This window comes from Plecotus auritus (genome assembly GCF_963455305.1).
Source record: "Plecotus auritus genome assembly, chromosome: 4".
Classification (NCBI taxonomy): domain Eukaryota; kingdom Metazoa; phylum Chordata; class Mammalia; order Chiroptera; family Vespertilionidae; genus Plecotus; species Plecotus auritus.
The window spans coordinates 21,216,262-21,360,440 of NC_137775.1; the positions used below are offsets into that span (position 1 = coordinate 21,216,262).

Genomic DNA, 144,179 nt, shown 5'->3' on the forward strand with positions numbered 1-144,179 from the left:
ATTCAGCTACTATAGAAGAAATAGTATGATTTTATTCTACTTATTTTGTGTAGAATCACTGGTTTTGATTGGTGCCATGAGGAGAAAAAAACAAGTATCTTAGCCAGGAACTTGGACATTATCCCATGCTCTTACCAATCAGCAAATATTATTTCTCAGTATGTATCTCTTAAATTCATCCCTTTTCCTGCCCTAGCCAGTTTTGCTCAGTGGTTAGAGCGTTGGCCTGGGGACTGAAGGGTCCCGAGTTCGATTCCGGTCAAGGGCATGTACCTTGGTTGCAGGCACATCTCCAGTAGGAGGTGTGCAGGAGGCATCTGATCTATGTTTCTCTCTCATCGATGATTCTGTCTCTCTATCTTTCTCCCTTCCTCTCTGTAAAAAAAATCAATAAAATATATATTTTTTAAAAAATTCATCCCTCTTCCCAATGTCCTAGTTCAGTCTGGTGTAGTTCCTTACCATGGCTATTACAAAAATCTAATATTTTTGCCTGCCTGCTTCTGAGTCCCCCTTCCTCCTCCATATAACCTCTACTACAGCTGCCAGAAGGACATTTCAATGGTTCCCTAATATCTCCAGGATAAAACCTAAAACTCTTAACTTGAAATGCAAGACTGTATGTGAGTTGGCCCCTGCCTATCTCTCTAATCTCCTTTTTAAAGCTCCTGTCTTGATGTCATACTCTTGTCATATTGGCTTTATCCACACTCCTCTGAATGTACCACTGTTCTCTTCTCTGAAAATCACACACACACACTTCTCATCTTTGAATTCTAATCTCCATTTGCTCACGTTTTTGAAGGCTTCTTGTTTTTTAAAGCCAGAATCTTGTATCTGCATATTTTTAAAATTTCCTTTGAACTATAGGTCCCCCCAAATTTTCTGATGATACCTACTTAATATCACCATTTTGTTCCCCTGTTAGGAGACTTTTCATACTCCAATTATATGCTTATAAAAGTACCAAACTCACCAGAATAAATATGAGGAAAAGGGATCTGAATCTGTCATTTTTATATGGCTCCAACTGAATATAATATCCACTACATTATGTGAATGCTTTCTGAATTAATGAACAAACATTCTAAAACTGAAGTTCTCATCTTATTTTTACCATAGGCTGTTTCCTTGGGTGTGGAGGTGTAGTAAGGATGGGAAAATGCAAATACTTCCAGGGATATGTAAAAATCTCTCAATAACCTGGGGTCTTTAAATCAGCCTAATATGAGTCATGTTTTATGAGTGTTGAATGAGCACTGAACTAGGAATATGAAGACCTGGATTCTACTCATGGCTTTATCACTCTCTTGTTATATGATCCTGAGACAGGTACTTGACTTGTGTTCATAAACTACAAAATGAGGAAGCTAGAAGAAACGATATCTAATACATTATAAAAATTATTTTCCAGGAACTTTAAAAAGTGAAGATAGAACTTAGAAGAAAAGTTGACTTTCTCAAGTTCATAAGAGCTCAATCTCTTAGAGAAACAGGTGTTTCCAGCTCAGCAGTGCCACGAGCAATGCTCCTAGTGTCAAACGCATTAAATGACCATTGTAATGGAACAGATGATCATATTTGACATTTCTTTTGAAAAAATGACTGTCAATATTTCCTCATGTTCTAAAATACATGCTTGAAACAGTATTCCTGGGGCTCCCAAATAACATAATTTAAATTGCATTATATTATAATCAACATTATGGCTTAATTAGGATCTATACATCAGTGTAAATAATTATTGTTTACAAAGTCCACTATACATGTGTACAGATTTCTGTTGGTAGTAGAATTAAGGCATTCAGACATTTATACACATTTTACTATTCAAAATACCAAATCACCTTGTTCTCATTGAATAAAAACAGATCTAACATAATTGTCAAGAAAGACCTTCTCTTTCTTTACTCCAGGTTATAATTACAGGTGTGGAGGAACACCAAACTGAAAGATTTGGTGGGTTTTAAGTTTTTAACTAATTTAATGTAAATGTATTGTTGACTTCATCGAGCAGAAATTGAAGATTAAATTCTTTTACAATGCCTGACAGTATTATGGTGAGAGGGCACCCCTCCTCTGTAGAGGATGTAGTATTCACACAGTGTTTAAGAGATTTATTGAACATTTGCTATGTGTCAGGTTAAGTGCTTCACACAAACTATTTTATTATTATTGAATCCTTAAAACAGCATTATAAGGATCTACACTAATAAAAGAGAAATATGCAAATTGACCATACCTCTGCTACTCCCACAAGCCATGCCCACAAGCCAATCAGGAGCGAGTATGCAAATTAACCCATCAAAGATGGCAGGTAAATTTGCATATGCAGGTGGTCCGTGTCCATCGGGGGTGGGGGGGGGGGCGCGGTAGGGCAGCGCCAGACTCCCCCCGCAAGGTACCAGTCCATCGGGCCTGGGGAGGCAGGGTTGGCAGCACCAGACGCCACCTGCGGGGTCAGGGTCCATCGCAGGCCCCTCGAGGGGCAGCGGCCAGCCTAGCCACACATGCGGGGCCCTGGGAACATCGCTGCCCAGGGGAGGCACGGCTGGGCCTGCTTAGCCACTCCCATGGGGCCCATGAACATGACTGCGGGGCTGCCTGAGGAGCGACTCCAGGGCGAGTGCCACAGCTTTGGCAAAGCAGCTGGCCAGGAGGCGGGCGTTCCAAGGGGCCCCGAGCAGCGCCTCACCATTCCTCTATGAGGACACCCACACAGGCACTGCCTTAGCCAGCAGGCTCTGGGCGACATCTGCAACCTCTAACATTCTGGGCAAAGAACTGACCTGCAACGTTCTATGCCCCTCTGGGTACCAGGCTTGCTAGGAGTGTGCTGTCACCAATGCCATAGATCAAAGGCAAAAACCTGGCGAGGCGGGGTGCACCAGAGAGGGCTGGGGCTGGGCCAGGGGACCGGCGGGCAGGGATCTGCCTCGCCTGCAGAGAGAAAGGTTCTGCAATGGCCCCAAGATGCGGGTGGGCCCCGCCAGGGATCAAGGGGCATGGAAGAACGTCCGGGGGAGGGGCGCAGACCCGCAGCCCTGAGGCAAGGGTTGAGGGGCGGTGCCACCTCAGTGGAGGGGTGCCGCACTGCAGGGTACAGGACTGACTGATGTGATTCAGAGAAGCTCCCAGTGCTAATGGGCCTCGCCCAGGCGGTCTTCGCACTTCAGAGGCAGCGACTCCTGCTCCCGCCTTGACCCAAAAGCAAGCCCACGCCGCCCTGCCCCTCGGCAGAGCAGCCTAAGCAGTGAGTGCGAAGCCTTCCACCTGCTCTGGAGAAGGGGGGGCGTGCAGTAATGAATGGGGGCAGGGGGCCAGGGAGAGGAAAGAATGTGGAGCGTCCGCGATGAAGAGGTGCTTGAGAACGAGGCTCGGAAGCCTGACAGAAGGTTTGTTCTGTTTGTCCGGCGGCTGCCCCTTAGGAAGGGCGGAGAGCTTCACTCTGAGGGCTCCCTGTGCGCTGAGTCAAGTTCCACAGCCAACTGGGATTGGCCTCAGTTTCCTGGTCTGTAAAATGGACTAAGCCTGTCCCAGTGCCTTCACTGAGCTTTGATGGCCAATTGAGATACTATATAAGGAAAATGAGGGAAGAAGTGAGAAGGAAAAGGAAAGGCGAACAACACAAAAGAAAGACTGGAAGGAACCTGTAAACCCATTGTCACTTAATAGGGAATATAGTCAATAGTGTTGTAATGATGGTATGATGCCAGGTGGGTGCTGGAAATATCGGGGAACACTTGGTAAAGTATATGATTGTCTAACCACTATTCTGTAACTAATATAAAACCTGAAACCATTACAAAATAATATTGAATGTAAAGAAATGAAAATGGGAGTGAAATTTTTATAAAGTTCAAAGTTTAAATAAAGGCTTTAAAGGAAGGAAGGGGGAGAATAAAAATAGTGTTTTTCACTTTACCACTTTATTGTCTTTTCAGTACATAAAAAAGACAGTTGTCTTTATATGGTACTTTTATACTTTTCTAAGTCATTATCTCATTTTAATTTCAGGGCAACTTAAAGACAAGATTATTATTCACTCAACTATTCAAAGAAAGGAAATCTTGGTGTCTGGTTCCAATGATTCAATCATCAAGCCCTTATTGTAAAGCAGGGTTAGTAAAATTTTCTGTGAAGGGTCATATCTATACTAATAAAAGCCTTGGGGGTTATCAGGCCAGCAGGGGAGGGTAGTTGGGGGCAATCAGGCTGGCAGAGGAGCAGTTAGGGGGCAATCAGGCCGGCAAGGGAGCAGTTAGGGGGCAATCAGGCAGGCAGGTGAGCCGTTTGGAGCCAGCAGTCCTGGATTGTGAGAGGGATCCCGGATTGGAGAGGGTGCAGGCTGGGCTGAGGGACACTCTCCCCGGTGCACGAATTTCGTGCACCAGGCCTCTAGTATATAATAATATTGACATTTATGAATGAGGACAATGAAGCTCAGAATGGTCAGTACAAGCTGAGGTTTTTTGTTTTTTTTTTAAATAAATCTTTATTCAGATTATTACAATTGTTTCTCCTTTTTCCCCCCATAGCTCCCCTCTACCCGGTTCCCACCCCACCTTCTGCCCTTACCTCCCCCCCACTCTCCTCATCCATAGGTGTATGATTTTTGTCCCGTCTCTTCCTGAACCCCCCCACACCCCTTTCCCCCTGAGAATTATCAGTCCACTCCCTTTCTATGCCCCTGATTCTATTATATTCACCAGATTATTCTGTTCCTCAGGTTTTTAATTCCTTGATTTTTAGGTTCACTTGTTGATAGATATGTATTTGTTGTTCATAATTTTTCTCTTTACTTTTTTCTTCTTCCTCTTCTTTAAGAATACCTTTCAGCATTTCATATAATACTGGTTTGGTGGTGATGAACTCCTTTAGCTTTTTCTTATCTGTGAAGCTCTTTATCTTCCCTTCAATTCTGAATGATAGCTTTGCTGGGTAGAGTAATCTTGGTTGTAGGTTCTTGCTATTCATCACATTGAAAATTTCTTGCCACTCCCGTCTGGCCTGCATAGTTTCTGTTGAGAAATCAGCTGACAGTCGTATGGGTGCTCCCTTGTAGGTAATTAACTGTTTTTCTCTTGCTGCTTTTAATATTCTCTCTTTGTCTTTTGCTCTTGGAATTTTAATTATGATGTGTCTTGGTGTGGTCCTCTTTGGATTCCTTTTGTTTGGGGTTCTGTGTGCTTCCTGGACTTGTAAGTCTATTTCTTTCACCAGGTGGGGGAAGTTTTCAGTCATTATTTCTTCAGTATCTTGCTCTCTCTCTTCTTCTGGCACCCCCATAATTCTGATGTTGGTACGCTTGTAGTTGTTCCAGTCTTCTTACACTGTCTTCAACTTTTTAAATTTTTTTTTTCTTTTTGCTTTTTTGGTTGAGTGTTTTTTGCTTCTTTGTATTTCAATTCTTTGACTTGATTCTTGTGTTCCTCTAGTCTGTTTTTGGGTCTCTGTATAATATTTTTTATTTCAGTCAGTGTATGTTTAATTTCTAGTTGGTCCTTTCTCATATCTTCGAGGGTCTTGTTATATTTATCAGCCTTTTCTAGGATATTCTTGAAAAGCCTTATAACCATGGTTTTGAATTCTATATCCAGTCGTTTGTTTTCCTCCATTTCTTTTGTTTGTGATCTGTTTCTTTCTTTTTTTTTTTTTAATATATTTTATTGATTTTTTACAGAGAGGAAGAGAGAGGGATAGAGAGTTAGAAACATCGATGAGAGAGAGACATCGATTAGCTGCCTCCTGCACGCCCCGTACTGGGGATGTGCCCGCAACCCAGGTACATGCCCTTGACCGGAATCGAACCTGGGACCCTTCAGTCCGCAGGCCGACGCTCTATCCACTGAGCCAAACCGGTTAGGGCTGTGATCTGTTTCTTTGACGCCGCATTTTCACTGCTTCCCTGAGTTGGTAGGGTAGATTTGTGTGCTAGGTTTCCTATATGGCCCAGTGGGTCGGCCTCCCCAGTTAACCTGAGGTGGACACTCTTGGTGCACTCCTTTGTGGACTGTGTGTACAGCCTTGTTGTAATTAAGTCTTGATTGTTGTTGGTATCACTGGGAGGAATTGACCTCCATGCCAGTTGGCTGTAAGGATCAGCTGTGTCTATGCTGGGAGAAGTTCGGTGCTGGAGTCAGCCTTATAGGATTAGACTTGCCAAATTGCAATAGCCTCTGTGCTCAGCTTAGATGGGGTGGAGTCTCAGGGCGGAGCAGACAGTCTTGGCTTCCCGTCAGCCTTGCCCTTGCGTGCACGCGCGCGCCTTCAGACCTCTGCCTTCCCCGCCTCCAGAGTCTCCGCCCGAGAGTCCAGACTCCCCCCACAAGAGCATGGGTCCCCAGGGGCTCGCCTGGAACCAGGGTTCAGTGCAGTCAGAACTGGGGACCAGTGCAGTCAGGAGCCTCCGACTCCCTTCCACTAGGGAAAGCCTGTGGCAATCTCCGCAGCCTTTGTGCGCACTGGCACACGCGCGCCTTCAGACCTCCGCCTTCCCTGGCTCCCGAGTCTCCGCCCGAGAGTCCAGATTCCCCCCACAAGAGCGTGGGTCCCCAGAGGCTCGCCTGGAACTGGGGTCCAGTGCAGTCAGAACTGGGGCTCAGTGCAGTCAGGAGCCTCTGACTCCCTTCCACTAGGGAAAGCCTGTGGCAACCTCTGCAGCCTTTGTGCGCACTGGCACGTGCGCGCCTTCAGACCTCTGCCTTTCCCAGCTCCCGAGTCTCCGCCCGAGAGTCCAGACTCCCCCCGTAAGAGCGTGGGTCCCCAGGGGCTGGCCCAGAACTGGGGTTCAGTGCAGTCAGAACTGGGGTTCAGTGCGGTCGGGGGCTTCCTTCCCCCTTCCGCCAGAGAAAGTCAGCCAGGCTCTCAGCCGCCCTTCCCTCTGCACGCACAATGACCCTTTGCCATACCTCCAATTCTCCGTGAGCTTTCCTCTTTCCTTCTAGTTGTAGAATTTTCACTCAGCCAGCTTTCCTGTGGTTCTGGATGGTGTCCGTTCTGTCTTTTAGTTGAGTTTTGAAATTGTTGTGCGAGGCAGCAGTTTAGGTGCTTACCTATGCCGCCATCTTGGTTTCTCCAAGCTGAGGTTTTAACCTAGCTGTTTGACTCAAAGGCTATGCTCTCTCTCTTAAAAAAAAAAAACAAAAAAACCTTTATTGATTTCCTGGAGGGAGAGGGAGGGAGAGAGATAGAAACATCAATGAGAGAGAATCATTAGTTGGCTGCCTCCTGCATGCCCCCCATTGGGGATCAAGCCCACAACCCTGGCATGTGCCCTGACTGAGAACCAAACCGTGACCTCCTGGTTCATAGGTCAATGCTCAACCACTGAGCCACACCATCTGGGCAGGGCTATGCTCTCTTAACAGCACACTGCCATCCAAAATTAAATGCAGCTGAAAAAGGCAGCATTGTGGCTGCACCTCCAGAGGGGATGATATGAGGGGTGATATAAGCAAAGCATCAGGAAAGTCACAAGACAACATGAACTGCATCCTAGTGCAGCATTTCTCAAATTTTTAACAAACAAGATGAATCATATGATGATGTTGTTAGTTGCAGAGCGTGATACAGTAGGTTTGGGTGGGGCCTGGGATCCTACTATTCTAACAACTCCCTAGCAAAGGCAATGTTGCTGAGCCAGAGACCACACTTCTAGGCGTCAAGAGCTAATGCCCAATGACTGGTTCAGCACCATGGACAGCAGAACAGGTGTTCTACCACCATCACCTTCTCTGCCATTTCATTTAAATCTGTTAATATCTTCTGTGATAAGATTATAGTAACAAAACACAGAGTTAGAATTTTTTAAAATTACTTTTTGGATTGCTATCAGCTATGTAGTGATCCTTTCGTTTATGCAACTACAAGTCTGTCTAGAGAAGAGAACTGGAGCTTTAGAGAGGGTGGAGGGTGCCCCTCTGGCATTTTTAACAGGTATGCTTCCAGGGATCCTTGGGTAAAAATTTAATCAAGTTTTTTATTGAATAAGGAAGTTGATACAGAACTCATAAAATATTTAAGTTATATTACCATCCTCAATTTTATAAAATATCTACTTGAGAAGGGTAGCACTCTAACTTGCACATTTGATGAACAGAAATTAGCAACATCTTTCCTTAAAAAAAATCGTTATTGTTGAAAGTATTACATATCTGCTGCTAAATCTACTAAACTATTAGTCAACTGCACATGAGAGAGAAATAATTAAAAATATGTCAAAGTGCTAGTCAAAATCAGAGTGAAATGAAAATGTCCTTAAAATTTTACTTTAAAATGTGTTTCTGCTCCCTTTTTCTTTCTCCTGTATTCCTTTCACCAAATTCTATATTTTAAGGACAAAACCAGACAGATCACTTTCTTTGAGTGACATTGTTTTTATTTACTCCCTAGTTTGAAACAGCAACTATGGCTGCCAGCTGAGATACCTCCGGGTTTTAAGACTATCAATCAATTTCACAGCTGGAACAAAAGAATTCCGATAAGTCTGGCAAACAATTTAACTTGTTTTCCTTTGAAGACATTTTTTATTTTCTGGTTGAGTACCCTCTTCTCAAGTCTGGAGAAGCTATGAGCTACACTTATGGCAAAAGGAAATAGGTATAATCCCAGGTAAATTTTCTAATAGGCCTTCTCTTAGCCACATTGCATCATCTACTTAAGAATACATACTGTTTTTCAATACAATGGATATTTTCAAACTTAATTCATTAACATTTTTTACATTTGTAGTGTACCAAGAGTAAAAATGTTGATCATATTTCAACATTTTTCTCAAATTTATTCTTGAGTCCAAAGGAAGAGTCTTCTTTTTCACTATGTTAATAGGATTCAAACAAGTTTTGTGCATGTGTAACTACATGTTGAGAATCTATGTCACAAGTAAACAGTCTTATATGTATTACTATAGGCCCGGTGCACGAAATTCATGCTTTGGGGGATGGGTCCCTCAGCCCAGCCTGCACCCTCTCCAATCTGGGACCCCTCGAGGGATGTCCAACTGCCAATCTCATCGGGCCTAAACAGGCAGTCGGAAATCCCTCTCACAATCCAGGACTGCTGGCTCCCAACTGCTCGCCTGCCTGCCTTCCTGATTGCCCCTAACCGCTTTTGCCTGCCAGCCTGATCACCCCCTAACCACTCCCCTGCCAGCCTGATTGATGCCTAACTGCTCCCCTGCCAGCCTGTTTGCCCCTAACTGCCCTCCCCTGCTGGCCATCTTGTGGTGGCCATCTTGTGTCACATGGGGTCAGGATCTTTGACCACATGGGGGCAGCCATCTTGTGTGTTGGAGTGATGGTCAACCTGCATATTACTCTTTTATTAGATAGGATAGAGGCCTGGTGCATGGGTGGGGGCCAGCTGGTTTGCCCTGAAGGGTGTCCCGGATTAGGGTGGGGGTTCCCTTGGGGCGTGGGGCGGCCTGGGTGAGGGGCCTGTGGTGGTTTGCAGGCCGGCCATGCCCCCCAGTGACCCACGCGGAGGCCCTGGTATCTGGTATTTATTTATCTTCTACAATTGAAACTTTGTAGCCTGGAGCGGAGCCAAGCCTTCTGCTCGCTCCCGTGGCGGCAGCCATTTCTGTTGGGATTTATGTATCTTCTATCATTGAAACTTTGTAGCATTGAGTGGAGGCCTGGGCCGGCAAGGGCAGGTGGAAAGCTTGGCTTCCTCCATTGCCGGGGAAACCCAAGCCTCCCTCCTGCTCTCTCTGTGGCCGCAGCCATCTTGGTTGGGCTAATTTGCATACTCGCTCCTGATTGGCTGGTGGGTGTGGCTTGTGGGTGTAACTGAGTGATGGTTAAATTTGCATATTACTATTTTATTAGATAGGATTTCATTCAATTTGCACAAAGCCCTTTGGAATGGGTCCTTGTTTCTACTTAAGGGATGGGAAAAACAAGGATGGAAGTCCCTCAGTTAGTAGGTAGTTGAGCCTGAATCACAGGGAGGAGTGCTCTCTTTTCTCTGCGCACTCTTATGGATGTGCTTGTTCCAGTGGAAATTTACACATCTCAGAAGGATACACCAAAAAATATTATGTGTGAAGTGCAATGCAGCTGGATGGTGAGAGGTCTCATCCATTACTTTAAAAATGGATATGGAGCTAAATTCAGAATCTATTAGACATGGTATATTCACTGGGATTATTTTCAGATGGAGAGATGCTGGCCTATAGCAGATATTAAATATATAATTTACCTGAGCTTGCCTTGAGCACTTCACAGCAGGGAAGAATTTATAACTAATATCTCAAGAGCTGCTTGGTCTTCTGAATTGTAGATAGTCCTGGATCTACAATGTTACCCTAGTCCAGTGGTCGGCAAACTGCGGCTCACGAGCCACATGCAGCTCGTGAGCCGCGGTTTGCCGCTCTGTTGACTAATGAGTTTGCTGACCACTGCAGTCTTTTCTGAGACGCATAGTAATTATTTTTAAAAGAAATGTAAATAATTCCCTTTTGGTGGTCTGATGTAGTTCATCTTTCTGCTGCTTCTTTTATGCCCGAATCACTGAAATCTAAGTTTAGAAATGAGGAATCATCAATATCTGTGGCCATAGAATGTGCATATTCTTCCTTTCATCAGTCACTCTTTGAGGAAGGCTCAGTCATTCAATGTCTAAATGGTTAGATACCTATCTTAAATATTTCACTGCTTCTCTTAGATAAGATGCCTTGTCTGATGATCTCTAAGGACACTATGAGCCTGTTCATCGTTCTGGGAAGGTAGTGATCCTAACCAGGAGGTGCCCACTGTCAGGAGCTTTATAGGAAAAGGTGACTTCAGGGTATTTCTTTATAAGATGTACAGACTACAACTGGAAGCAAGGCCAGGTGGAATCACAATCCTTTGATTGGGTGCCTGGACAAATGTGTAAGAAAACCTGAGAGTTCAGCAGGTGGCTGTGGGCTAAGATGTACTAGATGCAGGTGAGGTAACAAACTACAGATGGTTTATAGCTGTGACTCATTTCTCCACCTCCCTCCCTTTAGTTTTTTTCTTTTTAACATTTGGATTGTGAAATTTTTACTAAAAGTGCCAATTTTCCAAATTTTTCTAGTCAAGGCAGGAAGATTGTACCACAAGCAATCCATTTCTACAGTCTCTTATCTGATTTCCAAGATTTTTTTTAAAAAAACTGTGGAAAGTTTTGCATGGAATTCTGCCGCACCTCTCAATCTCACTCCCATCCTCCCTTCCTCCCTCCTTCTCTCATACATTTCCCATCGCCAGAAACAAACTCCTCTTAAAAATATTTTTAACACCTCTAGATTTACTTCTATTGTTTAAATTTTAATTTCTAATAATAAAATAACTATATAGAAAAAAAGAGCTTAACAGATCATACACTGAAATACACAAACACACTGCACCAGAATGTTAGACTTGCCTTCTGACCCATCACCTAAAATACATTGAGGAGACACACAAGGAAGGGCTCGCCCTACCCGCAAGCGCTGGGAGCTGGGAGCTGGTGTGCTCTGACATGCTCTGTGGCGGGGTTGGAAGAGCCCTTATTCCAGTTTTACATGAAACTTTATTTGCTGAATTGACCTGCATATATACAATCATCATTTCTGTCTCTGTCTAATCGAAGGTAACCATCATAATGGTTTACTCTGTGAATAGGGCACAGTCTCCACTCAGTGGATGTTTGGGGGTAAGGAGGAGTAACTTGTATCCCTCACTGGCTTTAATGTTTGGAATTGAACCTCACCACTGTCCATCGAAGCCCTCAGCGATCCCGTTCATCCTCTTGGTCCCAGCCGCCTGTTCGGAGTCCCTTTCCGGGCCAGACCGCGATTTATCTTTGCGCGCTTCAAGGCGGGAGGGAGGTCCACAGTGTCGCTAGGGGCCCGTTTGGCTCCGCTCGCGCAGCGCCCGCTCAGCCCGCCAGGGGGACCCCGCCCCGCCCAGGCGGCGTCTGATAAGAAAGACTGAGGGGCGTGGAGCGGAGGCGCCTGCTCCGGGAAAACCGAGTCAGCCGGGGCTCCGCTACTGCTCCGGGAGACCCGCGGGGCCGGGTCCAAGGCTCTCTGGGACCCGGGGTTCCACGGCAGAAAGGGCGCGCCCCGCGGTGGGTGTGTCCGTTTCCACCCTCTGGCCTTCCAGCCCGGAGAAGAGCTCCCGTAAGCGGGTATTTTGTTCCCAAAGATAGGTTTTTGTCTGCGGTGATCCGGCTCTAGAAGTGCAACTTTGCGGCTGGGGGTTGGGGGTCCTGGAACAAGAGGAGCAGACCTTGTCTGCATCCGCCAGGAGGAGGCGGGCCGCGAGAGTGGAGGAGGCAGGGCTGGGGAGTTCCCAAGGGTCGCGGGTGGCGGCGAGATTGGCTCCCACCCGGGCGGCGGTCCTGTGGCCACGCTCCTGGAAGCCCGCCCGGCGCCCTGCCCCCCACCCGCCCTTTAGGCGCTTCGGGCTTAAGGTTTCGCTGGATCCATCAGGAACCAAGCAGAAAACTTTTCCCTTCCCAACCCCCGGGTCCCTTTTGTCTTTCTTGGCGGCGGCGACGCCTGAGCTGGGAGCCCCGGTCCCCGGCCCAGCGCGCCGCGCCTGGTGACCACCGAGGGCAGGAACGCTCGGATTCCATGTGCCCTATGGCGGCGGCTGCGACTCTTGGGGGGCACTGGCAGGAGCGTGCCCTCCCTCCCGAGGCCGCCGCCGCCGCGCTGGTGCGGGAGTAAAGCCGTCCCCGCCCCTCTCCACGGTCCCGCACCCCTCGCCGCCCGCCCCCTCGCCTGACTCATCCGCCCGCGGTAGCCGCGCGCGCCCGCTGCCCGAGCCCGGAGCCCCGAGCCCCCGCCGGGATGGAGAAGGAGACCGAGGCTGCCGGCGGCTGCGGAGCTTCCTGCTGATGACCCCGACCCTGCCGCCGCCTCCTTCGCTGGTCTCGGGAGGCGCCAGACGTCCCAACAGCTCCCGAAGGGAGAGCCCGGAGAGGCGGCTGGACCTTTGAGTCCCCGCGCTCAGGACAGGTGAGGGGGAAGGAAGGGTGCTATCAGCGTGGGGAGGTGGGTGGGCAATCGCTGCAGCCAAAACAGGGAGCTTCTTCATCGCTCCCCCCTTCTCCTGCTTCAGCCTCCAGAGTTAGGTTAAACACTGTCTTCTGAAGTTTGGGAAATAAACCAAGTCCGCCATCAGTTCGGGACTCCCCAGTCCCTGGAGCGCAAGACAAGCCGTGCGGAGCTGCCTCTGAGGGCGCGGAGCCTCGGCGCGCCCGGCTGGGTTTCTGCAAGCTACACCCTCCTTTGTTTCCGTTCCAGAGTCAGCATTCTCCGTAAAGGTGTTCTCAGCGTTAATTGATAGCAGTCCTTGGCAGGAGCAAAGTGTGTTCAGGGGTTCCTAAAGCAGTATCTGTATGTGGTAGTATCTACAGGCAAAATGGAGAGGCGAAGCAATTATTGCCAAATTCAGCACTACTCTTCTTCCTACAGAGTCTGTCCTTAAGAGAAAGGGCTGAGGGTTTGCAAGATTTGCTTCATTAATCTTTTTTTAACTATAATTAATTGTCCAGGCCAGTATTTCATACTGTGCGGTTGTAAGCTCTCTCTGTGTATTTTCTGCCCTTAGATTTAGATTGAGGTGTGTGTGTGTGTGTGATATGTGTAATAAAAACAATTCATTGTTCAGTACCAGGCATTGGTAATGCCAGAAAGTCACATGCTTCACATCAGTGTAATTTACTAATTGTAGTCAACCCAGGTGCGCCTTAAGAACTAAGTAAAGTATGTTGACCTCTTTCCTTGGGGTGGTTGTGTTTTTCTGAAGTCGTTGTGGACAACTGAATGCATTGAAAACATTTCATTTGCTTTGGTGGTTTGTCATGTCTTGTATTATGGTAACACTTACTATATAAAATGACATTCAGGTTGTTATTTGGCTACTCATACTAGACTATATTACCATTTTGTGAAAAGTAGGCTAAATTTTGAAACTTCGTAAACCTTAGTTTTCTGCTACTGTCTACCCATACAAAAGCATCTGCTCGTAGTTTCATGCTTTTCAAACAGCTTAAGAGTAAGCGTCCTTCTGAACAGAAATTATTTCCATGAAGTGGAAACTATGGTTAAATGCTTTAGCAATTTAATGTTATGGGAATTTTTTTTTATTTTTTTTTACTCTTTAAAATATATTCTGAGGTGTTAGGAATGATTTTCTCGAAGGAAGTCCTATTAGATTGCCCATAACTGTGAGATGATTTGGGCTCTAATTTGTAACCTAGTTTTGTATAGCTTTGTATGCTAGGCTGGGGAAGTCTTCAGTGAACGAGAGTTGTTTCGTGGGAAGTCTGCATGCAATTTCCAAGCAGCTGGCACAGGAAGGTTTTACCTGTTGCTTCTGTGTCAGGTCCAGGTAAATCCATGTAGTATCCCAAAGACATCTGTAATCGGAAGGGTTCTGCAGGCAAAATCGTTGTAAAGAAGGCTGCTGTGCTTGTTATTGTAACTCGGAGAAATTTTTAGTGAAGCTTTTATATGCTCCAAGAGTTAGCTTGTGGTAGTTGGACTTGCGTAGTTTCAGAATTTTGACAACAGCTCATTGGGCAGAGGAAGGTAACTAGTGATTTACAGTTACCTTCCTGAAGGGGAAGTGGATCTGAATTGTTTGTTTATATTCTCTCATTCTCACGTTGACTCTCAGCTTAAAGGGAAATACATTCATGTTTAGCTTAGGAAAATAGAGAAGAACAAAGATAAAAGCAGATGTCACTTTTTATAGTTCTCAAGAAAAATGAGTAGAAGATAAAATAATAAGCCCTCATGGCAATGCACATTACTTACCAAATAGAATGTAGAGTTTAAAAGCAGTTTAAATATAAATTTCATTTCATGTTACTGTCCTTAAATAGGAGAGCGCACGGGGAGTCTGCATCAAGCAAAACGCATTTGGAATAAGAACTTGTGTAGAGATGGAACAAACGAGTCCACAGTGAGATGGACCCTGTATTTTATTAAGGAATATATGAACTGCAGTTTTACCAAGTGTACCCACTTCAGGACTTAAGACCTGTTTTGTCTGCTGAGGTGTGATATGTGCCCAAGCCCCCAGAGAGCACAGATGAACACTTGCTGTGTCATGCTAGCTGCTGGACGGTAAGGGAGCTCCTGCTATGGGAGCTTAGAGGCCGATGGAGAAGGGACTGGAAAATGTGCTATGGACCACTGAGGACCTGGGCCTGGGGTGGTCCTTGAGATTCAGGGGTTGCCAAAGGCACCATAAGGGGAATTGGAAAGACCAAGTCATCCTGACCAAGAAACTGGTTATGTGGCCCTGAATACATTTCTTGGCCTTCTCAGGTCTCTCTGCCGATATCAACAGAGCAAAGCCTTTGGATTGTGATCTTTCTGTCCTTTTTAAAAAACTGCAGGATGAGTCCTAGAGGAATTAAGGAGAGGAAGAAATCAGAATATGGTGGGGAGGTGTTGGTGCCGTCAGTGGAGTTTGGGTTGGAGGGCGACAGGGAAAGGGTAATACGATGATAATAGGAGGTAAGGAGATCTGACCTGGGGCATCTGGCCCATCATGGATGGTCTGTGTTCACAATACATAATAAAATAAGTACCGATGCTCACTTAGGACTTGATGGTTTTCAGTGAATTTTCAGAAATAATGGCCATTGGTTTTCACAACCCAAGAAGTAATTAGAGCGGAAAGGTGAGGTAACCAGGACTAACACTGCAAAGTGCCCTTGCACCGGTAAGCTCCACTGGCTTTCTGCGGGATTTGTAGCGATAAGAGAAGCTAGATGGGACACGCTTTGGAAACCCTGTGGAAATGGGGAAGAGAGATAAAGTTGGTGTCAGATTTTTGTGGGTGTTCAAATTTCTGAGTAAAAATTTAGTTTACATTCTGGAAGAGAAGAGTCTCTCCAATCATGAGATAAAGACTTCCTGAAAAGTCTTGAGTTCTGATTGTTGACGTTTAGTCTGATGACTCCTGTCTGTGCTTCCTCTCACCTCGCCTCCCTCTCATTCTCCAGCAGTAATCCTGGGGATTTGATTATTACAGTCATTGATAAGACTCTTCTGAGAGCTTTCAGTGCAGCTGGAGAAAGTGAATTCTCTCGTGAAGGTGTGGATTCTGGGACCATTGTGCTGGGAACTCATGGGATATGTTCCAGCAGCAGGTTGTGCTTTTGAAACTGTCCCCAAAGGTGAAATTACACAGAAATCACAGGAATTACACAGGGATGTGAGCAAGGTGAGAAGGTGTGGATCTCTGCATTCCTTCCTGTAGTGTCCTTGTCATCGGCTCAAAGCATTAAGTGTACCAAGGGGGACAAGTCTCTCCCCCTCCCCCCATGTTCCTGTGGAAGGGAGTTGGTCAGAATTCATCTGGTTATACACAAGAGGAACTTATCTTTACCCAGGTTATGCAAAGAGGAAGATTTATTGGCTCATGTGACTGGAAAGTCCAAAGGTGGACTTAGCTTCAGTCATAATTGTATGCCAGAGACACTACATCTTTGTCAGGGTTCTTTCTTTCTCCCCCTGCTTCTCAGCTCCTCTTCTCTCTCAGTGAACTTCATTCTGAGGCCCTCTTCCATGTGCTGAGAAAGATGACAGTCCATAGTAACACACGTGCATCTCTAGGCCTTTGATCCATAAGAAATAGAGGTCTCGTCTCTTCTGGGTCTCATTTCTAGGAATCTGGAAGGGCTTGGATTGGCCCTGCTTTGGTGGTCATTGAATCAGTCTCTGTGTACAGCAGAGAGGAGTACCATGATAGTCTTAGACTGGATCACGTGCCCAACACTGTGTGTGTGAGGTGCCAGTGGTGGGGTGGAGTGGAGGAAGCTGGAGGGGCACCATCATGGACAGGTGTGGTTCTCCCAAGCTAACGATGCTCTCTGCTGTTAAGGAGAATTGTCCCCTCTCTTTGGGGGACAGTCCCCTGCACCATGATGTCAAGTTTGCACAAGGAGACATCTCAGATGTCATGCAAATTCCAGAAGTGGACTTTGCTACCAGGACTGTGGTTCACAGAATATTATTGTACACGGAGCCGACCACCTACCTATATCTGTGTACTTTTATCAAATACCCCTGTGCCTTATTTCCAGCCTAAGGATTTTATTTACAGAAGCCCCTGTCATCTAGGGATCATGGGATTGGAGACCCCTGCTTTGGGCATTTTCAGTGAAAGTTTGAACAGGGAAGTGAAGTGATAAACACAGAACTATTGTTTATACAAATTCATTGGGTTTGTGGGAGATGGCTGGGCAAAGGGGAGGCAGCGGGCTCAGGTTAGTGTTATCACTTAGGAGGTATAAGGTGATAGGTCCCAAATGAGAATACTGGCATATGTGGACAAGATAAGGAAAGTCTGGTGAGGTTGCATGTCAGGATGAGGGAGCATCTTTGTTGACCAAGCATTTGTGTGATGAAACAGATCAGGAGAGACGAGACCAAGTAAACAGGCTGGGCCAGTAGGTGAAATGGCAACTGGATTGTATAGAAAGGAAACCTGTGGCCACCAGGAGTCCTAGGGACAAAGCCTTTATATGTATAGCATTGACACTGGTTGAACACCTACCTAATATGCCAGGTCCTTATTGTTTTAAGTTCATTATATTAAATCTCATAATAGTCCTCTGAGGGAAGAAAACTGAAAGTTAAGGAGGTAAATAATTTGCTCAAGGTTATGTGGTCCTTACGTTGTAGAGCTGGGATTCAAACCCCTGCAGTCCGAAACAAAAGCCTCTGCTTTAAGACACTATGCCACACGACATCTCAAGCCCAAGGTGAGAATCCAGGATAGCAGGCCACATGGAGGGACAGGTGCAGTGTTGTGCCTTCTAATAGGCAAGCAGAGTGCCAGAAGTTCAGGTCAGACAGAGAGGATGAAATAGAGGTTGGCAGGGTGAGGGTGCAGAGCATCCATGCTGAGAGGCAAACGGGACAGCAATGCCAGGGGAGAATAGATTCTTGGTTTGGGGTTTGGGATGTAGCAAAGAAAGTGGATGGAAGTGGTATCAGGAACAGGTGGGCAGTCAGTAGAACAACTAGGGCTTGATTGCTGATCTGAGAACAGGAACTCTACCATCTACGCTAGCTTCAAATATTCTTCCTGGTATAAGTCACTGAAAATATGGAATGGGCGACTGACTCCCGAGTGGAAGACTGGGTTCTATTAGTTGTCAGGTACTATTAAGGAAAAAATAGATGATATTTGTAGAATGTTTGCCATGCGTCTTACATACATAATCTCACCAAATCTTCAGTAGAGGCCTGGGAGGGTAAATATTAGGGTTTTTTTAAAGCCAGAAAATGGAGGCTTAGATAGGTCAAGTTACTTGCCTGAGCTTCTGGAACTTGACCGGAAGATGAAGGATAGGTCATAGAAACCCAGATCCATCTAAGTCTGGACCTTATCCTGGGTCTTCAGGGAGTCATCCTGGTCCTGGCAGGGCAAGGTCAGTTTCAAATCTGGGCCATAGAAATGGGGAAGTCAGCAGGGGCATATGTTTTGTGAAGGGGGACGGTGAGTTAACTTCTGGACATGTGATTATGAGCTGATACCAGGTCATCTGAAGACAGTTGTCTGGCGGGATTATATCCGGCTTTGGCACAAAACCTAGTAATCTAGTAGGTTTTCCCCCTCAGTACAGGATCTCTGTCATTATGCAGGATACGAACGTCAGCAAGTCAGATGTTTGGAAGGCTTAATTTTAGTCACTGATTTCAGTTGAAGAGCAGGGACCTCTGCCAGCTACCATGGCCTGGATTTACCTTTATACATACAGGTACTTTGCCCTAAATATGATAAATAAGAAACAGATACATATTGAGAGAGTAAGCAAAAGCACTAACACATACCGAATGCAGTAGGTATGCGGAACACACTCCAGCTGTGAAAACATGTACTTGAAGCTGCTCTAAATCAAACTATTTACTACTGGAACATCACAGCTTCCCCAACAAATGCAAGGTCAAATTTGTGTCTGCTTAGATGTATGACCAGATGTAGGTCTTCATTATGCGCAGTGGACTGCGTTTCTGTCCAAGAGGAAGGGGAATGTGAAGATATGGGAGAAAACATAGTTGAGACATATTTGTGAGAACTCATAGCCCATTTGGGGAGGTAAACAACCATCCATAAAACTTTTAAAACAATGCAGTGGAATAATACGATCTTTAGAGTTGGATGGATCTTTTAGAGAGTAAAGATTACTGCTCTCCCTAGTGTTATGAAATCTAAACTTAATAGTAGCAGCTGAATATAAGTGCTATGGAGACTAAAAGAAACAGAGCTGTCTGAAACCTGGAAGCCGGCAGTGGGGCTTCCAGAGGAGGTGAGGTTTGTTGAATAAAATGGAAAGAGAGACAGGGAAGGTATTCCAGGTAGGGCTAGGAAATTATCAATGCCCGCCAGCCAGAAACCACCAGGAAATTCCATGTAGTCAAACAGGGTTTACTACTCATTGAGGTGAGTGAGAATGTACATCATAGGGAAAAGACGGGTGTCTCAGTAAGAGCGTGTTAGGAGTTAGTTATTGTGGGATTTGGGCTTGTGTTAAATGCTTTGGGAGAGAGTTTAATGAAGCAGGGCTTCGTTCCAGGTTGGAGCAGGGATAATCCTATGAGTTTGTATCTTAAATCTTATTTAGAAGGAGGCAAGACTAGAGAAGCTAACACTATAATTGGCAAAGAAGCTGCAAGCTCCCATTAGCTAGGTTAGAGGGTGTTGGTCATTACGGGGTTGGACGGTGTTCGTGGTTTTGTTTGTGTTCAGATATGAGTACATAGTGGTCTTGTTTCTGTCCTGATTCCTCATGGTCACAAGGTGTCCTTGTCCAGTGTTGATATTCTGTGACATCGTCTCCATCTAACAGGAGAACACCAAGGCATAGCTCTATTGGGCAGGCCAGCTCCTGGGTATTAGGGGCTGCCCTGCTCTTCCGTAAACTGCAAGTGATACTCCGGAGTATATCTTACTCCATGCGCCAAGCAAGATTCCCAGTACCATAGGATTCTGTGAATGTTTCTCTTGTGGGTTAGTGAGATGATTTTTTTTCTCTGCTCTAGTAAGTTATTTAACAACCTTCATTAAATGGCCACTGTTTACCAGGTGCTGTGTTAGATTCTGAGGATGTTAGGATGACAAGAATCTCAAGAATCTCAATCTAATGGAAGAGCCAGATATAAACCCATGACCACAACACACTGAAACAAAGCTGGCAGAGCTATTAGAATAGGGAAAGGAGGTTAGAGTCTCTTGGGGTAAGTCATGCTGAGAAGGGGCAGGCTTTTTTGCAAAGAGTGAGTTCATCACAGAGGTGCTGATAGGTTGGCAGCTGCTAAGGAATATTCTCCTTTTTGAGAATCAGCATCTTTCGGCTGGAATGCAGGGTGAATTCAAGGAATCTCAGTACCGATTTTAGCATAAAGAGAGGCACAAATTTTCACTCACTTGGTGAACCACGTATCAGATCAGCTTAGTGAACGTACAGTGCAAGTATTTGTAATACAGTAGAGTTAGTGTTTCTGAAGAGACACTATTATTTCTTATCATGACAGCAATACGTGCTCCCAATAAAAACTTTGGAAAATATATTAAGTATAAAAAAATCAGGAAGAATATTTGCCTATAATCCCATGACCCAAAGGCACTATAACATTTTGACATTTTCTTCCTCCTTATTTTTAACGAATTTTCCATAGTTAATAACATAGTACAACCTGCTTTGTTTGCTTAACCTTGTGTCCTAAATATTTCCAACTTCCCGGCAAGATTTACTAATGTCTGTATAATAACTGATTGTATGGACACACCATAATTTATTAGCCATTCCTTTAAAATTAGACCTTTAGGCTGTTAACAAATATCTGGTATTATAAATGGCACTTTGATGAAATCTTTGTACAAATTTCAAATTACTTCTTTAAGCAAGTTCCACGGAAGGGGTAATTCCTGGGTCCAAGGTAATGCATGTCTTAAGATAATTGATGCTTAACGCAAAACTGGTTTTAAATGAACTTGTGATTGACAGTACACAGAAATACCCCCTCACTGTGCCTGCACTAGGGGGTTATTTTTTAAATAAAAATGCTACCATTTCAAAACAAGTAACAGTTTATGCTCACTGCTGATTTTGTCTTTTTGTTACCAAAAACTCTCTTTTAGAATGTGGGCTGGTTAAATACTGTGGTGAACCACTCAATTTTAAAAATGTATTCACAGATGTTTCTGAGTATGCAGATGGGGGCCTGTGACAGAGAGAAGATGAGAATGTGTTTTAGAGCCAATAGTATGTGTAACCTGTGAGGGCACCCTGCAGGCCGCAGTGCAGAGAGCCTGCGGGAGGCTTGTATGGAACTTCCGGATTTGAACTAAATATTGTTAAAAAGGAAAAGGTGATACAAGACAAGAGCCCCACTTTGTGGAGTGAACCCTCTGCCAGCCTCGCCTTTGTAGCTCGGCGGTCAGGTCCTTGCGGTCATGGCACATTGTAACTGTTGTGTCATGGTCCTACCCTCTCGGACAGGCTGAGACCTGTCTGTTTTATTCCCAGTTGTATTCCCAGCACGTCACCCAGGACTGGGTTGTGCTGGTGGGTAGAATGTGAGGTAAGATGTGCTCTAATGTAGGATCTAAAAACCCTTGAGATTGCCCATCCAAGGACCTCTCATTTCTGTTAGTCACCGATTCCCTCAAAACACACGGGGGATCTGCAACTTTGAACATTCTGATTATACTCCATTTCCCAAAGAAAAGCTGCCTCATTGCAGTATCTAGTTTCTGTAGTGGTGAACTTAGACTCACTCCGTAAGAAGCAGGAACTTGGATCGCATTTAAACTTGAAAGAGTTTTTTTGTTGTCTAAAAACATTGCTTGAGACTACAGGGGAACTATTAAACTTACTGTATAGTCAATTTGAGGTGGATTTGGAGTGCCAATTTTAATTTCTCCACAATTTCTATTTTCTACAAAAATAATTCACAACTAAAGTAATTTTGGTTTCCTTTTAAAAGTTGAAGGAGAGTATTTGTAGCATTATAATTCCATTTTCTTTTATGGATCTCAGTCAGTAATTTTGAACAAAGTTGTTTTCATTCATTTGTTCACTAAATCAGTATTTAGTGAGAGTCCTTCAGTAGTTGCTATTAAATTGCCCTCGTTATCTGTTTTGTCAAATGTGAGGCACATCTTACATAATGATAATGTAGAAAAACAAGTAGGGAAGCATGACCTGTACATCTATTATTTGCTTTCTGATGAGACATGTAAAAGTTCCCATAACATGCATAAAATGAAAACTCAAGCTCTGTAGGAAGTTCACTTATTAATAATCGACTTAATAAATAATATGTGCTGGCACCTGGAAATAGGGTAGGGAACCAGACAAAGGTTTTGGTGGAGCGTACATTCTCGCTGGGGAGGACAAAGAGTAGATGAGCGCGTCAGTTTCAGATGGCGGCAAGGGCTGCGCTGAACAAGGGAGTCTGATGGAATAGACCAGTGCCTGGGCGTCTGTAGTCAGAAGGTTGGGGAAGGCCTCTGTGTGTTTGAGGGGTTTGAGCTGAGACCTTTAAAATAATGAGGAGCCAGCCTTGCCTATTTGGGGTGGGAGAGCCAGGTAGGCTTTACTCTCAGTATAGTGGGAAGCCATTAGAAGGTTTTTATTAAAAACTAGAGGCCCAATGCATGAAATTTGTGCAGGAGTAGGCCTTCCTCCCCCCCCCCCCCCACACCCCCCACTGCCTTCACCAGCTTCCCTCTGGCACCCGGGACCTGGGCTTCCCTCACAGCCCCGGCTTCGTCCAGAAAGACGTCTGGTCTAATTAGCATATTATGCTTTTATTATTATAGATAGAATAATAATGCAAAGTAGTGCATTTTTCACTGTGATGCTGGTATTGGATTTGGAAGTAACTCAGTGCTCACATTAGAAACTCCCTGTGTATTTATGCTCACACTGTGTCATACATCATTATGTGGTGAAGACATTCCATATACAGCATACCCACCTCCAAAGGTTTTTTTAATACAAATATAAATATTAATATAAATATTGTCCTCTCAGTAGAATGTAAACCGCTAAATCATTCCACTGCAGAGTTTTTGTTGTGTGAAGCTTATATTTTTTAACTTGTATATTGTATGCATTCAGTAAATGGTTGCTGAATTAATCATATCGACTCTTCTATAATGTCAGGAAAAAAAATCACTCTAGCACACAAAATCACATTTAAGACATAGTATTTTAATGAAAAGACCAAATAATTTCTTTGAAAAAATTTAGATAAAATGTTATATATTTAAATTATATTCAGTGTTAAAATGGAAACATTGAAAATTAAAATATAAAATTCAGCTATAATTACCTTTACATATTCCCCCAGCCCCTACCCCCTCAGTATAGGTAGAACCCTCTGGAAAATCCACAATTTAGATAAATGTTTCATTACCATCAGTTAGTCTTAGCATGCCTTACTTGACACATGTAGAAATTCCTTACTTATTTTGTGAGTCTCCTAATCCTTGAACTAACCTCTGTGCAGAACTTTTCTGCTAACACCTGCATGGTTATCGAGGCTGAGAGTTTTGGGGAATGGTAGTGAGTGAAATCGTGAGTAAATTCACAGGAGCCTTACATTCGGAATTTGGTTAAGTGATTTTTAAGGAAGACAAAGATGAAAAAGGCAGCACATGGCATCCATCTCCAGGTAACAAGGCCACCTGTGTCTCAATTCCTCATTTCTACAGATTTTACCTGGAGAGTTCCTGTTCTCCTGGTCCAGCTGCTAAAGGCTCATTGCTCATTTATGAAACAGGAGACAAGCTGACTGGCAGGCTCTGGGGGACCCAACCCCACCTGCCACGCCATAAACCCAACCCTCCCGTCTTCAGGCTCCTGGAAGTGGTGGGAGATCTGGGGGCTGCCTCTTGAGTCCCCTGCCTTGTGTGGTCCCAGGACCTAAGCTCCTTCTCCCAGCCTTCATCAGCACCATTTCTCCCCAGCCTCCATGTACTCCTGCAGCTTTAGATTGGAAGATTCTCAATCCTGCTTCCTTTTTTATTTCTTGTAGAACATCACTCATTCAGTCCTTCATTCATTTATTCAATAAATATTTTTTGAGTACCTACTGTGTACTCTTTTAGGTATTAGCTATATAACAGTAAACAAAACCAAGTTCCTCTCCTTATCTCTACATCCCAGTTGGAGGAGACAGAAAAGTACATGTATAATTTGCTCTGACAAATAATAAGAAAAAAGAAGCAGGGCTCAGGGACAGAGAACAACTGGGATGGGAGCTAGTGGGGCATAGTCATAGAAGTCCCTCTGGTAATGCCTGACATTGAGCAGAGACCTGAATGGAGGGAGGAAGGAAGCATTAGAATGTCTGGGGAGGAGAGTGCCAGGCAGTGAGAACAGGAAGTGCAAAGGCCCGGAGGAGGAGGCAGGAGGAGGAGGCAGCAGGTGCCGGAGGAGTTGGCTTGGAATGCTTGAATAGCAAAAAGCCAGTGTGATTAAACCAAAGCCAGGGTTCAGAGAGAGCCTTAGGGCCACAGGGCACTTTGGACTTCATTCTGAATAACGTGGGAAGCATCAGCTGGGATCCTAACCTACAGTGAGAGCTTTACTGGGCCCCATTCTCAAGGTCATTACGATTCTCAGAAGGAAGTATGCAGTGAGCAGAGGCCCATATGTCTGCATTCATCACCTGTCGGTCCTGCCTGATGGGTCAGAACTCTAATTCAAGGTTCTCGAAAGCCATGAAATCAAACAAAGGTGACATTGATAAATGCTTTGAAGCAAGAATAGCCCAGAGAATTCCAAAGCCAATGGGAGTCATTTTACTTTGGATGTGAACAAAATTTTGTTGCAATTTTGAAAACATGTGCATTCACAGATCCAGAGTATGAGAGCTAAAAGGAGACTTTTTCATACAACAGTGAGAAATAGGAGGTCCAGAGAGGCACTTCACTTTTTCTAAATCTGAATGCTAGATGCATTTATAGGATTAAACTCAGACTTTTCACCTCCTGACCTTGGCCCTTGAATAATGGACGTGACACACATCTGTTAAGGAAAAGAAAAGCTGTGAAATTTGGACTGAAATTAGTCACCTAATAAGAACCAGGCCTGCCAGGGTCAATGACTTGGAGCATTTCCAGAAAACCTCCTTAAGTATCAGCATTCTTTTGGTCAGCAGATATTCATGGGGCACCTACTATGCTGTAGGCACCGACTGTGGGTGATGCTAGGGAAAAGCTGTGAATGGGGTGGAGAGGGAGCTAATACTCTGTTAGTGGGGACAAAAGCAATTACACCATAAGTAACAAGTGTAATTAGTGCCATAAAGACATCAGGTTGCTAAGAGAGAGGGTTGTGAGTCAGAGGGTTAGTGAATGCTTCCCCAGGAAATGTCTTATATGATGAGACTAGAACCCAGAGGAGCTTGTCTGGAGAAAATGCATGCCAGAAAGAAAAATCCATGTAGGAAGGTTGAAGAAGGAAGGAGTTTGGTTTTTTTTGAGGAACAGAAAGAAAGTTATTGGATCATAGTGAACAGGGGAGAGAAGGTAGAAGGAAAGGTTATAAGCTGGGCAGGGCCCACCATGTAGTGCCATGAAGGAAATAGTAAGGATTCGATACTCGATCCAAAGAGCAGGCTTTGAAAAAACAGGAATGACATGAACTGATCTACATTTACACACCACTCTGGCAGTTTGGTGGTGAAAGGGTTGGAGGAGGCAAGAATGCATGAAGGAAAACAGGGCTTTAGCTTGGGTGGCAACAATGACGATGGCGAGAAGGGACAGAGTTGAGAGGTTTCTAAGGCAGCATCAGCAGACATTGGTAACTGATAGCACATGGGAATTGTGGTTCAGGACACACCAAGATTTTAGCATGAGCAAGTGGATGGATTGTGGTAACATTTGCATAGATGAGGAAGCCTTTACATACGTTTGCTTCATGGGTTCAGTTTTGCACACATTACGTTTGAGATGCCTGTGAGACATCCCAGGGGAAAGAGCAAATAGACATTTGGACAGACAGGTCTGGAGCTCAGATGGGAAATTTGGAATGGCGACATCCATTTGAGTCATATTAGCACGTAGTTGGGAATAGAGCTGGGGAGAGAACAGAGACTGAGCAAGAAGGGGACTTGGGAGCATGCTTGGGGATTTCCACATTTCTGAGTGGCTAGAGGAGCATATGGAGATGTAGCAGCCCTGCAGGCGGGAGAGGAGCCAGGGGTGTGATGCCACTCATGAAAGGTGTGCGTGGCATTAGCAATAAAGCTTGGCACATGCTCCTCAGTGAGCCCTTCCTGAAGAGTTGGTTTCAATTTCTTTCCCCAATTTAATTGACCAGTGAAACTCACATGTAGTATAGCCTTCAAACTTTGGGGTGAAATGAGATTAGAAACTACTGAAAACATTTTTTGAATTTTATGTCGCAGTTGATACTGCATAAGAACAGAATAGATACACGAGCCATACCTTCACAGTAATACAATGGTAGAATAGCACATTTGAAGGTCAATTTCATCATGCTGATTACTAATGTATTCTTACTATCAACTCCTTTGCTGCCCTCCAATTTAGTAGGTTGTTATATCTTTTAAAGTATTTGTATATACTTTAAAAAACTTGAGACATAATTGACATAACATTATATTAGTTTCAGTTGTACAACATTATGATTTGACATACTATGTATATATATATTGCAAAATGATCACCATAATAAGTCCAATTAACATCCATCATCACAGAGTTAAAAAACTGTTTTAATAACAAGAAATCTTAAGATCTACCCTCTTAGTGGTTTTCAAATATGCAGTACAGTATTGTTAATTCTAGTCACCATGCTGTATAGTACATTCCCAGGACTTATTTGTCTTATAAATTTATTTTATTTTATTTTTTTTTATTATTATTTTTTAATATATTTTATTGATTGTCCACAGAGAGGAAGGGAGAGGGATAGAGAGCTAGAAACATCGATGAGAGAGAAACATCGATCAGCTGCCTCCTGCACACCCCCCACTGGGGATGTGCCCGCAACCAAGGTACATGCCCTTGACCAGAATCGAACCTGGGACCCTTCAGTCCACAGGCCGACGCTCTATCCACTGAGCCAAACTGGTCAGGGCTATAAATTTATTTTAAAGAATTACTAGGTCATATATCATCTTTGTGACAGATGTTTTTAAAACCACAAATAGAGGTTTAAGCTAGCTTCTTTTCCAGGACACTACAAGGAAAGTATGTAATTTAAAAGGGAAGTGCTTGAACAGCTATCAGAAGACTCAGAGGATTATCCTTGCTCTTATTATAAATGCATTTTAGATCATTAAATCGAAGAGAAAAAATACTTGCTATTGAAGGTCTTGTGTGATGGTGGACCTGGGGGAGAATGAAATCCTTGTTCTTATTTTCTTACAGAGGAAGATACACTGGAGAGTTGCCGTTAGTACATGAGACTAATGTGCAAAAATCGACAACCACCCTTATGTGAATCATTGTCAAATGAGAGCGGATACACTTTATTTACTTCACATTTTCTTTAATCGTATGGTGTGGCCTTTTCATTTTTGTAGTTTTCATTATATTAAAACATTAAGATTCAGAAATAACCTTATTTATCAAATGAAGTTACCAGAGCACCCAATAGTGTCCATGGTACTTTCTTAGGTTATGATTGAAAAGTTTACATAAAATCTCTCCTGGACTTTGAGTCCTTTGGGAGTTAGCACCATGCTCACCAGAACCCACTGCCATCTGGCTGTCTAGCTGAAGTGTCTCTCCTTCCAAGATATTTTAGAAAATATATTGTCAACTTTTGATTCTCTGGGCTATTTATGATTTAAGTGAAGTTTTGCTTGACAGAGAGTCCCCTTACCAGGGATAATTTGAAAAGTCACAGGAGAATTTGAGCTTTATCACCTAAGAGCTACGTGACCTTGGTCACATGACTTAACCTTGCTGGGCTCTGCGTTGCTCATCCTTAGCGTGGGACAAGGTGACACCTTAAAGGGTTGCTGAGGATTAGGAAAGGTCATGTAAGCAAAGGATCTGGCACAGAGCGTGGCACATAGTGGACAGTTCCACGTCTCATTCGCTCCCACCAGGATGCCCTTGGCACATGTGCTCTGTGTGAAATAGCTGTTATCTCTGCCTTTTTACCTAAGCTGACCTCCTTGCTAGGGGAAGCACTTTTCATTTTTCTAGAGCCACCTTGATTGCACCTCTTCTGTCTTATCTCCCCTGCCTCCCCTGGGAGAGTTGGCTGTCAAGGTGCTTTGCTCATGCCAGCAGTTAAGCCTGATGCACTGAGAGTGACTTGTCCAGCATCTGTCTCTATCTGACACCCAAGGGTATAAGCAGTGAAAATGGACCTGAAGAACAACCCTCAGAACAACCAAAAGAGGGGAATGAAGCCTGGCCAGTGTGGCTCAGTGGATGTGCATCAGCCTATGAACCAGGAGGTCATGGTTTGGTTCTTGGTCAGGGCACTTGCCAAGGTTTCAGTCTCGATCCCCAGTAGGGGGCGTGCAGGAGGCAGCCGATTAATGATTCTCTCTCATCATTGATGTTTCTATCTCTCCCTCTCCTTTCCTCTCTGAAATCAATAAAAATATATGTAAAGAAAAAAAGAGTGGCATGGCGATCGGAAGGGAGAGTTTCTGTTGTTTTCTGCTAGTGGTGTTACCACCGGCAGTGTTACAAAAATAGAGCCCACTGCCGCTCTGTGGAAGCGGACTTGAGCAGCTGCCTTTTGGAGACCAGTGGACGGGGTTCTGAAGAAAGGCTGCAGCCCTCCAAGAGTAACCCTTTCCACCCCCAGAAGGATTTTCTCCATCCTTCTGGGGAAGGGGCAGGGCAGCTGCACTAAGCAGGAACCTCTCTGCCTGCCCAGTTTCTATTACTCAGTTTCTTCTGTTGAGTCATTCTTCTGTAGCCAGGCTCCTCAAGGCACCTGCTCTGGGCTCGTAGTGACTCCAAACCAGAAGCAAACCCTCTCACCTGAGTAATTGTGTGAGCTCCTTACGGTTAGGTGTGGCGTTCTGTTGTGTTTATGACTCCTCTTGGTGGTTATTGAATCGTTGAATTACATTGAAGTGGGACAGCAGCTCTGAAGGGTTATTAGGTGCCTGTAGCATTGGGTCTGATAGTGTCACCTTGATTGAGGTATTGGTCTTATCCAGCAAGGACACTAGTATTAACTAGTTCAGAGGATGAGCCATCCTGAACAGAAAGAAGCAGCCAAGTCAGGGCATGCTGGCATTCCAAAACATAGCCAGAGGGAGAGTTTTAAATGACAATAGAAAATCCAGTTCTTTGCTGGGCCTTATTCATTTGGATGTTTTGAAACATCCTCGAAGCCATTCTAATAAAATTTAAAGTTGAGCATTTGAATGCCTGGTGGCGGCAAATACTCTGGTTCCCATAACTCATAACTCAGCCGTGTCTCTAGATATTGCTTTCTGGGTCTCTCTGAAAATACTGATCAATAAATTATGAGCTGTCATGCTAAAAATCCAATGTCTTTGGTTTTCTTTTAATTTTTAGTGTTTTATTAAATCACATTTGGTTGGTATAGAGATAAAACGAATATCAAAAAGTGGTGAATATTGTCTTCAGAATGAGTACAAAGGGATACTTTCCTCTTTTAAAACTTTTCTGATTAATTCTGGCAATTATTAAAACTTTGAGGACCAATGAACCCAAAGAAATCTCTAGGAATAATTTATTTAAATCATGTGGAAAAAAAGAAACCACTTCTTAAGTACTTTCTCAACATTATAAGTTGTTTTTATCACTATTTCATTTAAAATAAATTTCCCCTTTACACATCTATTTTGTAGTTTATTATAAACATTTGTCATGCTACTGAAGTTTTTGTAAGCATACCTTTCTAGAGGATGTATATATTCTGTTACCTATGTTTTTAAATTACAGTTTTTAATAAAAAAGGAAATACTAATTTTTGTGACATTTAGAACTCTCCTTCACAATTTCCTTGATTCAGGAAAGAAAATAATGTTTCCCAAATGTATCATTGGATATTTTTGTATTTTCTATCAATTTGAGGTAATGATCAAATCACACAGAAGTTAAGTTGTGAATGATAACTCTCCTGTGAAGTTTCTGAACAGATCTTTTTTTCCCTTCTTTTTAGAAGCTTCTCAGTGTCAGACAGTTTGGGGTTATTTTTCTTTTTCTTTGAATATTACAAAAGTTTACACCTGGAGTACATTTATTTATTATATCTTTGCAAAAGTATTAATCTTTAGCACTGTGGTAGAAACACAAGACCGTTCAGTCATTTTTTAATACAATTATACACACGCGCGCACACACACACACACACACACACACACACACACACACACACTAGTAGCCCATCGCGCGATATTGATATTGCGCGCAGTAGGCCACCCACCACTTCCGCACAGTGTGCCGTCAGGAGCTGCACTGCTTCCATGGGAGGCAGGCCCACCGTCTCCTCTCTGGGCCTGTGCTTAGCTGCGGGGGCTGCGAGCCAGTCCCCCTGTCCCCCAGAGGTCCTCTGCGGCCAGGGTGTTGCTGTGGCAAGGAAGCAAGCGTCCGGCCCCAGCCACTCCACGCCCACTGCCCAGAGGCCCTCTGTTGTCGTGGTGACGAAGCAAGTATTCCACCAGGCCACTCACGCTGCCCGCTCTCAGCAGCAGCCCGCCCCCCCCCCCCCCCCAGGACTGGGGGACTCTGGTGAGGCTGAGGGGACTGGGTGCCACCATCTTGTGGCTATGGGCACTGCCATCTTTGTGATAGAGCGATGGTTAATTTGCATATTACCCTTTTATTAGATAGGCTATACGCCTAATATGCAAAGTGTCCCCTTGGGAGTTCGACCAGGAATTTGCTCGCTCGCTATGATATGCACGGACCACCAGGGGGCAGCACAGAATGAAGGAAGGCCCCGGCTGGCAGCCAGGGAAGGGAGGCTCCAGCCAGCAGCAGGCAGCCGCTAGGGACCCTACCCGTGCATGAATTTCATGCACTGGCCCTCTAGTCTTTTGTATAAAAATGTGGAAGAAAGTAATCAGAAAAAAACCTACAAAGGGGATTCCCTTGGTTAACATTCTGCTGCCTGCATGCACTTTTGGGGCATTACTAATTATGGAGATTACATAATAAAACTTTAAATTTCTTATTGCCTGGAGCCCCTGCAAGGCCTGAGGTGGACGGGGCTCCGGGCTGGGATCCTGTGCCTGGAGGTGAGTGAGTGACTACAAGGAGGGATGATGTCAGGGCTTTGAAGGACTGATCGTCACCTGAAAGGTAGCTTTTTACAATCATTTTTATAATCTATTTGTTCTTCCAGAGAGCTAACAGAGTTCCTTTAAATTCTAATGAGTTTATTGCCTGGGATTTGTTTTGTTAACCTTATTACATAAGGCAGTTGTCTTATTTTGCCAAATCAAAGTTCTTCCAATAAACACTTTAAGTACACAATAAAGATAAGTCACTGCTCTGGCAAAACACTCACTAAAAGTAAGTTTATAGATCATTTTCTAGAGGAGGCTGTTGAACAAGATCTTTCCTCCTTCCTCCAGTTCTTTCAACTCTACTCAAGTCCCACAAAGAAAATGCCTTTATTGAGAAGCCATTGTCCAAAGAAAAAATCAATTTCTTTGCAGTTCTGTAATTTTATAATTGCATCATGTTCTGCTTGGAATAAAAGGAGGCTTATAATGTTGTAACCAGCCATCTCTCAGACCATTTTCCATTTTGCAGACTTTTTTAAGAGTCTGAACATCAACCAACTCATAATGCTGTGTAACCTCACCTTCTTATAAGTAAACCACAGGGAGAATTTTCAGATGAGTTTTTAGGGATGATCTTTTTGCCCTTTGGCCATGCTTTGAAATGCAAATGAACAATTATCCTTAGGAGGACAGGAAACTCCCATTTTCCTGAAATCATATTGATATTCTAGGAAAATTTGTTTATTAGGGGAGAGCTCTTAAACTTGAATTATCTAGACCAGTGGTCGGCAAACTGCGGCTCATGAGCCGTGGTTTGCCGCTCTGTTGACTGAGTTTGCCAACCACTGATCTAGACTTTTCCTATATTCTTTATTTCACTTGTGTGTATGTATCTGGGTTTATACAACAACTGACATAATGTCTTTGCTAAAAATATCTAAAGTATTAAAAGAGCTTTTTGGTTTCCATTTTCTGAGGTAATCTCAACCCATTCCTGAAAGGTAAATGACCTCTAATAAAGTGAAGCAGGAGCTCAAACTGGGACCAGTCCTGTTCTCTGAAGAGGAAGGGTCAGGATATTGGTGTGGCAGCATTTGAGTGATGGGAAATCTCTGCTGAAAGGGAACAGCTGCGTTTGCTTGAGGCCGAGCTGGAAGCTGCTCTGGGCTGGGATTCTGCCTGTCATAGCAAGTGAGGGTTGCCCTAATAGGTTCTCTCACTGCCTGCTTTTAGAGTTACTAAAAGAAACCGTGTTTTTGTCAGCCATAAAGACTGGCACATGGGAATCGATGATCTTTTCAGATGAGTAGGGAGAAGGCTTCTAAGCTCTACATCTTAGATGTCATTCCTCCCACCCCCCAAGGAATGCAGCATTGCCCAATCTCTGTCCCTTTCAAACTTTAAGGAAACCATTGGCATTTAAAAGCTACTCTTGGAGGTTAACACGGAAATACTTTTACACACACACACACACACACACACACACACACACGAAAACAAAGAAACTAATAAAAATATAATCTCAACAGATATGATTTTGAAACATTTTCTAATATAACAGGTTTGCTTTGTGTTACAATACTGTTAATTTTAAAACTGTTAAAAGGCTGTATTCCTTTCTCTTCATCAGCAGCATTTGAAAGCCAGGTCCTTTTTACAAGACTCTGCAGGACTCCCAGCCCCTCCCTGACAGAGAACCTATTTCCAAACGTTTCCGTTGTGGTGGAGGCAGGGATGTAGCTCATTCATCAATAATCCTTTACTGCTGTTAAAGTGAGTGGGTAGAAGAGTGCTCTTTCTTTAATTATCAATTGTAGTAAGAATCGACCTTTAAGACTCTAGCTCTATTATTTTGTGACAGTATGTCTTTATAAGGGTGGTAGTGCAAGGCACTGAAATGCTTGAAAAGAAAGAGTGAGGGATCCCCTGTCTGTAACTGAACCCAAGCTCTCTTCTGTTTATAATAAAAACTAGAGGCCTGGTGCATGAATTTTGTGCACAGGGGGTGGGTCCCTCATCCCAACCTGCACCCTCTCCAATCTGGGAGCCCTCAGGGGAGCCCTCTCCAGTCCGGGAGCCCTGATGGCTTAGGCCCATTCCCTGTGGTTCTCTGCTCTCTGCAGGGTCTGTCCGCTCTGCGCCCGCTGCCCAGAGGTTCTCCACAGCCTAGATGCCCTCATTGCCATGGCAACGATGCAAGCATTCCGCCAGGCCGCTCACACTGCCCACTCTCAGCGGCTGCCCCTGCAGGACTGGGGGACTCTGGCAGGGCTGAAGGGACTGGGTGCTGCCATCTTGTGGCTATGGGTGCCGCCATCTTTGTGACGGAATGATGGTTAATTTGCATATTACCCTTTTATTAGATAGGATAATGTTAACAGCATTAAAGACCTTTGTAAAAACTCCCATAATTCCTTTGTAGCAGAACAAATGTTTTTATTTAGATAGGGTTGTTTAAAAAATGTTTGTGTTGATTTTAGAGAGAGAGGGAGAGGGAGAGGGAGAGGGATAGAGAGATAGAAACTTCCATCAGCATGGATCAGCTGCCTCCTGTATGCACTCTATTGGGGATCAAGCCCAGTAATCAAACCAGTGAGTGCCCTCTTGGTCCATGGGTGATGCTCAACCAGTTGAGCCACACTGGCCCAGCTGGATAAGATTTTTAACAGGCTGGGCAACCCTGAATCATGTGGATGTGATCACCTCACTTCTCAAGTTTGTTTACAGTTTGAGCCCAGGGGACTCAAATCTGTGGAGGGAATTGTAGACCAAATTCACGACAGCTTCCTTACCCTTAAATATGATTCCCTGTAATAGTCAGTCATACACGAGGCTTTTTGGCAACTGGACTTGGGGATAGATAGGTTTAAATCTTCTGTCTAAAATGGTTTAGATCCCTGTCCAGTTTCTGTGTGTGTGTGTGTGTGTGTGTGTGTGTGTGTGTGTGTGTGTGTGTTTCTCTTTGGAAACTTTTAAAGTTCTGTTTGCTTTATGTGAAAAGAGGAAAGAGCATGAAAATGTGAGGGTAGATATTCCAGTGTTTTAGAGAATTGAAAATTTACAGTGAGTTTCTGGTTCTCAAAATAATTTTCTTTTCACAGGTGGAAGTTTTCATAATGAGTATTGTGAGAGTAGAAGGGAGAATGACAAGTACCACTCAGGAATGAAGAGAGCAAAATTTTAAAATTCATTAACTTCATCACACTCTACTCTAGTGGAGGTCCTTTGGAGATTATCATGTCCACTTCAGGAATCTGCACGTCAAGAGGGAAGTGAAGGAGTTGACCTTTTAGGTGAACAGTAAGGTTTGATTAAGAAGTTGGAAAATGTGGGAGGACCTAGGGTGATCTTGGAAACAAGAAGGCTTGTATTAATGGTTTTCAAATGTAAGAATCATTTCTCCCTTTTTAGGGAAATACAAGTTTAAGAAGAAATGTACTTAAACTACAATATTAGGAAATTAGCTCTTTGTAGATGCTTTTTAACTAAGTTGATAACTCCCAGAATGAATTCTCAAGAGAGGTATTAGATCTGTGCTTAGAGAAAATGGGGTCCATCTCCTTGGAGTGACAATTCATGGCTTAGGTGAGTTCTGTTTCTATTGATGTTATATGTGTGTTCTTGCTTATGTATGTTTTCACACATGTGTATCATTCTATGGTATAAATTTACATACCCCTATTTTTTCTATTTCTAATAAGGTGATTGATTATTTTAGTGAGTGACATAATTAGATTATCATGCTTTCTCAATCTTGACACCAGAAACAATGACTATCTATTGTAAGTATATATTTAATTTTCAAAATAATTATGATATTTAAAAAATTACATGTATCACTCAATTATAAACACTAAAATTATCAAGACTGGAAAAAGAAAGCATTTGAATATCCTTCCTTAAAGCATACTTATTGCAGTGCATGTGAATTACATCAACTACTGCAGGTATGGTTGCTGATAAAACCATTTAACTCATGGCATTAGGCACTAAGTGGCAATAATTTTAACACTAATCGTTAAGTTCAAGGGGAAGGCAAGCAGACTTATTATTTAAAAAAAGACTTCATCATTCATCTGATAAAGTTGTACTGAATATAAATATAAAATACATTTTATGTAAAATAAAATAATTATATATACAATGCTATATATTCTAGCTCCATTATCTTTTAATAATTACTAGTAGATAGGTCAATGATATTTTCATTGCCTGTCAACTAATTAGAACCTTAGAATATAATTTTAGATTAGAACAATGGGTTCTTGGGTTGAGGTAGACTATAGAAGATCTAAGATAATCCTCTGATTTTATATATGAGGAAATAAAGGTTTAGAATTGGATTTAATCATACAGCAAGATATTAGTGGAAGAAGGAACCAGATTGGGGTGAGGGATTGTCTCCTGATTCCTAGCCCTGGGCACATTCCACTGTAGTGCACTGTCCTGAATACCAAGTGTAGCTTTTGAGAAGTACAGGGAAGGTACATGCTGGGAATAATGACAGGGAGGAGAGCTATTTCAGTGTGTGTACTGTTAGGGGAAGAGTGAGGCATGAGCCCGCAGGAAAGTACTAAGAGGCCAGGACCTGTAAGTTCACCAAGTCAGCTCTGAACACGTGGGAGCCCTGTACATGTATGACCCCTGTAAATGTGTGACTATTGAAAGGTGCCTTCTCAAATATAAAGGGTAGGCTGTGTGAGGTAACTATTACTTAAGAACTCAAATTTCATCTTTCTGTGAAGGAAAATGCCTCACATTTGCTAGTGTGAACTCTGTGTACTTTGCGCATGTCTTCTCATTTGATTCTCACTGCACTCTATGAGGTAACCATTCTCCATCTAAGAATATTCTAGAAAAGTAAAGGAACTTACTCTTGGTTGCTTACCAAGTAAAGAGTTTGTCTCCGGGGCTCTTGCTCTTTTGACACTATGTTGCCTCCCTCAACAAACAACTCTATCATCATCTAAGAAAAAAATTTGAGAAAACAGATGTTATCAACTTGGAAGTTATGTGGCTCCCAGGGCCCTCCACCAAATAAAAAATTCATGTGATAGGAGGCAAGCAATGATGCAGCTTTTCAGAATTTTGAAAACCATTCATTTTAGATACTGGAGATCAGAAGCCAGATTTTTAAGACCATCAGCTGATTCTGATGATTCACTGAATTTCAAATTGTCTCAGAATTTTCAAAATTTCTCAGTAAAATTTCCAGGTCATTTGTGCTAAGAAAGGGACATACGTGCAAGGCTCCATGGTCTCATCTCCTGACATGAGCTCCCATTGTTATAATAAAGCCATGGGCCCTCCACCCACTTCTTTGTTAATATGCTTTATTTAAGAAGGCTTAGCCATGTGAAAATTGCTAGTAAAAGTTATTCTGCTTTCAAGAGCATTAAGCACTTGTTAAAAATGGCCAGAAATAAATGCTTTGGTTTCCTGGATATTCTGGTTAACTAAGAATTACTATAAATGCTTTATCGATTTTTAAAAAGGTACGAAAAATAAAATGTGCAACAGCCTCCTAACTGTTTCCAACTATAATTCAGTCTTTCTTTGGTTACAAAATCTCACGGCCTGATAGACATAATTATAAATCATACAGTTTTGTTTATTTTATCTCAGTTGTTTGAATCCTGGAGAACTGGATCTTATTCTACTTCTCCGTCTTCTAGTTTTAACAAAAACGTGTTCTGAAGTTGTTAACTGCAGCAGCCATAGAGAAAATTTGAACTAAATGACCAAAGGCTTCTATCGTATTGTGTGACTGGCACACGCCTTAACATAGGTGCTGTTTTGCAGAGGGCAGGAGCAGCAGGAGAGTGACTTGTGTTCAGAGTAGCTCCACTACTTCCTTTGTGGCCCGTCAGTTCACCTCAGTCAGCGGTTTCTGAATTTACAAAGTGAGACTCATACTACCTACTTCCTAGGATTGCTCTGAGGTTTAAATGATGTGAAAAACCTCGACAAGAGTTGATATTCTTTATGTACTTAAAGGTGAGAATCCTGCCTTTTTCATGAATATTTCTCCCCCATGGCATGGGAGGAATGCATTGCATATAGTAGGTGCTTAATAAATGCTGGTAATGGATTGGGACTGTGGAGAAAAAATAGTGTCCAGCAAGGAGCAGATGTCCACTAAGATCAGATGTCGGTTCATTGCCTGGCAAATTCCTTCTGGAGTCAGCGCCCAGGTTTGAGAGGTTGGGCTGACCCTCCAAGGCCACCTTGAGTGTGTGATTCCTTCTCCTGGTCTTTCTCGGCTCCCCTTCATTCTAGCAGGAGTTCTCAACCTTCTCACTATTTTCAATCTGGGCCATATAATTCTTCGCTGTGGGAGCTCCTCCTGTGCATTGCAGGATGTTTAGTCACAGCTGTAGCTCTACTTACTAGATGTCCGTAACACCCCCAACTCAAGTTGTAACAATAAAAAATGTCAACAAGACCTGACCTCTTGCCTCCCCACCGCCCCCCCCCGCCCAGGAAAGTTGCCCTCAGTGTAAACCCCTGTTCACAGCGGTCTTCCAGCTTTGCTATGTAATCATCGGTTTGCCTGCGCCCTCTCCCCACCAGACAGCTAGTCCCTGGAGGGGAGTGCTGTGTCTTTCTTTGGGCCAGAGCTACCTACACATGGTAGAAGTGCAATAAATATGGAAAGAGGAAAAGATAATTATTCAGTTAAAATAATTGTGTTGGCCCATTATATGTAGTGGACTTTTGTTTTCTTCTGGACCAAAAGGGCAAGCAGGTGCCATAACCTCAAGTCTCTTTCCTGAGGCCATTAATGTCACCACATTCTCAGACTTTTCTCCCCCCTATGCCCTGATCATTATGCAATGTGTTCACGCTGCGCAGAGGGTACTCTGAGATTGGATTCCTGAGACTTTAGACTTCAAGGTCCAGGCAGATTTTACAATCCCCTCTCGCTCTCCCTCTCTCAAACTCTGTAACACCTCCTGCACCCAGGCTCCAACTACCCCATACCCTGAAGATCCCTAAATGTGTGTGTCTAGCATACAGCCTCCCTATTCATTCAAGAATCAGGTTTTCTAGCCCTACAAGAGACCTCCTCTTGTATATTTTACAAGCTCTAGACACAGAAGCCTGGTGTGTATAAACCTGAACTCATTCTCTTCCTTCTTTTGCTCCTTGTGAACTTCCTTCGGGATTCTTTGTCCCAGGAATGGTGAGGGCTCGGGAGTGAGTCTTCCTTCGCCACTTGATAACTCAGTGCAGGTTATTTCCTCCTATTGCTTCACTTTCCCCATCTGTGAAATGGATACTGGTCTCCCAGGATTGTTGTGAAGATTAAATTAGGTAATGTATGTAAATTAATTAAACAATGCAAGTAAATCACTTAGAAAATAATGTCTGGCCTGCTTAATAAATGGTGGATGCTGTTATTGTCTAAAACAGCCTTGGGCAAACTACGGCCCGCGGGCCGGATCCGGCTGTTCTGTCCGGTTTTCTTGCTCTCCCCTCCGCTCCTTTACTTTGAATTTATATTAGTTCACACAAACACTCCATCCATGCTTTTGTTCCGGCCCTCCAGTCCAGTTTAAGAACCCATTGTGGCCCTCGAGTCAAAAAGTTTGCCCACCCCTGGTCTAAAACTTGCTTTAGCCAGATACTTGAGAGCCATCTCCTACTCCATCCTCACCATTTCCCTGTTCCCACCCACAAAACCCTGCATTTTGTTAACCCTACCTCCCATTTCAATTCCATGTGGCCCATCTTTATCCATTTCAAGTTCAATGGCCTCAGGGCAGGCTTTGCCCAGATGTGTACAGTAGCCTTTTACCCAGCCTCTGGTTTCACATTCACCTGTCTGTCCCTTGTCTTGCTGCTGGGGCGGAGCTATTTCTTAGTGTCTCCTTTTGCCTTTATAATGATGGTCAGCCTCTCAAGCATGACGTAGATGGCCTCTGTGACCTGCCTCCTGCTTACCTTCCAGTCTCACCATCGATGTTTCCCGACCTACTTTAGCCATCAAATCCTGTGCTTCCATGCTTTTGTACCTGCTGCTACCTCTTCCTTGTTTTTCTTCTCTTGTCTTTGTTGGATGAGCATCTATTCATCTTTAAGACAAAGCTCCATCGTCTCTTTACTAGTATTTTAGAAGCAGTACTTGGCCACCCTTCACTGAGATCTTTCCTCACTTTGTGCTTGTCCTCTTACCACATAACACTGTGTATATGTATCTGATAGCACTTACCATGCTAAACTTTTGTTTCTTGATTGCATCCCCCACTAAAGTGTGATTTTTTTTTTATGTTGAATTCATTTTGGTTTCTATAGGAGTGGCTCATTTCTTAGCACATAGTAGGTGTTTGATAACTATTTATTGCTGAATAAAGCTAGGGTTTCATAAGGTTGAGTTAGGCAGCATAGACTGACAAAACTGAATCAGAATAAGTGGACAGAATACCAAGGGTCTGGGTGTTAAGGCCTCCTTTTATTGGCCCCGACTTTAAGGAACTTGGACATCACAAGGGAAAAACACCAGAGGAAAAATAAATCAATCCTTACAATAGAGGGCTATTTAAAAAGGTGTGGACCTCGTGTCATGGCATTAGAGACAAAGTAGTTTTTCAAGTGGAGGTACATCATTACCTGGGGGTCAGAAATGATCAGGTCAAACCTCAGAGGCAGGCCAAAACCGGTTTGGCTCAGTGGATAGAGCGTCGGCCTGAGGACTAAAGGGAACCGGGTTCGATTCCGGTCAAGGGCATGTACCTTGGTTGCGGGCACATCCCCAGTGGGAGTTGTGCAGGAGGCAGCTGATCGATGTTTCTCTCTCATCGATGTTTCTAGCTCTCTATCCCTCTCCCTTCCTCTCTGTAAAAAATCAGTAAAATATATTAAAAAAACAACAACAACAACAAAAACACCTCAGAGGCAGATGTGCAGTGGGCACATGTTTTACATCACTTTCAAGCCTTCAGTGTCTATAACAGTATCATGTGAGGGCTTGACCAAAGATCACTTTCAATAGCCCAGACAGTTTGGGGCTCACATGGCCTCAACCACAAAAGGTGCCAGTGGTCTGTCATTTTCTGCCTTAGCGTTATTAGATTAGTTTGCTGCTAAAAGCCACAGTGTCAAGAGGTTTTTTTTTTCAGTAAGATTATTTTCAGGCATTTCATGTAAAGCAGGGAAACATGGTGTCCACTTTCTCAGCACTGAGGAGATGACCCAAACATCACTTAGTGACATCACTAACCATTTTGACCTATGACTTTTTGAAAGGAACCGTATTGGTCTCCTTGGTCCAGGGAGCATGTTTCTTCATTGCCTGGATATGTGCTTTTACAGATTCCGTTTGAAAACTCTCAAACTGCATTTTATTTTGTGGAATATCTTCTCTTCTGAGAAAGCACTCCCATCCTTGATCTTACAAATTGAGTAGCGCACATGGCTCTTCAATTAGAGTCATAAGTTAGTTTTGTTCCCATTATTTGTACACTGCTTTGTGGTTGAGGTGAAATAGCAATGCATCACATCCCTGGTTGTAGTTAGTGATTCAATAAACTGTCCTTGTGAGTCAGTTGTTAGGGTTTGAAGTCAGTATTTGTCCATTTCTCACAAACCTTTCACCAGCCCCGGAAGATTTGGCTCTTGTATCCAAGGAGCCACCACTGTTGTGCTAAACTCAAGCTGGAGTCTGTAAGCCTGGTCCTGCGTAAAAGAAAATGCGGGACTGATATGCAAGAACGAATTTTGATCAAGGCGTGATATGGTTCTGCTGTGTGACACCTGTCATATTGAGATTCCCTTCCATTCCCACAGAAGGGAATACTTCTGCCTGTAGGTTCCTGCCAGGAACTGGAATGAATCCCTGTAAGTATGCAGAGTAGCAGGGGTGGCAGAGTTTTCTCCCCTCCCCAGGCTGCCCCTGCTTCTGGCAACCGTTTGGGGATCTGCAGGGACGCCCCGCCTCTGCACAGTCTGCTCTGGGAGGTGGGGGATTCCTCTGACTTCCAATTACCCGTTTCTTTACACGTGGGAGGACATTTTTTGGCACAGTTTATCCTCTTCTCTTCATGTCTGGCTGACAGCGCCCTTGCTAATTTACTTTTTGACATCCTTTCTGCATTTGTTAAGATGTCAGCCGTAGGTACAAAGCATCGGAGTGAAGGTTGCATTTACATTCTGGAGCTTGGAGTAGGTCTGAGATATTAGAAGCCTTCTCTTTGCAATAGAGGTTACAGCACTGGGTCAATAGAGGAGCGTGGGTGTGATTTACTTTCCTCCTTGCAGAAGTCTCAATACCTTTCACTGAACAGTGAATTACAGAATCTCAAACTTGTAAGTGAGTAGGGATTGGAAAGTTTGTGTGATCTATTGCCTTCATTCCCAGCTGAGGAAATTGAGGCTGGGAGCACTGAAGTGACTCAAAGGCCACCCAGCTGGCCGGTGCTGGAGCCTATGCCAGAATTCTGCTCTCTCTTTGTCCTGTGTTCCTTTCATTATATCGCAATGCTTTGAAAATAGTAGGCATTCAGTCAATTCTATTAGGGATAGTGAATATCTATATTCATAGTTCTTTCTGCCCCTAGGATGGAAAAAAAGAACCTCTCTCCTTTCCCCTTCAAAAAAAGTCTGATAGCTACAAGCCACACTGGATGGATTGGCCCAAATTCTTGCAGCTTGATTGAATTGCCTGGAAAGGGGTCACTCCAGTCGTTTTCCCTCTCTCACGTGCTTGGAACCATGGTTGAGAAGCCAGCCAGCTGAAAAGTGTCAAAGTCCATCTGTACTGTCGGAGGCTGTGGAGAGGCAGCTCCCATCGCCTGCCCTGGCTGGTCTGTTCTGTTACACCCGTGGTCGGCAAACTGCGGCTTGCGAGCCACATGCGGCTCTTTGGGCCCCTTGAGTGTGGCTCTTCCACAAAATACCACAGCCTGGGCGAGTCTATTTTGAAGAAGTGGCATTAGAAGAAGTTTAAGTTTAAAAAATTTGTCTCTCAAAAGAAATTTCAATCGTCGTACTGTTGATATTTGACTCTCTTGACTAATGAGTTTGCCAACCACTGTCATCTGAAACATGAATAACAGACCTGTGAAGGCATTCTCAGGAAGAGCAGGTCTCACTTGTCATGTCCTCGGAGGGGATGATTACATAAACAACGAATTTGAGGGAAAGGACAGGAGCTCAGAAAAAAACATCAGGTTCTGGTTGAGAATGATAAGTGCTCAATTAATTTTTAAAAAGCTCTTATTAAATCTGGTATTAGGAAGTGATTTGTTTTTAAAATAGAAGGTTAATGATTTGGGTTTCTGTTCATAACAGTAGCTTTTATTTTTTAATTTTTCAATTGCAGTTGACATTCAATATTACATTAGTTTTCGGGTGTGCAGCGTAGTGGTTAGACATTTTTATAACTTACGAAATGATCCCCCCGATGAGTCTAGTACCCACCTGGTACCACGGTTACCGCACTATTATTGACTATATTTATGCTGTATTTTACATCCCCGGGACTATTTTGTAACTGCCAATTTGTACTTCTTAATCTCTTCCCTTTTTTAATCTAGCTCCTAACCCCCTCCCATCTGGCAACCATCAGTTGGTTCTCTGTGTTTATGAGGTTGTTTCTGTTTTGTCCTAACAATTGCTTTTATTTTAATTTTAATATATTTTTATTGCAGGAAAGGAGGGAAGGAGAGATAGAAACATCAGTGATGAGAGAGAATCATTGATCAGCTGCCTCCTGCATGCCCCCTACTGGGGATCGAGTCTGCAACCCTGGCATGTACCCTTGACCGGAATTGAACCCAGGACCCTTCAGTCCACAGGCTGATGCTCTATCCACTGAGCCAAACCAGCTAGGGCATAACAGTTGCTTTAAATTCACTGGCCAACATCCTGCAGGTGCCACGACTTCTGATCCGTTGCAGCATTCCCACAGGGCCACGCTCTCTCTGGGCCACTCCCAGGCGAGGTACCACTGAGGGGCCAGTTCTGCCCAATACAGAAGTCATCTCGTGGGCAGTCTTTGCTTGAGTTCGGGCTGGCATAGACGTCATCAGAGTCTCATGCATCCCTACTCGATTTTTCTTTCTCCCCTTTCCTCTCTCAGGTGCCAAGAGTTTATGGTGGTCTGAGGCTTCCTCTGCCTATTTCTGTACCCTACCCCCTTTATCCACCACAGGTGTTTCCCCCAATCATCTCTTATATTTCTAATTCTGTCTGGACATCTGCTTCCCATAGGACATGAACTGACACATGGTGCCTTAAAGTCTATTTTTAAATTTTAGTGTATATTTTTAAGTGGTTATTTATGTCTTACCCTATGAACTAACATGCTTTTCCTTTATATAAAATAAACTGTTTTTATGAAGTCAGTGGTAATCTTAATTAAATTAACCCAGGACAAGATTGGACCTCTGGGCATACCAAGCCTTTTTACATAAGTTTATCATTACATCTACCTGGATCTGGCAGGCTTCTGGAGGACTAGTGCAGAACCGCCAGCCTTGCTTGGTTCTACTTAAGAAATACATCTCACTGTGGCAGGCTTGGCTCAAGTTCAAAGAGTTGATGGATAGGAAATGCTTCAGACAGATAGGATTTTTCCTGTCATTCTTATAAAGTATTTTGATATCTCATGACTAGCAGGTGGTTAGATAAAAAAGGAAGATAATTCGAATCTTAAAAGCCTGTGGCCTAGCATTTGAAAAGACAGGATTAATTATAGCCAACCATGGTGTGATTTTTAAGGCAGTTTTTCTCTATGGAGTATTGTGCCTTATGTATGAAAAGGCACTTCTCTCTCTCTTTTTAATAAAAATTCGCTGTTTAAGTAAACACAGTGAATCATGGTGCTAAAGTAGGTTGTAATCTTCAGACATCCGATAAGTATGAAAGTTAATTTTTAGTTTTTAGGTCGGTCATACTTATTGCAGTTTACCTAATCTGGCTAACAGCAAAATTGTACACTGCACTTATTTAAAATAAAATGCTAGGGGGTGAGAATTACGTTTTTTGAAACTAAGATGAACGTGTTTGAGTTAAGTTGTGGAATTGAGCCTTATCTAATCTCCTGGGCAGACTTCCCCGTGATCAGAGCTCCTTCGTGGGTTCTCTATTAGTGGGAATTCTCTGTGTGGCCCAGGATTTAAGGAGAGATTGAGGACCAACCTCATGGTTTGGGATGTACTGCTTTGCTTTCATCTTACACATTAGAATCTGTCCAGTAAGAGACAACTTAAAGGCTGACAAAAATTCAGATGGATTCAAAATCTGTGGAATGGTAAACTGTTAGATGCCTTTAATATTAACATTTCCATGAAAAATATTTTAAATGCAAATGACATAATTGTGACTGGGGACATTTTCTAGTAAGTTTTCATTTAAAGAGAACACACAGTAGTTGCTTAAATGTGAAAAAAAACATGTAAAGAAAAATCTCTTATTTCTGTGGAAGTGTCTAATAGTGCTAGGAAGTCTGTTTAGTAAAAGATTTCACGTGGTATCCTAATTTTATAGTATTTAGAACCCCTGTTTAAATAAAGCTAAATGATAATCAGTGAACATGTAAAAAATGATTACTTCAAAAGCCCAAGTGAAAGAAAGGTTAAAGAACTTGTGTCTTAATTCTGATTAAGATTGAATTTGGGGGGCATGGCTTCTTATTTAATTAAGAATAAGTTGTCAGTGTTACCATAGCGCTAGGGAAACCTCAGTGGATGTATGCTTGGCTACAATGGGAGGCTGCCCACGTCAATGGAAGTTTGGAAAACCAATATGGCATATCAGTTGACACTGGAGATTTATTTCAAACCAGTAGTTGACTATTCTGGGGTGAGTGGATGGGACACTAAAGCAAATCAATGTCATTTTTCCAAGTGTTTATTTTTTAAAACTCATGCTTACAGTAATTTTGCAAGTATAATACAAAAAACTTTTTTTCCCTAAGCCACTTGAAAATAACTTGTCGGCACGATACCCTCACCTTCAAGTACTTCAGCGTGCATTTCTTACACACAAGGTCATTACATAACTACAATCCAACCATCAAGTTCAAGACATTAATATTGGTACATTACTGCCCTCTAATCCTTAGACCTCATTCAAGTTTTTCCAGTTGTCTCAATAATGGCTTCGGTAATAAAAGGATCTAGTTCAGAATCGTGTGTTGGATTCAGTGGTCATATCTCATCAGTTTCCTTCGGGCTGGAATGTTTCCTCCATCTTTCCTAGACTTTCCTGACCTTGAAAGGCCAGTTATTGTAGGATGTCTCCCAATGCGGTTTTAATGAATGCTTTTTTGTTGTTAGATTCAGGTTTGGCAGGAGTTTCACAAAAGTAGTTTGTTGGGGAGGAAAATAACTTTTCCTCTACCTTCTTTGGTTTAGTGTTTGGAGGCCTGCAAAGTAAACTGACAAAAGACAGATTAGCAAGAGGAAAGAAAAACACTTAATTATGTATGCACATGAGTTCACAAAGAAACGTGATTTGAAGAGGCACCTAGGGTTTGGGGTTTATATATCAGCTTAATAGGGAATGGGGAAGGACCAGCCAGAGGAGCACTTCTGGGAGAACCAATGACTTCTTAGAAGCAAAGGGGGCAGAGGGAGGGGGGGAGGGGGAGAGAAGGGCACTTACGGAAAAACAAATGATTTTTTGGAAAGATGAATGGGCCCTTAGGAGGATAGACGGGAGATAGGATAGTTTTGTGACAATATTTAGGTGTGGTACCAACTTCTGAGTTGTTCCCAGGGATGGGATTTATGACAGTTGCATTTTTTTTTTTTTTTTTTTTTTTTTTTTTAGTTCTTTTGGGAGGTTCTGCTTTTAGGCAAATAAGAGATTTCAGGAACTCAGATGCCTTTGGCTTAAAACAGTTTTTATGCGACAGTAGCTTATTCTGGATCCCTCCGTGGTGCTGTATCCTCATTGCATCATTTAGTGCTTGAGGTCAGCGCATCTCGTGATGATGATGATGATGATGATGATCACTTTGATCACTGATTAGGGGTGTTCTGCCACTATCAAGTTTCAGATAGATTTCCATTTTTCATTAATAAGTATTTTTGTGAGGGGTACTTTGAATTTATACAAGTAGCTTGTCCCTTCTTAAACTTTCAACTTATTCATTTGTTGATTTATATTATTATGGTCTCATTTTAATGGGTCATAATCTGTTACTGTCATTTATTTTGATGCTCAATTGTCCCATATTTGGCCAGTGGCAGATTCAAGCTGGCTTCTATGTCCTTTTGATAACCCCCATTATTCTTTGAGCATTTCCTTGCTTTTTTGTGTGTGTGGGGGGGGAGGTTCTGAAATCATTTTATACTTTCCCTGCCCTAACTCTGAAATTAGCCATTTCTCCCAGATGCCCTGATCCCTTTTAGTGGAGAGTGGTATTTAGAAACCAAGATCTGGAAGGTAGATGTGCTCATTGCTGTCCAGGTACCCTACAGAGACCATCTCAGTAAGTAAGCAGCCTCTTACCACTGCTGCCCTCATCCCACCCCATGGGGACTCCCTGTTCAGCGTGAGTGCCCTGATTCCCTGCTCTGGCCTACTGTGCAATACCATTCCTTTCTCATGCTACTGAGGTGTCAACACCCATGTCAGGCCTCCTCACATCTCCTACGGGAGTCCTATCACACCTGGCTCAGGCTCTGACACCCTGTACCGGACCACGGCCCCATCTGGAAATATCTCTTGCTCTAGTTGGGCTCTGAGACTCTGTGAATGGGCATCCCCACCCTCTCCTTGTGGGGATGCCTTCTTTGCTTTGCGATATTTAACATCCTGATTGGGGCTGCCATCCTTCTAAGTGAACATCTTCCTCATGCTAACCAAGTTCTGACATCCCATTCTCCGGACCATGGCTCCCCAACTCCTGCGTGGATTTCTATCTTGCTTACATGGCTTTAGGAATGGATTATTCATGAAGGGGAATGGGGCTTGATGCCATTTTAAAATGTTGATTTAGAAGTTATCTAATCACTTCTTAAACTCAAAAGGTCTGTGGTCATATTTTTCCACCAAGATTCTGGAACATATAATTGAAGAAAAGTGATTACTTAAGTCTCCTCATGCCAGTTTGTTTTTAATGTGAAGATACATATTTTAATAAGGCAAAGCTTTGATGTTTAATTGATTCTGCATTCAATGAGAAACAAACACATATTTATAGCATGTCTTCTCCAAAATAGACATGTGCTCTGATGACTTAGGAATAGGTTGTCTGCAGAGGATTTTGTGTCTAAAGAAATCCATGATGAAAACTTTTAAATGAATTACCAGCAGGTCCCCATTTACATTCCATCAGATCTGTGGTCTTCTAAATCAAACAAAGGGTCAAAGGCACTTCTCATTCTACACATGAGGATGTATACTGATGACCCCAGATCTTGGCCCTGGAATTGCCTTCAGAGTCCTCTACTTTGGACTACACGTTTGTCTCAGTTGTGCCGTAACATTGTCATGGAGATGCCTGTGAAATATCAAAATGGACATGTCAAGTAGGCATCCCCCGGGCTATGCTCCTGTAGCCAGTGCCTCTGTGACATCTTTTGACATCATTTTGATGTCTCACAGGCTTCCCAAACTGAGCATGCCCACACCTGAGCTCTTGATTTCCCAACACAGATTTTCTTCCCAGTCTTCCCTATGCCAGTGAATGACACAGCCATTCTCATAGCTAGGGATCTGGAAATGTCCTTGGTTCCTCTCTTCTATCCCTTATGTAGAATAGATCAGTGCATCTGTGGTCTCTTCTGTTCTTTTCAGCACCTCCTGTCCCGACCCTAATCCAATCCACCAACATCTCTTACCTGGTCTCCTCCTTACTCCATCCCTGTTACCTGGGGATTCATTATCCTCACAACTGCCAGAGTGATGTCTGCACATCAGATCATGTCACTAACCTGCTTAAAAGCACTTCATCAAGCCTACAGTTCTTTGTGCAGCTGCATGAGCAGCCCATCCATTTCTGCAGTCTCATCTTGTGCTGGTCACTCCTCACTGTGCCCCAAGCACTTGGCCTTGTCTCTGTTCCTGAAATATATCAGTTTTGCTGCCTGAGAGCTTTTGAACATCATTCGCCTAAAATATCATAAACTTTCCTATTCCATATAGAACCTTTAATCTTCACACGAGAGCCTAATGCTTACTAATGAGTGTGATTTGGGGGCTAATTTCTGTCCTCTTACAATATTATTTATTTTGTACTTGAAGGGGAATTTCAATGGCAATTAGTGTGCAATAGCTGTTAAACTTAATTTACTATTAAGAAAACAACAGTCTGCTTCCGACTGCTTCTAAAATAAACGTCTTAATAAAAATCAATGTAATTATAACATTTAAAATATAAATTGGAAAACACCCCACAGTGTTTATAAAATATTCAGTATTTGAAACCTGAAATATTTTATCAATTTATTACTAGTTTAATTTTCACAAGACTCATTTCAGTAAAGATGATAAGTTTTTATTAATGGTGTTTGTAAATACTTTAATAATGCATTATATGTACATAACAGTTCAGTGTACAAGCATGTATGCATGCATTGTCTCTCTTGAATTTCCAATCTCATGAGCACACAGAAATGACTTGTGTAGGAGCGTCTCTTGGCCAAGACTCCACCTTCATTCAGTAAATTTTGTTTGCACCATACTATACATTTGTGAACAAAAATGTTCTCTTAGAGCTCATGATCTAATGGAGGAGACACATAACAAACAAATAAGCCAGCAAATACAAATAAGGGTTGGAGGGATATATTTTGTTGTTCATACACACTGTTTTTGTTTTTGTTTTTGTTTTTTGAGCCAGAAACATACCGAACTTCCAAACCAACCTTTGGAAGTGAAATACAAAGAAAAGGGAGAGTCAGAGACTCTTGGCATATTAACTCATAGGAGATAAATTATTTGAGGAAGTATAAAAGATTTTATTGTTTTGTAGATCATCTATCCACTATCACCCCATCCAAAAGAGAATTCATTGGCATGGAAGGACTTGGAAATTTAGCCTTTAAGAAAGCAGGAAGTGGGGTGGGGTGGGGAGAATCAGGAGTTACAGACCAGGATTGATGGAAAGAACTGAGTTTGGCCCAAAGGGGAAGGATTTTTCTTCTCCTACAGAGTGCATGGTAAGGTGCCAAGGTGAGAGGATGAGCAGAAGAGAGTAAGGGAACCTCTCCTACCCGCAATTCTCCATGCACCCTGTAGACACTAGCAGAGAAAATTGGAACCTGAAGAGACAATTTGTTTAGTATGCTCTCTTCATTGCTATGGGCTTGACTTGCTGACAGCAGGCTTCATTATTGATGAAGTGTATCGTTCCTTGGTGAAGAAATCAGCTCTTTATAATTTAAAGAGAACTACATGTCAGTAGTTAGAAAAAAGAGAAAGTCTCCATAACATGATACATCCTTAAATTTTGAGAGGACATTCATAGTTTACTAAATTATGATAATCTCCCTATCCTTTCCCTGTTTATGAGATCTCCTTTTCTCTATTTAAGTGTCATTCATTCGATGCCTCCTTCCCTGCCCCGAACAAGACAATTCTTGGAGGGTGTCTGAAGTTGTGCCATTATATAAAAACAATAAAACAAAACAAACAAACAAAAACCCAATTGCCATCTGATGTGTAAAGATTCAAGGAGGTGAAGATCAAATCTGAATTGTTCATCATTTTATCCCTGGCTGCCAGCAAGGTGCTTTAGGCATAGCAAATGCTCAGTAAATATTTATTGGATAGATAAAAATGCATACATAAATTGATTGAGTCAATGAAAGCTTGATGTGAGTATTATTTAAATACTTACTTTTGGTGTTGAGTTATTAAGACAATTGGAGTTCAAAGAAACCAAATGAAAATTTGAGCACAGATGGATGGCACTTCTTAAGAGTTTGAAAGTATCATTAACAGTCTTGTCTACTCCGGTTCAGTGGAGTTGGCAGTGTATGGGTACATATAGAAAGCGTCTTTCAGGTGACGAAATTTAAACATATTGGTAAACCCTGAACCTAGCGGAAAGGATTCTTTATGAAAATGTATATGGAGTGTAAAATATAGAAGATATGTTTTTCTTGAATTCATGCTACAACATATCTAAAAAGCTCTCTATCATAAGGCTGGTCTAACATATAATGTTACACTCACTGGAAATGGACAGACCTATTAAGAATTCAGCAAAACCAGGAAGTAGACACACATTGAAAAAGTAAAAAAAAAAAAAAAAAAGTTAAATAGATGTCATAAAAACAAAAGAATATGTATACCCAAAGTCTTCACTCCACTCCAACTTTTCTTGCTCTTAATTTGCACATAGTATCAATAAACCTATTCACTTGGCTCTCTCATTTCTAAGGCCAAAGCCCCACACAAGAGTTGGGCAGGGGAAGTTGCTGTAGTAACCCACTGTTCCCAATGGCAGCATGGGTCTTCATTGAAGTCTTCTTGCTCTCCTCCAGACCTTTGCGGACCTTTACTTGTGTGACAGCACTAATCACGATTATGCTTTTAAAAAGTCATTTCCCATTCTTGACCTTGAGTTTCTTAAGAAAAGAGCCTGGCTTTTCACAAGGTGTCCAGAGTATCACACAAGACCATGTCCTAGTTGATATCCCAATCAAAACAAGGCAAAATCACTCTGAGTCATCAGGACAAAATTAAATTGTGCTTAATATTGTTTGAGGAGCCTGCAATAAAGTATTACATTTTAAAAATATTTTCATCCCTAATAATGAAAGTAAAAAGCTTTTTTTCTAAAAGAGGTAGATACAAAGTATTACTTCCCCCCTTTTTAGAGCCATTTTAAACCAGGGAGTGTCCCAGAGCTGAAATTTTACTATTTATTAGTTGTAATTCTTTTAATGTGTAGTTTGCAAGCCCTTTAAACTGAACCTAGTTCATAGCAACCTATGAGGAAAGGAGGACAAGTATTCTCACTTTATAAATAAAAACCTGAAGCCATAACTTAAATTATGACCTCAAGATGATAGCTATTAAGGACCAGAATTTTTAGTCTTTTTCGGTGTGCTTAGCCGTGAAAGTAATGTAGTTTTGTGATAAAAATCCTAAGCTTTAGTATCAGAAAGATCTAGGTTTGGATCCTTCCCTTGGTCACATACCAGCTGAGTTACAGTGGGCAACATGTTAATCTCTTTAGATGAAGGCAGTCTCTGAGAAATTTTTGGTCATGTGATATTATCACATTTCAGTTTGGCCAAGTATGAACTGGAATCCCAAGAGGAACTCTTTGAGGAATCAGCTAATGAATGTCCTTTAGCTTGGGAAGCCAAAGGATCAGGCATTAAACAAAAATTTACTTACTCAGTGACACCACCCTTCTATGTGTTACTAAGGTATTTTTCAGACTCTACAACTCTTAGTTTCTTTATATAGAATATTGGAATAATAATAGCACCTACCTGTATCAGTCAGAATAGGTTATGTGCTGTAACAAACAAGCCCCAAATCTCAATGATTTGAAATAATGAAATATATTTCATTCACTCATGTCCATTGTGGATTGACCAATAGCTCTTCCACCTCATCCTTGTACGAGAACATGGTATGATTGGCTTTTTACTATCTAGAAGGTTATTGGTCATCATGGCAAGGGGAAGGGATGATAGCAAATTGCACACTGCCCGTTACAGATTTTCGCCTAGAAGGGACACACATCTCTTGACTCACATTTCACTGACCGAAGCAATCCACTTCTCTTGCCTTACTTCAGAGGGTCAGGAAAATACAGCACAACAATGGGCCTGTGGCCTGGAAGGAGAACTGGAATGTTGGTGAACAGCCCTAATGGCCAACACGTGGTCCTATTAGGATTGCCAGGAGGACTAAGTTAGTGAATGAAAACATTACAAGAACTAGGTAAATATTAGGGATTGTTCTGACTGACTTTGCTTACAAACTTTATTGATAACTAGAGGCCCGGTGCATGAAATTCATGCACGGGTGTGTGTGTCCCTCAGCCCAGCCTGCACCCTCTCCAATCTGGGACCCCTCCAGGGATGTCCGACTGCCCGTTTAGGCCCAATCCTGGTAGGATCGGGCCTAAACAGGCAGTTGGACATCTCTCTCACAATCCAAAACTGCTGGCTCCCAACTGCTCACCTTCCTGCCTTCCTGATTGCCCCAACCGCTTCTGCCTGCCAGCCTGAACACCCCCTAACCACTCCCCTGCCAGCCTTATTGATTCCTAACTGCTCTCCTGCCAGCCTGTTTGCCCCTAACTTCCCTCTCCTGCAGGCCTGCTCACCCCTAACTGCCCTCCCCTGCAGGCCTGGTCACCCCTAAATGCCCTCCCTTGCAGGCCTGGTCCCTCCCAACTGCCCTCCCCTGCTGGCCATCTTGTGGTGGCCATCTTGTGTCCACATGGGGGCAGGATCTTTGACCACATGGGGGCAGCCATCTTCTGTGTTGGAGTGATGGTCAATTTGCATATTACTCTTTTATTAGATAGGATAGAGGCCTGGTGCATGGGTGGGGGCCAGCTGGTTTGCCCTGAAGGGTGTCCTGGATCAGGGTGGGGGTTCCCTTGGGGTGTAGGGTGGCCTAGGCAAGGGGCCTGTGGTGGTTTGCAGGCCAGCCACACTCCCCAGCAACCCAAGCAGAGGCCCTGGTATCTGGGATTTATTTATCTTCTATAATTGAAACTTTGTAGCCTTGAGTGGAGGCCTAGGCTGGCCAGGGTGTGCAAAAAGCTTGGCTTCCTCCATCGCCAGGGGCAACTCAAGCCTCCTGCTCTCACCAGCTCCATCGCTGCTGCTATTTTTGTTGGGATTTATTTATCTTCTATAATTGAACCTTGGTAGCCTTGAGTGGAGTCCACGGCCAGCCAGGGTGTGCAGAAAACTTGGCTTCCTCCATTACTGGGGAAACCCAAGACTCCTGCTTGTCAGTGGCCACAGCCATCTTGGTTGGGTTAATTTGCATACTCGCTCCTGATTGGCTGGTGGGCATGGCCTGTGGGTGTAGCAGAGGTATGGTCAATTTGCATATTACTCTTTTATTATATAGGACTAGGGGCCTGGTGCGTGAAATTCGTGCACTGGGGGTGGGGGGTCCCTCATACCAACCTGCCCCCTCTCACATACTGGGAGCCCTCAGGGGATGTCCTACTGACGGTTTAGGCCTGCTCCCCACGGGAAGCGGGCCTAAGCTGCAGTCTGGCCTCCCTTTGTGGGAGGCGACCGGGCTGATCAGGGGAAGGCACCAGCCCCATTACCACGCTGCTGCAGCCACTGCCAGTCACCACAGCCACCAAGGTGTTTTCATCAACACGGACTCCAGTCCCTTCACCGTGAAAAAATGACAACTTTCTTTAGGCATTTTCAAGATGTGTCTTTCATAGGATATGACATTCTTTCTTTTTTTCTTTCTTTTTTTTTTATCCTCACCTGAGGATATGTTTCCACTGACTTTTAGAGAATGTGGAAGAGAAAGGGAAAGACAGAGACAAACATCAAAGTGAGAGGGACACTTTGATTGGTTGCCTCCTGCATGAGCCCTGACCTGGGCCCCAGCCAGGGAGGAGCCTGAACCTAGGTTCATGCCCTTGATCAGAATTGAACCCAGACCCTGCGATGGGCAGGCTGAGGCATTATCCACTGAGCCAAACTGGTTAGGGCAGGATATGACATTTCTTAGCCCTCCAGCAGCGGACCTTCGTTTTTTTCTCCAGAAGTGTGGTGGAAAAACCCTAGATCACCTTTTTGGATTCTTATTACCCAAGTTACTAAGAATATTACCAGTGGCATACAGGAAGCTTAGCCAATGAGCAGTCAGAAAAGGTGTTTCCTCTGTAGTTCACACCAATCGCTGGCTGGGTTCTGCCCAGGCCTAAAGACTCTAGCCGAAGCTTTAGGCCTGGGCAGGGGACCCCCAGCTCCCTCCCATCGCTGGTTCCGCCCCTGCCCAGGCCAAAAGCCTCTGGCAGGGGACCCCCAGCTCCCTCCAATTGCCGGCTCCGCCCCTGCCCCCCAGCTCCCTCCTATTGCCAGCTCTGCCCCTGCCCCCCAGCTCCCTCCGATCACCGGCTCCGCCCCTGCCCCCTTGGCTCTGATCGCAGGCTTGGCCCTGCCCAGGAGCCCCCTGGCTCAGGCTCTTCCCAGGCTGCTCAGGGCCCACAGGGGACTTACCTCAGAGTGACCTGGGTGCCAGGATGTTCCTGGGACCCAGGCGCTGGGCGCCTATGTATGCAAATTAACCGCCATCTTTGTTGGGTTAATTTGCATACTCAGTCTGATTGGCTATGGGCGTAGCGGAGGTACAGTCAATTTACATGTTTGTCTATTATTAGGTAAGATGATACCTTGAAGCTTATTTCACCTTGTTGCATGTAGAGCCCCTTAAGAAAATGAAACATCTAAAATGAAGCCTGTCTAGAAAAAAGTAGGGCTGCATAACTTCATAACCTTGTGCAGTGGAAATGTCTCAGTGTGCTACACAGACAGCATACTGACTTGGATGACTTATGTGTAACAGTGGTCAGTTATTCTTTTCCATCCAGATGGGAAATTTGTGATTAATAAACTGCTAAAGAACAAAGAGAGTTGTAATTCTACCTTTCATTTTCTGGAGCCATGTTCATTATTTTTGAGCGTGCAGCCTTGTTTCTGTGCATTCCTTTGGTTTATGTTAAGCTGCAAAACACACAGTCCTGCTTATGGTTCACAGATTCTTCCAGGTTGATAGGAACCAGGTCAGATTGTAGTCAAAGCAATTTAGGCAAAAATAGGTCCTAACGGTTTTTAGAGTCCTCTAGGTGTGACCCCAGGGGAAGCAAGGAGGAGTATCCCTAATCCTATTGGCACTGCTGGGCACTGTTGTCTCCAGCCATATTTCTCTAATAATAGCATTCCCTCCCCCACCTTCTTCCATCCCTGAAAAAGAGTCCTGTTTTAGAAGAAATGTGGTCAGCAATTCAATCTCCTCCCCCCTCCCCCACCCCGCCCGTTTCATCTGAGCAGAGGCTGGGCCTGTTGAGGAAATTCCTCCATCTCAGTGGCCTGCAAACATCAGCAGGCCTCAGAATCTCCTGGAGGGCTTGTTCAAACAGAAGGCTGGGCCATCCTCTGATTTTTTAAAAAAAAAACGTTCTACATTCTTTTTATTTTTTAATTTTTTTAAATTTTTTATCAATTTCAGAGAGGAAGGGAGAGGGAGAGAGAGAGAAACATCAATGATGAAAGAGAATCCTTGATCGGCTGCCTCCTGCACACCCCACACTGGGGATCGAGCCACAACCCAGGCATATGCCCTGATTGGGAATCGAACTGTGACCTCCTGGTTTATAGATCGACACTCAACCACTGAGCCACACCGGCCAGGCCATCCTCTGATTTCGGATTTAGTAGGTGGCATTTGGCCCATGAATTTGCATTTCTGACAACTCCACAGGTTATACCAGTGTTGCCACATTTGAGTGGCACTACTCTATCTGAATGAACTCTTCTTGGAGCCCCTACCTCCCCTGGCCCCAAGACTTCCTGGGCCATTTCAGGTACTGGTTTTGCTTCTTTTCTCATGTTGCTTTTGAACTGTTGGGTTGACCCTATTTCTCTCCCTTTATGATATTGCAATACTAGTGTTTCCTGTTATCTATCTGCCAAAATGTTTTGATTGTTACTGATTATGAATTCCTATGCATTGGAACTATCTCATCCCAGAGGACCTTATGGAGAGAAAGCCCAGGGAGTTGCCTGCCTAGTACTTGTGAAGGCTGTATTTGGTCTTAGTGAATGTAAAACAATAAACACAATGCCAGCTACCTTACAAGGGCAAAGGGATGGTTTCCTTGTAGCAGAGACACTTGGACCTTATAACCAACTATTTAAGAAATTTATGAGTGTTTTTATGATACTCCTAGTAGCTAGCTAGTTATTCAGTTAGCCTTTTTTGAAATCATTAAAAAAGAGTTATTTCAGCTTTATTGGTGGGAGATAAAATTAGTGTGCCTGCAATTTTTCACAAGGAATTTTATCATGTTGACTTATTCGAGCTATAAATTCATAGCTGTAGCTCTTAAATTGCTCTTAAGGTGACAACAAAATCATTTGACTTTTGAAAATAAAGGCACATTAGCCCTAATGAAATGAAATTCCAGATTTTTAAGTGATCTTCTATTTGAGATGTTTATTAATAAATAGATGAGCAAAGAAAAATTATATTTAGATGGACCATAGAGTGAGCTCTTTTCCAAATGGCTTATGAGGATTTTTTTATGTAAGTTTTTTTCTCTGAGCCTTTAATTACAACAGGGCTATTTGTGTAGCTCAGTCAGTAGTAGACTTTGGACAGCTGTGTACATTTTTGTATTTGTTCTCCAGCTCTGTTTGTGTATGTACAATTTTTTAAAATGATAATTGCTTGCCCTATTTTTTTTATATTCAATTAACTTACTTATTGAACATTTAATTCCTGTCAGACATTTTGTCTACATTTTAAAATGACCACACAGTATTCCTTTATTTGAATGTACCATAATTAATTGGTCAAATCATTTTGTTAATATAAATGAAAAGAAAATATACATGTTGCCAAATTACCCATTAGAAAGACATAGAAAACTTTCATGTAAACATTGCTTACAAATATAAAAGCTTTTGCTGATATCTCCTCAGCTTATACTTCTCATATGATACTTTAGGTAGGGGAGGGAATGAAATGGTTAAACTGACTGGACTCTTGGTTTTAAATTTATCTTTATTGAAAGTATTACAGATGTGCTTCCCCCCGCCACCTGCACCCGCCCCTCCCAGGCCTTCACCACACTATTTGTCTGTGTCCATGGCCTATACATATATGCACATGAGTTCCCTGGTTAATCTCTCCCCATCCCCCACCCCAGCCTCCCCTCTGAGACTCATCAGTCTGCTGACTGGGTTTTAAATATCAACCAGTTTTTAGAGTGATAGGAGACATGTTTTAATATCCTTCTCTTAGTTTTTGAGACAGATGGTCAAATCTGTAGCAATGAAGAAATAAAATACCAAAAATTGTGCCTCAAAGTAATAAGATACTTAGAAAACTAAATAGATTTAGACTGTTGCCAATGTTACCTGCTTTTGGGAATATTTGATCTTTATTTTACCTATGCATTGGGTGATATAGTTTTGATGTATATATTGGGGGGGGGATTTGATTATTTCCCACATACAGACTTGATAATTTTTATAGAAGTGGGTTCTTATAAAGGTTAGAAGTTGAACTCATTTGGTCCTAACCAATGAAGTTACTGAGGGCATGGCACTATGCTATGCAATTCAGAGATGCATTTGATTTCTTTCTTTAAATAACATACTTTGTTCTTACTTAAATAACATTTTTTCTTACTGCATTCTAAATTCATAACATTAACTCTTCACTCTCCCCCTCATCTGCTTGTTTTCTATCCACATTTCCAATTATGTCTCCTGCCCCCAATCCTATTTCAGTTAGCATGCAATATGATTGAAGGAGAAATCACGTGCTTTTGAAACATTGTTCTTCTACTTCTTGGCTGCATGGCATTGAACAAATTACCCTCTCTGAATCGCAATGAAATGGTAGTTTTTTTTCTCTCCTTTACACAATTTTACTGAAGATTAAACATGATAATATATATTTAGTTCCTTAAAAATATCAGAAATCAGCAAATGCTAGTTCCTTTCTCATTCAGATTGTGCATTCTTTCTTCTCAATTTTTTATACCTCTCCCCAAAGTCTCCAGATAAATAATTTGAACCTCTTGACAGCTCTCTTGGAAAAGATTCAAGATAAAACTTTTTTCTTTCTTTCTGGAATTCATCATTATTAAAAAGTCACCATTTAACGAATGTTTACTTTGATCTATGTAAGCCTCTAGACTTTAGTTTAGTCAACTTTATTTTACTGAAGTCTGAACAAATCCTAAAATGACCTTTTAAGCAGAACATAGCCCTCAACTATTTTATGAGAAGGAATTACTATCCGAGATCATGGGTTGAGCAGGCAGGGCTGGGTGGGAGAGGCTATGATAGTGACCAGTGTCTCCATCAATTAAGACTTAGAGATTTCCTCAAAAAATTAAATATGGAACTGCCATTTGACCCAGTGATCCCACTTCTGGAATATATCCTAAGAAACCCGAAACACCAATCAGAAAGAATGTATATACCCTTATGTGCATAGCAGCGCAATTGCAATAGCTAAGAGTTGGAAACAGCCTAAGTGCCCATCAGTAGATGAATGGATAAAAAAGCGTGGTACATTTACAACATGGATTACTATACAGCAGTAAAAAAAGAAGGATCTCTTACCCTTTGAGACAGCCTGGAGGGACCTGGGTAGTATTATGTTAAGTGAAATAAGCCAGTCAGAAAAAGACAAGTATCATTTGATTTCACTCAGTGTGGAATGTAATGAACAAAATAAACTGATTAACAAAATAGATCCAGAGATATAGAAGCACAGAACACTGTCGAATCTCAGAGGGAAGGCAAGGGTGGGTGTGAAGAGATCAACCAAAGGACTTGTATGCATATTTGCATAACCCATAGACATAGACAATAGGGCGGTGAAGGCCTGGGGTGGGCCGTGAGGCAGGGCTAGAAGGGGTCAATGGGGAAAATCAGGGGACATATGTAATACTTTCAACAATAAAGATTGAAAAATAAAAGACTTAGAAATTTCACCACTTAATTCAGTTTCTGCCTTGGGATTGTGGAAAGTTATGCTTCTTAGGTCTAAACCCCCAACCAGTCTGAATTCATGAGTGTATTTATGCTATACTGGTGGCTTATCTTCCCTGGAGCTGATGATCTCTGTCCAGCCTCTATGGCTGCAATTTTATAAGAATAATTCTGAAGCTACAGGGCATTCTCAAAAAGAAGCTCGTTTCCATAAGTGAATCAGAGTTGTAAAGTGAGAGTAACGAGGTCTTCAGTGAGGTTGAGCTTTGGGGAAAGAAAGCCATCCCCCCGCTGAAGGACAGAGGGAGCTGTCTGAATAAGTCAGGGTCACTCAGGACAGATGAAGCATATCAATCCTGATAAAGGATTTGATTTACAACGCATAGCATTATCCTTGAGCAAAGCCTAGAAATTTCTTAAAGGCAGATACCAATTCTTTTTTTTAAAAAAAAATAATAACATAAACTGATGAACAAAAACAGATCCAGAGACAAAGAAGCATGGATCAGACCGTCAAACTTCAGAGGGAAGGGAGAGAGATCAACCAAAGGACTTTGTATGCATAAATATAAGCATAACCAATGGACACAGACACTAGGGGGGTGAGGGCATGAGTGGTGGGGGTATTGGAGGGAAATGGGGGGATAAGGACACATATGTAATACCTTAATAAAGAAAATAAAAAAATACATTTTTATTGATTTCAGAGAGGAAGGGAAAGGGAGAGAAAGAGAGAAACTTCAATGAGAAGAGAGAATCATTGATCGGTGCCTCCTGCACACCCCACACTGGGGATCAAGCCCACAACCCGGGCATGTGCCCTGACCTGGAATCGAACCGTGACCTCCTGGTTCATAGGTTGATGCTCAACCATTGAGCAACACTGGCCAGTCTTTTTTGTTTGTTTCAGATAGCAATTCTTAATCCATCCTCTATGTTACCTTGCACCCAATAGATGGCAGGTGTTGCTCAGGTAGGCAGAATTGTTTCCTGTGCTTTAAGATTATGATCTAAGTAAGTCTCTTTCCTGAATTTCTGACATAGTCTAGTTAGCGATTTTAGCCATTTGCTATTTTCTTGTGTTTTTTTTTAAATGAGCCAGCCCATCTAATTACCCAAATGTGTATCAAGTTGGTCTGCCTTTTACTCTAATTTTCCAAAATTTAACATTCTTTTCTCTGCCCTGTATTTAATTAGAGTTCCAGAGTGGAAATAAAATAAAAGCAGTGCATGCTCCTTGCAAAAAGGTGAATAGTGAGGTTACATATAAAGTGAGTATTGTTACCTGTCACCCACCATGTCACTCTTTAAGTGTAAGCTCTGTTAATAAGGATGTTGCCTCCCATATCCCTCCAGTATGTATTCAAACACATGTTCTGTATGTTTGCCATAAACAGGACCTTACTCTTTATTTCTCTTCTAAAAGCTTCAAAATATGATGTGAAAACTTATCCTTATTGTCATATATTAATCCTTTTAAATATCTATGTTTATTCCATTGTATAGATGCAGCATAACTGATTTAACCAACCTTCCATTGATGTACATTTAAGCTAGTTCCAACTTGTTGCTATGACTGCAGCATGAAATGTGTACTTTTATGTATGCGTAGCTACATATACAAGTCTTTTGAAAGGCTGGTTCACAGAAATGAGATAGAGGGGGATGGGCATTTAAACTTGCAAAAGTCATTCCCAAATTAACATTTAAAAAGTACCATTTCATCCTCTCATTGACAGCTTATTAGAGTTTATTTCCTTATACCTCTCTAGTAATGGGCATAATCAATCCCATTTTTTTTTTATCAATTAGTAAGTGAAGTTATATTTTCACTTTTGAAATTGCTTTAGTTTGCATTTCTTTGCATACTATCGAGTATTACTCTTTTCATTTGTTAACTGGACAGTTGTATTTTTCTTCTATAAATTGGCTATTAACGTCTTTGGTCCATTTTTCTTTTGGGTTGCGATCTCTCACAGGAAATAACCAGTGAAGCAAACCATAATAAAGCATAACAGGTATTTGAAGCTAAAAATATCTCAGGCATGACCCCAAAATTCCCTCCCCTAGTGAAAAGTGGTCACCTGCATATGGTGTTTCGGAGACATGGTGTTTTCCTCTGTTAGGTTAGGCCTCCCTTGAAACCATTTTTACTGCTAAGCATTCTTCCCTGTCTTTTTTATACTTCTGATAACTTACGCAGTTTACTATTCTCAAATCTTCCTTTTCAGGTAACATATTTAGAGTCAGGATTTGGTAGATGATTCAGTGGTCCCAGCAATCCCAGGAGATAATTCCTGTCCTTACATAAATGCTTCTTAAAAGAAGAGATGGAAAGAAGTAAGGACCTTATAGAAAATATGTAGGAGTAAGTCGTCATTTCAGATAGTTAGCGTTTGCAATAGTAATCCATTATATTCTCCCCCAGTACGTGTTTCTCCTTTTCTTCCTCCACTTTATCCCCCACCTTTTCCTCTTCCTTCTTTTCTGCTCTTTGCCCTTCACCTGCTCCTTCCTTTCCTTTCCTGGTCTTCCTCTCCAGGAGCAGCTCTGAATCAATTAATTTTGTCTCCTGGAATTCTAGGTAAAAACCCTAAGTACAGCAGCACTGATTGGTTCTTCTTCAGTGGTGAAACCACAGGCACGCCAGTTATATTAGGAGAGAGGCAGGGATGTCTGGGTTGCTTACTTGTTCACCTTTGCTCTCCAGGTGATAGGTGACAATGATTGGAAAATAGCAATTGCAGGTTTAAAATTGGGGAAGGGAATATTATTATATCTGGATGATATAATTGTATTTCTATAACACCTAAGAGAATGAACTGAAACCATTTTTTAAAAACATTGATCAAGTTCAGTAAAGTAACTTAGTACAAAATTAATGCACAACAATCAGTAGCCCTCCTACATCCAAACAACAACCACTTAAAGGTAGAAATGATAGTGAAAGAAAACACAGTAGAAACCCAGTAAGAAAATACCCAGGAAACAAAAAGTAACAATAAATGAGAAAGATCTTGTTTTTAAAAACTGACATAAAATAAAATTTTTAGCTAAACTGTTGGCAGTGGTGTAACAATGTCAGTTCGCTTTTGTTTATGTACAGATTTGACATGATCCCAATAAAATTACTAACAAGATTTTAAAATATCAAATTCTAGAGTTCATAGGCAACATAAAATGTTCATAGGCATAGAGGAGGATAAATGGTGATGGGAAAAATAAAATTAATTTTTAAAAATGTGTACTTCTCAGATTTTACTTATAGGAAAAAATAAAAGCAAAATGCTCCAGTGGAAATGATGTAGTTTGAACTATTTTCTAATGTTTTAAAAGATGCTAATGGTAGCTTTGAGCTACCATCTTTGGAAAACTTTAAGATAAATTTGATGTATGTTACTGTGGATTAAGACATAACCCAGCTCATTACTAATTTAAATGGTGTTTTTGCTCTGCTGAGAGATGATTCCTTACTTGCAGTAGAGAAGAAATATCCTTTGCATCCTTAACAGTGTTGGCCCAGCTGGGTAACATGCAAAACTGATAGACTGATACAAGATGTTTGATAGAAAGTAGAACAGCAGGAATTGAAACTTACTACTGCCCTCTGTCTTTCCCCCTTCTCCTACATGACTGTCAACAGTATGTTTCTATTTTCTGGGCATTTAAAATCACTGGAAAGAATGTTAGAACCTATTCGAGTCTCAATTTCTCTTTTTTTTAAATATTTTTTATTGATTTCAGAGAGGAAGGGAGAGGGAGAGAGAGATAGAAACATCAACGATGAGAGAGAATCAATGATAGGCTGCCTCCTGCACGCCCCACACTAGGGATTGAGCCTGCAACCCAGGCATGTGCCCTGACCGGGAATCGAACTGTGACCTCCTGGTTCATAGGTCAACGCTCAACCATTGAGCTATGCAGAGTCTCACTTTCGAATGCTGTCTCCACAAACATGGTCATCATATCTCTAAGTCAGTGGTTCTCAACCTTTCTAATGCCGCGACCCTTTAATACAGTTCCTCATGTTGTGGTGACCCCAACCATAAAATTATTTTCGTTGCTACTTCATAACTGTAATTTTGCTACTGTTATGAATCGTAATGTAAATATCTGTGTTTTCCGATGGTCGCGACCCACAGGTTGAGAACCGCTGCTGTAGAGCCTAAGACCATCGGAAAACACAGATATTTACATTACGATTCATAACAGTAGCAAAATTATACTTATGAAGTAGCAACGAAAATAATTTTATGGTTGGGGTCACCACAACATGAGGAACTGTATTAAAGGGTCACGGCATTAGAAAGGTTGAGAACCACTGCTCTAAGTGAAGTTCCTGTGTATGTTCAGCAGAGGAGGGATCTGTATGAAAAGTCCAATTTGTGATTTTAAATATTTCAGCTCTCTACCCAGGGATAGCTCAGCTAATTTCCTGCATTTAGTAAATATGTGACTTCTTTAGGGGTAGCTTCCTTACACCAATTTCAAGTTGACTTCCTGTCAGGAAATGCAGTATAAAGGGAGTGTGACAGTCATTGTAAAAGCTTGTCCAAATTTCAAGAGTTGGGCGAGAGGGCAGGAAGCATATTTCTATGTTGGGGGAAATAGGCTTCTAATTTCTTATGTTCCTGTTGAAAATGGCTCCCACTGGGTCTCAGCAGGGTTTTCTCTAATAGCTCATTATGGATCCGTTATTTGGCCTCCTGGAGACTTTTGTGCTCTGTGGATTTTATAGATTTTAGTCACTGGAGAGCAATTGTTCCATGCCATTGTTACGCAGCTCATAATTGGGTTGGGCCCATATTTTATGGTTTGTCAGGGTTACAGGTGGAAGGCGTAGGTAACCAAGAGCACATACAAGTGCAGTCTCTACTCCTGGCATTTTCTGCATGTTCAGGATGCACTTGACCATAAGTGATATTTTATATTTAATGACTTCACTATATTCTGCTAATTAACAAAAATTCTATACTTCCCTTTAATTCCAGCATTCATGTGAATGTAGTACTATACTGAATATTAAGCAACCATTCTCTCCAAGACAGACCAGCAAAGGCCTTCAGAGTGCACCTAAAATCACAGCTTAATCTTTTTGTCACAAAATTACCATTCTGTTCATTTCACTTTATTTCACCCCTATGGCATCTTCTCTAGTCTTCATATCCCCAACCCTCATATTCCTCTTTGTCTTCAGTCTGTTTTATGCCCAGATGCCCCTATGGAAACAGAAAGGTGCTTGCAGAATCGATCAGATTATTCATGCATTTGGTTCAATGGCATCATTAAGATGAGTAAAAACATCAGATGGACTGGTTTGGGTTTTCTGACCCTGCTTTTATTATTGCTATTATTTTTTGTTACAAGTCTTCAAATCTGAAGAAATAGAATGAATTAAAAAGAAAGACAGGCTTTATTCTTTCTAAATTATATTCTCCACCTGTTTCTCTCTTATGTAAACTCTTCTTTGCAACCATCAAATTATTCATGCTCTGCCACTAAAATGCACAGACTCCACTCAGATAGTTTTTTTTCAAATAAATCTTTATTGTTCAGATTATTACAGTTGTTACTCTTTTTTCCCCACATAGCTCCCCTCCACCCAGTTCCCACCCCACCCCATGCCCTTATTGTCCTCATCCATAGGTGTATGATTTTTGTCCAGTCTCTTCCCGCACCCCGCACAACCCTTTCCCCCCGAGAATTGTCAGTCCACTCCTTTTCTAAGCCCCTGATTCTATTATATTCACCAGTTTATTCTGTTCATCAGATTTTTTATTCACTTGATTTTTAGATTCACTTGTTGATAGATATGTATTTGTTGTGCATAGTTTTTATCTTTACCTTTTTCTTCTTCTTCCTCTTCTTAAAGAATACCTTTCAGCATTTCATATAATACTAATTTGGCGGTGATGAACTCCTTTAACTTTTTCTTACCTGTGAAGCTCTTTATCTGCCCTTCAATTCTGAATGATAGCTTTGCTGGGTAGAGTAATCTTGGTTGTAGGTTCTTGCTATTCATCACTTTGAATATCTCTTGCCACTCCCTTCTGGCCTGTATAGTTTCTGTTTAGAAATCAGCTGACAATCATATGGGTGATCCCTTGTAGGTAACTGTTTTTCTCTTGCTGCTTTTAATATTCTCTCTTTGTCTTTTGCTCTTGGCATTTTAATTATGATGTGTCTTCGTGTGGTCCTCTTTGGATTCCTTTTGTTTGGGGTTCTGTGCACTTCCTGGAATTGTAAGTCTGTTTCTTTCACCAGGTAGGGGAAGTTTTCTGTCATTATTTCTTCAAATAGGTTTTCAGTATCTTTCTCTCTCTCTTCTTCTGGCACCCCCATAATTCGGATTTTGGTATGCTTGAAGTTGTCCCAGAGGCTCCTTACACTATCTTCATATTTTTGGATTCTTTTTTTCTTTTTGCTTTCCCAGTTGGGTGTTTTTTGCTTCTTTGTATTTAAAATCTTTGACTTGATTCTTGCGATCCTCTTGTCTGCTGTTGGATCTCTGTATATTATTCTTTATTTCAGTCAGTGTATGCTTAATTTCTAGTTGGTCCTTTTTCATATCCTCGAGGGTCTCACTAAATTTATCGGCCTTTTCTAGAAGATTCTTGAAAAACCTTATAACCGTGGTTTTGAACTCTATATCCAGTCATTTGCTTTCCTCCATTTCTGTCATTTGTGACCTGTTTCTTTGTCTCCACATTTTGGTTGCTTCCCTGAGTTGATAAAGTGGCTTTGTGTGCTAGGTGTCCTATAGGGCCCAGTGGCTCAGCCTCCCCAGTTACCTGAGGTGGACACTCTTGGTGCACCCTTCTTTGGGCTTTGTGCACAGTCTTGTTGTAGTTAAGCCTTGATTGTTGTTGGTATCACTGGGAGGAATTGACCTCCAGGCCAACTGGCTGTGAGGATCAGCTGTGTCTATGATGGGAGAACTGTGCTGGAGACACCCTTATGGGGCAAGACTTGCTTCAGTGGGGCTTTGGTGCTCACTGAGTCTGCCCCTTGAGTGTGGCCCTATGCATCTGAGGAGTTGTAATCTGGATGGTCCCACTCTGACCACTGGGTACACTGGCTCTTGGATCTCCAAGGAGGTGCAAATTTAGCCTCTGCCTGAGGCCACCCAGCAGGAGCTACGGAGAGATCTGCAGATTCCTCTTCTTTGTTTGGGGTTTAGAGGTGCCCAAATGCGGCCCAGCTGTGAAGCAATGCAAGTTGCTGTGGGGCCTTGGGCCTTCTTTTGGAAGTTCTGGTGCTCTCTGACCCAGCTGCAGTTTGTTAGGTAATTTGAAATTGCAAAGGGCCAGGCCATTCATATGCAAAAGCCTCTGTGCACAGCTTGGGTGGGGCAGGGTCTCAGGAATCAACAGGGCGGACCAAACAGCTATGGCTGATCCTCAGCCCTGCCCTAAGAGGCTCCCAGGTCTCAGTGTCCCTTGGTATTCGCTGCAAGCACCTCTGAGAGAAAGCCACCCTCGAGTACACCCAAAGCCAGACAGTCCAGTTTTTCCCCATATGAGTCTGGGTCCCCAGAGTCTTGCCCGGAACTGGAGTTCAGAGCAGTCGGGAGCTTGTGTCTCCCTCCTGATTGAAAAAGACAACCGTGTCCTCAGTTGCCAGCCCTTTCTGTGCGTGCGCCTCTGTACCTCTGCACTTTACTTCCGCACCTCCGCTCTTCCTTCGAGTCTCAGTGTGCTTTTCTCTTTCCTTCTAGTTGTAGAATTTCCACTGAGCCAGCCTTCCTGTGGTTCTGGATGATGTCTGTTTTGTCTTTTAGTTGTAGTTTTGAAGTGGTTGTGTGAGGCAGCAATTTCAGGTGTTTACCTATGCCGCCATCTTGGTTTCTCCCTCAGATAGTTTTTGACTCTAAATCCCAGGACAAATTTTCAATCATAATTTCCTTTCCATATGCAGTGAGCCATCATTAAAATTTAATGTAATATATTAAAATATAGTTTTGGTTTGCCTAGCTGAACAATGAAAGGGTTAATAGTGAGCAATGAAGAGTTTAATATTAGCTAAGTTATTGAAACCTTAGTATAATCAACACTGTCAACATTTTATTATATATATTACTTAATTTTGAATTTTGTCCATAAAAAGACCTTAATATCAGACTGATGTCACTAATGTGCACTGAGTGGCCAGATTATTATGATCTCTGGATGCATAATAATCTGGCCACTGAGTGTATATCCTATATAATAAAAGGCTAATATGCAAATTGTCCCCTCAACCAGGAGTTCGACCCGCAGGCAGGCCGGCCAACCGCCCATGTCCCCTCCTCCTGGCCAGGCTGGCCAGACCCCACCCGTGCACGAATTCATGCACTGGGCCTCTAATACATATATATGTATATGTATATGTATATGTATATGTATATGTATATGTATATGTATATTGAGTGGCCAGATTATTATGCATTCAGAGATCCTAATAATCTGGCCACTCAGTATAGACCTTAGTTCCCAAACGTTAAACTGTGATGTGCATTCATTATTTCCTTTGCTTTACAACAACCCTGTAGGTACTGTTACTGTCCTAATTTTACAAATGAAGAAACTGAGGCTCCAAGAAGTTGGGATGCACTGTGCATTAAAGAGTGTTTTGCCATCCTACAGATGGAAGAACTTAGCTAAGGAGTTTAAGACAACTTGGCTAAGGTTGCATGGTTATCAAATGATGAAGCAAGGATGTGACCCTTGTTTCTCTGATTCCAATATCCATGTGCAAAACCATTATGCTACACATTAAAAAGTGATTTCTAGTCTATCTTATCTTTTAAACTTCAATATGATTGAACTATTAGTCACCATAGGGATTTTTTCTTTGAACTTTGGTAAAGAGATAAACTAGAAATCCTATTCTAAAAGTTTAAAATGTCTCTATTGGGAAGAAAGTCCTAAAACTGTTCTGGCTTGAACAGAAAATTTCCATCTGTCACATTTGTGAATTCCACATGGGAGTTTTATATAATGTTTTTGTTTGGTCCTAAAGGCATAGATTAATTTCTACTTCCATTTGGTATATAGCCTCACATTCTGGAGAATTTTTAAGCTTTGAGATAAGAATAAAAATTCAAACATGTAAGACACTGTTAAGTATATTTAAAATAATTGGCACACTTCAGATGAAAAGATAAAGAGAAGCCATGGGGCAAGGAGCCCAGTGGAAGAATTAGGGACAAGGATGAATTAGAATCTGTCGGCATGGCAAACTCCTACTGATGTACCAAGCCTTTGATAACTACTGCTGCTTCTTAGAAGCCTCCAGATAGTGTGGAAGAACATTCTTCAGTGTTCCCATGACTCCATCATACAATCAGTTCATTTCATTATGAATGTGCACTTTGCTTTCCCATTGGACTCTAGACTTCTTGAAATCAGTATCCCTAGTGTCTAGCACATTTCAATGATATTTAAGCCACTGCACAGTCAACAAACTTGTTGAGCATTTATTACATTCCAGGCATTCTGCAAGGCATTGGGATAGCATACAAAAAAAATAGAAAGATTTCACCAAAAATGAACATTGCACTGGGAGCCTGAAATTATGAATACCAATCCTGTTCTTCCTGCTAATTCATTGTTGGAACTTAGACAACATCCTGGTCCTTAGTTGGCTAAAAGGAATGTCTCCTTCAAAAATTTGAAGTCCCTCAATTATGTAGGCCTATTTACTTATCATCAACTCAGATATTAGTGTGTGAGTGCATCTGGAACCATGTCTGATGTATAGTAGGCTCGCAGTGTGATCAGAAGATCTACATGTTCAGGAATCAACTGCCGTGAGTGTGTGAATACTAAAAACCGGTATAAGTTAGCGCCATGAAAAGCAAATTCCAGAATGTCCTTAAGCTTGTAAGAAGGGTAAAGGACAACAACAATAAGGCTTTAAAAATTGTTATCAGAGCAAGAATAGGAGAGACTAAGCCTAATGATTAGACGGGATGGAGTAGTGTTAACACGTGACACACAGGGCAGAAATCTTCTGTCAAGGACAGAGCTTTTGGCCGAAAGGGGTAGAATAAACATGGTCCAGAGGGAAGATGAGCCCAGGGTAGGCAAGTCGACTGTAATAGAGTGCTTGAATGAGTGCAGGAGTTCACATCTGCACTGAGAAAGGTAAGAAGAAGATTGAAACCCTGCTGATAAGTTCTGAGATCTGTGATGAATGGGTAAAATGGTAAAGGCCTGGAGATAGCCCTGCAGGACCCTAGTTTGAACAGTGAAGAAGTTGTGCAAATTTTTTAAAACATATTTTTATTGATTTGTGAGACAAAGATAGAAACATTAATGATGAGAGAGAATCACTGATCAGCTGCCTCCTGCACATCCCCTTCTGGGCACCAAGCCTGCAACCCCAGGCATGTGCCCTGATCAGGAATTGAACAGTGACCTCCTGGTTCATAGGTTGGGCTCAACTACTGAGCACACTGGCTGGGCTATTGTTGTGCAAATTTTAAACTGATAATCTTGGTAGCAAAATTGTGGCTGTTTTGTGAACACTGGGAATGGAAAATAGGATAATTAATAAGTAGCCAAGAGTTAATTCAAACTAATTTTTTTTGGTTGTCGACAGAAGACTATATGCCTATCTATTCATTTGGCCTTTGATAAAATCCTAAGAATATTGAAAATATGGAAACCAAATGCGGCTGATCATCTAGTTAGGTTTATTTATAACTAGTCAAATGATCTCCTCGAAAAGATAGTTGCTGATCATTATATTCTTTGGGCCAGGAAACATTTTGAGCCCTATATCTATTGCATTTGCAGACACCAGTTTTTACTAATTACATGAATGAATATCTACATGAGTTAACAATGTCCACCTAGGTCTCTAGTGGAATGCCACAGGGCTTCAAGTTGCACAAGTTTGGATGAAGCTTTGAATCCAAAGACTAATAAGCAAAACCTCTGCCCAAGTTAACACAATGAAATTCACTGTAGTCAGATTTTTTGTTTGGATCTTAGAGGAAGTTAAGTCTTGATCCAGCCCTATAAGGGATGGAGGAGAGCAAAGAGGGGGAGTATGCAGGTGGGGGTGGGGGGTCAATTCTGAGCCTGCACCTTCATGTGCCGAAGGGCATCTAAACAGGTGTGAGAGGCCCACTGCTTGCCCAAGGACAGTCCTTGAACCTCATCTCCACCCCATGGCTTTTCCCATGTGGTCAGTGTGATTTGAGAAATGGCAGTTGTTTGGCCCATAGTCACAGTTTTAAAGACAAAGAGCATTCTTTAAGATCTGGTGTTCTGATGGAAACGGGAATCAAAATAAAACTGACAGGGAAAGAAAACCTCAGTGAAAGCAAATTTGGAGGCCCATCCCCATTTCAAATTCTGCAAGAGCACAGGCGTTGGAGCCAACCCTGAGCTGTGTGACCCTGGGTATGTTACCTAAACTCACTTAGCTTCAGTTTTCCCCTCTGCAAAATAGAGATCATAACAATTATATCCACTTCCAGAATTGTGAGAATAAACAGGTGCTTATACCTGAAGCACTTAGAACAGTGCCTGGCCATAAGGTGTTACATGTTTGTATGTTAGCTAGCATTACTATTATTGTTATTATCAAAACTGAGGAGAATGCTGACTTGTTACAATAATGAGACTGTAGTTAACCTGGTCCCTGTGCTCCCCTCTACCCCCCGCCTCAAAGTGATAAATGTATGGGATGTGGCTTTGTAGCATAAACCAAAAGATAGATTTAGGCTCTTTTATGTTTATACCGAACAGTGTGGACCAAGTGGATTTGCAGTTTGAAGAAGCAGTGGCCTGTGCCTCTCCTCCCTCTAGGCTGCATGGTTTCACTAGGCTTCTTATTGCAAAACTGCCCTTCGCGTCCTCAGGCTACTTCCCCAAACCAGTCCTGCATGATTGCTTTCATCCACAAATTGAGATTAATTTTCCTCAGATAAGGGCAACAGTACTTGTGTCTTATTCCAACCCCATTGCATATGAGTGTAAAATTGAAGCATTTAGGTGTGCCATGCTGGAAGCCAGTTTCAGCATGTCATAATTGCAAGAGTTTCATCAAAAGGTTGATGCCATGGTCAGCAAACTGTGGCTCGCGAGCCACATGCGGCTCTTTGGCCCCTTGAGTGTGGCTCTTCCACAAAATACCACGGCCTGGGCGAGTCTATTTTGAAGAAGTGGCATTAGAAGAAGTTTAAGTTTAAAAAAGAGCCAAAAGAAATTTCAATCGTCGTACTGTTGATATTTGGCTCTGTTGACTAATGAATTTGCCGACCACTGGGTTGATGGAACTTGGGGACTCAACAAGGGCTGAGTCACATATGTTATCACCTGTTGGAATGGCTAAAGGCATTTCCCCAAACCTGAAAGGGATGCATTAAATTGTTTGCTGCCTGTCAGCTCAGGGCATCTTAATCTACATGTTTTTGCCTCCTACTGGCCAAACACCTGAACAGCTGTAGGCTATTCCCCAATCTGACAATGAACTCTGTAGACTAACCCTGGCCTTTGAAGTGTATATCTCCACCTTGCCTTAGGACAAATTGTGTTAATAAAAAGGAAGGGGTCCTGAAACAAGGACAACCTGGTTTCTTCAGCCAGGCTCCTTTGACCCCCAATGCCTTTCAGAATTATCTTTCGTCTCTGGACTCTTACTTAATCTATGCACAGCCTTCTCCAGATTCCTGAACCCTTCTAGATGCCGGATCAAGACCCACCGGCGTTAAAAGTTGCTCAACGTCCGGCATTAGTGCCACTTCCTAATTTCCAAGACCTGGCCCTCCTTTCCTTTCTAGCCTTACCTGGTTTCCTCCCTCAGGGCTGAGCTGTGTGCGAAAGGCAGGTCAGAGGTCTGGTATCCAGCTATTCTTTCTTTTGACCTTCCCTGAAATGCTATTCACTTGATTGTTAAGTGTTAATGCTTTTGTCTGGCTAAAGCCTGTTGCAGAGGTGCCCCTCATTCTAGGGGTTAGCTCATTCTGTTTTAGGTAGATGTACTAGCTCTTTGAGGCAGTGACTGAGTTTGCACACCTTGGCTTTCCCCTCAGGGCTGGGCCCAAATCACAATAGAGGTTCACTTAGTGTTCAGTTGTCTCCAGTGGAATTAAGAGGACAAGGGCTCCCTGCCCCCCTCCAACCTGAGTTTGCTAATCCTGGGAGTGGGGTACCCCTGCCCAGACCCGGCCAGGGTAGACTGGCTGAAGAAGCTGTGTGGTGCTTTGATTTTCCCCAATTCGATCCTTTATTTCTAAACTTCTCCAGGCATCTTCTCTCCTTTCATTTTTAATAAATGTTCATCCTCTTAAACTGTCCTTGCTACTTCTTCATGTCTGGTCTAACCTGCTTTGCTTGCTCACAAAGGAACTCGGTCCCTCATCACTCTTTTCTACCTTACTATTACCCTCTATCTTTCAGAATGCATATATTTTTCTTTCTTGGCCCCCTTTCCTCAATCAGCCTCTGAAATGGAGAATGGCACAGCCTGCAGAAAATGTTTTAACAAGTGTGGGGGGGGGCGGATTAAGAATCTGTATGGAATGTTAATTCACGGTGGTTGTTTTGAAACCAGATGAAAGCCTTTTGCCCTTGTTTTCATTCTATTCTGAAGGATTTCAGAGTAAATCCTTATCCTGTCATATGGGAGTAACTGAGTTTTATTCAAACATTTATAACTGTTTTGATTTAAGAAAACATAAACTGACACAAAGTTATGTTTTAGCCAAGGTTTGGGAGAAGTTTTAAACTGTAATATGTATACTTCGATAAATTTAATAGACTAGAGCTATGGGTTACAATATAGTTTGGTATTTGAACATTAATCTATTTTAATCCTAGTTATAATTCCAATGCAGGCTGGATTTACTAACCAGCTTGTTCAACTAGCTAAAATTGTAGATACCATCCACAATGCTGTTATTTAAACACAACAGAAATCATAAATAGAAATTCAGAAGGATAGCTTGATTTTGCAAGACAAGATTTGATGCTGTGAAGAAACCCTCTCAGAAATTTGCCAGAGACCGTGTGGGTCTTAAAATATCCTCCATATCCTACCAGCCAGATTTGGCAGCTTGAGAACTATTCATTGCAAATAATGACAAATATTTTACCAACTCACAAAATGTTGCTGTTTGTTTTGGTTTTAAGTTTATGTGTGGTTCTTTTTAACTAGGAAATTTAGTATACTAATATTATGGCCATTCAGCAAATCTCAGGGGAAGAATTATTCCCTTATTGAGCATTTTAGCAAATAGCTTTTGAACACTGGCTATGCGCAAGGTATTACAGTGAATGTTTCTGGTGATAAAAAAGTGAATTAAATTTGATGTTTGACCACAAGACATGCAAGAACTGACATTATAATACAGTGAGTGCCATAGAAAACTTGCTGAAATGCTCTGAGGAATGAGAGCTCATGTGGGATTTGCTGAGTCATTCAGAGAAGGCTTTATAAAGGAAGTGGAAAGAAGAGCTTTGATGACCAGCCAGATGCCAATATGTGGAGTTGGGGGGAGTGGGAAAAATTCTAGATGAATGAGAAACATTATTAACAAAGTCTCAGAAACGGTATAATATGGAGTATAGTTGGGTTTTAGTTTTATGTAAATGAAAGGGTGCAGTTGGAGATAAAGCTAAATTCCATGGGTTTGAAATTCCAGATTAAACTTGGGTAGGTGGTGGAAAATATTTTATCCATTATTCCACTCTTTAAACAACTTCAGAGCTGTGTTTCAGGGTAATTAATCTGCCTTCAGTGTGTAAACTTGATTGTTGAGGAAGAGAAGTTGGAGTTTGGAAGAGCAGCTGGGAGGTTATTACAATGGTCTAGTAAGAGTAAGAGCTGCTCTGGGCTGGGAAGAGTAGGTTGGAATGGAGGGGTAGAATTGAGAGAGATCGTGTAGTGAAAATTCCTAGAACTTAGAACCTGATTGGAAGATGAGAGGAAGAAGAAAGGGATGAGTTAAAAATGACTATGCGGAGTCAAGCCTGAGAACTGACACCATTAAAAAAGTTAAGTAGTGCTGGTAGGAGATGAGTTCAGCTTTGCTAGTGGTGCATGAATGTGTATGTGTTCCCCACTGGGGAGTTGGATATGTGGAACTGAAACCCAGGCTATGGTTTGAAATAGAGACTTGGGAATCATTAGCATAGAGGAAATGGTAGAAGGTGTAGAAGCAGATATGAATGCCAAGGGAGAGTATAAAGAGAAGATGGCCAAGGACAGGGCCCTTAGGGGATGGTGGTCTACTTTTAGATGAGGGAAGATGATCCAAAATTGGAATAGTGAGGTCAGGGAAGAGCCAGAAGACTTAGGAACATAAAAACCTGGACAAGAGTTTCAAGAAAGGAGGGGTTAGTAATATTCATGGAAATAGAGAAATAAGGAAGATGAGAATTGAGAAATTAAATGTTGGAGTTTAAGAGTTTTTTGGTGACTTTCACAAGAGTGGGACATAGTCTTCTTTTAAGTCTAGGGTTTGTTTTATTAAGTATTCTGGATTTTTCCATTTCTGTAAAATAACACAGATAATGAGGATAGTGTGTGTGCGTGTGTGTGTGAGAGAGACCAGGGTATGATTATCACCAGGGGGCTATTTTATATGATAAGTAGTAAAATTATTGAAGTAAAATATACCTTCGGCTTACATTTCATTAATAATAAAAATACTAATTCAGCCAAAAAAGGAAATCTCCAGGATTTTACTTTAGTCAATAATAAAACTTCTACCCAAATTATGCCAATTAAAAAGCTATTCTTCTGCCCCATTTCATTACATGAAACAACAAAAATATACAAACAATGGTTGAATTGATGAGCATACCCCTAAACATATTGAGATTATTATCTTTTTCCCTTCCTTTCAGAATAAAAGACCAAGCTATGATAGCCACTGGTGGAGTGATAACTGGCCTGGCCGCCTTGAAAAGGCAAGACTCTGCCAGATCACAGCATCATGTCAGCCTCAGCCCAACGCCTGCTGCCCAGGAGAAGAAACCAGTCAGGCGTCGGCCAAGGGCTGATGTTGTGGTTGTTCGAGGCAAAATCCGGCTTTATTCCCCCTCTGGTTTTTTCCTCATTTTAGGAGTGCTTATCTCCATTGTGGGAATTGCAATGGCAGTCCTTGGATATTGGCCCCAAAAAGAACATTTTATCGACGCTGAGACAACATTGTCCACAAACGCAACTCAGGTCATTCGGAACCAAAGTGGCGTGGTGGTTCGCTTCTTTGAGCAGCATTTACATTCTGACAAGATGAAAATGCTTGGCCCTTTCACAATGGGGATTGGCATTTTCATTTTCATTTGTGCTAATGCCATTCTTCATGAGAACCGTGACAAAGAAACCAAAATCATACACATGAGGGACATCTATTCCACAGTCATCGACATCCACACTCTAAGAATCAAGGAGCAAAAGCATATGAATGGCATCTACACGGGTCTGATAGGAGAAACTGAAGTAAAACAGAATGGGAGCTCCTGTGCCTCGAGACTGGCAGCGAATACCATTTCCTCTTTCTCGGGTTTTAGGAGCAGTTTTCGGATGGACAGCTCTGTCGAAGAGGATGAGCTTGTGCTAAATGAAAATAAGAGTTTGGGGCATCTTATGCCACCTTTGCTCTCTGACAGCTCTGTCTCTGTTTTTGGCCTGTATCCATCTCCTTCCAAGACAACTGATGATAAGACCGGTGGCTCTAAGAAATGTGAAACCAAGTCAATTGTGTCATCATCCATCAGTGCTTTTACATTGCCTGTGATCAAACTTAATAACTGTGTTATTGATGAGCCCAGTATAGATAACATCACCGAGGATGCTGAGAACCTCAAAAGTAGGTCGAGGAATTTGTCTATGGATTCCCTTGTGGTCCCTTTGCCTAACACCAATGAGTCCTTCCAGCCAGTCAGCATGATGCTCCCTCGGAATAATTCCATTGGGGAGTCGTTGTCTAGTCAGTACAAGTCCTCTGTGGCCCTTGGACCTGGGGCTGGGCAGCTCTTGTCTCCTGGGGCTGCTAGAAGACAGTTTGGGTCCAACACATCCCTGCATGTGCTCTCATCACATTCAAAATCCTTAGACTTAGACCGAGGTCGCTCCACCCTAACTGTTCAGGCAGAACAACGGAAACATCCAAGTTGGCCTCGGTTGGATCGAAGCAACAGCAAAGGATATATGAAACTGGAGAACAAAGAGGACCCGATGGAGAGGTTGCTTGTGCCCCCAACTGCAATCAAAAAAGACTTTACCAATAAGGAGAAGCTGCTTATGATCTCAAGATCTCACAATAATTTGAGTTTTGAACATGATGAGTTTTTGAGTAACAACCTAAAGCGGGGAACTTCTGAAACAAGGTTTTAATGTTAAAAAATATATAATTTTACAAGGCTGTGTATTTTAAAACTATTTTCATCAGTGTTTCCTTGTTAAAGCATTGGTTATAAGCATTTTTAATCAAATGGTTCGTAGTGTGTTTGACCTGGCTGCTTAATTCTGTAATGGAGATAGTTACATGTTTGGGTTACTAAGATTGCAGTACTCTATATTATCATATATGATTTTATTTTTTCCATTCCTTTGAAAGCATGATCTCAATTAAAGTTTATTTTCTTTACTTTCATGTTCTTGTTGATGGTCATATTCATAAAATAAAGTGTCCAGTTTGGAAAAGGTAGGGAACCAAAGTGTGGACTAGAAGTACCAAATTCAGGCCCGAGCCTCAATATATACTTGTAAATGAGTAGGAGTGCAAATCTTAGGTGTGCTTTTCTGAATAATTGCTTTTATGCAGGATTGATTAGACTATTTAAAAGGAAAAAGATCTGGCTTTTGTGAGAGCCAAATGAAATGAATTGTTTTAATTCTGTGTGAGCTAATTGATATGAATTAGTTAAGTTGGTAGGTAGGTAATTTTTCAACATCAGTTCTATTTTAGTGATATTTATCAAGAAACCATGTATTCAAGAGCCATGGCTGAGAATGTGAGATAGTTTTAGTGGTAGATAATGAAAATGTTATTAGCTATAACTTTAGACATCCAGTATTGAAATTTCTTTGCAGCTGACTTGAAAAATGAATGGACCAATTAAGTGTTTAGTAATGCTACCTTAAAATAATAATATACATGAAGAAAACGTTGACTAATGAAAGAAAATATATAATATGCTAGTTAATGATAACTAGTCTCAGTACCTTTTACTAATAATCTCTATTATCATCCAGTATCCACTCATTCTCACATCCCGATTTCCCCCCAATATTTTTTAGATCCTATTATTTGGAAAACAATCAGCTAACCTTGACATTTATTTTTATCTTCTCATATCACTAGCTTGGTGGTTTAAGAAAATTCAGTCCTTGATAAATTGCCTTGAAATTTATCTTGTGCTAGAAAGCCTTATGATGACTCCAAAGACTTTCTTATGGTATAATACATTTTGGGGATTGTGGTTCTCAGTTATCGAAGATAATATTAAAATGGTTGTTTCCACCAGAAAATTTTCATGTTTCCATTAAAGTAATATATAATTTTAAGAATTGTTTAATGGAATACTCAGGAAACTTGACAGGTTTTCCCCAATGCCTAAACATTTCTGAATATCAGTATTGCAGTTGTGGAAGAAGAAAAGGAAGATACCTTTGCAGGTTCCTGCAGTTTCATCATTAACTTGAGGTACAGTGTTACTTGTTAGAACATCAAACCTGTGTATTGCAATAAAGTAGGCTTGATATTTTACTATAAAACATTTAATAAACTTCTGTTCTTAATAGAAATTTGTGTTCTTCATACATTTGCTATAATTTTTAAACAAAATAAATTTCTGTTTAAAGTACTGTTTTTCAAATTTTCAGACACATTCTATAGCAGGTTGTTGATACTCTTGTACATGTATTGGTTGCTGTGGCTTTTTTATTTTGCCTCTGTTAGATTAGAGAGCCTATTTCCATTCACCTATTTAATTAGGCTATTTTCATATTTTGTTCCCTTGGTGTGATGGTTAATTTTATGTGTCATCTTGACTGAACTAAGGGATGCCCACATTGCGAGGTGTGTTTCCGGAAGAGACTAGCATTTGAATCGGTGAATGAGTAAAGAAGATTGTCCTTACCAATTCAGGTCAACATCATACAATCTGTTGAGGGACTGAATCGAACAAGAAGGCAGAGAAAGGGCAAATTTATGCATGACCTGGGACATCCATCTACTCCTACCCTTGGACTTGGGTGTGCACCATTGACTCCCCTGGTTCTCAGACCTTCAGGTTTGGACTGGAATTATACACCTGCTTTCCCAGGCTTCCAGCTTTCAGATGGCAGGGTGTGGAACCTCGTGGCCTCCATAATCACATGAGCCAATCTCTTATAATAATTATCTATCTGTCATCTATCTATTTATTCTCTTTCTACCTATATCCTATCGGCTCAGTTTCTCTGGAGAATCCTGACTAATACACTTAGGGTCATTTTCACTTAAAATTTCATCAACTCTCAGAAAAATAACCAGATATATATTATCTGGCAAATGTCAGTGATACAGATTTCGAAACAATGGCTCTTAACACCCCTGATGTGACACATGACTAAAGCCATATAATTGGCTCAGTTCATCCCTGAAAGAGCTTTAAGAATTTGAAGAGGATTAAACAGCATGGGTCTTGGAGGATCCAAGTGAAAGAATTGGGGCTTAAAGCAGTGATTCCTGTTCAATCTCTCTACATCAACAAACCGGAGTCCTTCATTTACCAAACAAATCAAGTTTATTAAATGATAAATAACCTCATTTTAAATTAAAGAAACATGCTATAAGTAAAGCTTCAGATGAATATGAAATTATTAATGTTACTGTGTTGGAATTTTAGACTATTTTGTGCATTTCCCTTAGGCTTTTATAAATAGTGAAAATTGTTCAGAAACCCCATTTCTTCTTGTGGGAAACCTTAGGAATCTGAATCATGAGCTGACTTCTGCCAGGCCAAAGAGTTTCTAAGGCTTGTGGACTATCTTGGTCTGTGTTGGTTAGGGCTGCCATAACAAAATACCACAGGCTGGTGGTGGCTTAAACAATAGAAATTTATTTTCTTACAGATCTGCAGGCTAGAAGTCTAAGATCAAGGTGTTTGGTTTCTCCTGAGGCCTCTCTTAGGCTTGTGGATGGGAGTCTTCTAAGTTCTCACACAGCCTTCCCTTTGTGCATCAGTATCTCTGGTGTTTCCTTCCTTCTTATGAGGATACCAGTCACGTTAGATTAGGGCCCCATCCTATAGGCCTCTTTTCACCTTAATCACCATTTTTAAAGGCCCTACCTATCTCCAAATATATTACATTCTGAGGTACAGGGGTTAAGATTTCAACATAGGCATTTGTGAGGATACAATTCAGCCCATAACATGAGGTGTGCCATTGAGAAGTGGCAGAGCTGAGTGAGTGTTCTGGGTCTGCAGTTGGTGAGAAGAACACAATATGCCCCAATGGCTTTACCACCTCCACTTTGTAGCCTTGAGTAAATCACATAATCTCCCAATTTTAATTTATTCCATTTCAATTAATTTCTTAATTTCAAGCCTTTAGATTCTTCAACCGTGAAATTAGATGAGTAAGAACATCCTATCTAATAAAAGAATAATATGCAAATTAACCATCACTCTGCTACACCCACAAGCCATGCCCACCAGCCAATCAGGAGCAATTATGCAAATTAACCCATCCAAGATGGCTGTGGCCACGGAGAGAGCAGGAGGGAGGCTTGGGTTTCCCTGGCAATGGAGGAAGCCAAGCTTTACACACACTCTGGCCGGCCCAGGCCTCCGCTTAAGGCTACAGTTTCAATTATAGAAGATAAATCAATCCCAACAAAAATGGCGGCAGCCACAGACCTGGAGAGAGCAGGAGGCTAGGGTTGCCCCCAGCGATGGAGGAAGCCAAGTTTCCGCAGCTCTGGCCTGCTTTGGCCTCAGCTTAAGGCTACAAAGTTTCAATTACAGGAGATAAATAAATCCCAACAGAAATGGCTGCCGCCACGGAGTGAGCAGAAGGCTTGACTCCGCTCCAGGCTACAAAGTTTCAATTGTAGAAGATAAATAAATACCAGATACCAGGGCCTCCGCTTGGGTCACCAGAGGGCGTGGCTGGCCTGCAAACCACCACAGGCCCCTTGCCCAGGCCACCCCCCACCCTGATCTGGGACACCCTTCAGGGCAAACCAGCTGGCCCCCACCCATGCACCAGGCCTCTATCCTATCTAATAAAAAAGTAATATGCAAATTGACCATCACTCCAACACACAAGATGGCTGCCCCATGTGGTCAAAGATCCTGCCCCCATGTGGACACAAGATGGCCACCACAAGATGGCCAGCAGGGGAGGGCACTTGGGAGGGACCAGGCCTGCAAGGGAGGGCAGTTGGGGGCGATCAAGCCTGCAGGGGAGGGCAGTTAGGGGTGACCAGGCCAGCAGATGAGGGAAGTTGGGGGCAAACAGGCTGGCAGGGGAGTGATTAGGGGGTGATCAGGCTGGCAGGCAAAAGCGGTTAGGGGCAATTAGGAAGGCAGGCAGGCGAGCAGTTGGGAGCCAGCAGTCCTGGATTGTGAGAGGGTCCCAGATTGGAGAGGGTGCAGGCTGGCCTGAGGGACACTCCTCCCCCGCTCTCCCCCCAACCCCCCCGTGCACGAATTTTGTGCACTGGGCCTCTAGTAAACTATAAAGTGCTACCTCTAAGGGTAAAGGGTTCTTGGTGCCCTGGGATTAAGATCTCTTTGCCTGTCACTATCTCTGCAGCAGTCTGCTTTTTAAATGAGGGGCAGAAGCTATGGTAGAGTAGACTGGTTAGGCTCATGAGTGTTGGAGCCAGAGGACCAGGGTTTGCACCCGACTCCTACTTTCTGGTCATGGGTCTTGGGCGCTGACCCATCAGAGGTGCTGAGAACTACTGAGGCAAGACCACTGGTGTGTTGCAATGGAATGCCAGCCTCACTCCTCAGCTGATATACATTAAATGAGTTGATGCTCCTAGAAGGTCCAAGAGAATGCCCAGGATGGCATATAGTGAGCATTCAACATATACAGTATATGTGATATTACTATCTGAAAGTGTCATCTAAGAACTTTCCAATCTTCACCTTGTCCCCATCCCAACCCCAAGTATATCCCCCGTGGTAGCATGAATAAAGGCCTCTAAAAATGCCCAAGTCCACAATCTGGAACCTGTGAATGTTACTTATGTGGCAAAATGAACTCCCAACTCTAAATTAAAGGATCCTGAGATAGGGGAGATTATACTGGATTATTCAGGTGGGCTCAATGAAATCACAAGGATCCTTATAATTAGGAAGCAGGAGATTTGACTACAGAGAAGATGATGTGGCCAAAGTAGAGAAAGAATGGATGATGCTAAGATCCTGGCCCTGAAAATGGAGGGAGGAGCCATGAGCCAAGAAATATAAGGACCAAAGGTCTAGTTGTAAGGAATGGAATCTCCCCTCAGAGCCTCAACAAGGAACCAGCCCTGCTGACACCTTGACTTTTGCTCAGTGAAACTGATTTTGGACTTCTGGTCCCAGAACTGTAAGAAAATAAATGTTATTTTAGTCCACTAAGTTTGTGTAATTTGTTACAGCAGCCATAAGGAACTAATACATTCCCCCAAACCAAAGAGGCTTTTTCAGAGCAGTGAGCCAGTTGTCAGCAGACTTGTAAGAAAGGTGAAAGGCATTTGTACCAGCTGATGGCAGGTGGCCCAAAGCAGGATGTATGGTTCACTTACATTAACTTTAGTACTGATAATCTTAATGTAAGCATAATAATTTAAACACAGAAGGTAGAGCTTCTTTGAAGCAGGAAATACTGATTTTGATAGATAAGAAAAAAATATAAAAGCCCACAGTTGGTTTAAGAGTAGCCATCATACTTGTATGCATGCATATGAGCATAACCAACGGACACAGACAGTGAGGGGGTGAGGGAGAGGTCAATGGGGGAAAAGGGAGACTTATGTAGTACTTTAAACAATAAAGAATTGAAATTAAAAAAAAGAGTAGCAATCAGTTGTAAAAGCTTTCAGGCTCAAATGAATGTTCTTATCTATATAATTTTAGAAGACACAGTAGTAATATAAGTTAAACATTTTTTATATCAAATGGATATTACATTAGCATTTAACAATTTGCTAAATAAAGACAAATTTTTAATTACTTGTTTTAGCAGTTCAAATTTAACACCCTTTTCTTTTCATTGATTTCAGAGAGGAAGGGAAAGATAGAAACATCAACGATGAGAAGAATCATTGATCGACTCCTGCACATCCCACACAAGGATAAAGCCCGCAACCTGGGCATGTGCCCTGACTGGGAATCAAACTGTGACCTCCTCGTTCATAGGTTGATGTTCAACCACTGATCCATGCCACCTGGGCCAAATTTAACCCATTTTCATGCTTACTGAAACATACCATGAATGACTAAAATAGGCTAAGTAAACAGTTAAAAATTTGTCAGTTTACCAAAACTTTAACTATAGTGTCCTGCATACTAAAGCTGTGGCCATCCCAGTGATATTATTCTACAGCCGTGGTATTCAGATTGTTCAATGATCTTAACCACTTGTTCTCTAAGTAAGAACCAAAAGAGTAGCCAGACATGGATTATCCTGACTCTTACTTTCAATGAATTGCTCTGTTACCCTTTTCCCATCCTATATGCAATCCTACTATAGACTCTCTATAAATAATAGGGTATATAACCTTGATATTGGATCAGATCCCTTTTCAAGGATTATCCAAGTCCTCTGTGATTGGAATTCAAACTGAAGTAATTCCATTGGTTTCTTTCTATATTCTGTTTCTCTCGGGATTGTAGCACAAGGGAAAAAAAAGCCAATTTCATCAAGGTGCCTTTTACTCATTGATGCCATCTTGAGGTAGCAACTTAAAATTCAGGCCTGCCCCAAAACAGAGCTCATTAAAGTGAGCGAATGAAGTCACTCAACCTTTACATGGCGGCAGGTCAATTCCTATTATTGAAACACATCTTTGGTATATTTCTTCTTTTGCTAACAGGTGTTAGAGAAAATAAGTGATATATAGGATACAGGAAATCTCTACACATAGGATTTTGCCATTCTCACAGCATCAAGTTGGTTTTTCACTATACTGTGTAATCTTAAATTTCATGTATTCCCTTACTACTTTTCTTTACTACTGATTGGTGCAGTAGCTGTTTTATTATAGAAATGATTGAGGAAATGATTTATTTTTGTCTCCTCTCCTATAAATTTACCATTTAACACATTGAGATTTCTAATAAATCTCTAGGTCTTTCCATTCGTCAAATGGTATAGATTGTACCTCCAGGAATATGTGTACTCTACAAATTAAATTTAGATATTTTGTTAGTAGTGCAATTGTTTATAATCTAGACAAAACCACAGTATTTGTGGTATAAAAGATTAAACACTTGCTAATAGAAACATAAAAATCTAGAATTTAGAAGCAATTGCAGTTGACACCTAGTGGAACACACAAGTTAGTGACAGAATCAGCACCTGAATCCAGGACTGTTGATTCTCAGTATCAACATCAATGAAACTCAAACCAGGTTTTTAAAAAGGGGGTTATAAAAATATGTTGAAAATCTAATGAATAAATTTGGCTTATTTAGAACTGGTACAGAGAAAAGTATCTAAAATTTCAGGTGGAAAACATAGTGTTGAAATTTTCATCACATCTTGAAAGTATGTAGGGTGGCTGGGAAGGAGATGATACACTAGGGCAGTGGTCGGCAAACTCATTAGTCAACAGAGCCAAATATCAACAGTACAACGATTCAAATTTCTTTTGAGAGCCAATTTTTTATATATATATATTTTTTTTTATTGATTTTTTACAGAGAGGAAGGAAGAGTGATAGATAGTCAGAAACATTGATGAGAGAGAAACATCGATCAGCTGCCTCTTGCACACCTCCTACTGGGGATGTGCCCGCAACCAAGTTACATGCCCTTGACCAGAATCGAACCTGGGACCTTTCAGTCCGCAGGCTGACGCTCTTCCACTGAGCCAAACCGGTTTTGGCAAGAGCCAAATTTTTTAAACTTAAACTTCTTCTAACGCCACTTCTTCAAAATAGACTCTCCCAGGCCGTGGTATTTTGTGGAAGAGCCACACTCAAGGGGCCAAAGTGCCATATGTGGCTCGTGAGCCGCAGTTTGCCGACCACTGCACTAGGGGCTGACATTAGAGATGTTGCATAGTCTGAAATGGGAATTCTTAGTATTCATTTTGTGCACTGGTTTCCTTTGTTTTAATATATTAACTATGTAACTGCCATGAAAATTATGGCATCATGCCCTTCTGAGCCATTATATTATCTTTCAAGATGATCTATGGAACTAAAATGAGTCATTTACATGCATATTCGATAAACCACATGTACTAGAAGGAAGGCAGGAAGATGATGAGGAGGGAATGAAGAGGTGTGGGTTTGGGACAGAGGAGAGAGAATGACATGTTTTTCCTGCTTATTGAAAACCCATGCACAACAAAAGGCATTCTATTCATACATTATTTGGGAATAAAACCAAGCTCATAATTTTTAATCACTAGAGCAGTGAAAAATATTCTTAGTTGATTTTAAAATACACTGCCAGTGTTTATTATTCAGTTTGAGTCAGTCACCCTAAAGGTTAGTGAATTAATCATTAATTTGAGGTTGTCAACTAATGAGTCATCAATAGCTCAAAGCTGTTCAGAGGTTGTTATTTTAAAAAAATGAAGTCACTCTTTTTATGCACTCAGACAATTTCTGTGTTCATTAGATATATTTTTCCCTAAAGCATTTCAAAAATTCCAAATGTGTTTCCTTGTGTTATCATTTAAAATGTTCATAACTTAAGAAGTCAAATTAACTTTTCAGCCAGCTGAAAAGTTCAGGAAATATCATATATTTTGTGAGTTCGTTATTATATTTTATTCCTATTTTAGGGCCTTTAAGAGGGTCAAATAAAATATATATGAGCAAAAATTATGAAGAACATTTAAAACCTGAATCATATTCAATACGGGCTATAATTCATTATCCCTTACAGTATAACATGCTCATTATCATTTAATAGACAGGAAAACTTTTTTCGTATGAATAATTTAAGTGAAATATATTCTCTTTGGCATGTGAACACTACATTGTTTAATACTGGCTAGCAAGATGTTTGACAACTTACAAAGTCAATTTAATATAAGCCACTCCTTTCTTTCTCTAGAGTTCTGGCAATGATAGACACTAGGAAATTCTGACACAAAATTACTCTATGTTTATAAATCACACCAAAAGAGTCTAGTCCTAAAAGTATAGTCTGCTCTCAAATACTTAAATATTTAGTATTTAATCTGTGGATCATTCAGGCTCTTCTATTTCAACTTCTTTTATTTATTTATATATCTCATTATTTACTTCCATTCACACAGTTTTATGGTTATGTTCTCTGGTTGATAGGTTAAAGGAGAGGTAAAATTTATTATTGACCATTCTGCAACATAATGGTAACACTGGCATGGGCTTATAATGGAAGAAAAGAGAATATCTGAGAAAGTGAAATGGGGGTGGTGGTGGTATTTCTAAGTACATGCTTACCATGTGTTATCTTTGTTCTCTCATTCCTGTTGCCGTAGTCAACCAAGAGTCAACTGTTGGTCAGAATGAAGGTTATTGTCAGAATGAAGGTATGTCAGTAAATTACTTATTTATTGGAAAGTCCAGGAAATTCTGGAATTGATTTTAACATATTCTTTGTAGACTCCGTTCTCAATATTTCTATTCTTCCAGACTTCAGACTTGATTCATCAAGATGCCTTAGAGTATTACAGTGCTGTTACATATTGGACTCCCAATGCATATTGATCCAGTTAATGTACTTTTTAGTTCATGGTGAAAAACACAGTCTATATTATATTGAGCTATACTTATGGGTCAGCTTGTAAAATACTCTATAATAACAAAGGGAGAACATATGTGGATGGTTATAAATGTTTAAGTTTTATTGGACTATAAGGCATGGACTGGCTTATAAACCAATTGCAGGAAGGTAAAGTCATAATTAATCTGGTGGTACTTTTGGTTATTTGATCCTAGAATGAACAAGAAAAATAACTTCAAAAACTGTATGTTTAAGAAAAATTAAAAAAACGAAAAGCTACTTCTGAAATGAAAAAGGAATTTGGTACTTGTAGAACTGGTCAATGGCCTTTTTGAAACTTTGTATTACCTTTTTGTCCCATATATTTGCCTTTTAATATAAAGGCCCAAGCCCTATTTGAAATGAAGCAGATATTCCATTTCATCAATGATACAATTATTCATAAGTCAAAATAATTATCTTCAGTTACTGCTCCTTGTGAATCTCAGGTTATCGTTCATTTACAAAGATCCTGTGATTAGTATAGCATATCTTCCTCATTATCTAGTCTCCCAGGAATTCCAACATTACCTGAGCATGCAAATTACTTTCATTTCCTAGATGTAAATCTGAAATAAGAACTTGCTCTTAATGAACTTCTACATGTATGAGCTAACAGCAGATACCAGAAGAATAAGAAAATATATACTCAAGATGCAAATATTCACTCTTCCAAGTTAAGTATGAAAAATAATTCTGACATTATAAATTTTTTAAATGAGTAGAAAAATAGATTTTTAAAAAGACTCTTAAATATCTTAGATATTTTAGATTCCACATCTAAGAGGGACCATAGAGTATTTGTCTTTCTCTGTCTGACTTACTTCACTTAGCACAATGCCCTTGAGTTCCCTCCAGGTTGCCACAAATGGCAAGATTTTATTTTTTTAGGGCTGAATAACATTTCATTGTATATTGGCTTTTAAAACTAATGCCATGACTTCCAAACTTTCCCCTTCATCCAAGACTCTTGTCTTTTCCACTTGGAAGACTAATAGACAAATAAAATTTATCATATAAAACACTGAACTCTGATCATTCCCTTCAACTTGATGCATTTGTAGTCTTTCCTTTCTCAGTTGATGGCAATTCCAGTTGTTCAGTCCAAAACCTAGCATTATCATGGACTCCAGACTTTTTTTCACATCCCGTATCCAATCTTTCAGCAAATGCTCTTGGTTCTGCCTTCAAAATATATCCATAAGCCTCACATTTCTTACCACTTCCATTGATTCAGTCCTTCATCATATCTCACCTGGAATTCTGAAATACCCACATAACTAGCCTTCCTACTTCTCTCCTTGTTTCCATGCAATCTATTCTCAACGTGGTATCTAGATTAATCATGTCACTTCTCCTCAAGCCTTGCAATGGCTTCCCACCCAAAGCAAGACCCTATATAATCTGTCTCGTTACCCTCTAACCCAGCCTTGGGCAAACTATGGCCCGCGGGCCGGATCTGGCTGTTCTATCCGGTTCTCTTGCTCTCCCCTCCGCTCCTTTACTTTGAATTTATATTAGTTCACACAAACACTCCATCCATGCTTTTGTTCCGGCCCTCCGGTCTAGTTTAAGAACCCATTGTGGCCCTCGAGTCAAAAAGTTTGCCCACCCCTGCTAACCTCTTCTATTACTCTCCCTCTTACTCAGCTCTCGCCATTCATTTTCTTGCTGTTCATTAAACACAACAGACATCCTCCTGCCTTAAGGCTTTCTACAATGTGTGCCTTTTTGCCTAGACCAGTGGTCGGCAAACTCATTAGTCAACAGAGCCACATATCAACAGTACAACGATTGAAATTTCTTCTGAGAGCCAAATTTTTTAAACTTAAACTTCTTCTAATGCCACTTCTTCAAAATAGACTCACCCAGGCCGTGGTATTTTGTGGAAGAGCCACACTCAAGGGGCCAAAAAGCCGCATGTGGCTCGTGAGCCGCAGTTTGCCGACCACGGGCCTAGACTATTATTCCCCCAGATAGCTGCCCCTGCCTTAGATCAAGTGGCATGCCTTCTTCATCTCAGGGCCTGAGTTAGTATTTCAGGTTTATTCTTTTTACATACTCTTTCCTTGTCCCACTTCCCCAAGGCAGACCTTAGACCCCAAATGTGGTCCTGCCTCATTTGGAAAATGATGCTGCTTCTTACTAGAGCTATGTCTTTCAAAATGGACCTGAATAACTTAGAAAGTGAAATGTCCCTCATGATCCTGCCCTTAGGTGGCCACTATAACATTCACTTTTTGAGAGCCATTGTGTACCAGGCATTGAATTAGGTGCTGCAAAAACAAAGCCTGATGAAAAATTGTCTGTCCTTTAAGCAGCTTGCAAAACTCAAATAACCACCTCCCACCCCCCGCTTTCCTGCATGGACATAGTCACTGTGCTATGACCTGTATCTCACACCTCATTCTGAACACAAACCATCCATTCTGGCCTGGTGACCCTCCTGCCTCTCTGGCCTTCTCTGCTGTGTGGATGCACAGAACCCCCAGCTGACATGAGGGATGAGGAGGTGGAAATAGTGTATTCAGAATGAAGAGGCTGGATGAGGCCAGGAAGACCAAAGGCAAATAGTTTTGAAAAGGCTGTTTCTGAGATGATCCAGAAACTTAAAAAGTATTAAGTCATGTCACCTATAATTGAATAGATTTATGGATTTGAGTGATTCTAAGTTTCTTGCTTTTTCAGAAATAGACCTTCTCAGAACTAAAATCATTATTAAAAAGGGAAAAAGAAAAATTCTTCCAACACTTTAGAAACAGAGTGGCACATATCCTTACCTACACTTGAAAAAGCACCCAGGCAAGGAGTACTTGACCCAGCCAGGGAAGATCCTAAGGAAATTTTGAATATATGTCTGTTTACAGTTCAACCTCTTCCTATCTCTCCACATGGCTCTTTGGGAGCAACTTACTCTATCCCTTGAGCTCCCAAGAGGAAAAGATCTAAAATAATCATTCCTGTCCTAGCTGGTTTGGCTCAGTGGTTAGAGTGTCAGCCTGCGGACTGAAGGGTCCAGATTTGATTCTGGTCAAGGGCACATGCTGGGTTGTGAGCTCGATCCCCAGTAGGGGGTGTGCAGGAGGTAGCTGATCAATGATTCTCTCACATCATTGATATTTCTATCTCTCCTTCTTCCTTCTTCTCTGAAATCAATAAAAAAATATTTTTTAAATTAAAGTAATCATTTCTGCTTATTAATTGAATAATTGATTACACTTTGATCTTAAGCCTTCTATCTCTAACTATGGAGTGAATATCTTTCTTCTCTTTGCAAGCAGGTGGGACATGGAGAATTTATATTTCTGTAGGCTCTACTCTTCTGAAAACTCCCTTAGTTGTCAGAGAACTATTTTAAAAACTGCTGGGAATGGAGGACTCTAAGTCCCATATCTCCTGCTTTATCTAGGACCTAGGGCTTCTACATGTGAGTCTTTATATTCCCTCCATACCAGCCCTTCCCCCAACAACTCCTGCTCTCTTCTCTGCCTGAATTTGGATTCCATTCTGTTTTCTCATACCCTAGTCTTACTCCTCTTATAGCTTCCTAACCCTCACTTTCAAGACTCCTGAGCACATATGCTTTCTGGTTTGCATTACTGGTACAAAGTGACCTAAGCCAATGTGGGCACAAATAACTATTAAGGTTTTTTAAATTACTAGAGGCCCGGTGCACGAAATTCGTGCTCGGGGGTGGTGTCCCTCAGCCCAGCCTGCACCCTCTCCAATCTGGGACCCCTTGAGGGATATCCGACTGCCCTCTCACAATCCAGGACTGCTGGCTCCCAACCGCTCCCCTGCCTCTGCCTGATTGCCCCTAAGCGCTTCTGCCTGCCAGGCTGATCACCCCCTAACCACTCCCCTGCCAGCCTGATCAACACCTAACTGCTCCACGGCCGGCCCGATTGCCCCTAACTGCCCTCCCCTGCAGGCCTGGCCACCCTTAACTGCTCTCCCCTGCAGGCCTGGTCCCCGCCAGCTGCACTCCCCTGCAGGCCTGGGTCCCACCAACTGTCCTCCCCAGCAGGCCTGGGTCCCCCCGCAACTGTCCTCCCCTGCAGGCCTGGTCCCCCCCAACTGCCCTCCTCTGCTGGACTGGTCACCCCTAACTGCCCTTCCTGCTGGCCTGATTGCCCACAACTGCCCTCCCCTGCAGGCCTGGTCCCCCCTAACTGCCCTCCCTGGCAGGCCTGGGTCCCCCCCCAACTGCCCTCCCCTGCTGACCTGGTCTCCCCCAACTGCCCTCCTCTGCTGGCCCAGTCACCCCCTAACTGCCCTCCCTGCTTGCCTGATTGCCCACAACTGCCCTCCCCTGCTGGCCTGCAGGCCTGGTCCCCAACTGCCCTCTCCTGCTGGCCTGGTACCCCCCCCAACTGCCCTCCCCTGCAGGCCTGGGTCCCCCCCAACTGTCCTCCCTTGCTGGCCTGGTCTCCCCCAACTGCCCTCCTCTGCTGGCCTGGTCATCCCTAACTGCCCACAACTGCCCTCCCCTGCAGGCCATCTTGTGGCAGCCATCTTGTGTCCACATGGGGACAGCCATCTTTGACCACATGGGGGTGGCCATCTTGAGTCTTGGAGTGACAATCAATTTGCATATTACTCTTTTTTAGATAAGATTATTGACTAGTGGCCTGGTGCACAAAATTCATGCACATTAAAAGGGAATTATTTAGAGGAAATGTTTTAATATTGCTATTTGCCCTTTTTCTATAATAGAAGTGTCAGAGATGAAAGAAAATTAGTAAAATGTATATGAAAACCTTCCTCCTGTCAGAGTCTGGGGCGTGCCGCAGGACCCAGAGTCAAGTCCCCACCAACTTGTGCGCACCTTGAAATCACGCGAGACCCAGACCCAGCCGGCCCCACCCCCATTGGGCGAGATCCAGACCCGGCCAGCCCCATCCCCGCTAAGCCCCACTGGGCAGGGGGTGCAGCCTCAGGGCCCCTGTCATAGCCTCAGGTCCCCCAGCCCGGCGCTGGGGCAGGGGATGTGGCCTCAGGTCCCCTGGCCTGAATGGGGGACGTGGCCTGAGGTCCCCCAGCCTGGGCTGGGTTGGGGGGCACACATTGAGGTCCCTGTCAAGCCCCACTGGGCAAGGGGCAGCCTCAGGTCCCCCGTCAAGCCCTGCCGGGTTGGGGGCATGGCCTGAGGTCCCTCATCAAGCCCTGCAGGGCAGGTGGGGAGGTGGGGGGTGCAGTCTCAGGTCCCCTGCCCCGGCCCGGCACCACGCAGCCTCAGGTCCCTGCTGATCGCTCGTTACAGCTCATTATGGGAATCCCACCTCCACTGGGGGCATAGCCATCTTGGGTTATGGGAACCCCACCTCCGCTGTGGGCACAGCAATCTTGTGTTACAGGAACCCAGCCTCCGCTGTGCGCGCCGCCTTCTTGTGACAGTGTTACGGTGTGAGGGTCAATTTGCATATTACCTCTTTATTATATAGGATTATAATACCAATGATTACAGATCAGTGACTTAATTATTGGTGAATATTAAGCTAGTCTCTTACCTTGCTACCAAGGTTGTAATGAAGGCAAGTTTCCTACCAAATTCTGGGACAATAAAGACACTTATTAGAAAGTAGGAGAAAAACAGTTTGTTCTGTAAGCTTGGTAAAGTTATAATTCTCCAAAAATTTATAAGCTCCTAGTACACTCTAGAGGAGGAAACAGTTTTCTTCGAACCTCTCTGAATCTCTAATGGGGTCTAAAAATGAAACTGACAAGGACAGATTGACAGGAGAAAAGTATACAAATTTCATTAAGTTTTTATATGTACATGGGAGTCTTCACAAGAGAATAAAGACCTGTGGAATTGACTAGAACAAGAAGGATTTCTATCTTTTAGACAAACAAAAAATTTGTGAAGAATTGACAAGACAAAGGGGTTTTGGTTAGGAGTAGTAAATGGTGAGAAAGTACCAAGGATTGTTTTACAGCCTTCTTGGCTCTCAATTCCCTCTGGTGATAAGATGTCTCCCTGCTGCCTGGTACTTTCCACATGGCAAGTTTAGCTCTTGCTTTCAGGAGAGAAGGGCAAGTGTTGGGGGAGATCGGAGTTACCTTCCTGATTTTTCCTGTGTCCTCAAACTTTTTCAGCTTAAGATATTCAATATGCCAAGGTACCATATTTGGGGTAGCATGTCCTGAACCCCGTCAACATCTTGTATGACAGTTTCATTCAAGGTAGACATGATCATCTAAAGTAGTAGTAACTTCAACTTTTTGGGCTCAGGAATCCTTTGCTCTTAAATTTTATTAAAGACTCCAAAAAGTTTTTGTTATGTCTTATGTCCATGGGTATTTATTTTATTGGAAAATAAGCTTTTATAAAGTAAACACACATCCCTAAACACACCAGCTGCCAGAATAATGGTGTTTTCACAGAGCATGTTGCCTCTGGACAGCTCCACCTACACTCCTGAGAGAATGCAAGTGAGAAAAGCAAACACAGCCTTATTATTAGGAAAATAATTTAACCTCACAAACTTCTTTCAAATCTTGAAGGCCCCCAAAGGTCCCACAAACATACTTTCAGATTCGCTGCTGATCTAGAGTCAGGATTCAGTTATTCAGAAATTAGCAGATGCAATTAGAATCCTCTGAACCAGTATCTGGATACAGGACAATTTAGGAATAAAACCGCAGGCCCCATCCCTACAGATGAAAGATAAAGAATGAAATCAAAGGGATTCCAGGACTTTTAAATCTGTTCATGCAAGTGTAGGGATGATGCCAAAACATTTCAGCCAATCTTCTTGTCTTGAATACCATGGATTTCATAGTGGAAGCCCATCTCCCACAACCATTTTGTTTTTAGAAAGCACAAATTTTAGCAATGCAAAGTCATTTCTAATATCATTATACTAATTAGCAAAGTCTCTGTTGTTGCTGAGAGATTTGAAAAACAAAAAGGTAACGGTCTCACCCGACTTCCACCACCTACCGAATTATTTTGGAGCAGATCCTACCTATACCATTTCATCTATAAATGTTTCAACATTTATCCCCAAAGGAGTCTTCTTTCATGGTAATTTAATCAAAACACCACTGTCACACCAAAAAATATTAATTTTTTAATACTATTACATATTTGTTATTAAAGTTTACTCAATTGTTTCATAATTTCTTTCTGTTGGTTTTTTTAATATCTGAATATAAATAAGGTCCACACTTTATAGTTGGTTAACATGCCTCTTAAGTCTCAATATTTAGCTTCCTCTTCCATTTTCTTTTTCTTGAAACTGCTTTGTTAGACCATTTGTCTTCTATTATTTTCCACATTTGGGTTTAGCTAATTGCATCTCTCTGATGTTATTTGCCAAGTTTCTCTGCCCCACATGTCCCATGTATGGATTGTCTGATCAGTGAGGTATTTTGGCGAGATTTTGTAGGTGTTATTATGTGCTTCTCTTTGGATCTAAGGAGGCTCATGAGATTTGTGGTTTCTTGCTCAGCAGGCCGTTAAAATTGGATTGGAATTGAGAAATAATCTTTAGAGAATTAAACCTCTGAGATTTCTGGGACTTTCTGCTACAGAAGCCATGCTACTCATTATTAATGCATCTATAGTACCACCACTTTGTCCAGAAGCAGTATTATAAACTAGAGGCCTGGTGCATGAATTCATGCGCCAGTGGGGTCCCTCAGCCTGGCCTGTGCCCTCTGCATCCTCTGGCCTGCAGGATCAGGCTGAAACTGGCAGTCCAACATCTCCTGAGGGATGTAGTAGTGTGTGAAGCAGCAGGCGGCCAGGGAGGAGCCTGAGCCCAGCCAGGCGCTCTGCCGCTCCCAGCCTGCTGTGCCTGCCGGGCTGCTTGGTAGTGCTGCCGCAGAGGCAGGAGAGGCTCACGCCGCTACAGCTGCACTCACCAGCTGTGAGCCAGGCTTCTGATGCCCCTGATGCCCGTGGGTCAGCTGAGTGGAGCTCCCACTGTGGGAGCACACTGACCACCAGGGGGCAGCTCCTGTGTTGAGCATCTACTCCCTGGTGGTCAGTGTGCGTCATAGCAACCGGTCAAACAGTCGACCAGTTGCTTAGGGTTTTATATATATGGATTATAGGCAATCAAAATAATCACCTTTCAATTTTTAATAATATTTTCAATTTTTAATAATATTTTCATAATGTAACCCTCTTTACTGAAAAGCATTAACTATTTCTATTATTATGTCTGCTTCTGATAGTAAAATTTCTGAGAGAAATATGTGACTGCACAGTCCTATTGATAATGATTTTATTGTTTTTTAAAGCCAGGACAGCCTAATCTCTAACCAATCATGCCAGATAACAAAAGATTTTTTTATTGCCTCGACATCCCATTAAGAACTCTTCTGGTTAAGCAATAGTACTCTCTCCCTGCCCAATTATAGACTTTCTTGATAACATCGTGTATTTGATGGTTTGGCAAACCTCTTTCAATCAAGGCGATCTCTGTAAAAGCCATAAACATTTAAAACCTAAAAGATGATTACAATAACACAGAGTTACCAGACTCTCAAAGTATAAGGATTCATAGCAAAATAAAAAAATAAAATAAACATGCTCTTAAGTTTTCCTTTCCCAAGTGTTTTATCATCAAACCTTCATTTCTTCTCCTTGAGTCATTCAACTCCCCTACAACTGAGCTAGTAAAAAGTTGTTTAGTAAATGAAAATGTAACTGTTTACTAAGAGACTTCTTTACTCAGAGAGAAAAATACATGATTATAATTCTTAAATGGTCTAGAAAAGAGGATTTGGGCTTATGTGTCATCATAAAAGTGTTTGTTGCTCTTTGTTTGGACACAAGCAATTTGGCCAGATGATGTGATTGCAACCTCCACTGTTAGCCCTATTGGTATTAATCATCTCCAAGGTGATCCCAGTTTCCATAGCAACTGTAATATTGATTTTTGCACTACAGCACTGGCTGGTCTCTGATGGAAGAATAATCCAGAAATGTTAAGCCTCAGTCATAAATTTCTAATTGCTGATGTTGGGAAACCAGTGCATAACTTCCAACTATTCATCTGCATTCAGACAATTGTATTACAAATCTGTTCTTAGTCAACCTGTCCTTTGGTTCCAGGCTTTAGGATCCAAAGGGTTTTTGCTGACTAAAGAAACTCGGGTTGCATCAAATATTTATAATAACTTCAAACATACATAATGCATCACTTGTTATATTTACCTAGAAATAGACTGAAGAGGTCTAGGTATAACTCCCTCAAGGAACAAGAAACTAAATATTAAGTATAACCTTATATGTTCTTCAAGACAGAGATATCAATCAAGTTAAACTGACATTCAAGTTTCTGAATTTCATTAAAATTAATAAAATTCTAGAGTGAATAGTAAATGAGGAAAAATCTCTGACCTTTCCTGTCTTCATCAGAAGTAATAAATATTGAGCCAGATATCATGACTTTCCTAGAAAGAGTCCCAAGAACAATGACAGCTCGGTGGATTCAAAGATGGAAGGAAGCCTTCTTTGGAGAGATGGCCTGCAATAAAATTATAGGTTCTTGGTAGCTTTGAATAAACAGCATTTGTAATCCTGTCAAGTTCCTTCAAGTTCTTTTCATTTTAAAATATCTGATTAACCCATTAGACATATAACTTTTAAAATGTTAGCTCTCATAGGCTTTTAAAAAATCATGCTGTGTAGGCTTCTTCCATCCTGCCTGTGCACAAAGTTGGCCTGATCCTGTCCCCCTGCCCGGGGTTGAAATGGTGCCACAGAATGGCACATGGCCCTCTTAGAAACCTGTGATCAGGTCTGAGAAAGGGGGCAGGAAGCGGTGAGGTGGGGGCAGAGAGGAGGAAGTGTGAGGACAGGCTGAAGTCACCACTATCAGAGTAGCCAATTGGTAGGGTCCCACAGCTGTGGCACCAGGAGTCTTATCCTGTCCTATAATGAGAGCTGCCCCACCGAGTTCAGGCATAGGAACACTGGTGGCTGCAGAGGAGGCAGGTTTAGGGAAGCCAAGCACCCAGAAGGGGTCTGTACACACCGTCTGCTCAGAGGATACACTGCAAGGGCATGGAAGGAAAACCTTATTCCCAGCCAAAGGCACTGTTTAAAACGAAGAACACTCTCTTGGGTTGCATACTAGTACATCCAAACTTTTGAACTTTTTCTACTCTGTTCCTTAAATTCAGAGACAGTGGACAGCTCCAGATATGAAAATGTGACCAAACAGAGTGAATTCCATTTCAGTCCCTGTTACTTCCTCCAAAAATTAAAAAAAATTAAGTTGTTTGATTTATTTATTTTAATGCTTCCAATATAAAGTGTGTGTGTGTGTGTGTGTGTGTGTGTGTGTGTGTGTGTGTGTGTAGGGGGGATGGGGACCAAAAAAGAAAAAAAAACAACACAAAAAACCCACTGCCCGCATGGGACATGGTAATTAGGTCTGCTTCTCTGTCATGTTGCTTCTCTGTCATGTTTTTAGGCTCCTATTGAGGAAAATCCTCAAAGAATCTCAGACTGATGTCAAGGACCACAGTCATCATGATAAAAGGAATGCCTTGAATTAGACATGAATGTAATTATCTCAGTTCTCTTTAAGAGAGCACTTTATCTTTGAGGCAGCTATTCAGAGAGTGGACACTCCTCTGGGGAAGCCTTTAAAATAGATATGATGGATGTGATTCTTTAAAACCAAATGATTTTATGAAAGTCTGGGTTCCTGGTGGCAGCTGCTCTCCACTGGTGAATAGAAATTTGGGTTTCCTGACATCATTTGTGCAGTTTTGTCTATGTGCGTGCGTGTGCGTGTGTGTGTGTGTGTGTGTGTGTGTGTAAAATGAGTCCCTTTGGGTGGAAACAAAGGGAGGTCTGCTTCCTCTATTTTTCTTCACCTTTGAGCATTTCTCTTATTGTGTAATGATATTTCATATTTCTCTGTCCCAAAGACAGGGGCGCAAAGACACAACAGTTGTTGGGGTGAAGTGCTTACAAAGTACAGGGCACCATGGCCTTGGTTGGGGACCTTGCTGTCCCGCTGACCTGCTCCCTGCATGGGAAAAACAGTGGTAAGCAGTTCACTTACAGCCATCCCCCCTCACCCGCCCCCCAAGGATGAATGTAAGTGCGCCAACTTGAAGCACATCCAAGAAAAGCCCTCAGCCATAGCATTTTAGATTTGCAGGTGGCTTACAGGATGACCTTGAGCTGAAAGGAAAAGCAGGAGCATTGGGTGGCTCCATTCTCTGGAGCTCTGCCTGCGGCCAGGCCTGAGGACAAGTGCCGTCCGTCTTGGGGGCCTGTCCTACTGTGGGGTGCAATATGCTTGGAAGACAAACTACAGCTCAGCTTTATGTTTTAATCAGCATTTTCTATGTGACTTGGAGAACTTGAATTTGGGGGACCACATGCAAATAAAATGTGCTAGGAACTGTACAACTCACATTGTTGTGGCCTCAGATCCTGTCTCCAGAGGCACAGTGTTTCCAGACCAAGTGAGAAAGGAGGGAAAACAAAGAAAGGAAAAGATGTCAAAGATGACAGACTCATGGAAGCACAGAGCAGATAAATACAAATAAACTCTAATGTTGATGCACTTTAAGATTCTATGATCCCATCAGAATTCTCTCTCTCTTTCCCTGATTTAAATAAAGCAAGCTTGCTGTGTTTTCTCTCCAGACAATCACCTCTGAAACCACCTCCCTTCCAACCCTGACCTTCTCTCTTCCTCCTGGTGACTGACAGACTCCTACAGGGTCTGAGAAGCTCTGGAGCCCCAGCCTTGCCCGCAGGGATGCAGAGCTGGAGAAATCACTTGGATGCATCCTCCTCACCTCCCATTGTATTTTTAAGTGAATGAATTCAGAGGATGTCTTAGAGGAAAGAAGAAGGCATGAAAGGGAGTGTGCAGCAGAAGGGCAGAGTATAGAAAAAGAAATCGGATGGCGTGAACTGTTTAAAGGGCTCCAGTCTACATTTGCACCAGCTGGGAGAACTGCTGGGCCCCAGTCCCGGAGGTGCCAGGCCCTTGCTCTCCTGCTGGGCCCTGGGGGGGTAGTCCCACTACTCTACCCATGTTCCTCCAATCCCTGCCCTTAGGACAGCTCTGCTTCTTCACCCAACAGCCTGCCAAGATGGCAGAAGGATATGACACTGCTGCAATAGAAGCCCAAATTGTAAACTAAATCAAAGCCATTCTAATAGATTAGCTGCTAGATCTACAGAAGCTTGGGAATCTTTGTTCCCAGAGGGTATTTTCAACTTGAAGTCTTTGGAATTTAGGTAGCTCATCACGTAATGGTAAGGGCATGGTAAGAGAAGAGAGACCTGTATTCAGGTCATGGTTCAACTTGAGTTTTCCCATCTGCAATGGAGCGCCTTCCTCCTAGGGCTGCCGAGAAGATTACATGAGGTAAGGCCCATTAAACATGGAGGAAGTATGTTACAAATGTCACCTGTTTTTATTGGCAGAGTCAGCCTTAAGGAAATTTTTAGGCAGGCTCTGTTTAATTTTAGAGTCTTTGTTCTGTTTTTAGTTCTTCCATATCTCATTGGGCAGCTTCAACCCTCCAGTGCCCAGAGGAATGTCTTTGTACTACATTTCCTCTAACCACACGCAGGACTCTGATAATATAAACCCCTTCCCAAAATTAACCAGGCACGTAGCACCCAGTGAAAGTCATGGTTGCAAACTTTATGTATGTAAGAATGTCTTAGGGTACTCATCAAACACACAAATGCTACTGTGCCAGTGATTCTGGAATGCCCTCTAGGACTCTGCATTTTAATGAGCACACGGTGTGATTCTGATACAAGAATAATGTTTTGAGAAAAACTTCAATAGAAAAATGGAAGTTTCCTGTAACAAAAGTTCTCATTGAGGGTTGGGAAAGTAAATTTGCCTCCAGGAAACATTTGACAATATCTGGAGGTGTTTTTAACTGTTACAACTTGGGAAGGGATGCTACTAGCATCTAGTGGTAGACATGCTACAATGCATAGGACTGCCCCCAACAACAAAGAATTATCTGATGCGGAGAAAAAGGAACCCTTGTGTGCTGCTGGTGGGAATGCAGACTGTTGCAGCCACTGTGAAGAACGGTATGGAGTTTCCTCAAAAAACTAAAAATGGAACTCCCATTTGACCCAGTAATACCACTTCTAGGAATATATCCCAAGAAACTAGAAACACCAATCAGAAAGGATATATGCACCCCTATGTTCATAGCAGCACAATTTACCATAGCTAAGATTTGAAAACAGCCTAAGTGCCCATCAGCAGATGAGTGGATTAAAAAACTGTGGTACATCTATACAATGGAATACTATGCTGCTGTAAAAAGGGAGGAACTCCTACCATTCGCAACAGCATGGATGGACCTGGAGAGCATTATGCTAAGTGAAATAAGTCAGTTGGAGAAAGATAAATATCACATGATCTCACTCATTTGTGGAATATAATGAACATCATAAACTGATGAACAAAAACAGATCCAGAGACAGAGAAGCATCGATTAGACCATCAAGCCTCAGAGGGAAGGTAGGGGAGGGTGGGGATAAGGCAGAGAGATCAACCAAAGGACTTGTATGCATGCATATAAGCCTAACCAATGGACACAGACACTAGGGAAGTGAGGGCATGAGCAGGGGTGTGGTGGGGGGCAATAGGGGGATAAGGACACATATGTAATACCTTAATCAATAAAGAAAATAAATTTTAAAAAATGACAATGGTGCTAAGGTTGGGAAAACCTGCCCCATAGCCACACTGACCTAATCATACCTGGGTCCAAAACTCAGAATATCTGCCTTTAGTTTATACTCTCCCCAAGAGTCAAGCTTGTTATGGTGCCTACTCACCACTTTCCCCAACCCCTGTGGGCTCAGTCTCAGAAGTTTACTAGAGAGCATCTTGACAACCTGGGCACAGAGGCAAAGGAATGAAAATGCTAACTTACATCTGACTCTGGGGGCATTGACATGGGCTTGAAGGATGATGATTGGTTGCTGTGTGGCCATTCCTGAGTCACCACTGTGTTTGGCAGACACACTGGGGAGATTTCTCTGTAGATTTTAGTTCTGCTTGTGGTTCTAAAACAGTGGAGTTGGAATCAAAGTAGATGCTAGAAAAGATGGTTAAACTAGAAAGCTGTGGAGGCTTTGCTGACCAATTATGACTCTCATTTCAACTCAACAATTCAACAAACGGTTCTGTGCCAGGCAAAGTGTAAGACACAGGGAAGGATTCAAAATTGGGTAAGACAGTCCCTTCTTCAAGGAGACAGCCTCGGCTCCCTCCACCCTTCTTCTCTCTGCTCTGTACTTCCTCCTCACTTGCTTAAAAAGGCCCTCCTCATGATTTACTTCTATTTATTGGCTGTTTAGAACAGACAAAGCTAAAAGGACCCAAAGAGACCAATCTAGAAGTCCCAGAAAAGGCAACAGAACAATATCCCCCTTTATCGGAAGGTTCTGCTAATTTATCCTTTACAAAGCAACAGCTTCCAGTGGGGATATTAAATCCTGAATTTCTATACACAAGAACTATCTCATAATGCCTCTCATTTGTACAAAGCACCTATTTGCAGATAAGGTTACTCTTCCAGTTTAAGTGTAATAATCGTAGGACTAGCAATTGCCTGTGGACAAAAGTGCAAAAGGCATTGAAGTGTAAGAACATGAACCCCCGCCAGCCCACTCAGACCTTATCCTTATGCCCGAGACCACCCTGGTGGCCCCTGCAGCACCGAGAAGCTGGGTTAGGGTCAGAGTACACAGAACACGCCTGGTGTTTCTCTTGAAAAGAAAAGTTATTCAATGAAACCAAATCCATCATCTTTTCTATCACCCACATTATTTATTCTCCTGTGCATTTCTTAAAAAAAAAACCCCTCATATTTCTGGACTCTAAGTTCAGGAGAGAGCCCACCTTCTCAGGGTGAGAGAGGCAGTCTGAGACTGGCACCAGGAAGCTTCAACAGTGGGCAATATTCTTTTTCTTAAGCTGAGTATGGTGAGTAATTGGTATAATTATAATGTACCAATCTTTAAATATGTGTTGCCTATATTCCCTGGGATATAGAAAATATATCATTGTGATGAAAAACAGAAGTTCCCAAAGTAATTCTTATGATCAACCAGACATACGTTTAGGGTTGTTTGTCCAACTTTCATTGTTCTTGCTTCCAAACCCCCATTTCTCTGTTACTCCTATTCCCTTCTCCCAACTCCTTTCTCTGTGTGTTTCTCAATCCTGTATCTCCACCTGCTACTTCCTCCCACTGCCTCCCCTGCCCTTCTGGCTCTGTGTCCCATTTCTGCAAAACCTCCTACTTTTCCTCCCACGGACCCAGGCATCTGTGAGGAGGGCGGGGCTGGTATGAGCAGGCAGTCAGGTTAGTTCTAGACCAAAGCTTCACTTTAAGACTGTCCACATGCTCCCTAAATCCTCAGATGTTTTCACACTTGTTTAAAACTGTTAATTACCTTACTTTCTACATCAAGGATCTGAGAGTATTACTAATATGCATAGAATAGAAGGATTCAAAACATAGAGGGAATCGGAACAAAGATCCTACCACGTTGTTGGGTTGTGTTTGCATGAAACTATTCTATTACCAATTTAATTAAGCTGCATCTATGATCCCTATTGGTTCTAGATTAGAATTGTCCAAAAGAGAATCTTGTGCAAGATTTGGGAGGTAGAATGAAGAAGCAGCAGCCTTCCTCTCTGAAAGTCCTATGGTCAAAAATACCAGCAGGGCCGAAGCCGGTTTGGCTCAGTGGATAGAGCGTCGGCCTGCGGACTGAAAGGTCCTGGGTTCGATTCCGGTTAAGGGCATGTACCTTGGTTGCGGGCACATCCTCAGTGGGAGGTGTGCAGGAGGCAGCTGATCGATGTTTCTCTCTCATCGATGTTTCTAGCTCTCTATCCCTCTCCCTTCCTCTCTGTGAAATATCAATAAAATATATTTTAAAAAAAATACCAGCAGGTTTCAGTTTCTCTCAGCCATTTGTCCTGACTTTTGAGCCTGCTGACCAACAGTGTCCCTAAGTCTATCTCTAGACCTGTGGCTGTGGACCCACAGGCTTCTCCTGTAGACTTCTCCACCAGCTCCCCCGGGGCTTGCTTCTCTTATGGCCGCATGGATTTGGCTTCTCAAATGGAGGGGTCAGCCACTCCATTGATCTTCCAACACCTCTATGAGAGCATCAATTCTCCTCCCCTCCCCACAATTGTGAAAGGTCCAATTCCTGAAATAGATCAATTGTCTCCTAACTCTTAGAGATTTGGCTTCCTAAACTGATTCAGTGAAAATGGTGGTCAGGACCAAAAAGAAAATGTAAATCAGATTTTCTCTTTGAAGCATTGGCTGTGAGCATCATATGACAGTGAGGTATTCTAGTCCACCAATCTCAGTTACAGATAAGGAAAGTGAAGCCCAGAGACATTAAGGTCACATCAACATCGAGGTCACATAGCTATACTGGCAGACACAGCACTAGGACTTGTCTTATTGACTTGTATAGTTTCAATTTTCTTCAACAATGACTATAACCATATTTTAAATTACTGACTTTCAAGTCAGTTTGCTTTAAAAAAATAAAAAGGAAGTGTCGAAGCAACAATTAGTACTTGGACACTGCTTGAAGCATTATTTTAGAAAGTAGAGAACTGTTATGATTATTTGTTTAATATCTGACAGGAAGCTAGATGGCATATCATACAGATGCTAAATTTCACCTTCTTTTAAAAAATCAACAATAAAGGTTATTAGAATGAAAAAATTGTGAGCATATGAGAGCCTGAATCTAAAGTTACTATGGCAACATTAGTTAGCAAAATGGTCTGTATTAATTTTGTGCTTCACTGAAGATATTAGCATCTTCAATTTTTAATTAAAAAAATAAACACTCATCTCAAGATGTTCCTATTTATATTTTTAACCAGTAGGTTTGTAGTCTATGGAATATACGTATTTTCACTCTGTCTTTAAGACAGACACACACGCGCGCACACACACACACACACACACACACACACACTAGAAGTTCCTCATTTCCAGTTTAGAAATTTTCCTCATTAAAATCAAATTTGCATTTATAAAAATACAAATAGAATATGTGTTGATTGAAACAGCCATTGTTGCATGAAATTATTTCTGGGTATGAAAGAAAGGAAAGCCTGCGATTGTGTAAACTATTGTTTATGTAGCTCCCTGGCCCGGGCCCTGGGTAAGATGTGGTTTGTGGGCTGATCGTGAGGTGGCTCATGCTAGGAAAAGGTGCGCTGCATACCAGCACCTTTGCATTATCACTAACGCTACCCAGGGGAAAATCCTGCCACCACTGGTCTGGTTTAGTTTCTCATTTGTGAAATAAAAGAAAAGCCTGGACAACCTTTGATGCATCTTGCTGTTCTTAAAATCTGTTGTTTTGTTTGTTTGTTACAGTGCCAAGATATAGAATAATGGTGTAAATGAAATTTTATTAGGGATATTGTACTGTATAAATATACTCTACTTCCCCCTAAATCATAGGATTGTGATGCTGACAAATTTCTAGATACTGTGTCAATCATTATTAAAAGTTAACCTTTTCAGAACACCTACGATCCAGGCAGAATTCCTTGTCAGAGCAGCTCCATCTCGATAAAAACTTTTCCAACTCAAGACCCAAAGTTCCTCTAAAGCAGTGGTTCTCAACCTTTCTAATGCCGCAACCCTTTAATACAGTTCCTCATGTGGTGGTGACCCCCAACCATAACATTATTTTCGTTTCTACTTCATAACTGTAATTTTGCTACTGTTATGAATTGTAATGTAAATATCTGTGTTTTCCAATGGTCTTAGGCTCTACAGCAGCGGTTCTCAACCTGTGGGTCGCGACCATCGGAAAACACAGATATTTACATTACCATTTATAACAGTAGCAAAATTACAGTTATGAAGTAGCAACGAAAATAATTTTATGGTTGGGGGTCACCACAACATGAGGAACTGTATTAAAGGGTCGTGGCATTAGAAAGGTTGAGAACCACTGCTCTAAAGCATGTCTGGAGCATGTTGATGCAGATGCTATGGCTTGGCTGCCCATAGTGTTCACACCCGCCTTTCCTTCTTTCCCCCTGCCACGAGAATCCGTAAAATGACACCTCCCAGGCTCTCTTGCATCGACTGACAATATGATCCAGTTCTGGCCAGTGAAATGCAGGCAGAAGACATTGAGAATTGCTTTAGGAACATGTTATCAAAGAGACAGCAAGCTGGCATGCTCTTCTGTCCTTTGGCTCACATGCCTTCCATCTGAGACATGGACTCATAGCTGAGAGGTATGTGGTGCTCTGGCTATCCCAAGGCCAAGGCCATATAAAGGAAGGAGGAACACATCTCTGTCCTATTTTCTCAGGAACATGGGCTACTTCTTGTGTGCTTTAGTTCATAAATGAACTCATCAATACAGAGTAAGGTTTCAGAGCCCAGCTTTGGAGTTGGGCTGCTAAGATTGGACTACTTTTTGTTTATGTGATAGTATATAAATTCCCCTGGAAAAATTAATGTATATTCTCATTTATGAAATAGGGATAATAGCAAATACCCTCTAGAGATATGGTTGAGATTTAAATATTTGTGAAATGTTTAGCATGGGCACATAGTAATACTCAGTAAACATTAATAATGAATGTTGGTGACTTGGTATTATTTCACTTAAGTCATTTGGAGTTTAAAAGGTCTTCTTCAAAATACTACCTTAGCACAAAACACTTGATTTCTTATTATAGAAGTTCTCCCATATGTCAGATTAATTTGCGTGATACTGGGGGTCAGAAAGACCTTCCCTGGCCCATCCTATCAAATGGTCAATCTATAACTATACATTAGTCATCTTCAATGTGCTCAGTGAGGCAGTAAGCCCTGGGGCAGGGTGTGTGTGTGCGCACGTGCCTGTGAGGTGAGGAGGCCCAGATGAGTAAGTAGGAGTTCACTGTGTCAAAGACCATCAAAGACCTTCTTCCCCCAGGGTCATCCTACCCCCCAAAATCGTCTACTGCACTGGGTGGGGCTGAGCACCTGCAAGAGTGGTGGGGTCAGGGAACATATAACTTGAGCTGCAGTGAGAAAGAAATCTACCACATTTGGGGACCAGATGGCAGAAATGGAGCTGGTTCTGTTTTGTGCAAGTCAACATTATTGCCTACCTACTGTGGGACTGCAAAAGAACAACTCAGATGCTTCTGAGTAGCCACTTCCCACAAAAGGAGATGGTTTTCGCAAGTCCATAGTATAATTACCTCTGTTCTTAGCTTAGCTTATGACAATCTCTTTCTACTATTAAAAGTGATTTTTTAATACAAAATGTTCTAGGTTTTAGTCCAACCAATTTAATTGGCCATAGGGGGTAGGTTGGAGGTGGAACTAGGAACTGTGAATTAAAAGTAGAATCATTTTCACTGAGATCAAACAAGAGTGACAAACAGGTAATTAAGGCCAGCATAGTTCTAATTAAAACTCTAATTACATCAAGTTTTTTCTGACCCAAATAGAAATCCACAATTCCTACTGCTTAATAAAAACAAAATTCTTACCAATTAATGCTGCTGAGTCTAATGCTCATTCATTTCTATGAAGATCAATGGCCCAATAATATCAACTGCTGATTGTCACACACAGAAAAAGTGGTGGGAAGGAAAATATTCATGTGATGTTGGTATTCTTACCTACTTTTCCACCTTTTTAAAATACCTGCATCTGTGTGATGACTACAGCAGGAGGCCTTGATTGCAGCCATTTTTATATATGGATTAGAAGTGAATATGCTTTTTGAGCTGTTATCCTATCTAATAAAAGAGTAATATGCAAATTGACCACCACTCCGCTACACCCACAAGCCATGCCCACCAGCCAATCAGGAGTGAGTATGCAAATTAACCCAACCAAGATGGTTGCGGCCACAGTGCGAGCAGGAGGCTTGGGTTTCCCCGGTAATGGAGGAAGCCAAGCTTTCAGCACACCCTGGCAGGCCTCCACTCAAGGCTACAAAGTTTCAATTATAGAAGATAAATAAATACCAGATACCAGGGCCTCTGCTTGGGTTGCCAGGGGGCACGGCCAGCCTGCAAACCACCACAGGCCCCTCGCCCAGGCTGCCCCATGCCCCAAGGGAACCCCCACCCTGATCCAGGACACCCTTCAGGGCAAACCAGCTGGCTCCCACCTGTGCACCAGGCCTCTATCCTATCTAATAAAAGAGTAATATGCAAATTGACCATCACTCCAACACACAAGATGGCTGCCCCCATGTGGACACAAGATGGCCACCACAAGATGGCCAGCAGGGGAGGGCAGTTGGGAGGGACCAGGCCTGCAAGGGAGGGCAGTTGGGGGCAATCAAGCCTGCAGGGGAGGGCAGTTGGGGGGGACCCAGGCCTGCAGGGGAGAGCAGTTGGGGGGGACCAGGCCTGCAGGGGAGAGCAGTTAGGGGTGACCATGCCTGCAGTGGAGGGCAGTTAGGGATGACCAGGCCTTCAGGGGAGGGCAGTTAGGGGCAAACAGGCTGGCAGGGGAGCAGTTAAGCATCAATCAGGCTGGCAGGGGAGTGGTTAGGGGGTGATCAGGCTGGCAGGCAGAAGCGATTGGGGCAATCAGGAAGGCAGGCAGGAGAGCAGTTGGGAGCCAGCAGTCCTGGATAATGAGAGGGATGTCCAACTTCCTGTTTAGGCCCGATCCTACCGGGATCGAGCCTAAACGGGCAGTTGGACATCCCTCGAGGGGTCCCAGATTGGAGAGGGTGTAGGCTGGGCTGAGGGACAACCCCCCCATGCATGAATTTTGTGCACCGGGCCTCTAGTAAAATATAATACTGATTGTAGAGGCAGAACAGCAAATCTTTTTGTTTGTTGTCCTTATCACAGTTAACGACAGAGAGTACCTGAGAGCATCCAGCTCAATTTCTTAAAATGCCTCCATTGCTCACTGCAAAAGCATTGTCGGACACAATTCATGTTCCCACCTATCAAGTTTCAATCCTATTTTCAAACACTTAAGGAGCAAGATTTTATACTGTAGCCAAATCATAAAACACTTCCAGGTAAGATCTCAAAGGACCCGGCAGCCAAATAATGAAGCAAAATGCTTCCCTCCAGATACTTAACTATTTTTCATGCTAGAAATTTTACCTGCTGTGCTAATTAGCTGACTGTGAATGAAAAAGAAACATCCCACAACTCAGCAGAAGATGGGAATACCTTATACAGCAAAATGAGTTACTAACCTTGACTCACCAACAACTTTGTTTGTATATCAGAGACAAACAAAGTTGTTGGTAAGACAAGGTTAATTATGAGATAGTACTGGATATCCTATCTAACAAAGAGGGAATATGCTAATTGACCATCATACCCTCACAAAGATGGCAGCACCCACAGCCACAAGATGGAGGCGTCCAGTCCCCACAGTCTCGCCAGGGAGGCAGGCGCGTGGCACAGCTGGGCCCACCCCCAGGTGGGTCCGGCCACTCCTCACACCTGCCTCCAGATTCCCCCAGTCCCCTCAGTCCCCAGCCGCCCAGAGCTGGCCCAAGGTGCAGGCAAGCCTTGGATGACAGCTGCCCAGTCGCCCAGGGCTACCCGAGGCTCAGGTAACCAAGGCCGGCCAAGGCTTGCACTTCCGGCAGTGGTAGCAGCAGAGGTGTGATGGGGGCATCACCTTCCCCTGATCGCTGGGTCACCTCTTGCCCCTGAGGGCTCCCAGACTGTGAGAGGGGGCAGGCCGGGCTGAGGGACCCTCCCTCCAGTGCATGAATTTTCATGCACCGGGCCTCTAGTATATATATAAAATTGAGTTCAGAGAGGGAGGGAGAGAGATAGAAACATCGATAATGAGAGAAAATCATTGATCAGCTGCTTCCTGCATGCCCCACACTGGGGATCAAGCCTGCAACCTGGACATGTGCCCTGAGTCAAGCCGGCTGGACTGGTATTGTTTTTGAGACAAAGTTCAAACATCAGAAGAAAATTTACTTGAAAGTGCTCTCTGAAAAACAGAAAGAAAGCCATGAAAATGAGTTTATTTGTCCCTACAAACAAGGATGAAGTAACATCCTAGAATGGAGTGAGATAATTCAGAGTTTCTCTAAGACACTCAGAGTCACTGCTACATCCTTTCATGGGGGCATGTCCATCCTAAGATACAGCTGACAGCTGGCAGGTGATACTTTTCACCTGGCTCTGGGTCTCTGGTTCCCTTTCCCACCTGGATGGAGCCCGTGGTCAGGGCTTCAGGCTTTCCCTTTGGTTGCTGCGTGCTCTTATCTCATCTCCTACCTGTTTACTTGCTTCACAATATGGGACATCTTAGACCTAAAACTTTCTTTCATTCACCCAAGACTTGATCCTTCTCTTCTATTTTTCTCAACAAATGTTCTTATTTGCTAACCACAAAGAACCTATTTAGCTAAAATATTAATGGTCCTTAATGATTTCAATGTGTTATTACACCCTATCCCTCTACCTCCTCCACCACTAGGTATTTGATTTGAAGTTAAAAATAATATCTTAATGTCACCATATCTTAAAATAGAACCTGGGGTATAAATTGTCCTGTGAACAAGCACTATCCCTCTGAGCCTCGATGCCAGTCTCAGGTGGGGCTGCTGGAGTTGTCGCAAATAACCCCACAGCACATGCCCCCAGGGTGCGGGAAAATTTTGTTGCTGGGATAGTCATGGCCATTCACTACTAATTTCTTTTAGCTGCAGGTGGACTGAGGCGGGGAATCTGGACTTGAGGAACACTAATAGCTGTGGGCTGACAAATATGTCAGATCCTTGCCTCTTATGGTGCAGACTTGGATATGTATAAATGAGCTCATTTCTCTTTTATGTTCCTTAACATATTGTAAAGAATTTTTAAACTGATATTGTTGCTCTTTGTTAAAGGCCAAAATGATTTTCAAAAATGCAAACCTGATCATATCACTAGGTGGCTTAACACTCTTCAGTGACTTTCCGTTCTCTTTCAATAGAGACCCAAACCTTTCACACTTTCACATGGCCTAGGAGCCCCTGCCTGCCTGGCCCAGGCTGTCTCCCCCAGCTCCTTTTCCCTCCTCTTCTTCGTCCCCACTTTCCTTCCCTCGCCCCACTCATTGCTCTCCACTCCTGGGAATTCGTGATCTGAGATCTGTTTCAATGGTAAGGAAGACTTATTCAGGACGACTGCAATAGTAAGTTTGATGTCCTTTATTCAAGGGAAAACAATCCATGCAGCCGTGAGACACTCTCCCCGGGGATTTTAGGCAAGAGTAAATTTTATAGAAGATTAGAAGTGGCAACATGGAAATACATCATGATTGGCTAGGAGGTTGAGAATTTCCTTTTAAGGTTAGCAAGTCCTATTTTCTAGGGTAAGGTAGGTAAAGCTGAGTTCGAGGATTGTGACTGGTGCATGTTAGGTTTCCTTGACAGGTGTTTCCCCTAAGTGAAGGCTGACTTAGGTCACCTTTATGTGTCAACACTATCACAGTAGGGGACTATCAGAAATATCACAATAGGTTACTTCAACTCTTAGGTTACTTCAACAAGGACAGTGAGACTATTATCTCTGAGCAGAGTGAGAAGGTCAGTGATGGAAAATTACTAAGAAGAGGTATCAAGCCGAAACCGGTTTGGCTCAGTGGATAGAGCGTCGGCCTGCGGACTGAAAGGTCCCGGGTTCGATTCCGGTCAAGGGCATGTACCTTGGTTGCGGGCACATCCTCAGTGGGAGGTGTGCAGGAGGCAGCTGATCAATGTTTCTCTCTCATCGATGTTTCTAGCTCTCTATCCCTCTCCCTTCCTCTCTGTGAAATATCAATAAAATATATATATATATATATATATATATATATATATATATATATATATATATATAAAGAGGTATCAAAGTTGGGAGGGGGGGTTGGTTTATGCTAAACTGACTTAATAGGATTCTTGCTGAGAGCAGGCCAGGGCGATCAGATATTGAAGATGATGGATTCTTTCTAAACTGACTTAGCAGGATTCTTGTTAAAGTGGGCCAGGTAGCCCAAAGACAGGATTAGGGGGAGGAAGGCAAGGTCAAGGACTAGTCAATAAGATGGCTCAGAGATGCCTGACTGAAGTTGGTAAAGGAGAGATTCTTTGTCACTCCCCAGCCTTCCAGCCAGCCTCCAGGCAGGCCCTCCTGCTCCCTGTTCTCCTTCCTCGGAAAGAACATTCTTCACTGCCTCCTCTCCCCCAGCACCTACTCATCACTGAGATCTCAGCTCACAGGCCCCCTCCCCTTGGAAGTCCTCCTTGATCCTGCAGACCCCAGGCCAGTTTTTCCTAAATAAAGATAACCAGAGATCTCTTGACTCTCTGTCAGCAGAGCATAGAAAGGAGGCTCTTTTTACAAATCAGCTCATTGTCACATAAGCATCACCCACCACTGGAAGCTGTGGTCAGAGCACAAATACAGATAGCACATTGTAAAATTCCTGGGAGCCTGCTTGGGTATTTGCTTAAAAGTCTTCCTCCAGTTAATGAAAATTATTTGTTATACAATTTTGCAATTTAAAGATAAGGGAGCAAAATATGGTGTAGAGGACTCAATTTTTTTATAAGATTCAAAACCCAATTAATGTGACTCTTTGAACTCCTAGTTCTTTATTGAGCTCTATAACCCTGCTAATGTCTACATTGATTTTAGAAAGAGCACTCATAAATTGTTTGCCTGTTTCTTGCAGAACACATTTGGATTGTTTTTTTAAATAACGAATAATAAAATTAATTTTATGGACTAACAGAATGTTTTCTGGAATGTGTGATGGTATTTCCATCAGCATTTAATGACATATTTTGTGTGACCAGGCTTTTCTAAGCCATCGGACAAGAAAATAGTCCTAGCTATTTTTAAACAGCACTATCGGGGATGTGGAGCATATATCAGGGGTTGTCATAAAACTGCTATCCGTGTATAAGGAGAGGAATTGGAGGAGAAAGCTGTGATTGATCATACTCTGTGACCCCCTTAGGTATTCAAATTATTAAACTAAAAAATAAATAAATAAAAAACAGGTGATTGAGTTTGATCTTCAACTTCATCTTTTGATGTTGGCTCAATTTCTGAGCCTCCTTTCCTAATAATTATACCTGAAGATTTCAGGTAAGTTATCTTTTGGTGACTCTAGAAGGCTCATAAATATTTACCACAGATGATTTTTTTCCTAAGTTAAAATGGATGTTTGACATCATTCATTTGCCCTTTTGTTACATAACCCCCATTTGAAATCATTGAATTGGAAACACTGAGATATTGTCTCTGTTGTGGGTTCAACAAGTTATTTGAATCATATGTCACATTTCCCATCCAAGCCCTGAGATGATACATCAGGATTGAATAATTTAAAGTTCTGAAACAACTCTTTGCCTGACTGGCAGACCTGTCAATCATCTTATCTATCTCTTTCAGGGTGAAAACAATCCAATTCTGAGCCCACGCTGATGCCCAGTCAACTTAGTGGTACTTGACTTCCCATACAGCACTAACTTACACTGTTTCTCTCGGCCACTGTTCCATTTATTCTGCAAGCCCATAAACGGTGTCATAGAACATGTGGAATGTATTGTTACTACTGATTATCATCAGGGAGAAGACATGATCTTAAATTTGCCATGAAATAAAAATACACTTAATGGACCAGCCAGTTTGAATTTTGCAACCAGGAATTCACAGTCATACCCTCAAGGAGCTAATCGTAATAATAAAAATCACTAAAATTTATTGCTCACATCCTGTGTGATAGGTATTGTGCTTAGCTTTTACATACATTTTCAGTATAATCCAGTGTTTATACTGAGTTATAATTAACAAGTGATGGAGAGATTCTTTTGGGGGCCATTATAGCTTTAAAAATACTACAATCAATACTACAATTACTTTGATTTTTTTTTGGTTAGTCATGATAATTCGTTTCTTTTGAAATCCCCAAAACATTAAAAGGGTATTGGATTTCTTTCCAAAAGGGAAGGATGAAGAAATTGAGACATTATTCTGAAGGAAAAAAAAATAACTACATATAAAGCAGAATAAGATCGATGCCCCAAAGAGGCATAAACAGAAGATCTCATCTGGCTGGAGAAGGGGAGGGATATGGACAGAAAAATAATCTCAAGGAAAGAGGTCACACTAGAGAGATGTTTTGATGGCTGGTGGCATTTTTTTTTTTACAAACAAAAATTGTCATAAGTCAAGAAGGGAGGGCAATTGATGTGGAAGAAACAGCAGTTATGGAGGCAAAAAAAGGGATTGGGAGTTGGTGTAGAGAGCAGCTCTAGAGTTAAGCCTCAGGTTGACCTGTGGCAGAGCCACAAACAAGTCCCAGCTTAGAGGACAGAGCCCTCTTAGCATAATTAAGCTTGACCTTATGGCTACCCCCTAGATCCTTCCTGGGTAGCTAGTGGGCTGGCTATGGGAGGTGTAGCAAGTGCTGCCAAAACCAGTGAAACTCACAAGAACATTGTAACTATGTTGACAACTACCTTGTTTTTCTCTGACTATAAAATAAAGCCTCAGCTTGCTGGCTGGATCCTTCTCTGTGGCCTCATCCAGGCATCGGAGATCCACTGAGCTCCAGCTATATTCTCTTTGTCTGTCTTTTCTTTAATCCTTCACCACCCCTCCTCAGGCTCACCGAACCCTTGGCTGTGCTGGCACGGCACAAGGTGGGTCAATGAACAGGAAGAAGATAGAGCCTGGATGATACCTGGAGGTAAAGGAGAAGTGAGAGAGGATTCTGGAAGAGGAGGGTAGGACGCTGCTGTGATGGGTGTGACAGCTGCAGCCTCAGGAGCTGGAGTTTAATCTGAGGAGTGTGTGTGTGTGTATGGGAGGTACATTGAAGCTTCTGAGCATGATCAGCAGATGTGACATGATCAGCTCAGCACCTAAGGAAAACGAATCTTGCAGGGACACTTTGAAGGCACAGGTCCAGGAGCAACTGTTTTGGAGGAAGCCAGTTAGAAGTCCAGGCGAAAGATAATGAGGTCCCGAGCCAGGGTGGTGGCAGGGATAATGAGGAGTTGGGAAACAATCAGCCTGCATTTGGCCGAAGACGCTGATCTCTGCACATCATCAGCCCTTTAATTAACAGGCAAACAAACTGGACTGTTCTCACAAGCTGTGAAAACACCTTCTGGTTTTATGTTTAATTCAGCAGTTTGGGCTCAGGGTAAAACTCTTCCTTGTCGCTTACTTTTAACAGAACTAATTGAAATTTTTCTGAGTAAAAAAAAAAAAAAAAAGAATTCAAATTGGAAAAGAAAATGAAGAAATGTTCAGTTCATTTCTCTGAGGATTAAGAGAATGGGTCTTGTGTGAAGTCTAGGTTAAGTGGATGCTGTGGGCAGGAAACTTTTTTATAGGGTGCATGTGTGTGACCATGTGTGCCATATGTACCAGAGTTGTGCTATATTTAACCTTCTGGAGAAAAAAAACAGTTAAGAGGCAGTAGTTCTTACAAGATTGTTCTTTTGTTGAAATAGCACAATTGATTTTGAGTTCTCAAAATGCACAAAGCAAGGAAATTGAAGTTTCTGACCATGCCTACCACAGCTGGAAAGTCTAGCGTCTACAGCATGATTAGCTCATATCGCAATTATGTTTTTAATTAAGTTACATTCACTTTCCGTTCTATTCCTTTAAAAAAGCATTAAATGCATCAGTTATCAATATTGCAAGCCTCTGGTTTTGCAAAGTTTGAATTTGACCACTGCCATTAATTTCCTACTTCAGAGGAAACCTCTGATGGGTAATGGCAGCAGGGTTTTATAGCTGCCTTTTAATTTTCTAATTCGCCTGCCAGTAGTTCAGGCGGTGTAAGTTGTCTCTAAATCTCCTTGCCAAGTTTCTGTTTTTCTTTGTAATTAACACCCTGAATGTCAGAAAAGAAAAAGTGAGGGTCCTGAAGCTGAGGTCGATGTGGTGTACAGAGAGAAGAGTGGCCCCATGTCTTTATTGACTGAGCAACTTCATTTCTCCCCTTTAACTTCCATTACCTATATATTGAAGTTGTGAGCAGGTAAACATTCTCCAAGGACATCAGAAAGCTGAACAGGCCTGAACAGAGTTTGATATTATATTTAGACTAGAGGCCCATTGCAGGAAGATTCCTGCAAAAATAGGGCTTCCTGCAGCCGTCTCTGCCACCCTGCCTGCTTCCCTCCCTTCTCCGCACCCCACATGCTTCTCCGCAGCTTCGCTCCCTTCTTCAGCGCTTGGCTTCCTTCTACGCTGTCTTCAGTCTTCACTCTGCACCTGGATATGCAAATTAACCGCAATCTTGGTTGGGTTAATTTGCATACTCGCTCCTGATTGGCTGGTGGGCGTGGTTTGTGGGCGTAGCAGAGGTACAGTCAATTTGCATGTTTCTCTTTTATTAGATAGGATGAAATTTGCATCCAAAAATTTCTGAAACCCACTAACTGATTAAGCATTATCAATCACAAAGTGTCAGCCAATAATCTGTATGCGATTTGTACAAACTAGTTTTAGAGGTTATTGCTTTTTTTTTGTTTGTCTGTTTATTTCCAAGTAGCAAAGTGCTACAATAAACCTGTTTCCTTGCTCTTTCCAAATGGTTATCCCACAGCCATGTAAAAAAAAAGTCTACACACACACACACACACACACACATTTGTAGTTCTCCCATAAATCTTAAGTACAGTAGGCCCTTTATCCAAAATGGAAACTCTCATTCCCTTTCTGTCCCAGACACACTATTCCCCACTTACATTGTGTAGAAGCAGCCCAATTTCCCCTTCTTAATAATCCAGAGCAAGTATCCCAGCCAATACAGTAACCCCTTCTTTGCCTGGTGATTTGCTGGCACAAGTTGCCTAAAAATGTCAATGGCCATCTCAAGTTTCAATTTTGTGGAACCACTGCTGTGTTGTCTAGTGGACGCATTTTTTACTTGGAAACTAAAATGTCTGAGATTATCAGAATCATAAGTCATGAGTACAAGATGCAAAAATTGCACTAGTTCATCTCTAGTGAGAAGAGCTATCCCATTTCTAGCCCTTTGATTCCTAGACCTGTGAATCTTTGCTATGAGAGAAATGGCTCTACTTACTAGTTGCTGATTTAGAGCATATATCATATCCAAGAGGATATTACTCCAACCCTGGTGTTGCCATTTATAACTGAGTTTCAGAAGGCCATTCTAGCGTTCCATCAGGCCAACTGCTTCAGGGTGAGAAATGATATAATCACACCAGGGTATTCCATGAACTTGAGTTCATTGCTCCACTTGATTAGCTGTAAACACTGGGACCAGGGTCATTGATGATTCTAAATCTAATTGTATCTGAAAACCAATTCCAGATCATGTAAAACCAATTCAGAGAACCTGCCCTTAAGGTTCCGTGAAAACATTTCCAGTGACAAAGTTTGTATCACTCGAGGTTCAATCAGAGAAACAAAACTATAAAGACTTATTAAAGAACTAGAGGCCCTTGGCCTGGCCTGTGGGGATTGGGCCAAAACTGGCTCTCTGACATCCCCTGAGGGGTCCTGGATTGTGAGAGGGTGCAGGCCAGCCTGAGGGACCCCACTGGTGCACGATTGGGGCCAGGAAGGGAGCATGGGAGGGCTCCAGGGCATGTCCAGCCCATCTCACCCAGTCCCGATCAGCTGGACCCCAGCAGCAAGCTAACGTATTGGTCGAAGCATTTGCTCCCTGGTGGTCAGTGCCTGTCATAGCGACTGGTCGAACGATCGAATGGTCGGACACTTAGCATATTAGGCTTTTATTATATAGGACTAGAGGCCTGGTGCATAAAATTGATGCATGGGGTGTGTGTGGGGGGGTGTCCCTAAGCCCAGCCTGCGCCCTCTTGCAATCCAGGACCTCTCAGGTACGGTCCCTAGGCCTGGCGGGTGATCAGGGCCTATAGGGGCTTTCTTTCCCCCGGCTGCCAGCAGCTTGCCCCACCCCCACCGGTGCCACTGCTTGCCATTTGTGAGGCACTGCCCCCTCCCCCACCACCAGTCGCCTCCTTCTGCAGGCAACAGGTGTGGGGTGTGATCGCTTGTCTGGCCTGGGCCTCCCTCTGCGGGGCAATTGCTGGCTGGCCCTGCACCCCTGACACAGCATCGCTGGCCAGTGGTCTGGGCCTCCCTCTTTGGGGCTATCGATCGTGGGGCTCCGCGATCAATCGCCCAGCAGAGGAAGGCCCCACCGACCTGGCTGGGGCTTCGCAATCTATCGCTGTGCAGAGGGTGGCCTGGGCCTCCCTCTTTGGGTTGATCACGGAGCCCACCCCCCGACATCGATCACCCCCCAGAGGGTGGCCTGGGTCTCCCTCTGCGGGCGATTGTGGAGTGATGGCGGGGCCTCTGAACCAATCACATCACACATGCCTTGGCTGGCCTGACGCCAGTGCATGATAGAGTGGTCGTCCAGAAGGTTGTTTGGTCAATTTGCATATTATGCTTTTATTAGTATAGATTTGACCTTACATATTTGTGGGAACTTGTTAAACAGCATATATAAGGTGCTAGAGTTTGAGGACAATGGGAAGAGAAAGTGAATGTGAAGATGGGTAGAGAGAAGAAAACCTGGACCCCATAAGATTGGTCTCTCATTAGCTCTAAGCTTCCAACTCTGGTGGGTGTTCTATGGGAGCTAAACATGTACCTGGCCTAGAAGTCACAGAAGCTGAGGAGGATCTGATAGGAGCTGAAGGAGATGTGTGCCCAGGGCTGCCTGCCCCACACCAATGAGGTGAATCAGCAGATAAGTGAGAATATGGGAGAGCTTGGGTCACCATATCTCCCAGCATAAAACAATATGGCAGCTGCTTCACTTCTGCGTTCCAAATTTCAATCAAAATACCTCTTGTGGGCCGCACTAACATGAAACTATTTGGATTTTGGAAAATATAGTTCCATCTTAGCTAAATTGGATTAATACAAATCCATCAAACATGTAACTTTTATAACTAACATTGTGAACTGAAACTGGCTCCATTAAAGGGGACAGCAGTCTTACTGCTGAGGTGAAGGGATTTGCTAAAGAACATATATGCATAGCCCAGGGACACGAACAGTAGTGTGACAATGACCAAGGCTGGGGGCAGGGGCTGGGTGGAGGTGGGCAAAGAGTTGAAAATGGGGAACATATACAATAGTGTCAACAAAAAATTTTAAAAGAGAGATCGCGGTGGTATGCTGGTTTTAGTCCTTTTTTTTTTTTTTTTTTTGTCATAGTGTTTTAAAGACTTATTCTGTCCTGCAGATACTCAGTAAAGTGTACTGGTTATTCTGATTATTTTTAGAACTGTTGTTGCTAGCAGTCTAAACTCATATTAAATAACCAATGTCTACTACTCATGGTATATTCTGTTGAACAGAGAGAGTGTGCTAAGTTCCAAACAGAACATGGAGGGACAATTGGACAGTGGCCAGCTGGCTTTCCATCCAAACATAATTCAAAGCAGAGAGGATCTGTTTCTTGTTAAAGGTTTTTACATCTTGCTCTCAAAAACAGATTTTTTTCTCTTATTTTATTTGCAAAGGGACAGTGATTGTAAACTTATCTTTCCAAATTAACTTTTTCCTTTAGAAGATTTAACATCAGTAAAGGAGTAAAAGTCAAGAATGTTTGAGGATAGCATTGATCTCGTGCTTCAGTTATTGCTAGAGGCTGAGTGGTCTAGTGGAGCTGTGAGAAACAACCCTCTTCTTTTCTAGATTCCAACAAAATAGAGCAGAGGCTCATAAACTGTCAGCTTCATTGATTGCTGCTCACCTTCAGATTTCAAGGCTTCTGTGCCCCATGGAGATCACGCAGCTTCTTCCCACTGAGTCTCGGGAACTACTGTGAGGGCAGTTGAATCAGTACGATAGACACAAAGTGCACTTGTCTATCTAACCTGCTGCAAGATTAGCAGGGTGGCTTCATGTACCTAGTCACTGGCAGTGATCAATCATAGGCTTGGGTCACCATATCTCCCAGCATAAAACAATATGGCTGCTGCTTGGGTCACCATATCTTGGAGGATAGATGCACTTATGGTGACAGAGTAACAGGAAGTTAAGAGAAAAGCAACAATGAATGGACATGCACCTCATCTGATTCCACAGAGATGCCTGAGAGCAGAAGGGCCTGCCACACATGTCCATAGGCCCTGCCCACCCCAAACCTGGACCATTCTCTTTCCTATGAGCAGGAGGAATAAGAGGCCAAAGGAAGCCTCCCCAATACTTACCCCTTGTGAATGGGGGACAGAAGTCCCTAGTTATGCAAATGTGAGGTGGAAAGGATAAGGACTGCCCTCAACAGATAGATAAATTTGTAGAGTTCTATAATCTTGAAATGTTTTCCTATAAACCGGTCAATTCTTATAATCATCTTGTGAAAAAGTTGTTTTTCATAGAATCAAGTACATCTTCTCTTTATTTGCTGAAAAGAAAACCCATGCTTGAGGAGGTTAAATGGCTAGCCCAAGTTCGCACAAATATCATTGCTAAAAAAAGGACATGAAACTAGGTCTTCTGACTGCAATTACTCTATGTGCATCACAACCTGTGATTTCAGAGCTGAGGACCCTTAGAGGTCATCCTTCTCAACCTTCAGGAAGCAAACGTCAGGCCACAAGCATCTTTAAAGGTTTGATCAGGGAGTGCAATCCCAGAGAAGCAAGCGGAGGAGGAAGGGAAGTTAGATGTGGAGTGAGAGACAGAGTGGCATTGATGCAGCCACCGCTTTGTAGCAAGCTGACGTTTACTGAGCTATGTTCTTTGTCAGGCACTGTCCTAAGGATTTTACATGTAATAATTCCTCTAGCCCTTGCAGCAACCCTGTGAGATATGTACTATTTATTACCCTCATGCCATACACTGAATGGTTGTGTCTCCCAACCTCTCAAATTCATATGTTGAAACCTAAGCTCCCTTGCCACCATAGTTGAAGGTGGGGCTTTGGGAGGTGATAGGTCATGAGTAGGATTAGGACCCTTAAAAAAAGGGGGCCCACTTTGCCCCTTTCGCCATGGGAGGTCACAGAGAAAAGACAGCCACTATGAGGAAGCAGCTTTCACCAGACATCAAATCTGCCAGCACTTTGGTCTTGGACTTCTTAGCCTCCAAAACTGGGAGAAAGAAATGTTTGTTGGTTAAGCCACTCACTCTGTGGTATTCTGTTATAGCAGTCTGAACAGACCAAGACAGCTCGTTTTATACAAATAAGGCAGCTGAGGCACAGGGAGGTTCAGTAACTTGCTCATGATTATTCGGCTAATAAATGTCATGCTGGGATTTAAAGCCTGCCGTCTGAGGTAGGTGCTGCACGCTCAACCCCTGTGCTCTCCTCTGGTGGTGAAGCTTGTACACAGCTCATGAATGGAAGAGGCAGACTATGGCCCATCTTCCCAAGCAAGACAAGACTACTCAGCCTAGAATAAAAACTGCTTTAAGGCAGAAGCCATTTGATTTAAATCTACTGTATGAAATATATCTAATCACTAGCAGATGCAAGGATTTTCTGTTATATTAAAGGTAGATTTTTTTAATTTTAATTTTGTTAGGGGTTGGTGAGCAGAGAGCAAAGGCTGCTTTTATTCTGAGGATAAATTCTTTCCAAGTGGCATTTTGATCAAAATACGTATAATCAGAAGAGTTTCAATTTTCAGCCATCAGCCCACTTATTTCTCCTGGTATTTTATGCAACACAATCCTAGAATAAAAAGTAAATAAGAGAGAATCAAGGTCGTGGAGTTCTCCTTGTAATAGGATAACAATGCTCCACGAAATCCTCAGATCGCCTGGGATGAATTTACGGGAGTGTTTTTATTGACATTAACCACCACAAAGTCAGTGTCTCAGAAAGGTCTGAGCATAAAAGGTACTTGAGAACCAAGCTAGCAGTCTCTCAGGAACAGGGAGCTCTCAGAAGCGATGACATTTGTCGTATGAATATAAAAAAATATTACTGCAATTTCTTGCTTACAGGGCTTCTTCAGAGATTGAATAAATCTTTGAAGAATTCAGTGGCCTGCCTGCGAGTTCAGCGATGCTGCAGGAACACTCAAGAATATTACAAGATAAAAGCTGCCTGGGAACTGCTGGCTTTCACAAGAAGCATTCCTAGGTTTTCAACCATTCAGTAACCTTATGGAGAAGACACACAGGGATGACAGCAAGCTCTCCCCAGATTTTTTGAAGTATAGTAACTTGTGGAGAATAGCATTATGGAAAATCAATTTATAAAAATAACACCATTTGCATATCTAAAGCTGTAGCTAAGTCAATGTTTTGATTTCCTTGGTTCTGACAATTTTTTTTTAACACTCCATCAAAAACAGGGATTTTAACATTTTTACTTAGTATTGTATTCCTAGTGCCTTGAGTAGTCAGGCCATTAGAGATGCACAGTAGAAACTGAACGAATGCATGCAAATGGTTCTGAAACAAAGAAGCATTTTCTTGTGATGTGTACACATAATAGCAGGGGTAGTCTATACTCAGCACTGCCCACTGGAGAGTGAGCCCTTACCCAGGCACACCATCAACAGCAACCCACCTTCTAACTGAGGAAGACAGCCCCATCACCCTTAATGGAGGCACCTTATACTAAAGCCCATTCCAGCCCTTGGTTTCTGATTTCTCCTGACCAAGCAGTATTTTGAATATAATTTTGCTTCGCAGGATAACTCTTTAATTTAGTGACAGAAGACACAAAACTTTTTGTTCAAGCACTCTAGTCTTTCTTGTCAGTTTTATTTCTCCATTAGAACTCTTTTAGTGAATCAGTCTCTAGTGAATTTGAGTATATGAATATATCCAGGAAGGTTGTATCAATTTTTAATGTTCTGATAAAAAAAAAGACCTCCTAGCCCTGCAAAGTTGTAGTAAGGGCGCTGTTTTTGGAGGAAGACAGAGCTGAGTTTAATTGTTAACTCTGATGACTTAATACGTGAGCTTTATGTGGACAAATTTTTTGAGCTTCAGTTTTATGATTTCCTGTTATGAAAATGTGGACAATAAGGGGGGATAAGATGAGATATAAGCAAAATGCTATAGGTGACATATAATAAATGCAATAAATGTTCCTTTTCTTCCAAAAATAAAAACTAGACAGATTAGTACTTGATGACCCAAAAAAGATAGTTGCCTGGCAGCATGCCACCAGAAAAGCCTTCTGGAGGACATTGCTACTCTTTTCCAAACTGAGCTGTCCTCGATGTCATGGAGTTTTCATGACTTCGGTGTTAGCCCCTGCTTGATCTCATTCAGGTGCTGAAGAGCTGCCGTAATCTACAGTCAGCCCTGTCCAGCTCTGTCACCAGTCCTATTCCTACCAGATGGTGGATCTGGAAATAGTCTCTTTGCTCTGAGCCTCTTGTGGACCTTAGGGTGCTGCATGCCTCCAGAGAACCAGAACCAATAGAGATATAGAGATATATAGAGTGAGATTTATTATAAGAAATTGGCTCATGTGATCATGAGGTTGAGAAGGGCCACAACCTGCTGTGTGCAAGCTGGAGACTGGGAAAGCCAGTGGTTCAGTTCACAGGCCTGAGAGCCAGAGAGCCAGTGATGTAGCTTTCAGTCTGAATCTGGAAGGTCTGAGAACCAGGAGCTGTGAGGGCAGCAGGAGATTGATGACCCAGCTCACTAGTCAGGTAGAGAGTGAATTCAACCTACTTTAGCCTTTTTATTCTGTTCAGGACCTCAAAGGAATGGGTGATGCCCACCCACATTGGGGAGAGCCATCTGCTTTACTCAGCCCATCAATTCAAATGCTAAACTCTTTGGAAACTCCCTCACAGATACTCCCCAGATATCTGGGTATCCCTGGGTTCAATCAGGTTAACACATAAAGTAACCACCACAATGCCTATCAAGCTACAGCATCCAAGTCACCATTGTACTGAAGGCTGGCCCTTGGGTGGCACCTACTACTTGGCCCCAACCCCCATCATTTATCACTTATTATCCTTTCTCCACCTCAAGGTCCTAGACCCCCTGAAAACTGTTGATGTAAGAGTTAAATCACTGACTATGGGAACAAATTTATTTCACCCTTCTTTTTGATATATCTAGTGGACAAAAAAAGGTCATATTTTCATGATATGGCATCCTTGCTTTTTCAGATTTATTTGCAAAGGAGAGGAAACAGATGGGTTGTATATGCTGAGAAATACAAATATGGAGATTAACTTTAAAAACTGTAAGTAATATTGTTGAATATGTATCAAATGAAAAAAATTATTATAAGGAATTTAGGAAGTTAGACTTTAAACCTGGATATTGGCAAAAATATTCTAATCGTACAATTTATTTACCCCAGAAAGAATGTGCATATGGTTGACTATAATTCTAGTCAAAATAAGAGTTAATTCCTGTTACTAACGCAGGACCATTTTGGAGCAACCACTCTGGCTGGTCAGAGCTGGAGCATCTCTCCACCCATGTGAGCTCTGAAAATGGTTCACCATGCAGCCTCCTGATCATTCTTTGCCTATTTTTGTGGAGTTTCACTCCTATGCATCCACTTCCTATTGCTCAGCAAAAACTCAAGTGGACTTCTATTAGCGGTCTGCGCTCTTTATCTGTGTTGCTTCCTCCTTTCCAGAGCTCTGTTCCACCATCAGCAGACCCCTCAGCCTCCCTGAACCCTAATTTCTCCCTGCTTAACTCACTGCTATGTTTGCATTCCTCTGCTCTACTTCTGTAGTCTTGATACTGGTTTGAGGCAGAAAACTACCCAATCACAGGGCTCACCTTGTTTGTTTCCTTCTCTTAGGGATCCCAGTATTGTGATGCCTATGGAATTTAATATCTGAGAACAGCTGCTGCATGTATTTGCCAATTTAAGTTTCCATGGCAGGAGGTTAAGTCCTATCTTTGTTACTCCATCTTGGCTGGAAGTGGAACTTTTTAAATGTTAAATTTCATATCTTTCCTGCATTCTGGATTGTTACTCAGAACCCTTATTTTGTTTTTATTTTTAATGTAGTATTTTTTAATGTTTTTATTGATTTTTAGAGAGAGAGGAAGGGAGAGGGACAGAGAGACAGAAACATCGATGAAGGAGGAACATCGTTGATCAGCTGCCTCCTGGACACACCCCTACTGGGGAATGGGCCTGCAACTGGGAATGTGCCCTGACCAGCGACCTTTTGGTTCCTGGGCAGAACCCTTATTTTGGAAAACATGCTACAGTTTTAAATGGAAATTCAACAGAGACAGTAAAAATTTCAAGACTCAAGCTGAGGTCAATTATTTTAAATAGCTGTACATAAATTTTTCACAACTAGACTATGAGTTCAAGCATGATGAACTGAAGGCTGTTCAGTGCTGAATGCATCTTTTTGTCTTCTGTCTGTATATTCTTCAGGAACCTACATAGAATTCTAAAGCTTTAACATTGTGGTTATTTTTCCTGGGTTATCATCATTTTCATTTCTTTAAATTCAGTTGCCCTAGAAGGGGTAACTGTTCGGCACAGATGTTTTACTCTTAGTCATAACTTCTGGAAACTTACACTTTGTTCACTATTTTTATCTGGCTACATAGTATTTAAATTTCATAAGCTCTAAAAGCATGATATCTTCTGTAGTTCCCCTGTGTAAAAACTCTGTCTACTAACTGGCAGGCACCTTGAGGTACTTATTTTTCAATCCTGAAGGCAATGAATATGACAACTAAAATTAAAAGATGTATGAACTGTCACCATCCAGGGAGAATTTTAAACTCTCTAAACAATCCAGTTAATATCTTACCTATTTGGGAAATTTCTGCCAATTCCATTCGGCTGTTAGTGTGCTCCAAATTAAAGTATTTGGTTCATGTAATTAAAGAAGAGCATGGTACTTATTTCTCTTCTGCTTCATTCTTCATGCTTTTATGTTTTACTTAAAATTCCAATGCTACAATTAAAACTCAAGACTTCTGGGGAATAGCACTAAAATTGTTGAGCAACTTTCCTTTTTCAAAACATTTGTTGCTCTTCAGGTTCTCTCACCCACACAGGTGTGCTTGATGGGTTAATTTAACAGATATTTTATTCCACAGTTTTCATTATTAGTATAGACCAAGGAAAGGTCCAATTATCAATTGATTCATTCATTTATTCACTCAGTAAGTTTGTACTGAGTCCATTACTATGGTGTGCACTGGTGAATTAAATAAAGCATCTGCCCTCATAGATTTTATAGTACCAAGGCAGAGGTGAACAGTTAACATATTAACAAAAATGAGTAATTATATCTCTTTGAAAGAGGGGGACATGTAAAAAATTTCCAAGTAAAATTGGTGATTACTCTACTTCTCCCTGCTTTTCTGCTGGTTATTACTTTTCTGTGTCTGGCTGTATTGTTAGATGCATATGTATTCATTGCAATAATACCTCCTTATTCTATTGTCCTTATTATTTTTCATTTTTAACAGTTTTTGACTGCTCACTGTTTCTCACAATATTTTTTGGCTTGAATTCTGTTAGGTCAGACAATAACATATCTACTCTAGTTTTCTTTGTTCCTTGAACACATGTTGTTAGATCTTTCTTTTTCTTTTTTAAATTGATTTCAGAGAGGAAGGGAGAGGGAGAGAGAGAAACATCAGTGATGAAAGAGAATTACTGATTGGCTGCCTCCTGCACACCCCACACTGATGATGGAGCCTGCAACCCTGGCATGTACCCTGACCTGGAATTGAACTGTGACCTCATGGTTTATAGGTTGATGCTCAACCACTGACCCACACCAGCTGAGCAGATCTTTTTTTTTTCTTTTGAATAGATCATTGGTAAATTTTATAAAACATTTAAGTAAGGAATAATAAAAATTCTACACAAAAGGAAATACTTCCCAACTCATTTTAAGAAGCCAGAATTACCATGATAGCAAAACCAGATGAAGATATATATATATATCCTCAACAAAATGTTAGCAAATAAAATCCAGCAATATATCGAAAAGGTAATAGTTCACAACCATTCATATCATGAGAATGCAAGATAGCTCTCAAAATATGAAAAATCAACATAATTCAACATAAATCAACATAATATTACTAAGAAAGTAATATTATCTGATCATCTCAATAGATGCGAGAAAAGCACTTGACTATTTTGGCTGCATTCTTTTTAGCAGTGTCCAGATGCTTTTGCTGCATGTGCGAACTCCATCTCTCCCCGCAGCTCCTATCTCTCCTTAAATTCAGGTCTACTTAGTTGCCCTGTGACCTCAGTTCTCTGATAATTTCAGGAAAGGCCATAAACTTGCAGTTCATTCGACTTTTTGTTGGTGGTGGTAGGTTGCTGTAATGTATAATAGTAGGAGCACTGCCTCCCTCAGCTCTATATCTGAAGCAGGTATTAAATTATAGTGACAATCTTCTTATTTCCAATATTTATATGTTCTTTTTCATGTCTACTAGGATTTGTTTTATTTCTGACTATTTTGATTCCAGCTTTATTCCATTAAATAGAAGTCATAGACTTCTGTTTCCTGGAAGATGGAGTTGATTTGCCCTATTCCTGCAGCTCAGCACAACTAAAATCCCTAGATATAATATATAAAACAAATGTAACACAACTCTACAGGGTGGAGAGGAGAAGGCAGATTGACTGGGGACCTTGAAATTCACGGAATACACAGCAGTGCGCAGCCTGGGTTTCCTTTTGCCTACATTTTAGACTTGGAGCTAAAGAAACCAGAAACTCGGGTGCCATTAGATGTGAACAACAACAATAAAAGTCCCAAGAAAAGCCTGTTCTCTCTAGCCAGAGGACCAGAACATGGGCAGTCTAGCAAGACAGAACAGTTTTACACACTAACTACTCTTCGACAGCCAACACCATAGAAAAAACTGTGGCTCCACCCCTTACATGCCAGCAAGGTTCCTAATCCACAACAAAGACTCATAGTGATGTTTTGGAACTCCTGTGTGATACTGGGGGTCCTGCAAATGCAGTCACAGAGCCAGCAGATGGGTTGGTTTAGCTCGTGGTCATGAAGTTGTGGCTCACTCTGATCACTTCCCCAGGTGCTCGGCTGAAATGCCAGGAGGCAGTTGAACAGCATTTATTTACTCTCACCTCCTGGGTCAGAGAGCTGTACCTGAGCCCATGGCTTCACTAGAAAGCCCCTTTCCAGCCCCTCACCTTGTGGAGAATTCTGGCTCCCTGTACCGGGCAGGAATGGAAGTCCTGGCCACCACAGTAGCTTCTGGAACCAGGTCCCAGAATGCTAATAGCTTCAGCCCCATGCATGTGTTCATTTCTGTGCAGTTTTTGGTTCATGAAGATTTCATTTTGGTTTTGAACCTGGACACATACTTTTGGTTTTCTATTTTACCTGTTATTGCTATAGTTTGGAGCATAAGCTCAATGTATAAAATCAACTGTGCTGTTGTGACCTGAAGCACAATAGGAATTTGCTTTTCACCTGAATTTTTATGTAATGTAAATAGATGAACAAATCTTAGTGAGTGAGAGGAAAATAGCTGCCTAATAAAAGAAGTTACAATTCATACCACGTGGTAACCTGCTAAAGATAGTATTTTTTAAAACTTTGCATGTAATTGGGTTGTCTAGCAAGGCATTTTATAGGGATACTCATGTTTTTTAGCATGCTAAAAAATATGTTGTAAGATATGAAATTAACACCTTGTCAAAACTATTCACAGCTATTTACTGTTACTACCAACAAATGTTAATAAACATCCCCCAAAATTACAGCAGCAGTGAAAGAATCCCATCCTTGACCACATAAACAAGGCATCAAATGTGGTCTGACTAGACCACAGAAAGAAAGGGTTAATGCACTTACAACTTCCACACATAGTTCATCCCCTTTCCATATTTTGAAAGGCATTTTTCTGAAATTGTGCAGGAGAAGAATTTAGGGAAACTAACTGCCAGCTTTGCAGGGCATCATCTATAAGCACACAATAATGATAAATAAAGTATCTGTCACATTTTCTTCCTCGGTTCTGTTTCCCTTATTTTAAGTTACAGTCTTAGTTAAGAGCAATAACAAACCTAGTTAATGATCTCTCCTGCCTACACCCTGATATACCGCATCATCTGGTTTATCTCTGCATTGCATGGAGAGAAAATTTGGCTCTCTTTCAGTTTCCGTAATAAGAGTGGACAGTCAACCCAGATAATTCAGGACAAATGTTCCACTGGGGCCCTGAAGCATCTTGCTTGTTATCCATATTAATCACATTAATCACGTCATGGCCAATTCCATCTCGTGCTGTGTGGTATTGAGGCAGTCTTAATGTTTTATGATTATGCTATGTAAATTCATTTTTACCTGACTAATTTGCCATAGCACAAGATAAGCACTATTTGCCATAGCACAAGATAAGCACTATTCACTTAAAAGAATTGGCAGGGTCAGAAATTGCACACATTTTTCCAGAATAGGGGTTCCACATCTTATGCATTCATCAACAAGTTAAACAGATTTGATAATAAGAAATTATAATTTCCCTATTGGCTTTATCCCCATGACCAAATTAATAAAAAAAATCAGAAATAAGACAAGTTGTACATATACCAAGTTTTTAAAAAATACCTCATTAATTCCTGGTCTGTCAATAGCAGCATTATTGACACTTTGGGCGAGGTAATTCTTTGTTGTGAGAAGCAGTCCTGTGCATTGAGGATGTTTAGCACCATCTGGCCCCAGTTAGTCGCCAGTGGCAACCCTGCCCTCCAAGTTAGAATAATCAAAAATGTCTCCAGACATTGACAATTTTTTTCTGAGGGTCCAAAATTCTCCACCTCCCTATTAAGAACTATTGTTTAAATTTGATATTTTTTTTCTCAGGATATCAGTATTTTTCACTTTCCAACCCTTCAGTTTCCTGTTGTGGATATGACCTTCTAATTTGTCTATGCAGACCCAGCCACTATAACACTACTTTTCCCCTATTCTATACATGGATAACAAATGCTATGAGTTAATAACCTGAAATATTAACCAGCTCTTCTGGTCTGTTTTCTCACTCTACCCCCAATTATTCTTTTTAAAAAAATATTTTTATTGGTTTCAGAGAGGAAGGGAAAGGGAGAGTGACAGAGAGAGAAACATCAATGATGGGAGAGAATCATCAATTGGCTGCCTCCTTCACGCCCCCTACTGGGGATCAAGGTGACCGGGAATCAAACCATGACCTCCTGGTCCACAGGTCTACCCTCAACCACTGAGCCGCAACAGCTGGGCCCCCCAATTATTCTCATACAACAACATAAGAACTACCGTTTGTCCAGAGATTGAGAGGGAAATTTTTAAGAGTCAGAAAAGACTTCAACTAAATCTGTACTTCTCAGGCTTTAAAGCTCTTTGTGGCGATTGAAACCTCAATTTTCTTAAATGACTAGAAATCCATCAATGTTCTATTTAAAATCAGCAATATTAATTTTGTGACCTGTTCACTTATGATATTTACATTTTGAGGCCTCTTGATGCATATAAAATCCCAATATTGCTAGTAAATTAATGATTCATATAGAACTCTATAACTCTTTACAAATTGGTTATTACATAGAAGTTTTAAATCTGCAATGAATCACTTAAACACAATGTTTTCTTGACCCTTTACTGCAGAATGGCTTAGTTTCCAAAAGCAGATTGATTTCTATGGCTTTCACATAAATCCGAATGCTGTTTTTGTGTACCTTTTCTAGGCTTCTTTTAAAATTCCTGATATGTGACAGTGTAATTAGCACATCAATACCTTTAGATAGGCTCTGCAGCTTTTAACTAGTGCTTTGAAGTAATTTTCTGAATTACAACTACTTAGGAATAGTCTATAAGCGCAGTCCATGAACAACGGGTATGTGTGAAAAACAAAGTGAACTAGAACAACAAGTATGCATGAAAAACAAAGTGAACTAGAAACACTAACGCAAAGGGTTAGATGCTAGGTCCATAGCAATATGGACCTATTGGATGGTGTCCATTCCACAAATGTGAATTCCACAAGAGAATTTTATAAGAGTCTCTAAGGAAACAGACTTGTTTAAAATGATAAATATTGGCCTAACCGGTTTGGCTCAGTGGATAGAGCGTCGGCCTGGGGACTGAAGGGTCCCTGGTTCGATTCCGGTCAAGGGCATGTACCTTGGTTGCGGGCACATCCCCAGTGGGAGGTGTGCAGGAGGCAGCTGATCGATGTTTCTCTCTCATCGATGTTTCTAACTCTCTATCCCTCTCCCTTCCTCTCTGTAAACAATCAATAAAATATATTTAAAAATAATATAAAATAAAATGATAAATATTTAGCACCGTGTATGAAAAAGATCAGTCACATCTTTTTTATAGGTGTAGAACATATGATCAAGTGGTTAGAATAGAGGGACTAATTATGCCAAACACATAAATAGTTATTACTGTTATTTATTAATTCTTTATTTTTCTTATTTTCTTAAGAGTTTGATTAGAAAGACAAGTAGGCCTGGTCAGTGTGGCTCAGTGGTTAAGCATTGACCCTTGAGCCAGGAGGTCATGGTTTGATTCCTGATCAGGGCACATACCTGGGTTGCTGGCTCGATCCCCAGTAGGGGATGTGCAGGAGGCAGCTGATCACTGATTCTCTCTCATCATTGATGTTTCTATCTCTCTATCTCTATCCCTTCCTCTCTTTTAAATCAATAAAAACATATAAAAATATTTTAAAAATACAAGTAGGCAGAAAACAGAAAAAGGTAATTCACAAATAAGGAAATATAATTAGTAAATAATTTTTGAAAGATATACACAGCCTGCTGGCAATCACATACAGGGTGGGGCAAAAGTAGGTTTATAGTTGTTTGTATGAAAAGTAATATAAAAATTAATAAATAATCATACAAGAATAAACTCTGTGTTTTGCATACTCAGAACTATAAACCTACTTGTGTACATGGACATTAAACCAAGGCAACATTTTTGTTTTGTGTCTATTAAGTTAGAAAGAATATTTTAAACTTGTAACTTTGAATGATGACAGCTTCTTCCTAATTTATATACATTGCTAAGATCTTATTAATTATTTCTTTTGGAAAACAGATTGGAAATTGCTTCAGAGCAATTTATAATATCCATTCATTTAAAAATAAATATATAATTTGATCCAATTTACAGCACTAAAATTTATCTTAGAGACTATGTCCCTGAAAGTAGGATTTCTAAGTCAAAGATATTTTTATCTTAATGTTTAAAAGATTGTAGCAATTTATCAAGAACTACATCCAAAAATCTATATTAAGGAAACAAAATCTAAGATACAGAAAAACTACATAAATGATAATATAAATCATCAATGTTTATTTATAAAGAAAATCTGAAGCAAGCCAGGTTTCCAGCAATAGGGAAATGTTTATGTAAATTATGGAACATCCACATGATACAATATAATACAGGTATTAAAACATATACCAAGTTCCTATGATATGTAAAATATAAAGTAATTAAAGTAAAAAAATTTTAAAGAATATTTACAAGAAAGAGAAAGAGGAGATATAGAAGTGATATCACTTCTATTGAAATGTTCGCCTTCCCAACACAAGCCACATATGAGGAGGTAAGATGTAGCACAGGGAGAGATTTCAACTATTGGGCATCTGAAAGTCTCATTCTGTTAAAAGCAGACTGATAAATTTCTATTTGCTTTGCTGAGAATTTCAAGATTAAGGAAGGAACAAGCAAACAAGCAGAATGATTCATTCTCCAGCAGGATATAATGTAATACATGAGGACTTGACCTTTTGCAAAGCAAACTCTTTTACATATGTATTAATGTTTCATATCAATTTTGATCAATCCAAGTCTATTTATATAGTAAATAACTATTTTAGGATGTGCAACTGATAGAAATCTTGGAAGTAGATGACTATAACATAGTCACATAGTTAAAGAAGAGACAATCTGAGTATAAAATTATATGTTTGCATTTGAGAAGCGGCAGCCCCATGCAGCCCACCCCCATCCAAGGAGCAGCAGCTGCGTGCAGCCCACATTCTGCCCCCATCCGAGGAGCAGCAGTGGTGTGAGCAGCCCACACCCCCTCAAGGAGCAGCCTGTCCACGTCCAAGGAGCAGCAGCCCTGCACAGCCTGCACTGGTCTGAGGAGCAGCAGCCACACGCAGCCTGAACCGGTCCAACGAGCAGCAGCTGGCTGAGCAGCCCACCCCTAGCCGAGGAGCAACAGCCGCACATGCAGTTCACTCCCACCTGAGGAGCAACAGCCAAGCAAGCAGCCTGTCCCCTGTCCAAGGAGCAGCAGCTGCGTGAGGAGCCTGCACCCGTACGAGGAGCACCAGCCTGGCAAGCAACCTGCCCCTGTCCGAGGAGCAGCAGCCATGTGAGCAGCCCATCCCCCATCCAAGGAAAGCAGCTGTGCCAGCAGCCTTCTCCACCAGCCAGAGGAGACACCACTGCTGCGAACAGCACCCACCAGAGGAGCTGCTGCCAACTGAGGAGCAGCCACTTCAGCAACCGCCTGAGGAGCAACCACAGCCCGAGGAGCCACTGCCACCCAAGGAGCAGCCCCTGCACGAATCTACATCTAGACCAAAAATGGGTAGACAAAGAAACCCCCAAAGGAAAGAAAAGGAGGAATCGCCAGAAAAGCAGCTAAGCGAAACAGAGGCAAGCAATATGTCAGAAAAAGAATTCAGAATAAGGGTCATACAGTTCATAAACCAGATGGAGGAAAAAATCAACAACTTATGTAAGAATCAAGAAGAAATGAAGAGTGCTATAGCTGCAATAAAAAACACCATGGAAAGTTTCAACAGTAGACTAGGAGAAGCAGAGGCCCAAATAAGCGAGTTAGAAGACAGGGAAGCAAAACACACCCAAACTGAACTGCAATTAGAGAAAAAAAAATTAAAAAACAGGAGGAGAGCCTAAGGGAGCTATGGGACAAGAAACAAAGCAACATATGAATAATAGGGGTGCCAGAACAACAGGAAGAGGAACAAGGGTTAGAAAACCTATTTGAAGAAATAATGTCAGAAAACTACCCTAATGTGGGGAAGAAAAAAGTAACACAAGCTCAGAGAGTCCCAAACAAGATGAACCCAAAAAGACCCACACCAAGACACATCATAATTATGATGGCAAATGTTCAGGACAAAGAGAGAATCCTAAGGGCTGCAAGAGAGAGACAGAAAGTTACATACAAGGGAGCTCCCATTAGATTATCAAATGATTTCTCAACAGAAACACATCAGGCCAGAAAAGAATGGAAGGAAATTTACAAAGTGATGCAAATCAAGGGACTGAATCCAAGAATACTCTATCCAGCAAGGCTATCATTCAAAATTGAAGGGGAAATAAGAAGTTTCACTGATAAAAAAAAAAAAAAAAAGGCTAAGGGAATTTATCACTACCAAGCCAACAATGCAAGAAATGCTAAAGGGACTGGTGTAAAAATAAAAAATAAAAAAGTAAGAAAGAACACAGGCACAAAAATAAAAATGGCTACAAAAAATTACATTTCAATAATAACTTTAAACGTAAATGGACTAAATGCTCCAATCAAAAGACATAGAGTGAATGGATAAAAAAACATGACCCATACATACGCTGTCTACAAGAGACCCACCTTAGAACAAGGGACTCACAAAGACTGAAAGTGAAGGGATGGAAAAATACCTTTCAGGCAAATGGAAATGAAAAAAAAAGCTGGGGTAGCAATACTTATATCTGACAAAATAGACCTCAAAGTGAAGGCCATAACAAGAGATACAGAAGGCCATTTCATAATACTAAAGGGATTGATACAACAAGAGGATATAACCCTGATAAACATATATGCACCCAATTCAGGAGCACCCAAATACATAAAAAATCTCCTGGAAGGTATCAAGGGAGAGATCGACAAAAATACAATCATAGTAGGGGACTTTAATACACCACTGACATCACTGAATAAATCCTCTAGACAAAAAATCAGCAAAGAAACAGCAATCCTAAATGACTCACTAGATCAGATGGACTTAATTGACATCTTCAGAACATTTCACCCCAAAGCCATGGAATATACATTCTTCTCAAGTGCACATGGGACATTTTAAAAAATAGACCACATATTGGCTCACAAGCAGTCTTCCCAAATTCAAGAAGATTGAAATCATATCAAGCATCTTCTCAGACCACAATGGCATAAAACTGGAAATCAACTACAATAAAAATAGCCCAAAAAATTTAAACACTTGGAAGCTGAATAGTATGCTATTAAACAGTGATTGGGTTACTAAAGAGATCAAAGAAGAAATTAAAAACATCCTGGAAACTAATGACAATAAAAACACAACAATCCAAAGTCTATGGGACACAATGAAAGCAGTCCTGAGAGGGAAGTTTATAGTGCTACAGGCCTACCTAAAAAAACAAGAAAAAATGGTAATAAATCATCTAACTCTACAACTTAAAGAATTAGAAAGAGAGCAACAAGGAAAGCCCAGAGTGAGTAGGAAGGAGATAATAAATATCAGAGCAGAAATAAATGGCATAGAGACCAAAAAAACAATACAAAAGATCAACAAAACCAAGAGCTGGTTCTTTGAAAGGATAAACAAGATTGATGAACCTCTAGCCAGGCTCACCAAGAAGCAAAGAGAGAGGACCTAAATAAACAAAATCAGAAATGAAAGAGGTGAAATAACAACAGATCCCACAGAAATACAAAGGACTGTTAAAAACTCTGTTCCAACAAACTAGACAACCTGGAGGAAATGGACATATTCCTAGAAAAATATAACCTTCCCAAACTCAATCAGGAAGATTCTAAAAATCTTAATAGGCCAATAACTATGGAAGAAATTGAAGCAGTCATCAAAAAGCTTCTGGCAAACAAAAGCCCGGGGCCAGATGGCTTCACAGGGGAGTTTTACCAAACATTCAAGGAAGAACTAAAATCTATCCTCCTCAGATTATTCCAAAAAATTCAAGAGGAAGGAACACTTCCAAGCTCATTCTATGAAGCTAGCATCACCCTAATACCAAAACCAGATAAAGACAACACAATGAAAGAGATTTACAGGCCAATATCCCTCATGAACATAGATGCCAAAATCCTCAACAAAATTCTAGCAAATCGGATCCAGCAGTACATCAGAAAGATCATACACCATGACCAAGTAGGATTTATCCCGGGGATGCAAGGATGGTACAATATTCGCAAATCAATAAACGTGATACATCACATAAACAAATTGAGAGATAAAAATCACATAGTCATATCAACTGATGCAGAAAAAGCATTGGACAAAATCCAACACTCTTTCTTGATAAAAACTCTCAGCAAGGTGGGAATAGAAGGGTCATACATCAACATAATAAAAGCCATATATGAAAAACCCACAGCCAACATCATACTCAATGGGCAAAAACTAAAACCATTTCTCCTAAGAACAGGAACAAGACAGGGATGCCCACTCTCACCACTACTGTTCAACATAGTACTGGACGTACTAGCCATTGCAATCAGACAAGAAGAAGAAATAAAAGGCATCCAAATTGGAAAAGAAGTAAAACTGTCCATATTTGCAGATGACATGGTACTGTACATAGAAAACCCTAAAGACTCCATCAAAAAATTATTAGACTTAATAAATGAGTTCGGCAATGTAGCAGGATACAAAATTAACACCAAGAAATCTATAGCATTTCTATACACCAATAATGAACTTACAGAAAGAGAGACTAAAAAAGCAATCCCATTTACCATCGCACCAAAAAAATTAAGATACCTAAGAATAAACTTAACTAAGGAGGTAAAAGACCTATAGGCAGAAAACTACAGGACACTGAAAAAAGAGATAGAGGAAGATATAAACAGATGGAAGAACATACCATGTTCATGGATTGGTAGAATCAACATCATTAAAATGTCCATACTACCCAAAGCAATCTATAGATTCAATGCACTCCCCATTAAAACACCAACAGAATATTTCACAGACCTAGAACGAACTTTCCAAAAATTCATCTGGAATAAAAAAAGACCCCGAATAGCGGCAGCAATCCTGAGAAAGAAGAACAAAGTAGGTGGGATCTCAATACCAGATAACAAGCTGTATTACAAAGCCACTGTTCTCAAAACAAGAACAGACATATAGATCAATGGAATAGAATAGAGAACCCAGAAATCCACCCAAGCCACTATGCTCAATTAATATTTGACAAAGGAGGCATGAACATACAATGGAGTCAAGACAGTCTCTTCAATAAATGGTGTTGGGAAAATTGGACAGATACATGCAAAAAAAATGAAACTAGACCACCAACTTATACCATACACAAAAATAAACTCAAAATGGTTAAAGGACTGAAACATAAGATGGGAAACCATAAAAATACTAGAGGAATCAATAGGCAGCAAAATCTCAGAGATATGCCAAAGCAATTACTTACTGATAATGCTCCTAGGGCAATGGAAACTAAAGAGAAAATAAACAAATGGGACTACATCAAAATAAAAAGCTTCTGCACAGCAAAAAAAAAAAAAAAACCATCAACAAAACAACAAGAAAGCCCACTGCATGCGAGAACATATTTGCCAATGTTATCACCAATAAGGGCTTAATCTCCAACATCTACAGGGAATTCACACAACTCAACAAAAGTAAGATAAACAACCCAATCAAAAAATGGGCAACGGACCTAAATAGATACTTTCAAAAGAAGATGGAAGGAAGGCCAAGAGGCATATGAAAACATGCTCAAAGTCACTAATCATCTGAGAGATGCAAGTCAAAATGACAATGAGGTACCATCTCACACCTGTCAGAATGGCTATCATCAACAAATCAACAAATGACAAGTGCTGGGAGGATGCGGAGAAAAAGGAACCCTTGTGCACTGCTGGTGGGAATGCAGACTGGTGCAGCCACTGTGGAGAACAGTATGGAGTTTCTTCAAAAAACTAATAATGGAACTCCCATTTGACCCAGTGATCCCACTTCTAGGAATATATCCCAAGAAACTAGAAACACCAATTAGAAAGGACGTATGCACCCCTATGTTCATAGCAGCACAATTTACAATAGCTAAGATTTGGAAACAGCCTAAGTGCCCATCAGCAGATGAGTGGATTAAAAAACTGTGGTACATCTACACAATGGAATACTACACTGTGGTAAAAAAGAAGGAGTTCTTACCATTTGCAACAATATGGATGGAACTGGAGAGCATTATGCTAAGTGAAATAAGCCAGGCAGAGAAAGATAAATATCACATGATCTCACTCATTTATGGAATATAATGAACAACATAAACTGATGAACAAAAATAGATCCAGAGACAGAGAAACATGGGTTAGACCATTAAACCTCAGAGGGAAGGTAGAGGAGGGTGGGGTAAGGAGGAGAGATCAACCAAAGGACTTGAATGCATGCATATAAGCCTAACCAATGGACACAGACAACAGGGGGGTGAAGGCATAAGGGGGGAAATGGGGGGTAATGGGGGAATAAGGACACATATGTAACACCGTAATCAATAAAGAAATTAAAATAAAATAAAATAAAATTATATGTTTGGACAGACCTTGTACTTGTAAAAGTGGATTTCCAAAAGCTCAGAGAGAACTAAAAGTGAGAGGAGATGAACAGAGTAATACATGTGTATTGAATGACTATATTTAAATAAACTGTATGGAATTCAGTAGAATTAAATGACAGACCTTTTACTTGGGTTAAAAAACAGTATAAAGAAGGGTAGGGCACGAGAGACCTGGCTTTCCATTATTGTGTTACCAATGGTGCCTCAGAAGCCGTGAAGTTCCCTACGTTGGATGTGCTCTTTGATCACATGACTACAAGACAGAGGAGATGAATTTTCCTTGAAGTGAAAACATGACGTTAAAAAACTAAACGAAGCAAAACCCCCCAAAACTGAATTGAGATCTCATTTATTATCTGTAGTTTCACATTGCAAAATCACTGTTAACCTCAGAGCCAAATTCTTTTCTTTCTTTTTTTTTTTTTTTTTGCCTTTGAATGTTTCCATTAAAGGAAGGTTTTCTTAGAAGAAGATTGAAAACTCTTAATTTTTTTTTCCAGGAACAAGAAAGATGAAAGACACTCACTGGCTAAATTCCACATCCAGTCTTGAAGCTGTATCAGTCAAGAGAAGAGGCAATACGTTTCTACTCTTCTCTCAATATCACAAAAGGAAGGAAATTCTCGTATGCACTCCCTGCCACCTAGAGAGAAGACGTATGTGTGGCAGTTATAACTTTCAAGCATAGGCATGTAACAAACACCACTTCCTCCATTTCCCATCAATCAACTTCAGTTTTGACTCTGAGGCCCCATATTTCAAGCTGGCAGGATATGAGTCACTTCTTCCCCAACTCAATGTGTGGGTAAGTTCTGGATTGCTGGCTGCACAGCAGTACCAAGGTATGTGCGTGGTGCATAACCCTGTGTGCGTGGTCCAATAACTGCAACACCTGTGCTATACTTCCTATGAGGGCATTTTGGGGAGGCTGGTAACCCCAATACTAGACTTTCAGTTCCCAGTTTGCTCCATCATGCTGACCTGCTGCTCAGCTGCCCACCCAGTGCCCACGCCTACTGAACTCTGAATCACAAGCAGTGAGAAGTGGTGTGATGTTCACAAACTCTCTGGGATTCAGTGTTCTCATCTTTAAATGAGGTTACCATTGGTTAGTAAAAATTGCTATTTTGAGTAAGGGCAGCAGGTTGATGAAAAAGAGAAAGCTGTTTACAGAAAGAGGAAGTAATAAATTTTAGGGAGCATCTGTGTGTAGGTAGCTAAAGAGAGGCTGGATGGGCCTCTGGAGAGGACAGACCTGGCACATTATGTTCAAAGCCATCTGTGGAGAAGCCCTTTTCCGCTGGGATTTAGCTGTCTCTTCTGCTGCTTGAAAAGAAAGAACAGAATGTCTCCCATGGCTGGACCCTAGAGTGAGCTACTTAGCCTTGATAGGAAACAGAAGTACAGCTGTAAAAAACCTAATGGTTTGAAGGCCAGGTGAGATTGGATTAATGTCTATTCATTCCTATACTTATGCAATTGATCCTTGAGATTTCCTTTCCCCAAGGAAATAGTCATTGTACCTTACACCGTTGACAGATGACGTGTCATATAAAAATCCAACAGAATGGAGTGCCATTAAAGGATAATAAGGAGTAGGCCACCTATATATATAATTCAGGGAAGGGAAGAACTTTGTCTGTATGTTGTGGTAGAAGGGATTATTAACAGCAAGTGTGTTCCCTTGTTTAGAGCTCCCATGATGAATTTTACCGTGTTTGGAAGCTCTTGGCCATACTGTCTGGTTAACAGCCTAAATGCCTTCCTCAGTTTAGAACTACAGACCCAAGACCAATGGCGATATTATTAACACCACCACTTTAACAGCCAGCCCCATATCAACTCAGGGTTCCTATGGGAAGTGGAGAGACATAAGACAGAATTATAGAATTTAACCAGCAAAGTTTATTAACAACAACCGAAATTAAAAGCTGTCCTTGCCTTTCTGTGAGAGCCTAGAAGAAGGTGTTGGAATCTTATAAATTAATAAAGTATAAAAGTATATGAATTGCCTATAAAAATGTCTAGCCTTCAGTGACTGGTGTTACACTCCTGGCAAACCTATGAGATAGTTCAATTGTCTTCTGCATTTTACAGGTATGTAAAACAAGGTATAAAAGAAGTATTTGCCTAAGTGACCGAGTGAAGGAAGAACTAGGATTTAAACCCAAGGAGCCTTTCTCTTTCTCCTTGAGATATGTCACCTTATCTGTTTTTACTCATGGCACTGGTGTTGGAGTGTGAAGGAGTGTCTGACGGAGCGTCCAGTCCAGCAGTATGAATCCACCCTTACCAGTCAGTGTCTCCATATAGTGAAACATAACCTCAGTGTCTGTGGTGCTTTAATTTCATATTCCCATAGCGCCGAGCTTTATCTCATTACAGATATCAATATATCAGAAAATATATTGCATCCCAATTGCTGGTTAGTGTTTCTATTCTCCTGCTACATGCGAGGCATTTTGAGGACAAAGACTGTCATTTACTCACCTTTGTGTCCCTAGGGATTAATACTGTGCCATAATAGGCACTGAGTACATTTCTGCGGAGTAAATGAAGAGCAGCTCCACTTTAAATTGTTTTAAAATTCTTCATTTTACCAATAATGAAATGTAGGTAAAGTTGACTTGCCCAAGGCCCACATTCACTGTGTGGTAAAGTAGACACAGGACATTGTGTCCAGAATCTTCACCCAGTGCTCTTTCTTCTCACCACTGATAACTGCAATCTATGAATGTGAATAGGAGGAAAGAGGGAATCTGCCTAGAGAGTGAAAAATTCCAGATATTTTCTGTTACCTAGCAACACCATGAGAAATGCTTTGTTTCAGTTTCATCCCACATAAAAACAAAGGATGCCACTGTTAATATCTGACTCACGTCAGTGCAGTGACAACTTTGTTGTCTTAGCACCTGGATGAAACAAGTAGCATTAGTAAGTATTCCCATTATAGAACCACGAATGAGGCAATTTGTTGAAGCAGTATCCCCTTACAAACCAAAAATCAGACAGATGAGCTAGTACATTCCAAGGTTTAGGGCAAATAAAATTCTCAGCAGAAATAAAAATAAGGCTATGGTAGGTACTTCTTGTATTAAGTTAATCTGAAACAATCCCCATGACTCTTTATCATATGGAAGACCCAGGACATCTTGCCCATCCACCAGACATGGTCATGAGGGTGCTAACAGGCAGGATGGCTTTATTTGGAAGGACTCTCTCCTTCTTCTAACCCACTGAGTAACAACACAAGGCCAAAAATGATTTCAAAGGAACTATAAGAGAATTGTACTGATTCTTATCTCTATATATAAAAGCCTAAGTCAGTGGTCAGCAAACTCATTAGTCAACAGAGCCAAATATCAATAGTACAACGATTGAAATTTCTTTTGAGAGCCAAATTTTTTAAACTTAAACTATATAGGTAGGTACATTGTTATTAACTTAATTAGGGTACGCCTAAGCTGGCCTTTGCTAAAATCTCAAGGGGCCAAGGAGCTGCATGTGGCTCGCGAGCCACAGTTTGCCAACCACTGGCCTAAGCGACCGGAACAACTGAAGCAACCAGAACAACCGGTTGCTATGACATGCACTGACCACCAGGGGCAGATGCTCAATGCAGGAGCTGCCCCCTGGTGGTCAGTACGCTCCCACAGCCTACCTCCCCTGGCCAGCCAACCTCCTGCAGTCCCTCGCCCTGGCCAGCAGGCCCCGATTGCCTGATCAGGGCTGGGACCTGGGCTGGAATGGGGAATCAGGGTGGCAGCGGATGCAGCCCCTTTCCCAGGGGGGCCGAGGGCCAGCTCCCTCCTCAGGACCAGCAGCCAACCTCCTGTGCCCCATCCCTCCCCTGGGCTGGCAGGCCCCGATCGGCCCACTGACTGCCCACCGCAGTGGCAGCATGGCGGCGAGGGAAGGAGGATGGGGGAGGCGGGGAACCACGCGGTGGTGGGGCACCGATGATGGTGGTGTCAGTGTCTGGCATTTGTTCCTTCTGTGCCTGGTCCTGATTGACCTGCCCCCGATCAGCCCTGATTTCCAGCCAGGCCTAGGGATCCCACCCATGCATGAATTTCGTGCACTGAGCCTCTAGTACTCTGATAAAAAGAGAAGCAGATGAAGCAATTTTCTTAATCTGCGATTCAAGTCTTCTATGATCTGATGACCACAAACCCCTTGGTATCCCATAATGCTCATTGTACTGAAACATGATATGTCCATCTCATTGCTCTTATTGTATCTCCTACCTTGCCTAAATGATCTCCTCCCACACTTCCACTTATAAAACCTGCGATGGTTAATTTTGTGTGTCAATTTGACTCAGTAAAGGAATGCCCCGATAACTGATGAGACATTATTTCTGTGTGTATCTATGGAGATATTTCAGGAAGACATTTGCATCAGTAGGTTGAGTAAAGAACATCCACCCTCACCAATGGGGGTGGGCATTATCCAACTAGCGGAGGGTCCAAATAAAACCACAAGGAGGAAGAACAGATTCTCTCTCGCACTTCTTGAACTGAGAGAACCATACCCTCCTGCCCTCGCATATTGGAGCTCCTGGTTCTCGAGCCTTTGTACTGGGACTGAATTAGACCACTGACTTTCCTGGTTCTCTAGCTGGCAGACAGCAGATGATGGCAATATCTGTCTCCATAATCATGTGAGTCAATTCCCATAATAAACCTCCTTATATGTGTCCTATTGTTCTGCTTCTCTGGAGAACCCTGACTAATACAAATCCTTCTCTTAGAAATGTTGGCACTTATGCCTTCATTCTATATTCCATAATGACCTGGACTCTCACTTCAGCAACATTGCCCTTGACCTCCTCCTGTCTTTTGTGACTTGACATCATCATCACTGAAGACCCCAAACGCAGGATCAAAGCTGATGAATCTTTTCTGGTCCTACATGCCTAAGCAGGAGTAGAGGGCATTTGTGAACTCTCAGCTTTTGGAGGCTCCTCAAAGTACCTAATAAATGTGTGCTACTATTGATGACATTGTGTCTAGGGAGGGTCTTGTCACACAGAGGGGGCGACATGGTATACTGCCACACATTCCTTTTTTATGTGCCTTATGTCAATATTTCAGAAGAACATGCACAGGTTCTCTATGCAGTACAGACTTCCTGCTCTCCTAGGTCTGGCCACTTCAGTGATGTCTCAGACATACCAGGGGCCAGTGCGGGGAAGGGCCAACTTGTCTTTCTGCATCTGCCTGCCCTGCATCCTAGAAAAGACATTTCTGCACACCCAGAAAGCAAATAGTCACTCCCACTTTCTCTTTTTCTTAACTGCACTGAGGAAATCACTTGGAGGAGGATGCTGATAAAGACCCGCTAGCTCCTCAAGACAGGTGACCTCCAGAAAAGCTCTTGGACTCTAATTGAGATAATAACACTATTACCTAACTGGGTATATATTTTTTGTCCCTTCTTGTATAAAATAAGGAAAATAAAATTCACCTTATCAGACAGATATGCAAATTTAGGATGAAACAATAATATATATGAGCTGACTTTGGGATTGCAAAAAGCACAATGGATAAGGTCATTATTGGGATAATAATAGTTGTTGCAAAAGAATAAGAATTGCTTTATCTTCCTAAAAGCCAAAATAGCTTATGAAACATCACAGAGTTGTTATAATCTTTAACATTTGCAAAGAGTTTTACAGAGCTCTTACATATAAATTATGCCACTTAAATCCTCATATTGGCATTAAAATATGGATGGTTAGTTTTCCCTTTTTAAAAAAATGAGGAAACTAAGTTCTAAAGAGATTAATTTACTTTAGAAAGCTCAGCCAGTTACAAGTGACATGAACTTTGGTTTCTGGCTCTCATTTTATTTTTATAACTCTTCTGTTTCAAGAAAAAAATTGCATAAAAAGTTGAACTAAAACATTTATGACTTTGTTATTTGTACAAGAAAAAATGCCCTGTGGGCATATACTATTCTGATTCCATTCATAAAACCAAATTATCCTTGAAAATTATTGAAAGCTTTTACTCAGCTTCATGCATGTGTTATGGGGATTAATATTTCCTGCAGAGGTTATTAACTACTATAAAGAACATTTTTACCATTCTCCCAGTTAAACAGGTTTCCTCATTAGAGAAACAAAAACAATACATGGTATTAGATGGCAGCTTTAGTAATTACAACTAAAACCAAATGTAAAGACATAGATGAAGTAAATTATATCTAAATGGAATAATTTTTCAGATAGCTTGAATGAAATATCAAAAGGCTTTTAGTAATAATAGGTTTGCTTGATTATTCTGAAATATAGGCTTATTAAGAGTTTTATGATTGATGAGTAAGAATAGAGTACAAATGCTAGAACAGAATAGTGTGTGTACATTACAAAAATGCCTTATGAAGCTATTTTTAAAATAAGTACAATTTATCATTAAGTAAACAAATTTGGTATTTGAATTAATAAGACCAGGGCTGAGGGATCTATATTGCTCACCACATTAAAAGAGTGATTATTCATCCATTCACCGCCTCCGGGAAAGAGTGAAATATCTGTGAAAATTAAATGGTACATGGCAGATGGACATTTCTGAAGCCTGGTAACAGAAATGAAGAATAAACATTCACTGAAGCCCCTGTTAGCCACGGGAAAGTTAGCCACTGAGAGGATCTCCCTACTAGGGTCAGTGCCTCATTGCTCTGCGTAGCCTCTCTGTGGTTACAAATTAGATTATATAATCAGCAGTAAATATAAGCCTCCTTCCCTTCCCAGCCTAGAGCCTCACCCCCTCATCCTGAGTTTAGAAAAGAATATAGGAGGTAGGCAAAGGCAATACCCCTCTCTGCCATCTTCTCTGAAACTGGAGAACTGAGAACAATGTTCAGAAAGTGAGCCTGAAATTTGACTTTCTAAAAAATATTTTTTTATTGATTCCAGAGAAGAGGGGAGAAGGAGAGAAGAGATAGAAACATCAATGATGAGAGAGAATCATTGATCAGCTGCCTCCTGCATGCCCCCCACTGGGGATCGAGCCTGCAACCTGGACAAAATCAAACCATGACCTCCTGGTTCATAGGTCAACGCTCAACCACTGAGCCAAACCAGCTGGGCCTGAAATCTCGACTTTTATTCTTTGAAACAGAGAGCATGTCTCCTGAATGTCCTGTTGCAATGACAGTGTGGGGAAAGGAAAAGGGCAGTCAGGACCCAGTCTCTAGTGGTAGCTGTTTCTGTAAAAGATAGGGCCTTGAGCAAACCTCCAGAATCTAGACATCAAGAGATTTGGAAAAAGGTGACTTGTGAATAAATGGATCAAACTTGATCATCTCCACTTCACTCCAGAGCTAATATTACATTATTATGTGTGCATAATTTTTAATCTAAAATACTTATCTTCAAATTCATATTATCCATTTAAGAAGCTACCAATGAATGAATTCAGACTCATCATTGGATTATCAAGCCCCTTTGTATGATAGTTCCCAACCATGGTGATTATCAGTATCATCTGAGGGACTGTTTAAAAATGCAGGCTCCCATGCCTCACTCTCAGCCTATTCAACAGAGATCTAGGACGGTGGGCCCCAGAATATGCTTATTATCAAAGTTTGACCTGTGATTTAATGGTCTGCCAGTTTGACCACTGTTGCTTTATCAGTGATTCTAAAATGATTCCATTTCACAACACGATTTTATCAAGAGCTCGGCAACCACACTGACAGAGAAACACTGGGTTTTCCAAAGAGTATTGACAGTTTACAAACAGAACAGTTATAGTAGCTGTGGATCTCTGAGATCCAGATTATTTACGTGATTTACAAAAGGTCAAGGAGCAGGTGAGTAGCAGAAGCCAGGCATAAGCTAATCTCTTCTGATGTCAAATCCAGTTCTATATCTACTG

General features: G+C 41.8%; 1 protein-coding gene across 1 annotated transcript; it reads left to right on the top strand.

The window, feature by feature from the left end:
- The first annotated feature begins 11,939 nt into the window (after nucleotides 1–11,939).
- On the top strand, nucleotides 11,940–76,450 carry TMEM200A (transmembrane protein 200A). The gene is made up of 2 exons (XM_080665008.1): nucleotides 11,940–12,976; nucleotides 74,700–76,450. Exon 2 carries the CDS (start codon nucleotides 74,716–74,718, stop codon nucleotides 76,189–76,191), a length of 1,476 nt encoding a protein of 491 aa, XP_080521134.1. The 5' UTR covers nucleotides 11,940–12,976; nucleotides 74,700–74,715; the 3' UTR covers nucleotides 76,192–76,450.
- Nucleotides 76,451–144,179: the final 67,729 nt, after the last annotated feature.

Bases quoted from the DNA above. Each gene is read 5' to 3' on its own strand.
- TMEM200A (XM_080665008.1), top strand. From the start codon at position 74,716: ATGATAGCCACTGGTGGAGTGATAACTGGCCTGGCCGCCTTGAAAAGG.